Source organism: Gastrolobium bilobum, unplaced genomic scaffold, assembly GCF_033153095.1.
Source record: "Gastrolobium bilobum isolate Gb01-03AN ecotype WA unplaced genomic scaffold, APGP_CSIRO_Gbil_v1 utg3492, whole genome shotgun sequence".
NCBI classification, from domain to species: Eukaryota; Viridiplantae; Streptophyta; class Magnoliopsida; order Fabales; family Fabaceae; genus Gastrolobium; species Gastrolobium bilobum.
Window position 1 is genome coordinate 158,073 of NW_026898051.1, and position 144,179 is coordinate 302,251.

At 31.5% G+C, this 144,179-nt stretch overlaps 11 protein-coding genes across 17 annotated transcripts; 7 read left to right on the forward strand and 4 right to left on the reverse strand.

Annotated features, from left to right (window-relative positions):
* The first annotated feature begins 2,085 nt into the window (after nucleotides 1-2,085).
* Nucleotides 2,086-5,961, forward strand: LOC133312416 (uncharacterized). The gene is made up of 7 exons (XM_061513598.1): nucleotides 2,086-2,562; nucleotides 3,284-3,322; nucleotides 3,478-3,548; nucleotides 3,758-3,822; nucleotides 4,280-4,369; nucleotides 4,456-4,548; nucleotides 5,234-5,961. The coding sequence occupies exons 1-7, from the start codon at nucleotides 2,183-2,185 to the stop codon at nucleotides 5,642-5,644; spliced, it is 1,149 nt and encodes a 382-aa protein (XP_061369582.1). The 5' UTR covers nucleotides 2,086-2,182; the 3' UTR covers nucleotides 5,645-5,961.
* Nucleotides 5,962-8,324: 2,363 nt separating this feature from the next.
* Nucleotides 8,325-8,909, reverse strand: LOC133312447 (lachrymatory-factor synthase-like). Its single transcript, XM_061513638.1, has one exon. It carries the CDS (start codon nucleotides 8,903-8,905, stop codon nucleotides 8,393-8,395), a length of 513 nt encoding a protein of 170 aa, XP_061369622.1. The 5' UTR covers nucleotides 8,906-8,909; the 3' UTR covers nucleotides 8,325-8,392.
* A 2,317-nt stretch (nucleotides 8,910-11,226) lies between these two features.
* Nucleotides 11,227-11,962, reverse strand: LOC133312442 (lachrymatory-factor synthase-like). Its single transcript, XM_061513633.1, has one exon. The coding sequence runs from the start codon at nucleotides 11,887-11,889 to the stop codon at nucleotides 11,395-11,397; it is 495 nt and encodes a 164-aa protein (XP_061369617.1). The 5' UTR covers nucleotides 11,890-11,962; the 3' UTR covers nucleotides 11,227-11,394.
* Nucleotides 11,963-26,551: 14,589 nt separating this feature from the next.
* LOC133312430 (uncharacterized) lies at nucleotides 26,552-27,088 on the forward strand. The gene has a single exon (XM_061513617.1). The coding sequence runs from the start codon at nucleotides 26,552-26,554 to the stop codon at nucleotides 27,086-27,088; it is 537 nt and encodes a 178-aa protein (XP_061369601.1).
* Nucleotides 27,089-40,857: 13,769 nt separating this feature from the next.
* On the forward strand, nucleotides 40,858-47,881 carry LOC133312411 (casein kinase 1-like protein HD16). 4 transcript variants are annotated; one of them, XM_061513588.1, is made up of 16 exons: nucleotides 40,858-41,558; nucleotides 41,909-42,043; nucleotides 42,129-42,202; nucleotides 42,305-42,374; nucleotides 42,458-42,513; nucleotides 42,617-42,688; nucleotides 43,528-43,622; nucleotides 43,729-43,795; nucleotides 43,877-44,015; nucleotides 44,085-44,303; nucleotides 44,401-44,543; nucleotides 44,626-44,800; nucleotides 44,888-44,978; nucleotides 45,132-45,289; nucleotides 45,389-45,577; nucleotides 45,665-47,881. In XM_061513588.1, the coding sequence occupies exons 1-16, from the start codon at nucleotides 41,184-41,186 to the stop codon at nucleotides 45,722-45,724; spliced, it is 2,118 nt and encodes a 705-aa protein (XP_061369572.1). In that variant the 5' UTR covers nucleotides 40,858-41,183; the 3' UTR covers nucleotides 45,725-47,881. The 4 variants fall into 4 exon arrangements, with proteins under 4 accessions (XP_061369572.1, XP_061369573.1, XP_061369571.1 ...); XM_061513589.1 differs by having other exon boundaries at nucleotides 43,877-44,006; nucleotides 44,413-44,543; XM_061513587.1 differs by having other exon boundaries at nucleotides 43,528-43,633; nucleotides 43,725-43,795; nucleotides 43,877-44,006; nucleotides 45,665-47,880.
* Nucleotides 47,882-50,799: 2,918 nt separating this feature from the next.
* LOC133312432 (protein SAWADEE HOMEODOMAIN HOMOLOG 2-like) lies at nucleotides 50,800-53,721 on the reverse strand. The gene is made up of 9 exons (XM_061513620.1): nucleotides 53,598-53,721; nucleotides 53,091-53,176; nucleotides 52,938-52,983; nucleotides 52,682-52,751; nucleotides 52,108-52,171; nucleotides 51,672-51,723; nucleotides 51,394-51,537; nucleotides 51,191-51,310; nucleotides 50,800-51,107 (listed from the first exon to the last, which is right to left on the reverse strand). The coding sequence occupies exons 1-9, from the start codon at nucleotides 53,652-53,654 to the stop codon at nucleotides 51,048-51,050; spliced, it is 699 nt and encodes a 232-aa protein (XP_061369604.1). The 5' UTR covers nucleotides 53,655-53,721; the 3' UTR covers nucleotides 50,800-51,047.
* Nucleotides 53,722-69,448: 15,727 nt separating this feature from the next.
* LOC133312434 (NADP-dependent malic enzyme) lies at nucleotides 69,449-74,093 on the forward strand. The gene is made up of 20 exons (XM_061513623.1): nucleotides 69,449-69,589; nucleotides 69,684-69,840; nucleotides 70,172-70,292; nucleotides 70,421-70,495; nucleotides 70,673-70,824; nucleotides 70,902-71,007; nucleotides 71,091-71,156; nucleotides 71,248-71,343; nucleotides 71,475-71,546; nucleotides 71,629-71,712; nucleotides 71,800-71,898; nucleotides 72,136-72,183; nucleotides 72,262-72,315; nucleotides 72,419-72,517; nucleotides 72,609-72,698; nucleotides 72,785-72,862; nucleotides 72,978-73,052; nucleotides 73,152-73,242; nucleotides 73,572-73,700; nucleotides 73,784-74,093. Exons 2-20 carry the CDS (start codon nucleotides 69,707-69,709, stop codon nucleotides 73,870-73,872), a joined length of 1,758 nt encoding a protein of 585 aa, XP_061369607.1. The 5' UTR covers nucleotides 69,449-69,589; nucleotides 69,684-69,706; the 3' UTR covers nucleotides 73,873-74,093.
* Nucleotides 74,094-74,467: 374 nt separating this feature from the next.
* Nucleotides 74,468-81,082, reverse strand: LOC133312424 (uncharacterized). The gene is made up of 10 exons (XM_061513610.1): nucleotides 80,820-81,082; nucleotides 80,534-80,607; nucleotides 80,341-80,418; nucleotides 79,685-79,797; nucleotides 79,518-79,583; nucleotides 78,756-78,857; nucleotides 78,100-78,637; nucleotides 77,399-77,604; nucleotides 77,082-77,245; nucleotides 74,468-74,909 (listed from the first exon to the last, which is right to left on the reverse strand). The coding sequence occupies exons 1-10, from the start codon at nucleotides 80,972-80,974 to the stop codon at nucleotides 74,765-74,767; spliced, it is 1,641 nt and encodes a 546-aa protein (XP_061369594.1). The 5' UTR covers nucleotides 80,975-81,082; the 3' UTR covers nucleotides 74,468-74,764.
* Nucleotides 81,083-82,510: 1,428 nt separating this feature from the next.
* LOC133312418 (tryptophan--tRNA ligase, chloroplastic/mitochondrial) lies at nucleotides 82,511-92,536 on the forward strand. Of its 3 annotated transcripts, XM_061513601.1 has the most exons (15): nucleotides 82,511-82,607; nucleotides 82,695-82,817; nucleotides 82,886-82,973; nucleotides 83,538-83,579; nucleotides 84,848-84,937; nucleotides 85,042-85,164; nucleotides 85,905-85,976; nucleotides 86,240-86,352; nucleotides 86,474-86,495; nucleotides 86,590-86,655; nucleotides 86,967-87,023; nucleotides 88,841-88,887; nucleotides 89,061-89,142; nucleotides 90,115-90,204; nucleotides 91,949-92,534. In XM_061513601.1, the coding sequence occupies exons 1-15, from the start codon at nucleotides 82,549-82,551 to the stop codon at nucleotides 92,081-92,083; spliced, it is 1,209 nt and encodes a 402-aa protein (XP_061369585.1). In that variant the 5' UTR covers nucleotides 82,511-82,548; the 3' UTR covers nucleotides 92,084-92,534. The 3 variants fall into 3 exon arrangements, with proteins under 3 accessions (XP_061369585.1, XP_061369587.1, XP_061369586.1); XM_061513603.1 differs by lacking the exon at nucleotides 86,967-87,023 and having other exon boundaries at nucleotides 91,949-92,536; XM_061513602.1 differs by lacking the exon at nucleotides 83,538-83,579 and having other exon boundaries at nucleotides 91,949-92,535.
* A 6,500-nt stretch (nucleotides 92,537-99,036) lies between these two features.
* LOC133312421 (histidine-containing phosphotransfer protein 4-like) lies at nucleotides 99,037-116,065 on the forward strand. Of its 2 annotated transcripts, XM_061513604.1 has the most exons (7): nucleotides 99,037-99,176; nucleotides 101,167-101,297; nucleotides 101,391-101,459; nucleotides 102,069-102,140; nucleotides 102,451-102,523; nucleotides 115,303-115,530; nucleotides 115,636-116,065. In XM_061513604.1, exons 1-7 carry the CDS (start codon nucleotides 99,117-99,119, stop codon nucleotides 116,056-116,058), a joined length of 1,056 nt encoding a protein of 351 aa, XP_061369588.1. In that variant the 5' UTR covers nucleotides 99,037-99,116; the 3' UTR covers nucleotides 116,059-116,065. The 2 variants fall into 2 exon arrangements, with proteins under 2 accessions (XP_061369588.1, XP_061369589.1); XM_061513605.1 differs by lacking the exons at nucleotides 115,303-115,530; nucleotides 115,636-116,065 and adding an exon at nucleotides 102,755-102,946.
* A 7,799-nt stretch (nucleotides 116,066-123,864) lies between these two features.
* On the forward strand, nucleotides 123,865-136,468 carry LOC133312443 (amino acid permease 8-like). Its single transcript, XM_061513634.1, has 7 exons — nucleotides 123,865-123,937; nucleotides 133,149-133,382; nucleotides 133,472-133,565; nucleotides 133,958-134,175; nucleotides 135,008-135,141; nucleotides 135,724-135,955; nucleotides 136,050-136,468. The coding sequence occupies exons 1-7, from the start codon at nucleotides 123,865-123,867 to the stop codon at nucleotides 136,466-136,468; spliced, it is 1,404 nt and encodes a 467-aa protein (XP_061369618.1).
* The last annotated feature ends 7,711 nt before the right edge of the window (nucleotides 136,469-144,179 follow it).

Genomic DNA, 144,179 nt, shown 5'->3' on the forward strand with positions numbered 1-144,179 from the left:
TAAATTATTTTCGGTGAGTACAAAATAATATCGTTTTATGACAAAAATTAAGATATTTTTATAATTTTAATTTATTACAGAGTTATATTAATTTTTATTATTATAATTTTTTAATATTATAATCTAAAATGATGTTATTTTTGTACTTTCTGAAAATAATTTTATGTCCGAGAAATATTTTTTTATTATTTATTTGGACTTAAAAAATAAAATGGGCGCGTGAAGTGAAATTCAAGGGATAAACACGTGGACAAATTTTAGAGACTAGGTATATAATCGACAATTATTATATGCAGATTAAATTAAAATCGGTATTTTTCAATTTTATAGTAATGCATTAAGTAATTTTAACTAATTCCACTTGATTCGGTAATAATTTAATAACATCAATTTCTGAATAACGCGGCAAAAAAAAAAAATGTGCTGCAGCTGCTCCCAACGACCCTGGCCACGCGCTTCTTTTGCAACTGAATGACAAATCAAAGGATGCCACGTGGAGATGCCAGCCAATTAGCTCATGAACGCAACTAGTATGGAAGAAAAACTTCAATACACCGTAAAAATTCGGTGATCCTTTAATATGAATAGGGGGGGGGGGGGGGGGGGGGGGGTGGATTCCTATTTAATAACCAAGAGCCCATTGAAGTTTTTTTTGTATTATAGATATCACCGTTGATTCATCATTCCAAGTTCAGAATTCAGATCTGGACAACATTAATTTTTATCATCTTTTTGTGTGTCTAAAACGGTGTTTTAAAACTCAGATTAACTCCGTGTCTTAGTAATTCGGGGAAGGCAGTTATTCGGGTGGTTATTTAGTTAGCTATGCACTTCACTCGATTTAGACCGATTAATCCTGTAAAATTTCAGTTATTCGGTTGGTTAAATGAAACTAGGTTGACCCATTTAATTTTTAAACTTTTTTCAAAAAACCGATCCTCTTTTTTAAAGTTTGCTTCTTATTCAAACAAAAGAAAGAAAAAAAGTCTTAAGCAAACTGGACTTATATCATGAGCTGAAAACCGAAAAAATATCCTAAAAGTAATTTGATTTTTCAACTTAAAAAAAGAAAAAAGAAAAAAGCTATGGTTGGACTATGTATAATAGCCAACTTTTTATCCCTCAACATATGTGCATTAATTATTTTATTTCTATTAATACATTCTATAATTAATTCTTTTCTTCTTATTAATATATTCTATAATTAATTATTTTTTTTCTATTAATACATTATTTTCTTCTTATTATGAAAGCATTTGGATAATCAATATTGTTTTCATTGGTTATGTTTTTATATTTATAAAAAAATATTTATAATGCAATAATTATTTATTTGACATTTGCTGTGTATCGTCTCAAAGTGTATAAAATATTGAAGATGGTGATCTTATTCTATCTCACTTTTTTACCAGCTTGTTATGATCGTTGATTCACGATATCCACTTTTAACATTGATTCACAAATTTTTATACCTCCTTAATCAGAAGAGATAATGAAATGTGCCAATTATTTTTTATTTTTATACATTTAGTTAATATTATTTTTTATTTGTATGTATTTCAGTTACCTTTAGGAGGATGTGATTAAAAAGTAATATATTATGCAACTGTGGAGATAAAAACATATAATATTGTCACTCTATGTTGTAGGAAAAGTGATTATGTAATGTTATAGAGATTCGTTTTGTGTGTTGTATTTTTTTTTCAAAAAGTGTAAATCCCACAAAATATTATGTATGTAAAAAAGTTTGTTGTGTCATATTAAATTACAAATATAAACTCATATTATATATAGAAAGATCATGCTTCTTTCACTTATAACACTTAGTATCATTCATTTTCTTCGTATTATTATAAGTAATATATTTATATTTTTTTTAATACGTAAATAGTAGATTTGATTGAATCCGATTAAATCAATAATTCCTTTACCCAATATCTCAATCGAATGGATAACTAGTCTAGAGCACACAGCGTCATCATCAAGAAATCTCAGCCGTTGATCTTCTGAACCCAGAAAAGAATAATAAAACAACAAGTATAAATAAATGCCCAACTGTGTCAAACTAGAATGCGTTTTATTTCTTGCGTTGTGTGGTGCGTGTAATAGCTTGTCTGTTCGAATTGATTTCCGTTTCCGTTACCGTTTCGGTTTCCATCTCCTTCCTCCGCCGCAGAGAGCGATGTCTTCTGCCGAGACGGAGATGGAGCCACTGACGTCAGGTGCCAGCAACCGCATAATTCCGATTCTGAAAACCCTCAGGGCCTCGCTGATCTTCGTTTACACCTTCTTCCTCTCCTTCATCTTGTTCGTTCTTCCCCGGCGCCGCCGTCTATCCTCTCCGGCATCGCTGGCGGCGGGGCCCTCTTCGCCTCGGAAGCATTTGAAACGCCGGTGGCTGGTCCGGGAGGAAGAGGACACCTTCAGAAGAAGAGCGTTGGCAGAAGACGTGGGAATGGGCCACGACGACGGTTTCTGCCGGTGGACCACTTCTATCTTCTATGGAGTTAGAAATAACGCTCTGTTTTGCCGGTCGTGGTTCCCGGTCTCCTGTCATCTAAAGTAAGCTAAAAATAAAATAAAATAATTATCAATTTTCTTTTGCTTTACGTTTTGCAATTTGAAGTCTTCTTCTCCGTTTTTCTAAGGTTCGTGTTGGTATGTATGTCCTGGTTTTAGTGTAGAGATATATAATAAGCTCAATAATATGGAATTCTGAAGAGCCTTACAAATTCTGTTGAGTAGCAGTAGTTTTTGTCAACTGCAGCTTGATTGAAGTTATTGGCTCTCCTTTTTTATTTTAGGTCCTTTCATTGACAATAGTTGGAAAATTAACTCAGCTGAATTAGGAATATCTAGAATTGAGTCCCCTCTATAGGGGATAAAGTAATTGAACAAAGAGAGATGGAAGAAAACGTAAGGGGTTGAAATTGTGAGACTCAAAAGAAAGATATTTTTTCGAATTATGTTGTTCTCCGTGCTGAATGAGATTTGCTTTGTACATTGGTAGCTGGCGTCTTGGGGTTTACTGTTGATGATTGTTGTCTTATAACAGGATTTAGTTGTTTTATGTCTTATTCCTTAGGTCTCTCTCTGTTTCTTTTTCTTTTTTTTAATGAGATATTGTCTGAGGAATGGATAGAAAAGCTTCTCCTTCATGCCTGTCCTTTAGTTTTTGCCTTTTCCCCCTGCCTCTTTTGTTATTTGTATGTATAGCTTTCTGTTCACTGTGTGCTGCTTTCTTTCACATTTGACTCGAGTTATTTTCTCTTTGTTCTTTCAGAGGCATTCTTATCATCGTTCATGGGCTCAATGAACACAGGTAATCTTGCGTTGTGTACTTTTGACTAATTTAGTTTGCTTTTTATTTTTCAAAAAATGTCAATATATTTAAATCTTTCTTACTGATTGTGTATATAAGATGATAAGATTTATGGTTTTGCGCCCCCCACCTCTGACTTAGTGCTCTTTTTTCAGTGGAAGATATGCGGACTTTGCTAGGCAATTAACATCATGCAACTTTGGTGTCTATGCAATGGACTGGATAGGTAATTTAAGACTCCTTTTTAAATTTGGTCCCTTGAGATCCTCATTGATACAGGATATTTATTTTATAAACTTAATAGGAGTTAAATTCCTGTTATTGGATTATACGGTAATAGGCATGGTTATATCATTTTCATCCTGTATGTAACAAGGGGGGTTACTGTTCTTATATTTTTGTAACAGGTCTGGAGTTAATTGTTTTATTTTACAGGGCATGGAGGGAGTGATGGATTGCATGGTTATGTTCCTTCTCTTGATCATGTGGTTGCAGACACAGTAAGTATACTTCTACTTTCTTCAGTTTGGATAAATATATACTTGCGGCACATGTTCTTGTTTGTGATAGTGGTACATATACTTGGAATGGAAAAAAATTTAGGCATCAGTAGTGTTTCTACTATTTTAAACAAGACGGGAAGTGGAGAAATAAGTTTAGTGTGTATAGTTGAAATACATGTTAACCTTTTCTTCTTAGAGCTTAAGGCAGAGATGTTATCCCTGTAAAGTTGCCAGCTTTTTCATGCTTCTGTTTACTATTATTTTGACGGTTGGTAAATGTTGTATTCATTATTTAATTTCTGTTTAATTGTTATTTATGGTCACTTTTATTGCCATTTTATCAACTATTTTTGTTCTTTGCTTGTTTTCCTTTGGAGATGTATATTGCATTTTCAACTATGACTTGGTGATTTTGACTATTTACTTTGCATACTGATGGTGATGATATAAACAGGGGGCTTTCCTGGAAAAGATTAAATCAGAGAATCCTGGGATTCCATGCTTTCTCTTTGGTCATTCCACTGGAGGGGCTGTGGTTTTGAAAGTAAGTGCTGAAGTCTTCTGCATACCTTCCACAATTAAATTTGTCTTTGTTGAATTTTGAAATTTAATTTTTACATTTTTGTGTAGGCGGCTTCCCACCCTCATATTGAAGTAATGGTGGAAGGAATTATACTAACCTCACCAGCTTTGCGTGTGAAGCCGGCCCATCCAATTGTTGGTGTAAGTTTTGTATTTATAGATTGTGCATGAATGTTTGAGAATAACGTGTTTCTGATTTGTTGCTATAGTACTAGTTATGCTGAGTATACTTATAAAAAAATGCCATAATATACGAAATTATCTTGAAAGTTAATCCCTATCCCCTTTTCAAATTTTAATATCAATCTGACTGTGCCAATCACGCTATAGTCAGTGTGATATCTAGCTACATATAACCCTTGACTCATTTGATATTTGTCAATTGGAAGCAGAATGAACACAATCATAGGTGTTATTTTACTTTGTAATTACATGCTGGAATAGTTCGAAAGACAATCAAACTTTCAATTTACCTTCTTATTGTAGTAAGGGCATGAAAATGAGTGGTGAATTATTTGCCAGTATTAGTTTTGCACCACTTCCTCTGCATCTAGTTTTCTAATTTCAGAGCACTGTCAGCAGAAATGATGCTAATCCTGGTTCTTATTTCCTTGGCCTATGGTTTTGTGCCCCTTTTAACCTTTAATTCATGGTGTGTGCAATCATCCCTTCTCATATTCGGGCTCATACCTCTCTCTTTCGCATTGAAGCATTGATCTTGGTTTTCTTTAAAGGGGGAACATTCCTTATTATGGACCATTCTCTGAATGTGTTTCATGCTTTTTGTCTATTCATGTGTGAAAAGGATCTGTCTGTGTTGATGCAGGCTGTTGCTCCACTTTTTTCTCTGGTAGCTCCGAAGTTCCAATTTAAAGGAGCAAACAAAAAGGGCATTCCAGTTTCGAGGGATCCAGCAGCTTTGTTGGCGAAGTACTCTGATCCTTTGGTCTACACAGGACCTATAAGGGTCCGAACTGGCCATGAAATATTGCGGATATCCTCCTACTTAATGCGAAACTTCAAGTCTGTGACAGTGCCATTCTTTGTCCTGCACGGAACAGCTGATAAGGTAACTGATCCACTGGCCTCCCAAGATCTATACAATAATGCAGCTTCAGAGTTCAAAGACATAAAGCTTTATGATGGCTTCTTGCACGACCTTCTGTTTGAGCCTGAGCGTGAAGAGATAGCTCAGGACATTATCAACTGGATGGAAAAGAGATTATTTACTATTTAAAAATGCCAATAATTGGGGGTTAATAGGAAAGGCAAGACATAAGAGAAAAGGAAAGAAAGAACGGGATGCCATGGTTTGCTAAGTGTAGAAAATCGAAGTTATCCCGGGAAAGGGATGGCGGAATCATTCATCTTTTGTTTTAGGTGTTAGATATATATGTATGTATATATATGAGTATGTGTGGGGATCGTTGTTCCGTGGTGAACCTTGTACATTAATAGACTTAAGTTTGAGTAGTGTTTTCATCTCTCTAGTTCCCGCATTCTTTCAATTTGTGATCTGTGTAATATCTTTCATAGTTGCGCTTTTTTTTATGCTGTTTGTCTTGTTATTATAATTAAATTTGATGAGTAATTTGTCAAAGCACAAAAACATATTTTCTTATTTAAGTTACAAATCATGCGGCATCACGCAAACTCATATGATATTCTTCCAGTTATAGACGACTTATAGTCATATGATATTTGTCTTATTTTATACTGTAAATCTTCACTGTTTGATAATCATAATATATATCCACATATTAATTAATAAAATTCAATTATTATGGGTTTAAAAAAGTTAAGATTTTTTGTGCATTAAGAAAGGTTTATGTTTTAATGTGTACTAATTATATCTTAGCGTGCATTGTATATGTTTGTTTAAATCAAATATACATATGATTATGAGTTTCTTATTTAATGGATAAAATATTTTGTGCATATTTAAATTAGTTTTTTTTTTTTTTTTTTCAGAAAATTTTATGACTAAAATATTTCAAAAATAATATTTAGTTAAAAGTTTTGAACATATTTTTTTATAAAATGTTTTGATGCATTTCAAATTAATATTAATGTTATAAATAAAATATAAATATATCATCAATGAAATATTCATACTTTGAATAAATTATATATATTTTTTATTTAAAGGAGGATTCACCACTGAAGTGAGTCTTAGATAAGAAGCCCGCTCAAAAGCGACAAAGGCAACCAAAAAGTATACAATTATTCCATTGTAGTTTTCACAGCTTTAAAATTCTTATCAGTAAAATTTACAAAGTTAAGATTCAAATTTTTTTTATAAATGTGTAATGACATACTATATATTTTTATGGAAATTTATTAATATATATTTTTATGATAAAGTATATTCTTTTTAAAATTATAGAAAATGAATACATTTGGATTGCTTTTTAAAATAATTAAGGGACGATAAAAGAAGAAAAATAAAGGAAGATGTAAATAAAAGTAAAAGTAAAAATAAAATAAAATAAATATAATATAAATGTTAAATTTTAAAAATTACCTCATTGCAATAATAGTGGAATAGCTTTATATTATATTATATATAAATAGAATCTAGGTTAATTAGTATTTGAAGTGCATGCAAGATGCCAATTTTAGTTCTATTTTTTTTTTTTGGTGTGGAATTTTAGTTCTATTTTGTTTTCTTGCTTTAACAGAGGAATTTGAAATAAAAAAGAAAAAATAGCGTTAATTATTTATTTGTATACTGAAAGAATTGCAAAATATTTGTAAAAATGAATAAAAAATATGGAAATATTGCACAATAATCTCTTATTTTATATCTTTTATTTTAAAAATTCATAAATAAAATATTTACTTTCAATAAAAATATTAATTCTCCCATCCCTTTCTTTCTAAACGTTCCAAATTAATTTTACGTACACTTGATTTTGTAAAATTAATTTTAGTTAAATTATATTTTAGTGAACTAATTTATGTTTGAAAACGATTTTGACAACATGAATGTTATTTAGATAATGTTAATAAAAACTACTTTTAGATGTATAATTTCTACAAAGGAAGCAAATTTGTCTCTTTAGTTAAATTGAAAATAAATTAATGTTAAAAATATGATTGTAGATGAATTAATGCTCAAATAACTAACGATAACATATAAGTTTGTTTGGATACTTTGCAAATTAATTTGGAACGATTGTCGATATATACAAATTTTTACACTATCATTCAGTAATATGTTGTCAAATTAATTGATGGACTAAACATCTTATATGATTGTTAAATAGTCAAATCCATTATATGATAGTGTAAAGATATTTCTATACTAATGGAGTATCAAAATTAAACTTTAAATTATTGAGTTCTACTTATTTAAATATTAAAATCTAGGCATATTTTTGTCAATGCACAAAAAAAAAAAAAAAAAATTCTCACCATAAATCATAATAGTAATAAAATACTACTACAACATTTAACGGGCCAAACGCTTGAGACTAAACTTGATTTTCGATTTTATTTTTTTAATAAATAGACAAAACTTGATATTGTCATAAATGATTTCAAACACAACAACACTACGTCTCCGTTCAAGGTAATTTTTAGATACAAACGGGCTTTTAAATAAGTTTAACGAGAAAGGGCAACAATTTTGTGTGGGCACATGACTCATTTGCCTTACATAGACGACATAAATAAAATAAAAACACCAACAGCTCATTGAATAATTACAATTTTAAATCAAAATATCCTGTTAAGCTCATTATTATAACTTGTTGCTTAACTCTAAGGGACCGTTTGGTACACGGATTTTTTTCGAATTTCCGAGAAACTGAAATTTTTAAAATTTTAAATTTTCAGATATTATCGTAAATTGAATATAAAAATCATATTTTTAAAAATTAAAATTCTCGGATAAATAAAAATTTCTCCTGTACCAGACGCATCTTAAAACACACAAAATAAAACACACATGATTTTAACTTGAGATTCATATGAAATTAACTTACAGAGATTTATCTTGATGAGAACATGCTAGCTCCATCTTCTTGGCCATGAACTGGAGAACAAACTGAATATAAGAGAACAAGCCATCAAAAGTCCACCCATCTACTGGATCACAAGCAAAAGACCATTGGATCTTACAACTCGTAGGTTTAGGTTTGTCACCACTGACGATAGTGACAGGCAATAATTTGAGTGTTGCCACATATGACTTGAATCCCATGTTGCTGTCCACAACCTCATAGATCAAACAGTGTTGGATGGGATCTATCATGAGTAGCTTCTCTTTGGCCCACTTGATCAATGGATCCCCATCGTCTCTTGTGGTGGTAGCGCAGTAGCGGATAAGGCCAGGTTGTCCTGTAACTCCCTCTACTTGGTAACAAGTTTCTATTGGCATCCACTTATGTATGTTGCAGAAGTCCTCTAATAGAGGCCACACTTGTTCTGCAGTGATTCCATGTAGTTCAACAGAGGTTTCACCTTCCCATCTTGACTTGGATTCCTCTGTCATATTCATAGGTATGTGTGTGAAAGGAAAACTTGATTTGGAAAGTCTCTCTCTCTCAAAAGGGAGAAATATTAAGGTGATGGAAGCGTGTACACTTATTAACATAAATATTTGAAGTAAATATTCTTTTCTGGTACTCAGTAAATTTCACGATACTCGCTTTAGTTTTTATCAAATAAAAAGGTGCTATATTCGTGGTCTTTAAAAAAATTCAAAGTGGACTCATTTTAGTCCTTTTAAGGAACTAATGTAGGTCTTTTTTGAATTTATGAGGGACCACGATCTCACCTAAATGAATCCATTTTAAATTTCTTAAAAAATACGAATAGCCTTTTTATTTGCTAAGACTAAAACGGATATCGTATAATTTGCTGAGGACCAAAAATAATATTTACTCTAAATATTATCACTTTGTCTCATCTTTAAACAATTTAAAAATCTTATTTTTTTTTTATTAAAATTATAAGTAATCTGTCCTGTTTAACCGTTGAGCGAGTAAAATACTCAAGTACATTTGATCAACGGTCAAACTGTCCGACAAAATATTTTACTAGGGGATAAAGTTGTAATTTTGATTTCAATCAGGGGCAAAAAGGTAAATGACCCTTATTAAAATATGTTAAATGCTTACCCGTTTACCGAATATTAAAAAATTTAATATATTAAATATTATCTTTTTCAAATAATAGGATATTACTCATGTCATTTTTTCGGTAATTTAACTGTGAAATTGTTATTGCCAACATCGCTGCGAGCAATTTGAAAACCTTAATTATTACTCTGATTTCATTTCATCAACCAAGTTTACGGTTGGATATAAATATTTTGATGTTTGTTTTCCAAGTTTTAACTTTTAACCTTTCTCCAACTTGAATAGCCGGACAATAAGAAAACTCCAAAACCTTTTGAATTTGAATAATTGGTTTGGTACTGTTTCAGATGAAATTCTTTATTATTAAAACTTCCCAATGATGTGACATATATGAGTCAAATAATTTTGACTAAGAAGTTAAATTGATTTTGATTAATTATTTAAAAAAAATTAGTTATTTTTTGATTTTAAAATCATAATAAATTAATTCAAGCAATATAATCAATTTCCTTTAGGAGATGTTTGGTATAAAGAAAAATTTTAAATTCCCAAAAAACAAATATTATAATCTTATTTGATCATGTTTGGTATAAGAATTTTGAAAAAAAATTCGAAAAAATAAGATTCTCAAAAAAAATTCTGTGAAGCAAAATGTTGTTATCCGAGAATATCACAAGGATTCCATTATTTGACAAAATTTAACACGAAAAATGTGACAAAATTAACCCTTTCTTCTTATTCATTTTTCTTCTTTTGTTCAAAAATGATAACATTCAATTCAACCATCAAAACCTTTGAACAAAACCACTAACCAACTAACATTTATCAAGAGAAGGGCTCACTAGGAGCTCAAGAATGTACAAATATAATATTGTAGACTTTGGCACAATTCAACACGGATAAAGTGATACAGATAGACTTTCACAATATTCCAATTCAAATGCCAGCAAGTTAAACCGATATTAACTATGTGAATATGAAAAGATTAAGGATATCAAACATGTACATTTTTATGCGCCTTAATTCCACACAAAAAAAGAAGAAGCAAAAGTTCCATAATGACTGAAACCAGTTTTTTATTTTATTTTTAAACTTCATAGCCCCTTCGCAAAAATTATATCTCAACATCAGCTTGAGAATCAAAAACACCGAAAAAAAGCCTGAATTTGCTGTTAAATTAGGTTATAGACAAAGAAACACATGAAAAAAATTAGGAGGAGGGAGAATATTATTAACAAATAAGTTAGGGAAAAATGATATATTAGGTGAAAGAATGGTTCAAGTGTGGGGGAGAATGAGACTGCGGAGGAGGAGGAGGCTGTGTATGTGTGCGTTTGAGATTGAAAGAAGAGAAGAAGACAAATAATAATATTAAAAATTGGTGAAATGTTAGTTTTATAAAATGATCCACGTTACTAACAATCAACCAATTATAGAATCTGTAAACTTGAGTCAATATCCTAAGTAATATTTTGACTTACTAAATAACATTTTGATAATAAATGACTTTCCGTCTTAAAACCATTTGAAGTGGGTTAGGGTTGACCTGTGAGGAATTTGAACAATTTATATGAGATTATAAATGACTTTAATTTTTTAAAAGAAAAAAAAGTAACTCTTTTTTTTGGTATCACAATCTTCACCTCGAGTTTTCTGCGGCATACCAACCGGCTCTTGGAAAAGAATAAAAATTGGTCTTTCCTTCGATAAGGGTGCTCTGTTTTCATTGTATTGCTAAGTGAAAAAAATCATCATATAAGTTTGCAAACCAATTAATGTTACAAATTTTATAATAACTTTAATAGCACTACAATACAATGAAATTACACAAATAGATACCAAATACCACCAGATTTATTCTCGTATCAAGATTCCAGATATTAACTTCATTATTTGTCCACTAAGTAGAGATCATGGAAAGCTCAATCTTCTTGGCCATAAACTGGAGAGAGGACTCAATGTAAGAGTTCAAATCTTGGAATCTCCACCCTTCAACTGGATCACTGACAAACCCCCATTCAATCTTGCACCCCAGTCCCAGATTAGCATCATCCCCATTAATTGGCAGTACTTTCTGTGTGGACACATAAGACTTAAATCCCATGTTGTTATCAACAACTTCATAGGACAAACATCGTTGGATGGGATCGATTGTGAGTAGCTTCTCTTTGACCCACATAATGGTTGGACTTGTAACCCCTTTAGTGGAGGAAGCACAGTAGCGGATGAGACCAGGTTGTCCTTGAATACCCTCAACTTGATAACAAGTGTCTAAGGGGATCAACTTATGTAGGTTGCAAAAATCCTCTAATAGAGGCCAAACTAGTTCTGCACTTGTGCCTGCTACCTCAACAATTGCTTTGCCTTCCCATTTTGGCTCACATTCTTCTGCCATTATTCTCTGCTATAGACTATAGTGTTGCTATTCACTGAGGAGATTGAGAGACTTGAAACATGTAGTCAAGCTATTACTTTAACCACTGAAAGTGGAGAAGTGAACCAATAGGGAAGTACGCAAACTCTTCACGCAATTTAAAAAGAAGAAAATAATAATAGCTAGTGGCAACTGGCAAATGCACCTTTCACGCTTTAAAGGCTGTGTTCACCGTCCAATTGTCATAAATAGAATAACTGATCCAAAAAAGAAATAGTTATCTTGTGTCACATAAGATATAGCTATCTATCTTATGTTGCACATTCATAGAATTTTGTACATATTTTTTCTCTTTTTTATACTTATCTTATGTGACATAAAAATTAATAACTCTCATCCAAAAATTATGTAAATCAATTGTCCTGAGAATGTTTCAACTTAATTATTGTTTTGAATTCGAGTTTTAGATAAATAATTGGCTTTAATATTTTTACGGTGAATATAGATAAGTTATTGACATTCATTTCCAAAACGACGTCATTTTTTGTTGAAATATTAAAAAATTATAATAAAAAAGACTAATATAACCTAAAATGAATTATAATTATAAAATTAACATAATTTATGTCCCAAAACAATATTATTTTAGGCTCAATATAGATAAATTATCTATATTAACTATAAAAAAGTGAACCCTAAATAATTATAGGGAAATATGCTTCTCCTTTTATAAGAGAAGTGTCTCCTAATGTCATAAGAGAGTTTGATTTGGGTGTTTAAAAAATAAAAAATAAAATTTAAGTATGTGGGCATCATTTCATGTCTATGGAGGAATTTCTTTCTCCAACTATAACATGAGAAATTGAAATTCCATAATTATATTACAAATTTATGTCAATTAATTAATAAATTAATGGAGAAATTATAAAAATAAGTAATTTAAGCTATGTATGAATAGAATAATATAATATAAGTGATTGAATTTATTTTATTTTATTAATTGGTCGATTATCAATATGTAGAATTAAAAATTTTATAATATTTGTCGCCTAGTTCGTATAAGTAAACTGTCGCTTATTTCAATTACTTTCAATTCAATATTTTTATTATTTTAATATGTAAATATAGTATATTTTTTATTATTTGTTTCATTAATTTTTAATAAATAAAGCAAATTTAATTTTTTTATTAAAACTCCATATATAATTGTGTATAACCAAGAAATTTCTTCTGTAAAAATAGTATTAAAAAAATTAAAGAGAAAGATAATAATAATTTATGTAATTCAGTTAATACAAACTAAAAGGAATCTTTATAATAGTATAAGATATTTTTCTTGCCTCGATAGCATATAAAAGTTCCTCTTATTTTTCTATTTGATTTACAGTGATTACATACATTATTCTTCTCTTCCCTTGATGACATTGGGAATCTTAAATAAAATAAAATTTTGTTTTATATAATTTTTATATTAGAAAGATAAGATAACACACTCGTATCCAGCACCGACATGCATTATATGATATGGGTTGCTATTGATATTCGAATGGCTAGAAAATTTTATTTATATATATATTTAATGGCTAGGGTTGGAGCAGTGCCTTCAAAAAAAATTTAAAGGTATTAAAAAAATAAAAAATAAACTATTCATATATATCAAACTTTGCTATTTTAAGTTAATTATTTCACGTATATCTTATTTTTTGTAAATACTATTTCAAGTCAGAGTAAAGTATTTCTTGGGTCCTCAATAAATATCACAGGACCAAATTTCATCCCTTAGGGAAAAAAAGTTTACTCACGGTCTCTCTAAAATTCAAAATAGACCTATGTTAGTACCTTTAAAGGATTAACGTGGGCTTTCTCTGAATTTCAAAGGGACCATAATTTTAACTAACTATGTCTATTTTGGGTTTCATAGAACCACAAATCAATTTTTTTTGTAAGGGATTAAAATGGACTTCATAATTTTTGTTGATAATCCAAAAAGTATTTTACTCTTCAAGTTATTAAAAAAATTTAAATATTATTTCAAAAATTCCGCATTAATAGAGATGGCTCACCAACTATTAACTTATATCAAATTTTGCTATTCCAAAATATTTTTTTTGTGTATTACGGACAACCTTCAAAGCACGGACACGGTGTTTGAAAAAAAAATTGTGTGTCGAACACATGTCCGACACGGACACACTTCGACATGCTCGGACACGCGTCCAACACGCGGTCAATATTTGGGGACACGCGGTCAACTCTCCAACACGTTTTTCCAACACACGGTCAACTTTTTCGGACACGCAGTCAATGCTAGGACACTTTTTTTTTTAAATCTTAATTTTATTTTGTTAACTAAATATAAAATAAATAATTTATAAATTAATTTTTTTCTGTTATGAAAATTTAACAAAGTACGAGAAATTATTTATATTTATATTTATGTTATGAAATTTAAATATTTGATTGGTTATATGACTTATTATGGCTCTTATATGTATTAAATATAAATTATATTATATATATTAAAAATTTATTTAAATCAAAACGTGTTCCAACGTGTCGAAATATGATATTTTTTAAAATTAACGTGTCGACGTGTCGTGTTGTATCGTGTCCCGTGTTCTGTGTATTTGTCTGTGCATCATTGCGGACAACCATATAGGGGCTCTTTTACCACTTTGGAGATTTCCCCGTTTAAATATACTAATTTGGTATTCATTTGGAAGATATTATCATTTGGGGTCTTTGAGTGCCGCATGGGAGATCCAGCGACTCTAAATGACGCGCCCATCACCCTGCGGCACTCACGTGAATTAGAAATTTTTTTTTTTTGTCCGAAACCAGTGCCGCCCCCTACCTCCCACAGCACCAGTTATATTTTTTTACACGACAACAGTGCCGCCCTACCCCCCACAACACCAATTATTATTTTTTTAAACAAAACCACTCAGTCACAAAACCACACGGCGTTAGAAGTGGGAGTTTGGCAATTTTGTTTCTGCAAATCCCAACTACAAGGGGGTAAGGTTCAGATTTTACATGTTGTGTGCTTGTGTTGCTCAATAAAATGAGTTAAGGGATTAGGGAACGTGACATCCATGTCATTTATCCGATTCCTTGGCTTCCTTTGTGTTTTTGGTCTTGTTTGTTTCTCTTTCTATGTCAGTGTTTTCTGCTCATTTTCTATCTCTAGGAGTTTTTCTGAAAACACATTTAAGATGAATAAAAGGGAAGATTTATGGCTACCAAGCTCTTGGAGGTCATAGAGCTAGTCACAAGAAGATTTATGGCTATTTTGCTTCAAAAAAATAAAAGCAGTGAAAACAGCATTGAAATTGACCTCTCTCCTGAAGCAACGCCAACAACAACTGAAAGCAAGCTAACGAGGAAGAGATAGTTAAAAAGTCCAAGAAGAGCAAAGCGCATGAGTGTCCAATTTGCTTTAGGGTTTTTCCATTTGGGCAAGCCTTGGGTGAAGTCTGGTGAAGAGATCTCATTTGGTTTGGTGGGTTTGAGAATAGAAACTTTCAAACAATTATAGTTTAGGAACCTGTCATAAGTTAGGACTTCTACCTTCATCTTAATCTTCTTCCCGATGCTTTCACTCACTTATCTTGCATTCTTTCCACTATATTTTTTTTTATTAAAATGACTCAATGCAGAGAGAATCAAAACGTACAACATTCACTAATTGGATTTAAAAAAAATTGGGGTTTTTAAAAAATAGGTTAGTGTCGTATGAGGGGTAGGGCGGCATTATTGTTTGGGGGGGTGGATTAGACCCGCGGGAGGTAGGGGGCGACACCGGGAAATAAAAAATATAATCGGTGCCTTACGGGACAGTATGCGGCACTGGTTTCGGAAAAAATTTCAAATTCACATTAGTGCCGCGGGGTGATGGGTGCGTCACTTAGAGTCGCTATGTCCCCCATGCTGCACTCAAAGACCCCAAATGATAATATCTCATAACTGAATACCAAATTTGTATATTTAAATAGAAAAAGCTCCAAAGTGGTGAAAGAGCCACCATATAGGTCCGCGAGTATATCAGTTACCTACTGCCCAAGCTATAGTGTCCCAAGTCGACATATCAACATTGCAAAATGATCTTGTATCAATAAATGAACCCACGTGACAAAATATAAAGTTGTTACTCGGTTAGATTTCTATTTTGTATTCTGTTATACGGTTAATACGTTAGGGTTTAGTTATTTATCTATTAAGGCTAATAGAGCTAGCTTATATATACTTGTACCGTTGTACGTAGCTTGTATTCATTCATTTTTTTAGGGATAAGTGTGTATCAAATTTTAAAGAATACAAAATTATGTCATTTTAAATGAGAGGAAAAAATAAATCATAGAAGAAAGAGTAGGAAAAATAATTTTAAAGATGTGAATCTCATCTTTTTATAAGAATAAAAAGATGTAACGTACTGTGTCATTTAAAATGACACTCCTTTTTCTCTCTTTTTTATTAATGGAATCCAGTTCAACATTTTCTGATAAGAATTGATGAATCCTGTTGCATAATGAGCGCAGGTACTCTCTTACTAAAAAGGGGGGGAAATACGGAAGGAGATAATTATAAAAAAAAGGATAATATAAATATGTTATTTTTTTTCCTGTTGGTAAAGAATGTACATAGTGTACCGTTTGAGGACTATAAACCCACTATGTTCCCGGTGGAGATTGAGTCATTATATGGATAATACTCCAAGCGTTGGTAGAGACCAAGCTCCAAGGCACTGTTCCAAATGTATATGCAGATAACAATGGAGTAATTAAGGTGTGTGTAAGTGTAACTCAATGTAAATGGGCAGAATAACGATACATAAGATGTCTTCCCTCTGTATCATAGGGATATTTATAGATGAAGGTCATGTCGATCTTGTCTGGGTCGGTGAGGAGAGGGTCAACTCTTCTTGGATTTTGCTAAGGGTGGCAGGCACTGCTAAGGGCGGCAGACACTGCTATGGTTGCAGTGATACACCCCCTGCGCCTGGCGATGTCAGCGTGTGACAAAGGGCAGTTACCTTTTATGGTATCTGGGGCGGCCTCTTTGGGAGTTATAATCGCAATATGAGACATTTTGGTGTCTCACTTAGGGAGCATCATCGTATTGGGGGTAGTGAAGTTGAAGGTTGGTAGGGCTGACATGAATAAGAGTTTTGGGCTTTAAACCTTTGGGCCACTATGTCGTTGGGCCATCCGGAACACATAGTAATATCGAAAATAGTTTCCTATTGATGTATCATAAACTGCCATCAGTATAGTATGCTACCAGGTTTATTGTTAGAGCGGTGGATTGTGTAGCAACTGATCCATTGATTCTAAAAACAAACAAATAAATAAAATTATAGGTATAATAGTTGAAAAACTTATTTTACATTTCTTCAATGGGCTTTAAGTGTCTTCTGTTACAGGAGACACTTCAATTTTCCTCTCATTATGGGGTCTATGATTTTATTTTATTTTAAAATAAAACATTGCACATATTTTCATGTGACTGTGACAGGAGAGTAGCTGCTTCCAGCAACATAAGAAAATATTCTCCCTTATTCAATAATCAACAATAATAACCATTGTTGATAAACTCAAACCAACTAAGCTGGATCAACCCGGGAACCAATGAATCAGTCATGTAACTGGTTCAGGTGAAGTAGCAGATCGGTCAAGCATTAAAATCGATGTGAATCGGTACAATCTGGGACACGATTAGTTCAACCGATAACCCGACCCGATTCATAAAAAAAATTGTTTCTAAAAAACATTCATTTAACGATAATTTTTTTTTAAATTTACAAATGATTTTTTTTTTTAAATATTCGAATGATTTGTCGCTTATTGGCTAAGATAGATTATGTACTATACAAGAATTTTGATTTAATTTATACAGAGATGTCATCTACTAAATCTTAAGCACCGGTATCACAAACATTATATGTTTGTTTGATCATTTGTTTGATAATGATGTGTAATTTATTATTTTTTAAATATTTATTGTTATTTTTTACATGTATTTGAGTATGTTTATAGTTATTTTAATATAAATTATAAATTTGCATATACTTGTCAGCTCATGCAGTTAAACTAGTGACCTAGTACCTTGATCGGATCAATGAACAAGCCGAGTTTAATAACATTGATAATAACAACCCATTTAGCATTTAAAATAAAAAAGTAACAGTTTAGTATTTTCCAAGTGAGCAAGCTAAAAAATCATTTGCGAAGATTGAACAATGACAATAAATCAAGCCTTCTCTTATTTTATAGGATTAATTATATGAATCAGCGGTGGTTTGGGAATAATTAATCTTCGACTCTAAAATGAAGCTTATATTCATAAACTGGCGTGGAAGGTGTTAACTAAGAAAGATGATTTATGGGTTAAGATTTTAGTAGCCAAGTATGGTAGAGGTCAAGACTTAAGGAGAGGTATAAAGGCAAAATCATATGACTCTAAACTTTGGCGTGATCTTGCTAAATGTTGTAGTAATTTCCTTGCTGGTCTTAGATGGGAAATAGCAGATGGTTCTGAAGTAAAGCTTTGGACTGATAACTGGTTGGGATGGGAGGAAAATTTGCAGCAGTTGTCGAGCAATCAGGTGCCGTGGGAGGAGAGTCAGAAATCAATTGCAGATTACATGGTGGATGACGGTTTCCGTCTTGAAGCTGTTCATCAATTTCTGGAGTCAGATTTGGCTGATGCAGTAACAAATCATGTCAGGCTTATTCCAAGGAATGGGGAGGATAGATTAGTTTGGATCAATAATCATCACTCAACTTCTTTGGTTAAGGTCGCTTACTGTAATCTTATGAACTTCCCAGCAGATGTTCACACTAGCTTATGGAAAAAAGTTTGGTCGTGGAATAGACCAGAACGGGTGAAAGTGTTTATGTGGATGACTTTGCTTGCTAAACTTTCAGTAAGTGGAGCGGAGGTTCAAATGTCTGTCCTAGTTGTCCAAATCATGAGGAAACTATTATTCATGTTCTTCGTGATTGTAGACATGCTAGGAAAATTTGGCAATCTTGGTTTACAGGTTCGATACCCAGTTCCTTTATGAATTCAAATTTGCAGGATTTGTTGACTTTAAATATCGATAACATGTGGTCCTCCAATAAAGTGAAGGACTGGAGGGATATTTTCTTTACTACTTGTTGGTTTTTGTGGAAGTGGAGAAATTTGGAGATCCATGAAGATCATTTCTGTCATGATGAGCAATCGCAGGCTTCAATTTGGATATTTGTCCAACAGATTCTGCAAGCCCGAATTTATCAGCACCGTGGTGATTCCAACGATAGCGTTTGGACAGCCCCCAAGCAAGGGTGGGTTAAGTTGAATTGTGATGGAACTTCTTCTAGTGACATGAAAAAAGCTAGTTGTGGTGGTATATTAAGAGATCACAATGGATCCTTTTTGGGAAGCTTCTATTGTAATTTAGGTTCATGCAATCCTCTTGATGCAGACTTATGGGGATTACTGAAAGGTTTGGAACTTCTTCGGGGAACAGGATTAAAAAGAATAGAGCTAGAATGTGATTCTAGCCAAGCCATCCAGATGTTAAAGGAGCAGCATGAAGATCCTAGGGACTCTCAAGTCACTAACAAATTGAGATTATGGTTAAAAGCAGATTGAACTATTCATCTTGTTCATACCAAGAGAGAAAACAACAAATGTGCTCATTGGTTAGCTAAAGCTGGGCAGACTAATAATCTCCATTTCAAGATTTTTAAAGATCCTCCTCCTCAGTTGATGGAACTTATAGTTGCTGATGCTAGAAATATGTCTAGCTTGTTAGTTTCTGATTTGTAATTTCTTTCTGTTTGGCTTAGCCCCTCTTTATTTAAAAAAAAAAAAAAAGCTATATGTTTTATGAAAACTTCTAAAATTTTTGGGTATCTCAATTATATTTAATGATATTTTTTTAATATAAGATTCGTAAATTATTCGAACCATTCACCACTTAGGAGGTGACTTTATCATTATTATTTTTACGATGAGCCAAAAACAACATAACGCTAAAAAATTAATCAGTATTTCGAAGTTAGGTCGCCAATTTTAATATTATTTTTTTCGCTTAAAAGAAAAGTGCATGGAAAATTCGTTTTATGTGTATAAATTACTAAGGCGCATGACATAACTCACCTAAATAAAAATAGATGAAGGTATATCTTTTAACTTTATTTTATGGGAAATAGAAGTATAATGTTGTAGGAAAGTTGTTAGGTAATGTTATAGAGATAGAGATTGTGGGACCCACACTTGTTTTGTTTTTTTATTTTTGAAAACACATGTGGGTCCCACACTTCCTATCTCTATAACATAACCATAAAAATTTCCTACAACATTATTCTTCTTATTCCCTTATTTTATATATCACCTTTTCGTTTTATTTCATTTTAAATATTTTTAAAACTCAAAAAATTGTCACAATCATTACACTAACAATATTTGTTAACATGGCATTTTATATAAATTTACATAAGCTAGTGCACAACTAGCACATTCATTTAGTTTTTTTTTTAAAAAAAAAATAAAAACAGCGGTTGGGACTCAGTATATTAGTAAGTTTTGAGGATAAGAAAAATTTAGTTATACATAGGACAAAAATAAAACATAAAGTAAAGAAATGAAATTGAAAATTAATTTTATGTGTAATTTTCTTAATTATAAAATTATTAAAAAAATAAAAATAATTTAATCTTATCAGACACCTTTTTAATCTTGCGGGCCTAGTTTGTATCAATATTTGCCTTTCTCTTTCATTTCTTCGAGGTTCTAGACTTGAATGACTCTACCAGAGACATCAATTTGGAGAGCATGATCTCTTGAATAGAGCCTGGAAAAAAATTCAGATTCTTAACTCTAGTTCCGAAAGGAGATTGATCTCTATCTTGCTAAAAACATGTAGTAGAATACTACCATTACTACGTGCCTTAAAAAATTATTAACTACGTATACAATCCAATTTTTCTCAAACGAATTGCATAAATACGCTAAAATCTTTTTTTAAAGCCACCAACTTAAATCTTATTCAAGCAAACAATCATATCATTCTCCAAAAATCAATTCACTGATTACTAGGTGGCTCTCTAAACTCAATTATTTTTATAAGCAAAATTTAATTTGTGCAAACATCGATCCATCATTTCTTCCATAGAATTCGGGAAAATTAAAAAGGAGAAGGACAAATTGTAAGCAATATTTTACTGGACACCTTACGCGGCACATGGGAGCGAATCCTTAAGTTTCTTAAACAATGTGATGGAGAAGGTCCACCTGTACAAACCTTGCAGCTAATCAAATACCCACCATCAATGGTGACTAGTTATGACCCCTGAATTTGTGGATCTAGCTACAAGCCTTTTTTTAAAAATAAAATAATATATCATATTCTCAAGCTTTATTGAAACCTTCTTTTCCATTAATAATAACACGGGGAATCCACAATCCCTAATCGCTAATCCTTTGCCATTAAGAGCTATCCTTGACTCAACTTTGCCCATTTGTTAGTCAATGTGAGTCATAACCCCGTTAAGACAAAAAAGATGCTTTATATTTACAAAAAAAAAAAAAAAAGATGCTTTATATCTCGTAACTTTGGTTCAGATAATTAAGCCCATATATAACTATTCCACATTACACATTGCTTCTTAATTTTCTTTTTCTCAATATTTTTTTTAATCCTATCCTAAGATTTCAAGAGATAAGTAGTTAAAAGAGTAATTAATTTGATTTGGTTTTGAAGTAAGACCTCAAACAATCTGTTTTAGTTGCAAAAGAGATCTAAGAAGCATTGTAAAGAGGGAATGAGAGACTAAAGTTGACATAAAAAGGCCTCAGTAAAATTTGACATTAAGATCAATCATTCTCTAAAAAAAATTAATTCACTTGAAATGAGATTCTTAGTTAAGTTTTTAATATTTTAAAATTAATATGCATGCACTCTCTCTCACTTTGTCTCTTTTTTTTTGGAAAAAAAAAAAGTCGTGAAGAGAAAGATATACATAAATGCCCTGAACAATAGTCATATGAAAAACTGTTAAGGTGTTGTATTGGATTAGGATTTTAAAAGATTTTTTTAAGATACAAAATCTTATAGATTTCAAAAGACTATTCAGAATTGTAGGGATTTTAAATACCTTTTTAATAGATTTTTTTTACCATCAATATTTCATAAGATTGGATTTTAAAGGATTTTATAATATTTGAAAAGACGATATGAATTTATAAGATTTTAAAAAATCATATGAATTTTTAACAAACATTCAAAATTACAAGAGACAATAAAAAAAATAACAAAGGAATACAATGATATTAATAAAAAAAAGTAAAACATAATATAATTTTCTCAATCAATAAAATTCATGATAAATTTTCGTTTGAAATTTTTAGCAATTGATCTTGTAAACCTTAGGTTTTTTGTTATACATGATGATATTTTTCTAACCATATATTATATGCATGTTTTTATTGAGTATTCCAAGAAATTTCGAATATGAATTTTTGGGTTTTATTACATGAAAGTTTAGAAAATTTCTTAAATTATTTTCAAGAAGAAATTTTGTTTATGAATATATTGTTATGAAACATAGTGTTTATATTATGAAAGTTTCAACCTTTCTTTAAATCGATCTTGTTTTATTGATGTAAAACAAAAATTGATTTAGGGGTTTTTGTTTTCCTATTATTTTTCCACTATTTTATGTTGTTTTTACTTCAAAAATCATACATTTTTATACCAAGAAAAATTGCAACCAATAGCTTGAAAAATCATTTTTTATAACTTCCAAAAACTCTAAAAAAGTGCTCAAAATCTGCTATTTTGATATGGATTAGATTAAAATCTTGTTGGATTTTTGTTTATGGGTTGTTTTGTGATGAAAATCACTCAAAAATCTGCTATTTAAAAAAAAAAAAAAGACATGCAATAAAGAAATCTCAAAAAATCTTAGGGTAACAGGTCAGATTTTGAGATAAACATTCTATTTATATTTCTCACTAAAGAGTCTCACGAAATCCACACCAATAGAAAATCCATTAAAATCATCAGATTTTTTAATATCACAGTATTATTTTTTCTTTGTTTAAAATCCTGATCGAATACCAACAGATTTGAGCGGATTTTAAAATAATCTTTTAAAATCCTAATCGAATACCACGTGATTTTTTTTTTAATCCTTTAAAATCCTAATTGAATACTAATGAATTTTTTTATTAAAAATTATCCATTAATTTTTTTTAAAATCTCAATCCAATACGTCCCTAGATAAATGCTCATGATAAACACTTAACATTGACGCTTTAGCAAAAATTATATGGCCAACCTACCAAAAAAAAAAATTATATGGCCAAAAAAAAAAAAAAAGGCTGATTCTATATTTTTCTTTGTTAAGAAATTATTACATCCTTTAAGCATGAGATCACTAGTATATATATCCCATTTGAGATATCAAGATTGCCTCTTACAGCAATGCATTTTCGGGGTTCAAATATCTAACATTGTAGAAGGTCATCATTTAATTAACTCGATTTTTTTTATACGCTACAACCTATTAGTAAAAAGACAATTATGCCATAACAAATGACAGACCAAGAGTTGACATTTTTACTCTAATAATAAATAAAAATGAAGAGCCCATGCCATAACATTTACATCATGAAAAATTATACATATAAGTAATTAGAAAAAGGGTTCTCTGTAGTTTTTTAAAAAATATTATAGAGGATATCAGTACTTCTAAATAATTTCTCAACCATTCTAAATTTTTTTCTTAGAATAAAATTTTAAAAGTAAATATAATTTAATCAATGTAATTTTTAGACTACCAGCTGCATATCATGTAATTCATTTTAAGACTACATGCAGAGAATCAAAATTCCTATAATTGTTATGATACTTTAAATAGTGACCGGTAGGTAAAAGGTCAATGTTGATATAGAATAGATTTTCATATAAATTCCAAGAATAATCTATTTATTTAAAATAATTTAAAATTGACTTATTTTTTTAGGATCCAAAAGTTTTCAATTTTCCTTCTATTTGTTTCCGTCTTTTCTTTTTTTGGTAAATGATTTCTCCGGTCAAAGAGATAAGTTATCTTCGGTGAGCTCAAAACGATGTCATTTTGGGGCAGAAATTAAGGTATTTTTATAATTATAATTTATTGCAGGGTTATATTAGTCTTTATCATTGTAATTTTTTAATCTTATAACCCAAAACGACATCGTTTTGAGCTCACTGAAGATAACTTTATCTCCGGTGACGGGAGAAATACTTTTCTCTTTTTTTTTAGATGTGATTAACTTTTGAAATGACATATATATAATATTTGTATTATATTTGTTTACCAAAAAATATATATATATATAATATTTGTATTTTCCTTTCTTCTCTCTCTCATTTGTAATATGATTAGTAGAAGATAAAATATTTAACTAAACTTCATTAAAAGTTGACATAATTTCAAAATATATTATTATATCTTTGCACATATAAAATTATGAGAATGATTATATTATCTACCTATTTAAAATTTTTACTTTTCTTATTTTTTTATTACTGTTAGATTAAATTTAAATTAACTGTCTTAAATATAATAAAAAAATTATTTTGCTTATCTTTTTTTTTATTTTTCTCAACTAATTATATCTCTTGTTTCTCTTTCTTTCAACCGCTAATTTAATTATAATTTAACGGTGATAACAAGGTAATAAGGGCAATACCCAATTGGTGCAGCTCAGTTGATAACTTGGTGCTGAGTTAGTGGGGTTGGATATGTGTTCGATTCCCGCTGAATGCATTCTTGGGGAGGGGGCTGAACCTTTAGCCATCACTGTTTCCCCGCAGTCCGGATTAGTCCCATAGCCGGCTCAAAGAGTCGAAGCTCGTGGGGATACCGGAGGGAGCCAACTCGTCTCAAAGAGATAATTAGGGTTGGGTAACTCCAAAAAAAAAAAAAAGTAATAAGGGCAATATAACCATCCCAAAAATTATATATTTATGAAAATATTTCTATAGCCTATCTCTTTCTTGTTCTGGGCTTACTCGACAAGGAAGTTTTTGCATATTGGGAGCATATTAAATTGGCAGTAGTTGATGACTGAAAGAATCAGTTGGATGAAATTATGATCCCGACCAACTGAAAATGACACGGTATCGTTGTCTGGTTTTCTGTGAGGACCATAGTCATATATACATGGTCTGGAGGTAGAATTGATCAAACAACAGTAACACCAACTTATTACATATACCCATGTACAAGTAAATATATCAGTATCGGCGTAACGGTCACTCTATGTTATAGGTCCACCATTTTAGTACATGCGCTTATTTATATATATATTACATTAAATGCTAAAAATATTTAGAATATATACGGCCACAAATTTCATGAGTGTGCTTTCCAATCATTCTCCAGCCTCAAGTTCATGGTATTGGTGTGCAGATAAGGATGATCCAGAAATCTTCAAATTAATTAAGCACACAACATATTCACAATAGCCGAGCATCCTCATTCTTCGATCATCATCGGGAAAAAAAGAAAGAAAATAGCAGGATTATTGGCATTGATAAAAAGTGGTAGAATATATCTAGTACGAAAATCTCGTGTATGACTATTTTCGATAAGTACAAATAAAGTATTTTTACTATAAATAATTCAATTGTCAGTTACTTACAAAAATACAATAATTCAATCACCGACTAAATAAAAGCTATTTAGGATTCTTAATTGATACTGTCATCATGACCGTAGGCCATAAGGAAATAAAATAAACAAAGTGCACATATATATATAGAGACTAGTATATCTTTTACACGTTAGATGGAAATTAAATATGGATAATGTAGGGCTAAAGGAAAACTTATGCCTAGCCAAAGTTGTCATTTGGAGTCCCCCCTCCACTGTAATGCATTATTAATTTATGATTGTGTGCGTAATATGTGAGTCACTATTGCTTTTCTTGGTACATATCCATTATTATTTATTATTATATCAAATAAAAAAAAGAAAGAAAAAAAGAAACATCTCACTCAAGTATGCTACTACCCTACTTACACTAAAGTTGTATGTCAACAACACCCACCACAGGGTCCACATCACTGAAGAAAAATGCGGGTCACTCAAAGGTCGCAAAGTCGGCACCTGTTTGGCTTGGTGGTATATATGTTCAACTTAATAAATTCTAATTATCTTAACTATTTTCAAGTTGGCTTGTGAGTGTTGAGGCATTCTATTTGATGCCCGTTTGAAACCTTTGGCACCAGGAGAGAGAGAGGGACTTGTTCAATGGCCTTTAATTATAAACAAAACAAAAAAAGAAGAAGAGAAAATTGCAAAAGAAAAATCAAAGGAATATGTATGCATTATAATAACATAATAATAACAAAAGAACATCCAATAACAAGAAAAGAAAGGATAAAGAAAGACGTGCACAATAAATTTGTAATGATGAGAGTTCACTAGCTATCATGATCCATAACAGCAACATCAAACCAACTCCTCCTTCTCTAGCCTTGACTCACTTTCTTTCTTTCCTTTAAATTCGTCTTCCCCCCACAAGCCAAACCCTCTTCAACAATTCCATCATCCCTTTATCGTACACTAGCTAGTTAGAACACATGAAACCACACAAAGACACACACTTCGCAATCCCAAATGTGGCAGACATTACGTGCATGGACCCAAGCCATCCACCGATGGTGGCAGAGAAAGTGTGCAAAACGGTGCGTTTAATAGGGTTCCTCATACAAAACGGTGTCTCGAAAAGCAAGATCATGCACGATGTACAGGACGTGATGAAGCGAGGCAAAAACATAGGGAAGGCATTGAACGACGTCGTGGTGCGCCACCACGAAGCCTTGACCTGCCGCTCACGTGATTCGCACATGTCATTCGTGTCTCCGATGGAGTACCAGTTTAGCTGCAGCAGCAGTCCACCACGCCACTCTCATGCCAACAGGAGGAAGCTCTCTCCGGCCACCCCGCATGCCCGGCGGCATGACAAGGCGGTGAGGCTGTGTCGCGGCACAGACAATGACGCGTTGGCGGGCCATTACTGTCCAATAAGGAGGCGCGTAAATATCACGGCGTCCGCTGCTTCCATGTTGAGAGAGACGGAGAAGGATTTCCACGTGGACGAGGCGGCGGAGGAGTTCATCGATAAGTTCTACAGAGAGTTGAGGTTGCAGAAATGGTTGGACCACTATTGCTGAATATATATATATATATATATGAGATAGGATCTTCTGACACCGGTATCAAATTTGAAATTTGACATATCTTTTTTTATCTAACTCCTTTTATATAAGGTGTCAAATTTCAAATTTGACACTGATATCAAAAGATCTTACTTCATATATATATATATATAGAAGACTAAGTACAATTATTCAAGAAATAACTGTACTTGGTCTTCCGAATAAGTGTACTTAGTTTTCCATATATATATATATATATATATATTTTGCTATATATATGTGGCCAGTGCTCTTCTCTCGAATAACTGTACTTAGTCTTCCATATATATATTATTTGTAGGTTGTTATTACCTAGCAATGAATTTTCGTAGTATGTTATGAACAAGCTGGAGTTACTTCTTTAACTTTCCCTTCTTGGGTCGTATGGAGAAAGAGAATAACGAAGGGCACGTCTCTGAAAGAACGACTCGATATTTATCACCAAATGAAAATTCTCAACCCATTATAATTAAGAAGACTATTATGTGTTATGTGAAAAAAAAAAAAAAAAAAGGACCATCTTGAGCTGTATCTCGTTTTTAAAAAAAGTTGTACACGTTGGTTTGTTTCTCTCTAAAACCAATTAGTGTGAATAAGCATAACATGTATGTCTCTCCCCAACAACAAATGCGAGGTCCATTTTGATGAAATCTAAAGGTTTGGTTAAGAAACTTTTGAGCCTCTGCTATGCAATAGTTTATTATTATTATTATTAATTCAAATAAACACCCATGCCAACACCAACAGCATTTGTTTCAAGTGTTAAACAGATTGTTCCCCTTAATCATCTTGAGTTCGAGCTTCATGAATAATACGAGAATATTATTTTAGGAGAACTACTTCATATATTGGGTCCGATAATACTCAAAACAGATTAGTCATGCAATCAATCAACCGGTGAATAAATATAAAAAAAAAAAAATTGTTATATGATTAAAAGGTTCATAGATAGGTTAAAATATCTCGAGCATTCTGTATCATTGCCCGAAACCTAGCTTAATTATATTATCCTCCTTTATTCAGTGAATTCCCTGTCCCAAAGCCCATGACGGACTCTTTTTAAGGGTCGATAATTATGTGGATTCAGGTTTGGCAGTTCATACAAAGGGAAGAAGAAGCTGAAAGGTATTTTGTTTTGTACTAGTTTCAGTCCATAAATCTATAGAACTGTCTTCGACTCTTCGGTTAGTGGTGGATGAGGAACTCTTTTGGGACAGACAGCAGCACCACTAAAGCAAAGGATGGTCGCGCATATGGAGGAACTAAAAACAATAAAGGCACACATATTACTCAAATATAAAACAATAAAGTTGATCATATGATGAAGTTATAAAGTTATATCTTCAAGTAATAATGTGAATAATAATTTGTAATCATGATTCTTTTTCATATGTAAGATTATAATCTTGACTTCACGAGCATGCTGTATAGCCAGTTAATTGCGGCTTTCACAATGTTATGAACTAAAAGGTTATTTGCAGTTTTTTTTATAAGAAAAAGAAAACTTTCAACTGTATGTTAGTTTTTCTCCGGTAACAAATCAATTTAATACAAGTACAACCGTCAATGGCTGAGAAATCATCAGGTTCGGATGCGGGTTGCAACCGGGTGGGTTTGACCCGTTTGGAGGTTAAAACATTCTAAATATTAATGAATTTTGGGATTTTATTGCAACATAAATTTGAAAATCTTTCATTGTATTATAATTATAATGCCAAATGTACTATAATTGCTTCTGTGCTGCGGCGGATCCAGGAAAAAAAATTATGTCCGCACATTTAGTCGCGGGGCTGCCCCAGAAATTTTTATTTTTTTGTTGTAAAAAAAGTTTAAATCAACGCTTGAACCCGCTTATAATCTAGTTGCTTCCATAACAAGCTGCAGACAATAGTGTGACCAATTATTTCTCTCCTAAATCTTATCAATCCTCCAAAATAAATATGAGAATATACTCCAGTACATCCATACATCATCATTCTATTTTATAGTAGTGAATAAAATATATTAACTTATTTTAAAAATATCGGGCGATAATATTAAGCATGATGATGTATGGATGGTGTTGACTTTTTTAAAATAATATGGGCTTAAAATTAATTAATGTTAATTTATTTATATAATTTAATTAATTAGATATTAGTCATAACATCTTTGATTATTTCTAAACCACGTATAATATATGGCATTAATTATATCTGATCATATATAATATAATAGATTTTATCGCTGTAGAACTTTTATTATACTTTGCGTGATTAATTACGATAAAATATCAAATTATATTTTTAATTTACTAACTGGAATTAGGAACTTTTTTTTATAGTTTGATCATCCAGTTATGTATGAATTTTAAATTTTTTTATCATTTTTTAGATTAAAACTTTGATGTTCATTAAGAATTTGAGTATAATTGACTAATTATATGTATTTTTTATTTGTAATTGATTATATATATATGTAATTTTATGAAGGAAAAAATATTTTTTCTTGAGATAAAATTATCTCCAGTAAACCTAAAATGACATTGTTATGAAATTATAAGATTAAAAAATTATAATTATAAAGACTAATATAACTATGCAATAAATTAGAATTAAAAAAATATCTTGATTTCTGTCACAAAACGTCATTTTGTGTTTACTAAAGATAATTTATCTCCATTGACTAGATAAATGCTTTACCCATCTTTTTATGCACAAAAAGTAATGTTTCATCGTATATATAATTTAATTAATAAGAGATTAATAAAAAATAAATTATATAAATCATATATTAAGTATCTCTAGATGATTTATTTTTTTGGAAATAGATCACATAAGATATTAATTGTAATTAATAGAATCAATATAATAAAATTCATCTTGTAGGAAGTTTTATTATAATAATATGATTTATTATAATAAAATAATAAATTACAGCTCTCAATTTAACCACAGAAAATTGAGATAAAAAATTATTAACTTTGTCATGAAGTAAATATAAATATAATTAAATTAAAACTTTAGCTCACAAATAAATTTTATATCATTGGATTCATAATTTTTAAATATCATTTATATTGATAAGACATGTTAATATTTTACAAGGAATCTCGTATGGTTTTATAATTCTCATTCAACATCAGAATTGAAATCTTCTTACATATTTTTCGATTTTCGTGCTGACGTGGGTCTTACATATAATTTTTTTCTAACATATGAGTCTCACATGTTTTTTATCTCTACAACATAAGATTTCATTTTTCATGTAACTTAAGAATTATAAAACCCGTGAAATGTATGTGACTGAAGCAATTATATTTCTATGAGGCATTTGGTAGAGAAAAAAAAAGTTTACCGAGAAAAAATAGTTTTCGGGAATATGATAGAATTTTTTTTTTCTAGGTAAGTTACTAAAAAAATTTGGTAGGCCAAATTTTTTTTGAAAATATTGGGTTAATTTTATTGATGTTGTGTGTTAATTTTTCTACAACATGTCAAAAAAAATTCACCCTTTTCAATGATAATCTTCTTCAATTATTTTATATAAAAAAACAAATGATGGAAAAAAAAAATTCATCTTTTTTTTTTTTTTACCTAAAAAATTTCATCTCTTATCAAAGAAACGCCTGATGTCAAAATTATGCCGCGAACAATGTAGCGATGCTGTGTCGAGGACAGACAATGATTGGATCGCTATTGCTGACTCGTGGAATATGTGTGCCCATGTGGCAGGTGAAGCCTGAAAGTCTATATTAATTGTCGCAGTCATAGAGCCATAGAACTGTCTTCCGTTAGTGGGATATGAGGAACTCTTTGTGGTACATAACCACAAACCAAAAGATCGTGAATATAAGGTGGAACCAAAAAGCAATAAAGGCTTGTATTAAAAAAAGAAAAAAAAAAGCAATAGAGGCCTATTTAGTCAAATATATAACACAGCAAAGTTGATATGATAAAGTTACATCTATCAGTAAAATACAAATAATAATTCGTAATCATTGTTCTTTTTCGTATATGAGATTATAATCTTGACTTGGAGAGCATGCTATAGCTAGTTAATTGTGGCTATCACAATGTTATGCACTGAAAGGCTATCCGCATTTTATATTAAAAAAGAAAAAGAAAAAAACTTTTAACTGCGTGCGACCTCGGGTTAGTCGGGTAGTGCACCTTAAATTGGGTGAAACGTAAAGTGAGAAGGCTAGCGTCTCATATGGCTTCCATGGTCCTGATGTCGCTGTTGGTTAAGTGCCAGGTGATCTCACCGTTGGTTAACATTATCTCTTTTCTTTTGAAATATTGGGCTGAATAAGTTGAAACGAGAACCTTGTCATTTTTATATAGCGGTGTATATATTTATTTATTTTTTGGTAAATATAGCGGTGCGTATATTTAAATTTATGATAGAATGGATTTAAATTTTCTTAGTTTTAAAAATATGGTAAGAGTATGTTTGGGGAAATAGATATACAAATGTTTTATATATGAGACATAATCACACATGACCCTACACACACACACAGAAAAAAGAATGTTTTATATGAGTCATTTTACAGTTTTCATAAAAAGATGTCATTATAACTAATGTACTTGCTAAAAAAAAATAAAGAAATACATTTTACACATGATATACAAGCATTATAGGCTTTTTTTCCCGGTGAAAGCAGTAATTATAGGCTTAAGGCTAAGAAAAATCAGTGCATTTATACAACTGTGTTGGGCTTCGATGGTCTTTTTAAGATTTGAATATGCACAAAAAAATTAATATTAATTTAATTTAGTCTTTTGTATGATAAATTAAGCATTAAATTAAGAATAAAAATTGATGTCTAAATATATAAAATGATCTATATATAAGTTTTAGAGGACTAAAATGTTTAATATTTATGAGTCTAATTTTGATCCATTATTATTGTAAAAAAATAATAATTATACAGTAACATATCATTGAATGTTAATGTAAAGTTTTTAAAATTTCCATTCAGCCCAAACAAACATTCTAGTGTTGAGAAACCCATTGGGCTTAATATATTCAGTACAAAAGTTAAGTAGGACATACTGAAAAGAAACTCCCAAGCCTGTTTAAAGGCAGGATCTGATGGGCTTCAATATTCTGAACTCCGAGCACCTAGACTCAACTATTTTTAACATTTGACTTACAGGGCCCAAATTAAGGTGTCAGATTCTTTGAGAGCTACAAACCGAGAGCCCTTTTTTTGTTCTCAAAAAAAGTTCACTTCGGTAGATTATTTGAAAGAAAAAAAAAAAGATAATAATATCCAATCCGTAATTTCTGTAAGCACTTTTCATTTTTATTTACCTGTAATTTCTTAACGCTTTAATATTTCTATAATAAATATAAATAAGGTTTCTATATTTATAACCAAAACAAAGTCGTTTTGGGTTGAAATATTAAAAAATAAAATAAAAAATAAATTATATACTAAAATAAATTATAATTATAAAAATATCTTGATTTTCGTTCGAAAATAATGTCATTTTGAATTCAATGTAAATAACTTATTTACATTGACTGCCGAAAAAATAAATCCTTTACTTAAAATTAAAACCATTGTTAAAATTAAAATATTAAACAATATAAGTATCTATTAGAGTGTATAGTAAAGCTTCAGCTTTACTTAGTGATCAGATGTATTTTACCTACTGTAGTATCGGTTGTATATGATTAGCTCTTCACTCTTTCTGTTAGTCTGTAATTACAACTGTTAGTGTTTGTTAGGTTGGTTAGGAACTGCAGCTCTATAAATAGAGCATTCACGCACTGTGTTCGTTAGAATCAATATACAACAATGACTTTCTTTTATTTCTCATTTCTCTCTCTTTACAAATTCTGATATGGTATCAGAGCCTTCTTTCTGAAGGCCTGGTCCGAGTTTGAACAGTGGCTCATGCAAGATCAGATGTTGTTCACTTGGTTACTCTCCACCATCACTGAATCTGTGGTGAATGAAATTCTTGGAGTTAAGCACTCATATGAGGCTTGGGATCAAATACACAAAATGTTTCATGGAAAGATGAAATCCAAGACTCGACAACTCATATCAGAACTTCGATTGATCAAGAAAGGTACGAAAACAATTTTTGAGTTTCTTTCACGAATCAAGTCGCTATGTAATTCCTTGAAGGCAATTCGAACTCCAGTTTCTGAAGATGATCACATCGATTTTATTCTCGAAGGTTTACCTTCATAATACAATTCCTTCGTTCTTAATTTTCAAAGTCGTGAAAAGGCTTCGTCTCTTGCTGATCTCGCAGTGGATCTTATGGCTTTTGAACAACTTATACTAAAACGAAGTGAGAACTTACTCACTGATCCTGTCTCAGTCAACATAACACAGGTGCACAAAGGCACTGAACCAGATGCTTTGTTCAACTCTGCTTCTTTGAATGAAAAGTAGTGCTTGAACCAGTTAACTCAAGCCTCTGATTCTCATGTTTCTGATCACTCCAATGGTCTGTATAGAGGACGTGGAAGATACGGAGGACGCTTCAATAGAGGCAGAGGACATGGTGCTCGTACAAATGTTTATTGTCAACTTTGTTACAACTTTGGCCATGATGTTCACTCTTGTTGGTTTCGGTTTGATGAGAGCTTCGTTCCAACTTTGGCTCCTCCTACTGAAAATGCATCTCCTTAATTCTTTGAAGCTAAACAACAATTGTCTTATCACAATCCCCAACAACGACAAAATGATCAACATTATCAGCCTCAACAGAATCAATTTCCAAGATCATATCAGTATGTTCGTCCAACTGGAGTGTCATCTGCTCCTCAGGCAATGATCACAAGTCATCAACATTCTGGATTACTTCCTACACATAGCACTACACCAGCATTGGAATGGTATCCAGATTCAGGAGCAAGTCATCATGTCACAGCCAATCCTATGAATGTGTTACAGAGTCAACAGTTATCTGGTGCTGATCAAGTTTTCATTGGCAATGGTCAAGGTTTGCCTATTAGTTCTGTTGATATTTCAACATTTAAATCACCCACTGATCCTAAAACTAAGTTATCCCTTAAAAACCTTCTTCATGTTCCTTCAATTATAAAGAACTTGTTGAGTGTTAGAGCCTTTGCCCGTGATAACAGTGTTTTCTTTGAATTTCATCCTACTAAATGCTTTGTCAAATCGCAGAAGTCTCATAAAATCCTATCAGAAGGCACACTTGGTCAGGATGGGCTCTACTGCTTCACCAACATTGTTTTTCCTTCTACTTTCACTCACTCTCAGTCATCTCCTCTAATTTCTGGTTGTAATGTTGTTCAAGCTTCAGATACAGTGTCTGTGTCAAATTGTAGTGCCGTAAATTCAAATTCATGTACTCAAGCTAATATCATTTCAGATTCTGCCTATTCATTGTGGCATTGTCGTTTAGGACATCCACATGATGTAGCTCTCAAAAGTGTACTCAAAACTTGTAAGATACAATTCAATAATAAAACTGAACTTGATTTTTGTTCAGCATGTTGCAAAGGCAAGGCTCACAGACTTCCCTCATCACCATCCACCACTGTGTATCACTCCCCATTTGCATTAATTTACAGTGACTTATGGGGACCTGCACCATTTAAGTCAACCTCAGGAAACTCCTACTACATTTCCTTTGTTGATGCTCACACTAGATTCACATGGTTGTACCCCATTAAACAAAAATCTGATGCACTTGCTGTTTTCAAACAGTTTCATAGTATGATTAGTAATCAGTTTCAAACATCCATAAAATCCATTCAAACTGATTGGGGTGAGGTGTTTCGATCATTTACACAATTTTTAAATCTTCATGGCATTCCTCGTAGGATTTCTTTCCCTCATACTAACCATCAAAATGGATTCGTTGAGAGAAAACATAGGCACGTAGTTGAAACTGGCCTCACTCTCCTTTCATATGCTTCCATACCAATGAAATTATGGGATCTAGCTTTTAATGCAGCTGTTTTTCTCATTAACAGACTGCCAACAACATCTTTAAGTTTTGAGGTACCCTATACAAAACTATACAAGCTTAGTCCTGATTACACTCTACTCAGAGTATTCGGTTGTTCTTGTTTTCATTTTCTTCGCCCTTATAAAAAACATAAATTGGAGTTCAGATCACAAGAGTGTGTCTTTCTTGGATACTCTTCTAGTCACAAGGGTTGTTTTTGCCTAAATAAAGATGGCAGAATTTTTATCTCAAAGGATGTCATTTTCAATGAATTTCTGTTTCCCTTTGCAACATCCTGGACCTCAACTCAAGTATCTCCTCCAATCTCTCCTTCTCATTTTCATTATGTTCCTATTCATGTTCACTCTCAGCATACCTCAAGTAGTGTTGTTCCTCATTCTATTTCTGATAACTCTTTGTCCAGCAGTAGTGCCTGTCCTTCACCGCATGTGCAGCCTAGTCCAGTCTCCCGTGCCACAAATACTTCACCAACTTCTTCTCCTGCTGCTCAGTTTCCTGCTGTTCAGTCACCACCTTCTACATATCAAAGTAGTTCTTCTTCTTCATCTCCTCCTACCTCTGTTTCTGATTATATCCCCTCTTCTTCTGTGCAATTGTCATCTCCCTACTCTATTCAAACCCGTTCTAAAATCTTGGCTAGATCATTGGCTCTTCTCACTCATGTTGAACCATCCTCTGTCAAACAAGCTATGACTAGTCCACCTTGGCTCGAGGCTATACAATCTGAATATGACGCTTTGTTATCTAATCATACTTGGACTCTTGTTGACTGTCCTCCTAATAGGAAAGCTATTGGCTGCAAATGGGTGTTTAGAGTTAAAGAAAACCCAGATGGTTCAATCAATAAGTATAAAGCAAGGTTGATTGCCACGGGTTTTCATCAACAAGCTGGGTTTGATTGTAATGAGACATTCAGTCCAGTGGTAAGACCTATTACTATTCGGATCATGCTTACTTTAGCTTTGACAAATAACTGGATCATCAGACAATTGGATATCAATAATGCTTTTCTTAATGGTGACTTACAATAAGAGGTTTTCATGGTCCAACCTTTTGGCTTTGAGCATGCTAACAGGAACTTGGTCTGTAAGTTGCACAAGGCACTATATGGCCTTAAACAGGCTCCTAGAGCCTGGTTTGACAAGCTCAAGACTGCATTGCTTCTGTTTGGGTTTAAACCAAGCTGCTGTGATCCTTCCTTGTTCACTCTCAAGCTTGCTGCTGCATTTGTTTACATTCTTGTCTACGTTGATGATATCATAATCACTGGTTCAGATTTCTTTCCTCATTCAACAAATTATTTCTAATCTCAATTCTCAGTTTGCCTTGAAGGACTTAGGTCCTTTAGATTATTTTCTGGGTGTTGAAGTGAAAAGACATGCTTCTGGTGGCTTGAGCTTATGACCAACTAAATATATTCGAGACTTGTTAACCAGAGCAGCTATGCATGAAGTCAAACCTATCTCATCTCCTATGACAACAAGCTGCAAGCTTACTAAACATGGCACATCCTATTTTCCTAATCCCTTTCATTACCGGTCAGTTGTTGGTGCTTTGCAATATGCTACCATCACTAGACCCGAAATTAGCTATGCAGTTAACAAAATATGCCAATTCATGGCTCAACCCCTTACTGAACATTGGTTGGCAGTTAAAAGAATCCTTCGATATCTCAAAGGATCCCATTCCTTTGGTATTTTTCTCAGTCCGGCAGCTTCTTCAAGACCTCTCACCATCATTGCCTTATGTGATGCAGATTGGGCAGGAAATCCAGATGACAGAAAATCTACTTCTGGTGCTTGTGTTTATTTTGGACCAAATATTGTTTCATGGTGGTCTAAGAAGCAAACCTTGGTAGCTCGATCAAGCACTGAGGTTGAGTATCGAAGCCTAGCAGCTACATGTTCTGAAATCTTATGGATCCAATATCTTCTTCATGAACTTCGGGTTCCCATCTCCACTCCTCGTATTTATTGTGACAATTTGAGTACAATTGCTCTCTCTCACAATCCAGTCTTGCATGCTCGTACAAAGCACATGGAATTAGATATTTTCTTTGTCCGTGAACGAGTGATTCGCAAGGAACTCATTGTATCACACATCCCAGCCTCCAATCAACTTGCTGACACTCTTACAAAACCTTTATCTCCTGATCGGCTTACTGATTTGCGCACCAAACTCCGAGTATTGGATCTCCAACACTGCTGAGTTTGCGGGAGGGTATTAGAGTGTATAGTAAAGCTTAAGCTTTACTTAGTGATCAGATGTATTTTACCTACTGTAGTATCGATTGTATATGATTAGCTCTTCACTCTTTCTGTTAGTCTGTTATTACAACTGTTAGTGTTTGTTAGGAACAGTAGCTCTATAAATAGAGCATTCACGCACTGTGTTCATTAGAATCAATATACAACAACGACTTATTTTTCTTTCTCATTTCTCTCTCTTTACAAATTCTGATAGTATCTATACCGCTTGAGAATAATTTTATGTTTAAAATACATGAAACACATTTTAAGAAAAAGTTCACGTGCTTGAGATTTAAAACGTGGTATTTAAATAAATTATAATTTCATCCACTCTTGCACATAACAAGGAAATAGGGGAAATCAAGTTTCCGAGGATAATTTTCAATTTTTCCCTACCAAACGTTGCAATCTAAGAATTCTATACATTTTAGAATTTGCCTCGTACCAAACAACACTTAGATACTATTCTAAGATTTTTCCCAGAGCCAGAGAGGTAGGGGTGTAAATGGGCTAGGTCAGTTTACAGGAGTCTATAACCTAGCCTATATTAGGTCAGACTTGGCCTATTATAGATAGTAAAATAAAACAGACATAAACTTAAAAAAAAAAAATTAGAAAATAGGCTAAAAGACTATAGGTCGACTTATATCATATTATTTATTTAAAATATATTAAATAAAATTATTATTTTAATAATTTTAAATAATAAAATAATATTATTTTAGTTATTCTTTTAATTGTTGAATGTTTAATTGGCTTAAACAGGTCTAGACCAATGCTTTTATTTTTAAAATATAGGTCAGACAATACTTGTAATTTGGGTCCTACAGAGTCTAATAAGCCAAGTTATACCCAATATTTTTTATACAAACCTAACATATGTAAGTCAAAACCTAACATAGCCTAGTCTATTTACACCATTATCCAAAGGCGTAGATAATAATCAATTGATGATTGGGCTTCTCTAACAACATAATTACACAAACTATGTTTTCTTTTAAATCTGGACCAGTTATATGAACCACATTAAAAAAAAGAACAGAAGGAACAAATATATTGTATCTGCAAATCGATTTGAATGGTCAGAAATAATTGACATGCATCAATACAACCCCGAGTTCTTAGTTTTATATATATATATATATATTAGGTTTCATTAATTAATTAATTTTTAATTTCCAATAAATCTCAACCGTTAGATGCACGAAAATTAACGGTTAAGATTTGGTGTAAGACTTATTATTCTTACACCGGTGTAAGTTGATCCTATCCATATATATATATATATATATATATATTTGATATTAAATAACATAAGTTATATCATTTTAAAAGAGAGGTAGACAAAAAAAAAATAAAAATTATAGGGAAAAAATGAATGGCTTTTTTTTTTAATTTAAACTTTAAGTAAATATATATATATATATATATATATATATATATATATATATATTGTGTCTATCTCTTTTTCAAAATAACATAATTTTATGTCATTTAAAATAACAAACAATTTTTTCTCTCTCTATATATGTGGATAAAATATTCTTATATTGATATAAAAATAAAAAAATTTACATCAAATTTTGGTAATTGTTTTGCTTGCATATATCGACTTGCTTGTATCTAACAACTCAAATATTTGAAAAATCAAAATCATTAACTATAAATAGTATCAACGATCAAAATTGAAAACGTAAAATAATCCTTACTTTTATATATATATAAAACGTTTATCAAGTTATTTTGAGATAATTTTATCTCCAACTACTAAAATATAACCGTACAAAGATTACTCAATGGTGATAAAGGAATAAAGAGAAAAAAATAATTATAATCATTTAAAGGTGAATCAATTAATATAAATAAATAAATAAATAAAAGACGTAATTTTTAGGTGGACGGAGATAAATATATTTTAAGTTACTTAAGAAATATTTTTCTTTTATATATATATACATACACTGGGAAAGTTATATTGACAAACTTTTTGTTTACAAATTCTTACAAACTACATTATGTTCTTCCGGAAAAACACTAATGTTCTCTCGGGAATACATAGTGTAATTTGTAAAATTTTGTTAAAAAAATTTGTAAACGGATCCTTCTCCTATATATATATATATAGGGCTTATCATTTCTCAAGCTGCCGGAGATAAAGTTATCTCCGGCTACTAAATCATAACCGTACAAAAATGAATCAATGGTGATAAAAGAAGAGAGATAAAAATAAAATTATAACCATTCAAAGGTGAATCAATTAATATAAGAAAATAAATAAATAAAACGACGTAGTTTTGGAGTGGCCGAAGATAAACTTATCTAAAGTTGTCAGAGAAATATTTTTCTCATATATATATATATAATATATATACATAAGTGAAATATCTTTTCATTGTATTTTTGTTAAGATACGAGTCTTTACTTTTTTTAACATTTTTTAATTTGTTTATTTTTAAAATTATTACCAATTTTTATATGCTTATTATTAAATTATATAATTTTTAAAATTTTATTTAATTCTATATTATTAAAATATTCTTTTGTTTAAATTTTTTTTTAAAGTATAATTTTTAATAGTTTGAATTATTTTTTTCAGATTATTCTTCATTATTTTTTTAACATTTTTTAATGTGTTGTTTTTTAAAATTATTAATAGTTTTTATATGCTTATTATTAAATTATATAATTTTTAAAATTTAATTTAATTCTATATTATTAAAATATTCTTTTGTTTAAAAATTAAAATTTATTTTAAAGTATAATTTTTAATATTTTGATTTTTTTTTTCAGATTATTCTTCCAATTTTGACTGCTCTATTTTTATATATTAAATTAAATTAAATTATTTAAATTTTGGAAAAAATATTTTTCCAATAAAACTTTAGGAAAAGTATTTCTCTGGTCACTAGAAATAAAATTATTTCTAGTAAGCTCAAAATAACATCGTTTTGGGTTATAAGTTTAAAAAGTTATAATGATAAAGACTAATATAACACTGCAATATATTAGAATTATAAAAATACCTTGATCTTCGTTTCAAAATGACTTCTGGAGATAACTTATTTACGTTGAGTAGAGAAATCTTTTATCCTAAAACTTTATGACCTAATTTTTTTCTTTCTTCCTCCGTTTTTTCACGAGCCCAACTACTTATTTTTAGGAATTAAAGTTATTTCAGAAATATTAATCCTTTAAAAATGATTTAATTGTTCTATTTTCTTATCTATATATCACTTGTAATTTTAAATATTTAAAATAATAATAATAAAAAAAGACAAGAATATCCACAAACTACGATTATCTTATTATCAGTTCATGAGAATAATATTTTTCTTTTTAAAAGATATAATATGTATTATTTTATTCTCGGGTTCAAACCTTTATTTTTTTTTCTTCCGTGTCTCTCTCCCTTGTGATCTATCTGCTTCTTTCACCTACACATAATTTTACATCTTTAAAATCACAGATAAATTTATAACAATAACTCCATAACGGATCTAATGTAAATATGCAATGCAATACGTATAAAATGTTAGTTTTTTAAATAATTGAAAAAAAGGAAAGAAAATACAAAGCTAACACTTCTCTTTCTCTCTCTAGTCTCTCTCTATCTCCTCTACCATGTATGTCTCTGTATCTGTACTAGAAATCAACAACTTAGAATCATTTTCTTTTTCGTTTCCCTCCATAGATCTCAAAAATTTGCTCTCATCTCAACCCTAATTTTCGCTTCATCCTATATTATATAACAATCGCTAACACATTCTTCATCTTCTGTTATTCAAAAACTTCATCATCTGCACTGATCGATGATTCTGGAACCTTCATGAATCTCCATCTTCTTCATGGGCCAACACCACAACCCTTACCATGCCTGAGCTGCGTACCCGACCTCGCAGAAACCGCCTGTTAGATAACGCTAATACGAATCCGATTACCCGACCTCACTCACCGGCGGCCGTCGGAGCCGGCCGGAGGAGGAGAACCTCCGCCGCTGCTACTCAGACCAAGAGGAATCGGAGGCAGAAGAACGCGATCGCTGCAGATGAAATCGGTCATATTGTGAACAACGACGACGCCGGTGCCGTTCGTGAAGCCAGGGCCAGAGAGTTGAAAGACGAGCAAGGAGAGCCGGTTAGGGTTTTGGAGGAGGAAGCCATGGATGAGTATGATAGTGGTGGCCGCAGCGCCGATAAGGCTCCGGGTGCCGAAGACGATGGCAGCACCGCTCCACTTCCTGAGAAGGTGGTTTTGATTTCAAGAGTTTCTCTCTTTCTTGCATTTTCTTTGTTCTTTGAGTTTAGAAGAAATTCACAAAAGCGAAGCTATGTTATGCATGGCTTGGTTGGCTCTTGTTTTTTTTTTTACCGGTAGTGGAACACTAGACTGGTTGCATGACAAGCAATGCTAGTTTGCTACTTCGCTCTTAACTTGTTCTGTTTGATTATTGGATTTTTTTTTCTTCAGTCAAGAACTTAATGTTTCCAGCGTTAGATGAGTTAGATAGAGATTATATGTACCACTTAGCGTATTGATGCAAATAGATTCTGTCATATGTTGGAAAGTTAATCTGTTTTGTACTTTCTTCATAACAGGTCCAGGTTGGTTGTTCCCCGTTATACAGAGTTGAGAGAAAACTTGGGAAAGGAGGATTTGGACAAGTCTATGTTGGTCGGCGTGCAGGAGCTACTACAAATTCTAGTGAACGAACTGGTTCGGCCGCTATTGAGGTACGGTGTTAGTTTGTTGCTCTTTTGTGTTTGACTTACACATCTTGGATTTCTTATTATCCACGTATTGCTCCAATAACTGCAGGTAGCTTTAAAATTTGAGCATAGAAGCAGCAAGGGGTGCAATTATGGACCTCCATATGAGTGGCAGGTTTACAAGTGAGTCGACTATCTTTCTTTCCACAGGATGGAGTTGCTCTGCTTAGGTTTTACTTAATTATGGATATTAAGTGCTAACTTTGCCATGATTATATCTTATAGTGCACTAGGTGGTAGTCACGGTGTTCCACGAGTTCATTACAAGGGACGGCAAGGTGACTACTATATTATGGTATGTACTCATAAAATTTTTGATAGAGGAATGGGGGCTTGTGGTTGTGTCTGAATGTTTTTGTGACATAATATTGCATACAGGTCATGGATATTCTTGGCCCTAGTCTATGGGATGTTTGGAATAACAACTCACACACGTAAGTATCTCAGAAATTTTAGTGAAATGTAATGCATCTTATCTTTGTTAATGTTGTGCTCAATATACATAGCTAACCTTTACCACTTCTTTTTTGGATTTAGGATGTCGACTGAAATGGTTGCATGTATCGCAATTGAGGCTATCTCCATATTAGAGAAGATGCATTCTAGAGGGTGATTCTCATTTTCCTGATTATGCTGATGATTTATACCTGGATTTTCTTTTCTTTTAATGGGTTGGATACAGTTCAGAATGCTTCCTGTCTGGTCTCACTATATGTTGTCATTTTGGTGTTCTCTCTATTCTGCATGTGAGAGAAACACGGCCAATCATTTGTTGTTGCCTTTTGGTGACACAATGAAAGAGCATTGTGTTTTATTCTTCTGGTTGATCAACATATATTTCTATAAAATGAATTTGGAACCATTAAATCTGAAACTATTCTTCGAATTTGACTCTTCTGTATTTTGTGTAAGATTTGCTTGCACTGTTTTACTAAATTGAATATTGTGGAAGTGCAGTTTCTTTTTACCCATAATTTAACAATTTTTGTGTTAGTCAGACCTCCCCGAAAATTTCACATTAGTTCAGACTGCAAGAGCAGTAACAAATCCAAGTTCCATTTATTATGGTCTATGGCACAAACCTGTTCAACTCCACCTAGAATGTACTCATACACATGGACACCTGTTTGAAATTGATCCATTGAAAATTTATATATCTTGAGGAAATTATTATATCATGTTTCCAGTCAGAAGAAAGGAAAGTTTGCTATATCATGTATAATCTGCACCCGCAAAAGAATTTTCATTGTTCTGCCCCTTCCCTTAATAATTAAATAGTAAATACTTAGTGATTATTATTTATTGCTTTATCATACCGTGCCAATGTAAGTTAGAATAGTATCATCAGCATATATATATTTTGAATGATTTTACTGCATGGATTCTAGTATATATTGATCACATTTTGTTGCAAAGAACATGTCATCATTCTGCTTTCATTATTGCAGATATGTGCACGGTGATGTAAAGCCGGAGAACTTTTTGCTTGGCCCCCCTGGAACTCCTGATGAGAAGAAGTTGTTTCTGGTTGATCTTGGATTAGGTAAATATACCATAGTACTCTTGAACCTTTGATTTTTCAATTGTCAATCAAATTTGCCTAATTTCTCATAATATCACTACTCATATCACTCTCATTTTCCACACAGCAACTCGGTGGCGTGATAGTTCAACTGGCCTTCATGTTGACTATGATCAACGCCCAGATGTATTTAGGTGAGTTAATGGTTTAATTTCTTTAAACAGTAGTCAATGTCTGGCTTTTGAGTGATAATGTATACCATACTCTTTTTACAGGGGCACAGTTCGTTATGCTAGTGTGCATGCTCATCTTGGTAGAACAGGTAGCAGGAGAGATGACTTGGAATCTCTTGCTTACACACTTGTCTTCCTTCTTCGTGGTCGGCTACCTTGGCAAGGATTTCAGGTTATCATTGTTTAAAATAGTCATTTTAGTATTACATAAAAATATAAAATATGATTCTAATGAAATTGTTTGTCATAGGGAGAAAATAAAGGATTTCAAGTCTGCAAGAAAAAGATGGCCACTTCTCCAGAAGCTTTGTGTTGCTTTTGTCCTCAACCTTTCCGGCAGTTTGTTGAATATGTAGTGAATTTGAAGTTTGATGAAGAACCAAATTATGCAAAATATATATCCCTTTTCGATGGAATTGTGGGTCCAAATCCAGACATCAGGCCAATAAACACTGAGGGTGCTCAAAAGGTACTTAATGATATTATTAATATAGAATTTTCTTTTTATCGTTTACAGATTAATTGCCTGACTCTTGCTGCCATTTTTTGGGGCTTGTGTTGTGAAGCTTATATGTCAGGTTGGACATAAGAGAGGGCGATTGACCATGGAAGAGGATGATGATGAACAACCAAAGAAGAAGGTGCGAATGGGAATGCCAGCAACTCAATGGATTAGTGTTTACAATGCTCGTCGACCAATGAAGCAAAGGTTTTTTTTCTGATGTTAAATAAGTTTTTGCAGTTGATTTCAAAAAGTCAAAGAGTTTAAAATTTTTATTTTTTTGGTGTAGGTATCATTACAATGTTGCTGATATGCGGCTGTCCCAACACATTGAGAAAGGAAATGAAGATGGTTTGTTCATCAGCAGTGTGGCATCTTGTTCTAATCTTTGGGCACTCATTATGGATGCTGGCACTGGTTTCACTGCACAAGTTTATCAACTCTCGTCCCACTTTCTTAACAAGGTTGGTTAACTTATGTTTCAGTTATGGCATTATGTGTCTGATGTTGGTGATATCATGTCTGACTAACTCACAAATCTGTTTTTATAGGAATGGATTATGGAACAGTGGGAGAAGAATTATTACATTAGTGCCGTAGCTGGAGCTAATAATGGGTGCTCATTGGTTGTAATGTCTAAAGGTAAATGTCCTTGAAACCTACATTCCTCTGATATTGTGTATTCGGAATGGATAGTTGGCTTGACTTTTGATGATGACTTGTTTTGCATAATTTGACCAGTAATGCTGTGTTTAAGTTGTTGTCTCACTTATACTGTTGGATGGTTCATTTTAGGGACCCAGTACTTACAGCAATCCTATAAAGTCAGTGATTCATTTCCATTTAAGTGGATCAACAAAAAATGGAGAGAAGGATTTTACGTCACTGCTATGGCCACTGCTGGCACTAGATGGGCAATTATTATGTCCCGAGGGGCTGGTTTTTCAGACCAGGTCTTGCTTTTTTTAAAAAATATTTTTGATTAAAAATCATTCCGGCACTGAGGAATTCTCTCTGATGATATATTATTTTCTCTCTAAACTTATTTCTAGGTTGTGGAACTTGATTTCCTGTATCCCAGTGAAGGCATTCATCGACGATGGGATAGCGGTCACCGCATCACCTCAACTGCTGCAACATGGGACCAAGCTGCTTTTGTTCTTAGTGTTCCTAGAAGAAAGCCAGCTGATGAAACTCAAGAGACACTCCGCACATCTGCTTTTCCTAGTACTCATGTCAAGGTAAATTGTGTACTAATTTTCCTGTATTCAATATTCATTGTCATTCCATGATCATACATGCTTATATTTGATTTTTTGTTTTTGCAGGAAAAATGGGCAAAGAACCTCTATATTGCATCTATTTGTTATGGGAGAACAGTTTCATAAATTGCTGATTTTTTTTGAGATTACAGCTGACATCATTTTGACCTCTTGCCCTTACATCTTCCAGTTGGGAACTGAAGATCCAGTCTGACAAATTTTCTAAACTATGCAGTTCAACATTGATGTATGCTAGACCTTTCTTTATGGTCGCCATCACATATCGTATGATACAAAATCTGTGCACCGTATTTCAACTGTGTCAAAAAGGCTTACGATTTATGAGCAAAATTAGATCTTTTGATATAAATTTGTACAGATCTGAGCAGTTATTACTATATTAAAGGCATGTGCACAGGTTAGGTTTTTTTTGTCTATTGATGGTATTTTGCAAATATGCAACCTATTTTTCCATGGGAACTGGACATTTTAAGCAGTGCAGCCTTGTAATTAGCCCTTTTTATCCCTACCTCTTTTGACTTCAAGCTACTTCTGGGCTTGTCAATGCCTGAATTTGACCTTATAAGACAGAAAGTTGTATGCTATGGCAGCAGTTTGTAATTGTTTAATTATTGTAATCCCAATATTATTATTATTATTATTCGTTGTTGTCTTTTACGTGTTAATTATATATTATGTTCAGCTACCCCCAACCGTGTATTTGGTTTGTGGGTTCATCTCATGAAATGTAAATGGGGTTAGTCTGATTGAAATGAAGGATGAGAATGCTTTAGTTTCATTTCTCTTTTAAAGAATTGTGATCATCTTTTTTTATTTGTTTCTTTTGCTTTTGACAATTTTGTTTTTGCGCTGTCAGTTTGCTAATTATTTAATACTTTACCATGATTGTTTCAATTTGGAAAATCGTGTCATCTACATGTGTCAATCTATATGATTGTGTACGAATGGGAGCCTTGTAAGCATAAGTTCAGTTACTAGCAGTTGCAAATAACTGCCATCTATTTTGCAGATAATGACTCTGAAAATTAAATCTGTATTGTTCTAGCCACTTTTTACTTCCACTATCTGAAGTCTGCATGATGGGTTCTACATGATTGGGTGCTTATTTTGTTTGATTCTTTTTCTAACATCCAACATTGCAAGATGTACTTTTGATTCTTATGAGAAGTTGACTATCTGGGAAGCTCATCTTAGGTAATAACTTCTGTACCTCTTCATTATTGACTTTTGTATTACTTGAGAGTTTACTTGGACATATGAAGCAGTATTTTGATTCTGCAGCTCTTTTTTTTCAATTTCTTATTCTGTGCAGCTAAGATGTTCTCGTAGTTTGATCTAGATATGCTCTATATGGATGAATCATTTGATGTTCTTTTGGCCTGATGGCACTAAGCGTCAGTTCCTAACATTTGTTACTTAATCTGCATTTCTCTTCTCAATAGAAACTCAGGTTGTTTGGATAATTCATTTAACTTCTGTGACTGGTAACTTGCAGATTTTCCTGGTTGGTCCAGACCATGATTATAATGCTGGAGCAACCCATGTGTCAAAGGAAATCTGAAGCTGTTAAAGGAACTGGTGTTTTTGGAATTATTTACCGTATGTGTTAGGGTGAGGGATTGTAATTGAATCCGACGGCGGATGGCTTCAATTTGTTATGTTCTCTTCTAATGCTTTGTCAAAATTACGGTATTTTAAATGTCACATTATTACAACTATTTTTTACTGAGTTGGAGATCAAATAGAGAAATAGTTGTGCTTCCATGTGAAGTTGTGACGTTGGTACGATTATCCTTCAATGTTGTCTGTCATCTTTTTCTTTTTTAAGAAAAAAAATCTGAGACCTCTAAGTAGTTGCACGAACTGTATAACAGGATTCTCTCTCTCTCTCTCTTAGTGTTGACTTCTGTGCATCAGCTGCAAGGTTTTCCAATTCATTGTTCCTGTCACGCAACTTAATACCGTGCTCGATATCAGCTTTCTGCTACAAAGAAACATGAAAGGTACTGTAAGATGGATCCTTGATTTGAGAAAAGCTTTTCCAGATATGCTTTATAACACAAGATATTCGGGATGGCGTAATGATATCAATACACTAAACCGAGCCAGCTTGCCTTTAGTTGAGCTAGGATGTGAAAGTTGCTTACCGACTTTTTGGCTGGATTAAAGAATATATTGATGGATGCCATTGGGAAAAAGCATCCTTAGTTCATAGTCGGTGTGTATTAAATTACATGTAACGTTTGCATCAATTTGTGTACGAATTTGACACCTTCGTTTTTATGCTTTTTCGAGTTACCTATTTTGTTAGACTTCTATTGATCAATCCAAGGTCTGGTAATGATGGGTGCATGATTCAACGAGGTAGACAGGGTGCGAAGTTACGGGTACAATCGCCCATTGTTTAATCTTTAATATTTTATGTAATAGGCATTGTCATGGTTTCAAGAGGAGAAAAACTTTAATATGCCGAGAGCATCAATGATCAAACTGATGTTTTTTTTTACTAAATGGGAAACTTTTCCCCATTTTTATTCATTTTTTTTAATATTTCCTTTAAAGTTTTAATTTTTTTCCTATTTAATAAAAGAAAACACTAAATTTGGTGTTCCTGGCGTATGAAGTTTTTTTTTTTCGACAAATAGAGGGGAGCCTTGCAGTCCTACCAGCTCTTGAATTTTTTGAGCTGACAAGGCTAATTTTTACACTACATAATATTCAGTTTGATTTCTGATCTGAATAAAATATGGTAGATCCATTAAAAGCCCACACACACAAGGACAAGATCCAAAACCCTTAAAGCCTAGTATAAGACGCGATGACTCAAATCGCGCACAAGCATGGCGCGAGGATACCATTGCGCACAAAATCGCCCTTTAATATAACTTCAGAGATGAGGAAGCCAATACAGGAACTGACAAAGGTACACCGCGCCCTTAAACGAATAGACAGAGGATAGCACTTGCCACTATTCTATCAAAGTAGCCTGACATTAAGAGATAAGGCTATTACGGCACAGACAGAACCTGCAACCCCAAAATGGCCAATCAGAGGCCATACCGCCTTCACAAGGCGGCATCACAACTATTATATAAACAGAGGGTACATGCCCAAGTATGATCATCTAATTCAGTAAGAATACACATACTCCTGCTAATTGATATTGACTTGAGCGTCAGAGTGTCATCGCAGGTACCCCCAGTTTAAATCATCGCGCCAAAGGAGAACCAGAGTCCTCGCATCATCAACTACAACCTCAAGCCCGTAAAGTTGATCGTCCCAAAGGCCTTCTCCATCAACCGCATGTGATTTGGCCAAGTACACATTAGCCAGCCCATACTGTATTTGGTCCAAGCAATTTCTAATTAAATTGCTGTTTTCGTTGACCTTTGAATCTTAAAATTTATTTCATAGTAGTAGCTATTGGTTTAGTCTTTATATATGTAAAGAACCAATTCAACCCAAAAGCTTAGGCTATTGGGTGAGGTTATATTAATGATTTTATATATCTCAACAAGCCCCCTCACACGAGAGCCCACTGGACTTAAAGGGTGGACAATGTACAGGCCCACCTACCTGCGCGAGAGAAAGTTGGGGCAGTGAGGATCGAACCCCCGAAGCTCTGATACCATGTAAAGAACCAATTCAACCCAAAAGCTTAAGCTATTGGGTGAGGTTATATTAATGGTTTTATATATCTCAACAATATATACATCAAGTCTAACTTCTTGGATAAGCACAAACTTTAAGCATCTTGGACATAAAAATGAAAAGTAAAATGAGCATCTGATTTTGTTTTATGTGCTAATATCTAAAGTTTTTTTAATGTTACTTAATACCTTATGATTTGAAAAGGTTCACACGATTTTTTAATTTTTCGGTCAAAATAAATTTTTTAAATATTTAATAAAAGGAATAACAACTGAATTCTTGATTCCGTCCGTCAGTTATTTACTCAAATAAAATTTTCGTTTAATTCTGATATTATCCAAAATTGAAACTTTATTTTTTATTTACTCATTTGAGATTTCTACACTAATTTTGTATGTCATGTGCAAATTGTATGACAAATATATTCTTTCAATGGGTATTAATCTGTTATTACACCCTTTTTCCCCCGAGCATAGTACTTATCAATAATTTCATTAATTACATTTAATAATTTTAACAGATTGTTGTAATATCAACATTCAACAAATACTCGAAAACTTATCTAAACAAATGCTTAAGAGCTCTCATTTTCAACAGTTCACTTAATGGGTGTCTACTTATATTTTTTTAGTTCAAAAATCTTTTTATGATCTTCTAAACTCACAACGAGTCAAATTGAAGATTGTAAACCGGAAACATTTTTGGAGTAAAGGTTGAAGTACACAAGCCCCCAACCCGCCACCCCCCAAAAAAAGTGTACAAGCCAAATTTGGTTGATGTGCTGTTGTTTTAATTCCTTACGAACTGTATATTGGAAACCGTTATCATCTTAAAATAGATCTCTAATTAGCAATATTTCGGAAACTGGATTGGTGATTTAACTAGGGAAAAAATCAGATTATAATTTAATGGTTCAATTGTAATTTGAATTGTTGTTGAAATTAATATATTTTAAATATATTTAATTGTTAATGAGAGCAGATTATTCTTACACTGGTGTAAGAATAACAAATCTTATACCAAATTTTAGTCAGTCATTGATTTATTTACATCTAATGGCTTAAATATTTAATAAATCAAAATCATAAAACATAAATAAGATCAATAGTCAAGATTAAGAATATAATTTACTGCTGCGCTAAAATGATAACCGTTAGATATAGCTTATAAAAGCACTAGTGGTAAACATCATCAGGAACGGAGATTTTTAGGTGAGGTACTTCTAGCCTTCGATGAAATACATGTCTCTTTATGATGGTTCGGTATCTTATTTTTCCAGTGTGTCTCTTTTCTGGATGTAGATGATAATATCTATACAGGTGGATCTTCTATATATAGTAGAATTCTTTTATATATCGCACAATGAAGTACCGCGTGAGTGGATATAGAAGAATCCAAATCTGCCGAATGGTTACTTCCAATTACGTAAATCAATAGTTCAAACCGCACTCAAAGGTAGGGCATTTCCCATTTTTATAGGAAAACACTGCCCTAGTTATAAACCTGATCTTTAGTTGTTTTATCGTCCACTGCCCTTTTCTACTAAGTACTAAATAATAACAAAAAAAGGATATGAATTACAACTATTATATTTTCCAAAAGTCAAATATTTTCCAACTATAATATTCACCTTTCAACTTATATAGCTTCTTCACTCTCAACCAAAAACCAAAAGAGGGAGAGGGGGTGGGCATGCATATTTCAGCTATTAAATTTGCATACTCAAAATGTCCAAGTTGTTGCTAACTGTTGGAAAGCTACTTGCCCATCTGGAATGTCAAAATGGATTGATGCCAAATACACCTAAGCGGCATAGTCTCCTCAAGCGAACTCTTTCCTGAAAATGGAAAATATAACATTGAAAAGTAATGAATTACACGTGAAATGGTTAACACAACCAAATGCAGAAATGATACGCACCTCACTGTTATCATGATCATACCGAATTAAGATGAGACACCTGCACCCTCTGATATCATGCATTCTCCTTTGGATCTCTACAATGTGAGCATCATAGTAAATAGCCTGATCTCTCCTCTCCTAAAACCCAATTGAAACTGTTAAGTTAAATATAGTGATGTCCTGTAACAATACTTTGGTAAGCAAACTTCAGCCTAAATCACCTGTAAACACAGGACTGGATCTCCAACTTTCAGGTTGGAACACTCTGTGTTTTCCAAAGGAATAGAGCGTTGTCGGACTGAATTCTTTATATTTATCCACTCATCTTCCTCATCTCCAAATCCAACAAATCTGACTTGGACTTCCTTTAACAAAAGGCAGAACTGTATCAGATGGCAAAATCTTGTAACCCCATTTTAGGGGCAAATCAATTTATCAAATCCAATATCAAGTCTTGCAGCAGTAAGCTATGAACATCATGATTATTATTAAAACTTACAGCTTCGCCAGTGCTAAGAAACCTGTGAGCTAGAAATGTCTCAACATCATACCTGCAGCAGAAATTTGTGAAGATTATATATAACTGATTGGAACAAGTTATTGCCAAAAATACTGTGCCTGTATGTCTGCAACTAGACCAAATTGCAAATTGCACAAAATTTAATGAAAGAAGAACAGTAAATTTTTTGAAGATCAGCTATTATTATTTTGAATATCACTCACTCCCCTTTAAAAACAGTAGGAAAAGTGGAGTTCAAAATCAAAAACAAAATTAAACTACCCACAATATTTTAGCGGGGAGGGAAAAATAGAGGAAATAAAATAGGTAATGGCAGCAATTGAGGATCAAAATTATGTGACATAGCATGACTAATGAATTGAATCAGCCAGAAATTAAGCTAAATGCAAATCTGCGATACTGGATATGTGCTCACCATGCTCCATCTTTCGATGACTTCGCTTCAAATTCCAACTTTGATGGGTCTCGGATAATTTCTCCTGCAAGGCAATCATTTCAAGCACAATCACACAATATGAGCTCATTTGATACCATTGATTAGATGTTGACTCGAAAATATCTATAAACACGAGGGTACCAAACAAATAAGAAAAGGAAAATAGAAAGTGAGAAAGAGCTCAAGAAGAGCCATGTTATATTGTTTTCATATTCCCTTCATTGCTGCCAAGTCACTTCCTCATCTTCAGTATCATTGTTTTCTTCTATTAAACATGCTACAAACACCATAAAGCAGCTTACCATAAAAGCCATGTTATAAAATTTCATATGTGTCATTATTTTAAAGCAATTATATTGAATAAAAAAAATGCAACATAGAGTCATAGACCCCAGACACATCAAACATAAACTAGGCTATCTACCACAGACTAAAGCAGCAACGTTAGACACTGCAAGTATATTATTGAAATAATCTCAAGTTGATCATTTTAATGCTAGACAGCATAAGTACCAAGTATGCTAAGAACCTCAAGGCATGCAAGAAGTCTCACCTTCCTTACATCCAAGGTCTTTAGGGACTTGTGGCGAGTCTTGAAGCCTAGTCTGAAACCAATTTTCTATCTAAAATTTTCCCCAAAATAAAGGAATAATTAAAATATGCTTTAAAAATAAAGAATAATACAGAACTAAAAAGCCACAAAGACAAACAAACTCTCCAATATCAGAAAAAACGAAGTAACAGTATGTGAAAGATGGTGTTCTGGAGATTTAAGAAATAAAATATATGAGTTGAGAAAATGCATTAACCTCTATCCATTTTATGATAGGTTTCCCAGCACGACCAGAGGAACGGCTGCAGAAACATAACATTCCAAAACACAACTCCTCAATGACAACATAAGCGTCATCATTTACTACCAGAAAAAAAGAAACCAACAAACATTGAAAAGCAAAACTCACTTGAAACTTTTAGCAAGGTTTTGGTAAAATTCCCGGCCCAATGATCGCTCATTTGATTCCCTTAGCAATTTCTCCATTTTATCAATCTGTTTGTCAGGGTACAGCAAGTTCAAATCATTATAAGTTGAGAACAACAGCACATGCTAAAACACAAACCCATCTATAAACCTTCACAAAAATTCAGACACTACCTTTATTATATAAAAAACTTGGTACCCTAATAAAACAAAACAAAGACCAACAAAAAGCAATTGAAGTTGCAAGTATCTAAGTAACATAAGTATCATCAAATACTCTTGAGACATAAAATAAGAAACATTATTAAACCAGGGAACACGTGATTGCATTCAGAGACAAAAAAAAAAAAAAAAAATCAACAAAGGACAACAAATGCTTTCAAATTACATATAATGCTTCTTCTTGTCTTCCAAGACCCATTTTTTTAGCCGATGAAGAAAGGGTTAATCAATCAAAACCCAAACAACATTGGCATAACAATAATAATACCTCAGCATTTGTAAATCCAGAAAACACAGGTCTGTTCCGAGGACGTAAGCGGTCCATCAACTTAAAGTTCGTCCCTTTTGCTCAAACACCTAATTTTTTTTTTTATTATTGAAATTCTCCACTGCGGACCCAAGACCAGTTAAATTAAAACCCTAGCAACTCTTTTTTTTTTTTTTGTTCTTCTATTTTTCCATTTTTTTAATTGAAAGGTAAATTATTACCGTGTTCTATTTTTTAAGAATAAGAAATGAGTTTCATTCTTCGTATGCCACCTGCATCTCTTTTTGTCATTTTCATTTACTTCCCTGACAGTTTTTATTTTTAATTTTTTAGAAAAAATAAATTATTATAAAAGTTGACCACAGCTGACTCCTAAAAAAATACAGAAAAGTTAACTTCAACTTCCATTTAAACCAATAAATGTTTATTTATAAGCTAATTTTATGATACTTCAATCTGAGTGATAAGGAAAAATATTTAAATATTATAATTTAAATAACAAATTACGCAATTAATAATTTTTTTAAAATATTTTGTATAAATAATGCAATTAGTTACGCATAAATCTGATGTGTAACTGACGGCGTATAAAGAATGTACGCAATTGTTACGTTATGAATTACGCACATGTTATGTGCTCAATTAATTATGTATAAAATATGTATGCAATAACTTGTCACATGAAATTAATTAAAATATTAGTTGCTATAGTTTTTACTTTTTTTAATTCAGTCCTGATAGATTTTTCCTTTTGAACTTACTCATGTCAAAATAATTTCTATTATTATTTTCTGCTATGACATTGTTAATTTAATTTCTATATTTCAACATATAAAAAAATTAGTATTGCAATGTACTTATTGAATAAAAGAACCTGTTTATAAAAAAAAAAAAAAACCCGGGTGAGTTCAAGAGGAAATGGGTCGGACCACACAGTTGTGGGATGGTGATTTTGACTTGGAGAGATGGGGTATCTACAAAGTAGTCCAATCCCCAAGTTAGTATTTAATCGAATAAGTTTAAGTAAATTAAAAAAAAATGATCATAACATAATCACAAAAAATTTCCTACACACACAACATTTTGTGGGGTCGTAGCGAACAAAAAAAAAAAACTTCGACGCGTAAAACGAATCTCTATAACATAACACAATCACTTTTTCTACAACATAACTCTTATAAAACCCTTTATAATAACGACATCTTGATTATTATTTTGTTATGATGACTTGGTACGATAACATGCATTTTTATTGATAGATTGTGATATTTGTAAAGGGAAAAGTGTGTGTCAATTTATAGATATAAAGAAATGAGAGTCATATATATATTTTATTTTTTTTGTCTTTATTTTTCTCTAAATAGAACTCAAATTTCTTTATATCTATAAAATAACATAACTCAAGTCATTTAAAATAACATGTATTTTTTTCATTTGCAAAATGCCTTTGGCGAGCCATGATATATAGTTTAGTTGGAATTTCACACATGTCTCTTTGTAATTGACTATTAGAGAGATTTATGAGTTAGGGGTGTTCATCAATCGATCTAAACCGATTCAAATTGCGGTGACCGAACTGAAAAATCGATAACCGATTAAATCGAAAACGGAAAAACCAAAAAAAAAAAAAATCGTAACTTTTAATTGGATTGGATCAGTTTTCGGATTGCTTAATGAAAACCGACCCAATATATTAATTTCCCTCTGCCTCTTTCCTCAATCATAAGCCAAAAAATTTTTAAACCCAAGATCCATTAACACATTAACTAAATCCAAGAAAAAATCTAGTCACATCATTTCATCTGCGTATAGCTTCATATCTCATTGCCCCAAAAAACTATATTATCATTTACTGATGCTTTTGTATTTCAATTTTTTTTTACAAAGCCAATATATATATATAAGATGTTATCTGCATGAAACAAATTTTAGGATTTTTAAAAAACCAAAAATCGATCCAATCCACAACGAAAAAAATTGGATTGGATCAGATCGAATTTGAAAAAAAGTCCAAACCGAATGAATGATTACATGGTCAGACCAAAGGAATTGGATCATATGATTTGTGCTTCCAAAATCAATCCAATCCATATCACGAATACTCCTACTACGAGTCATGTGCCGCTATATGCTTAATTGTGTATTTCTGAAATTGTGGGGACAACAATCAAAGTGCCACACTTGTTGCAAAAAATTACCTTAATACCACCCCCTCCCCCAAATGCCACCCTGAGCCTATAATACCTGACGAGTTAGGTGTGGACACGTGGCAGAAGATGCATGGTCACGTAAGCCATTGCGCAGTGCAGCGAGATTACGTGACGTCAAACGTGCTATGCAATATAGCATATTACGTGTGTGTCATTAAATAATTTAAATTAATATAGACTGAATTAAACTAAAATAATTAACAAACATATATTACATTTAATTCATTAACACTCCTATATTAAATTACATTACTTAACGGTTCAAAAAAAAAATAACATAACTTAAACTAAATTAAATTAAATTAATTAACACTCCTAAAAATAAATAAATAATAGTTATAAAATAATTTAAATTAACTATTTTAGTTTAATTTTGTCTATATTAATTTAGATTATTTTATAACTGTTAATTGATTATTTTTGAGAGTGGTAATTAATTTCATTTCATTTAGTTTAAGTAATGTTAGTTTTTTTTGAACTGTTAAGTAATTTAATTTAATTTAATTAAGGATTGTTAATGAATTAAATTAAATTTAAGATTGTTAATTATTTTAGTTTAATTCAATCTATATTAATTTAAATTATTTTATAATTATTAATTAATTATTTTTTGGAATGTAATTAATTTCATTTAATTTAGCTTAAGTTATGTTAAATTTTTTTGAACTGTTAAGTAATTTAATTTAATTAAGGAGTGTTAATGAATTAAATATAATTTATGTTTGTTAATTATTTTAGTTTAATTTAGTCTATTTTAATGTAAATTATTTTTAGAAGTGTTAATTAATTTTATTTAATTTAGTTTAAGTTATGTTAATTTATTTTTGAATCGTTAAGTAATGTAATTTAACTTAAGAGTGTTAATGAATTAAATATAATTTATGTTTGTTAATTATTTTAGTTTGATTTAGTGTATATTAATTTAAATTATTTTATGACACACACGTAACATGCTATGCTGCATAACACGTTTGCCCGTGTCAGAAAGCAAGCTAAATATGTTATGTTGCATAGCATATTTGACGCCACGTAATCTCGCAGCAGCTCACGTGGCTATACATTTTCTATCACGTATCCACACCTAACTCGCCAGGTGTTATACGGAGTTAGATGATGTGATATTTTGAAAAAAATTTACAAAGACTTGACATTCAAATAAATTTTTGTAAAAAATGTGACACTTTAGTTATTATCTCGAAATCGTGTAACTGAGTTTTTGTCTTTGGATCTTTTAAGATATTATTGGACTAGACCCTTTGGGTCTAAATCAAACACATACTCATAAAAAATTTTGTTACAAGCGTCTGCAAGACATTTTAGAGAAATAAATAAGCACGATACAAAAAAAAAATACTAGACAAAGAAACATTGATTAAGTTAACCAATAAATTTTGATTAATGATGCAAACTATTTTGAAAATGTTTGTAAATATAATGATTGATTTAAAAAATAATTGAAATTATATTAAAAGTAAAATAGATAATATATAGACCAAAATATTAATTTCAAATTTTATTAAAAATAGTCTGTAACTAATAAAAGACTCTGATACCTGTACTGGAAAAAAAAATCAGAATAATCATTTATTAGTGGATCAAACATGGCTGAATCGTCGTCAATAAGATGGTAAAAGACTTTTTTGATTAATCTTTAAGTTGTTAAAAAATTTGGGCTGTCATAAATAAATACTATGCATAGACAGGCCCTATTTCGAATTTCTATTTCCTTTAAAGTGTGTTTGGTAGATGACATCTTAAAATATTGTTAGGCATTTGGAAGTGGGTAATTAGTTTGTCCATGTTTGATAGAGGATATTTAAAAATTTGCGTAACTAACCCATTTGCCTAGCAATTGAACTTTGTATGCAAAATTGGACCAAAAACATGGTGCTCAAATCCTACTTGGAGAGTGGTATTTGAGTGATAGCTAGGTAAGTGAAAAAGGTGAACATGAGAGATGACAAAACTATACTTTGATGACTTCAACATTAGTTCTCATTAGGGTTATTTTGTAAAGGGTTATTTTATAATTTCAGTCTAATTTCCCATCAATATTTTATCTTCAAACAAACATAGATTCAAAAATTCCACTCAATTTTTCTACTAATATTTTGTTTAACTAAACAACTTTTGTTTAATTTTTCTATCTAACTCATTTTTCCTGCAGATCCCTAATAATCACATTTTTCTGATAAAAAAAAATTTCACCAGTACCAAACACCTGAAGCACAACTAGTAAAGTCCTTCCCCTAACACTCTCGCCCAGGAACAGACATTAGTGAGAGATGAATCTATAAGCTAACTGTGGCAAAGAATTAGGATAAATTATAATGTCTTTTTTTATTTAAAATATTAATATTTGTAATATTTTAACTTATCTTAATGTGAATGTTCCTTTCAATTTTATTTATTTATTTTTGGTATTCTTTATTTATTTTTTAACTCTCAACGTAATCAGCGTTTAATTTTAAATTTGGGACATGTTATTTTTTATACACTTTTTTTTCTGTTTATCTATGCCTTCTTCTCTTTAATATTATTAGTACTTTTATATTTTTCTCTCCTGTTAAGATTTTGTTGAAGAGTAATAGCCAAAGATAGACAAAAAAAGATAGGTAGAATAATATATCGCTTTAAATTTTTATATTAGCTTTGAAACTTTAAAAAATAAAATCGTGAGTGAAATCTTAAACACAATATGAAATTATTTAAAAATTTATTCATATTTTAGAATTTCAAATTGATGATGAAAATATTTAAAAATATATGTTCAGTAATACTAAGAAACATTAAGAGAAGAAAAATATCTTTAAGAAACTCGTTTATGATTATACACTATCTCTATCACTAAAAGAATTGTTTACATTAAAATAAATAAATAAAATATATTTTAATTTCTTAAAAAGTTGTAATATATATATATATATATACGATGAACGATCCATTTACAAACTTTTTTTTTTACAATTTACACTAAGTATGACTGGTCATACACTTTTGATTGAAGTATGATCGGTTATACTTAGAGTAGTTTGTAAATATAACATTCCTTTTATATATATATATATATATATATATATATATATATATATATATATATATATATATATATATATATATATATAGGATTTTACTTCTCTCATATTATAAGAGAAAAATTATCTTATGTTGTGGGATAAATTAAGTGGGCCCAACTAATTTTTTTTTATAAAAAAAGGCACATCTTTTTCTGCGAGTGTAACATGAGAGATGAATCTTAAGTAACATAAGAATATAATTCCTCATATATATATATATATATATATATATATATATATATATATATATATATATATAGGGATATGATCAACTTATACTAGTGTAAGAATAAAAGTCTTATACCAAATCTTAATCGTTGATTTTCGTTAATTTAACAGTTATAATTTATTAGAAAGTAATAATTAATTAATTAATATGACCCAATAAATTATAATCATTAGATTGACGAAAATTAACGATTAAGATTTGGTGTAAGACTTGTTATTCTTACACTGGTGTAAGTTGATCTTATCCCTATATATATATATATATATATATATATATATATATATATATATATTTGGAAAAAATATTTCTATAGCTACCCCAAAAATTACGTCGTTTTGACTATTGAATGGTGTTTCTGTAATTTTAGGTGAATTAATGAAGGGAGTTTCAGTAAAATATATATGATAACAAAATAAACAAAATTATAGAAACACCATTCGTTAACATATATATATATATATATGGAAAAAATATTTCTACAGCCACTTTAGATAAGGTTATCTACTGCTACTCCAAAAACTACGTCGTTATGATTAATGAAGGATGTTTCTGTAATTTAAGGTGAGTTAATGAAGGGTGTTTCGGTAAAATGCATATGATAAAAAAATAAACAAAATTACGGAAATACCTTTCATTAATTCACCAAAAATTACAGAAACACCCTTCATTAGTCAAAACGACGTTGTTTTTGGGATAGTTGTCGATAACTTTATCTAAAGCGGCCGTATAAATGTTTACCCCTATATATATATATATATATATATATATATATATATATATATATATATATATATATATATATATATATATATATATATGAGAAAGATCCGTTTACAAACTTTTTTTTATAAATTACACTAAGTATGACCGGTCATACTTAGTATAGTTTGTAAGAGTTTGTAAACAAAAAGTTTATAAATATAACATTCCTATATATATATATATATATATATATATATATATATATGAGTTCATTTTTTCTTTAGGGCTTGTTTAGTGTGATGTATAAGGCTTGATAATATAAGCTTATACTATACGTTATGACATTTTCAGTTGTTTGGTGTGACCATCGTATAGTATAAGCTTATACAACAGAACCTCTTAATACATCAAAATGATGTCTAACTTAATCAGGCCTAAGGGGGTGAGATTAGGCCTAATAAGGGGTTAATGTATTAATATTGCTTATAAGTACAATTCTCAAGAACTAATATATCATTTCAATATTAATATATTAAAATAATTTTTTTAATATATTAATTTTTATAATACTGGAGTATATTATCTTATACAATATCATATTAAACGCTGGATATTATTAAAATTTAATCAGGTCTTATACTATCAGCCCTTATCTTATATTATGCACCAAACATGCCCTAAAGTTACTTTAAACAATTTTGTCTAATATTCACCGAAACGACGTCGTTTTGGGATAAAAATCATGATGTATTTGTAGTTTTAATTTATTTTAGGGTTATAATAATCTTTATCATTTTAATTTTTTAATTTTTAAACCCCCAAACGATGTCGTTTCGGTGAACATTAAACAAAATTATCTAAAATAACATTAAATATTTTTTTCCATATATATATATATATATATATATATTAAACACCTCTTTGAAAAGAAATTTATAATTCACCTAACCAACTATGGTGGTCTATGATGGTGAATTTGACAATTCTAACCAGGGTTTGTCATGCAACTGTCCACTGGTCGGCAGCAATTACTGCTAGGTGGTTGTACAAAATATTAGCCTCATAACTCATAAATGCTAAATTCAAGTAATACTTTCATAAGCAGGACCAAAATAATAAAAAGGACGCATTCATACAAATTAATTATTGACATTAGTCTAAAAAAATAGAGCGAAGGGATTGGATCGTGGTGGAGTAACCATATGAAGAAAGTGGATGGTGATGGTGATGGGGATCTATACACTAACAACATGTTCAACAGTGTGCGTATCCACCCTAAATTAATGGATCAAGATATGCTTAAAACCGGTGGTTGGTATGGCTGTGAGGATAAGAGAACCAAAACAATACATTCTCAGTGTGTCAGTAACAGGTTCGTGTGAGTCTCCATTTTCCTTTATGTGGAGTTGTGACCTTGTAATTATGTGAAGGACATTAATGATGTTTGGTGTACTATGCTTTCAAGACAAGTCAATTTTATATGGTTCTTTTCGTAACAAAAGCAATTTTGTGGTAATTTTGAAATTTTAGCAAGAAAATATAAGAAAAAACCCCGCAGTGATGGCAAATAGTTATAAACCTTCTGTTCATTGAGTTCACACAGATGTCAGCTAGTTTGCTTGAATTGTGCTTTTATAACTTTTAACTCCAATGTCTAAGATTCTATATAAAGGGCCGGAAATATAAATACATTATTAATAAGAGGACTATAAAAATGAGTTAAGGTAAAAATTGTCTCACCGTAACATTAATAAAAAGATGATCCTATTACAAAAACAACTTTGGTACACATTAAAATTTTATTGCTCAATAACCAATTTGATTTCAGTGTAAAGAATAATAAATTACATAAAAAAATGTGGTTAATACAACAAAAACTACACCCAAAATTAAAGTTAGTTTATGAGGTTATAATAAGATACACACAACATACCTGGGAAAAGTGACCAAAGGGTCATTTTTTGGTAAATTTTTTATCCAAATGTCACGCGAACAATACTTTTTACGAAACTGTCACGTGTTATAATTCGTTATTACTGGTAGCGAATTTCGTGGCCAATAATTTCGTGACACGTGGCCATATTGCAGGCCAAATTTGCTACAACTGTTAGCGAATTATGACATGTCAGCTTTTTTCTGCGAAAGTGTGTCATGTGTCACAAAATCATTGGCGAACGTAATTCACTACCAGTCGTAGCGAATCATGACACACGACAATTTGGTAAAAAGTACTGTTCGTGTGACATTTGAATTTTTTTTTTGCCAAAAAATAACATTTTGATCACTGTTCCACATACCTGCCTTATCATCATTAGAATCATTATTAAGACCATCATACTTGGTGGCCATCAATGAATTGATCGGATTAACCAAACAAAGTTAGCCTTAATCATTATATATTAAACATAAGTAAATGTATGAATAATGTGTAACTTGGCACAAGTCGCCCTAATCAGGTTTTTCAAGTCAAAATCAGAAAAGATAAAGCACAAAATCCCTCAAACCCTGGCCTTCTATTAGATTTCGGCATGTTTTGATATTAAATAATATTTTTAATTTATGTAGTGTATATTATATTTAATATTTAATAATTTAACAAAAAAATAAAGCTAAACTTATAATACCCATTAATTTTCTAAAGAAACATAAGATATCACAAATATTTATTTTTATGTATAAAAGTCAAGTATGCTTTTCTCATTGATGTATGCCTTTCTAAAAAGACAATTACAAGTCAATCAGAATTTGTAATCATAGATATACATAACTATCTAAAATAAGGGAATTTCTTTCCCCTAAAGATAAATATAAAGATAAGGATAATGATAAACCAATCAACATTTTAAAATCCTAATAATCAATGGTCTATATCTATTTTGAGATAAGATACAATTTGGCATGTTGAATTTGCCCTTCAACCACATAAGTAAGTTGAATGATTCTTGAGGCTTTTGTTTGATCTCCCTACTCCCTCTGCTTCATGTGACTGCTACACTAGGAAGTTGTAACGTATCTCTTGGGCCAACTCCTCTCCAAGACTTGGAGAGACTTGAACTGAATATTACTCAATAATGGTCAAATGATAACAAAAAATCATAATAAACCCCATCACTACTTGGACAAAAAAATTAAAACAAGTAAATGTAATTACACAAAAAATAACAAAATATGTTGAGTCGAGCAAAAATGAATTTACTGTTTATATATTCTACAATTGCCTGAATCTAAAGACATTCTTCAAATCAGTCATAAACTTTATTGAGAATTTCATATCGTACCCAAATATTAGTTGTAACGGAGACAAATAAAAGGAAAATTCAAATGAGTGAAAGTTAAAGGAAAAAAAAAATCCAACAAACATAAAAAGAAAATTATTAAAAATGATCACACAAATATTCAAAAAACCATTATAATATATCAGTAAATAAGAATATCTTTAATGAAAATAATAGCCATTTATAATAAACAAAACAATCACTCATTAATAAATAAATAGTAATTATTAAAATTCCTTTTTAACTTTGTAAATATAATATAAAAAAATGGGTCATGATCATTTTATATCAGTGTAATTTATACTCTCAATCTTGGTCATTTATATTTAATAATTCTAATTTATTAGATAATACAAGCAAATAAATGACCAATATTTGATATAAGAATTCTTATTTTTATTTTGGTGTAAGGACAAACTTCTATAAAAATTTATTTACGATGATTGATCGTTCATTGTTAGACGTTGAATATATAGTCTTTATTAAAAGAGAGTACGAAGGAAAATCACGGAAGTGTTACAAAGATGGCTTGATCAAACGTTTACTTTTCGTAAAACAAATAAAAATGATTCATGATCGAATCTTATGTTTGTTTAAAATTTATAGTGTCGTCGATCGTACGTGTTCATATTATACTGCATGAATCGGTAAATAAACTATATGGGCCACGGTGATCGTATGACGTAGCTTAACTGAATCATTGAGTATATAATAACATCAGCAATGTGTAATATATAATTCAAGCAAGCATAAATTTTTGTTATTGGAGCACTTTAATATGAAGCTCGTGCCTCGTGGAGTGAGGAAGGGTTTAAGATGAGCTATCATCCCCTTTTAAATTTATATAATCTTTTAGATATAAATATTATTTGTGATTTTTTTATCATATAAATAGTAATTATTCCCTTTGAAACTTATAAAATTTTTAAATAGAAAGCACCATTTATTTATATCTATATTTACTCGTTCAGTTACCAAACTTTAGATGCTTGCTTTGTAAAACATGTGATGCTGAAAAAGCAATGCAGAAATATTAAAAAAAAAAAATGCAGAATGTTTACATTTTTTTTAAGGGTTTGGTGTTTGTCATTTTAAATGACATAAGCTATGTCATTTTAGGAGAGAAATAGACACAAAAAAACGAAAATCATGGGAGAGAGAAAGTTGATGATTTTTTTTAATTTAAAATTCAATTTTTTTTTTCTGTGTCTGTCTCTCTCTTAAAATGACATAACTTTATGTCATTTAAAATGACACACTTTTCCTTTTTTTAATTAAAAAAGGTAATTAGGCGTTTAATATATTTCATTTGAGGTGTGGGGAAGGAGCATGGTATGCATGCATCATGCGCAGCAGGGAGAAATTAATATTTAAATCAAGGAAAAAATATTTCTGCAGTTATTGTAGATAAGTTATCTTCATTTTTTTTTTCAAAACAACATCATTTTGATATTGAAATCTTAAAAAATTATAAATATAAAAACTATTATAACCCTCAAATAAATTAAAATTACAAAAACACCATGATTTTCATCCCAAAACAACGTCGTATTTGACTTACTACAGATAACTTATATGAAGTAATTGCAGAAAAAGCGAACCCTTAAATCAAATGATAGTCTTAGGGTGCATTTTGATATGATATTTCTAAAAATAATTAGTTGATGATAAATGTTGTGTCAAATTTGTAAGTTGTCAGTTTGAGTAGCAAATACGATTGTGTTTTGTGAATTAGACATTTTTCATGAATCATTATCTATTTTTAACTGCTATTTTTAACATTATGCACTTATTAGTTGATTTGAATTTGAAACTATTAAAGTAGTGTATATTCAAAGAAAATTCGCTTGATATTGTGACAGTCATGAATGCATGGGGAGAAAATAATTTATAAGATGATAAAAATATTATATTTGGTTTGAACACAGTTTTCTCAAGAATGTTTGGCAATATTTAAAAAAAATGTCGGCTAAAAAATAAGACATCTGGGGAGGTGGATGCAGTGACCAACATATGCAGGGAAGGTAGAGAAGAGGTAAATCTCTTTCCATCTCAGAGTATTCCGTCAAATTCGTGCATGAATAAGGTTTTTTTTTATATTATTAATATGATGGACATACTATCACACAAAAAAGAGAAAACATTTTCATTGCGAGCAGCTCGGTGTATCATTTATTAAATGTGATAAAAAATAATTTATTTATATTACTCTTACTTTCATGATTATTTTTACCAATATCTCTTCTTCTTTTTTTGGTAAAAGAATATATTTTTGTAACACACGGATTTTTTTTTTGGACATATTACAATCGGTTTATCTTTTTGCAACGAGATTAAGGCTTTAAAGTTTAAACCCTCTCAAAGATAATAATGAAGAGGATCGAATACATATTCTCCTCTCCACATGCTCAGCTTCATGACACTAACCGAGCTACTATCATTTGATAATTTTTCCTAATGATAGAATCACATAGAATTACATGAAAATATTACTTCTGCACTTAAAAGATTCGTACACTTTATACATATTGATTACAAGAAATTATATTTACAATCTCTTTTATCTTGCGACTTCTTACAACCATTTTTTTTTTTTTGTTATTGGATCAAAAATCAAATCAATTGTTCTCACTTAATATCATTTTGTAACCAACAACTATAAAAATTATCATAAAAGGTTATAAAGGAAAAGATGTCATAAGTATATTGTCTATCTACTGATTAATGATATTATCAATTAATAAATCAATAGACTTAACTTATTTTTGTAAGCAAAAAATTAAGTTGTGAGTCCCTTAACCAACAATTTACTTTTTTTTTAGTACATTAACCAACAATTTACTTAATACTTATTGGAGATGTCAAATGTCAGGTGTTGTAATAACGTAAGTATGAATAACAGTTCCTTTTTTGGTTTCTAGAAAAAGGAAAAGTTCGCATTTGGAAACTTCTTCAGTGTCTATTTCAATGCCGCGTTGTCGGTTTTGCTTTAGGATTAGGAAATTTTGATCAAAGCTTTCCCACTACCCTTACGTTTTTTTTTTCAAAGAAAAAGTCAAATTAGGAAATGGTCCACAATTACCATCTACTCTCTTTTTTGAATTATCCTTTTCTGATCTGTCATCATCTATATGGCCCAGGGTGTTAATGGCATATGTGTTGCCGTCTTGGTGGATCCCTCCATCGTTTTCGTGATGCACCTGACTCATCGCCATAAAATGTTTCAACTGCAAGACGTAATCACCAACATAATTAACCGGTTAACCCTGATTAGCAAATATAATTGAAAATTTCTGTAGGGTAAATAGGAAAACAAAAAGAAAGAAAGTATACTTGAAACTGTAAAATTTGATAAAGTAAAATATTAAAATAGAATCAATTTAATTAGTCTTTAATTTTAAATAAGAAAGTTGAGAAGTTGAAGATACCAAAGTTTGAATTCATCAGCCTCATATAAAAATTGTCTATTTCTATTATTACTAATAAACTTTTAATGGATATAGATTATTTTATATCTAATTTTAACATGATCTTATTATGAATCTCAACTATTCAAAAATAGATTAATAGTCATAGTTTTAATGATAAAATTAATTGTTGACCGTTGTTCTATTTGTGAGTGATTGAGATTCATCATGTACATAACCTGATTTTGTTTAAATTGAACATGAAATGATATATTCCTACATCTAATAGCTTTATTTGAGTTAATTTCTGCTCATAGTTTACATTGTACGAATTTTAAAATTAAATGAAGAATTGTTTGATAAATTTTAAATTAAAGGTTTTTTTTAATAAATTATATTAATTTTTAATCTGTGATTCCAAACAAGGACACTTGATAATTTCAAACACAATCTAAGTGTGTACATATGGTACTAACGGTCCATAAACGCTGGTTAAAATAAATACCTGTTATTGAACTTTGGTCAATATATGATATGAAATTGGCATGGCGTGGACTTGAATTGTAAGCCAAAATGCGGTTCAATGTCAAATCAATGACTGATTATGGAAATGTGGTCTTGAATTGTATTGCGACTACAATGTTGAAAACCAAAAAAAGTTTCAGAGTACATGTGATCATCCAATTCCGACAAGTTAGAACACAAGAAAAGATAGTAGAATCAATGAAATTGATTTGTATTCTGTTGAGATATATAGTTCCACATTGATTGGATGGACAACTAATATGGCCTTTATAAGGCCTTGGACACTTCCACCCCTTGAGTTAGCTTTTAGGTGGTGTATCTCAAGATTTTTTATATGGTATAAGAGGGCCTGTGCAATTTCCACCCTTCTAGCCTAAAAGGCTCTTGCGTGAGGGGACGTGTTGAGATATATAGTCCCACATTGATTGGATGAGTAACTAATATGACCTTTATAAGGCCTTGGGAACTCTCACCCCTTAAGCTAACTTTTGGGATGATGTATCCCAAGGTTCTTTACATATTCCAAAAAAAAAAATTGAAATGGATTTGATTTGAGATATTAAATTCGAGTATTGGGAATATAGAAAATGATTTTGGAAGAGTTCGTAACTTCGTATAATAAATTTAGCAGTATTTAAAATGGATTTAATTGGATAATTGATGAACGAATAAATATATAAAAAAATATAAAAGAGAGAGGATGAGTTGGCTTTCAATTATGATGATTCATTCATTGAATACAACATGCCTTAATGAATTTATTAATTAAAAACTGTGGTAAATTCTCAAAATTTAAAATAGGCAACACAATTTTTTATTTTTTTATAACAAGGCAACACAATTTAATGTGTGAAATAAATTGTCATTAGATCAAGTTGATTGATATGGAAAATTAAAAGAGACAAGAGACACGTACTATTTAAAAAAGAGATTGTTCAGACATCGTTACTTTTCTTTTACAATATATATATATATATATATATATATATATATATATATTTCTATTTTGAGTTTTTTTACAAAGAATATTTCATTTTAAAAGTTTAGAATTAAATTTAAAATTAAACGATAAAAAGGATGAAAAGTTTGAAAGAATAAAAAGTTAAAAAACTAGATTTAAAATAAATAAAATTTTAACACGACAAATAATAATAATAATATTAAAAATTTTCAATATAATATTAATTTATCACCCCATCACTATCACTTAATAAAGGATTAATATTTTTCTTAGAAGATAATTTTATTTTGTACGTACACATAAAAGTATGTGAGACTCGTATATCTTCTTTCTCTCTCTTATCTTGATATGACTTTATATAAATTTCATATACTTTTATGGGCAATGAAATTCTTATGTTGCATGATGTGCATTCTATTTCCTGCCGACACAGTTAGTTGGGGTCCAACATGAGAAAAAAAGATAAAAAAGAAAAAAAAAATGAGGCTCTATTTTCGAAGAGAGAGCCGGAGAAAAAATCCGTTTGATTTTTTTTTCTTTTATACGTGTAAAGAAAATAATTTTATCTACCTAAGAAACATTAAATTCTATAAAAAAAATATTAATTTGGATAGAATAATAAAACTTTTGACGCATGAAGTGAAAACAGCCAAAAAAAATAAAAAATAAAATAAAAAATTGGATAGAATAATATACAAATTTTATCTATATGAATCTTTTGAATATTGACCTTTCTTCTGTCTTTCTTTACTATTTTGGCCGTTGGCAGTTCCCACTTAGCAGCAGCGCAATATTGACTTTACTAAAACGCGGAGAATCGGCAAATCTTCTCCTCGCCACGTTCTCTAACAACTTCTCCGCGATGACGTGGCTCAATTGCCACACCCACAAGTCCACAACCACAACCACAATATTTTTCACCACCAACTAAGGGTGATGAATTTAACACAAAATATATACGATGAATAATTAGCTATTTTTTACACGGACGAATTCATGTTTTAAATCTTGTGTATTATGCGAGTCACTATAATAAGACAATATCAATAAAAAAGATTAAAGCATTTTAATTTTGAATTTAAGTGTTGACATATAATACAATAGAAAAATATTTGTCCTTTTAAATGACACAATTTAGGTCATTTTATTCTCACAAAAATGTAAAACTTACATCTTTATATTTTTTTTTTGTCTACTCTCTTCTCTTTTATTTATCTTTTTCTTTTACTTAAAATTATACAACTTTATCTATTTAAAAATGATACACACTTTTTCCGTAATACAATACAAATTTTTGTTTATTTTTATCCAATACTACTAATACAAATATGACAATGAAACGTAACCAATACGAAAAATATTCAACTACACCTTTCTAAATATTGCCTATCTATTGATTACACGTGCTTCTCCACCTTGGTTGAAATCAGTCACGTTGAAATCTAACTCCAGCTTACCAGCAACCAAACCACAGAATAAAAATAAAAGTAAAAAAACATTGTTTGTTTTAAGAGCTTATATATAGATACAACGTTTCAGGCACACAAACCTCGCATTTAGTTTTTTCCCCTGTCTGATTCTGCTTAGTTGTTGTGAAGTAAAACAGGTGAGAAACCTCCTCTGCTTGTTTTTTCATCTAATGTGTAGCAGCAATATCTCTTTCTAACTTTTGTGTTTTGGTTAATCACTTGCACTTGCAGAGACTAGAAAGTTTTTAGCAGTGATGTCGAGCAACAACGGTAGTGGTGTTTCAGTTACTGAGGATTATATGAACGGTGGGGGTGTTAAGGACCTGTATGGTGAGGATAGTGCCACAGAGGACCAGCTTATCACTCCATGGACTTTCTCAGTTGCCAGGTGACATCTCAAATGTGAAAAAAAAGAAAAAAGCAAGAAATTTTATGTACCTTTTAGTTTCTCTGTGCGTTTTGGATCTGTGCTCCATTTGTCTATATGATCTTGAGATTTAGTGTTAGTAAATTTAATAGATGTTCGGTCTTATTTAATAGCAATGATTCACCATTGAGATTTCATATGTTTCTGTACTTCAGTTTAATGTTTAATGATCTTGTACAGTCTTATTAATAGTTTGAGAACAAAATCCACCACCATTCGCTTGTTCCTTATGGCACTTTCTTAAGATCTCAGCATAGAGTTTGTGTGCTAATCAAGCATTTTTGTGTTACAGTGGCTCCACTTTGCTGAGAGATCCACACTACAACAAAGGACTTGCCTTCACCGAGAAAGAAAGAGATGCTCATTACTTGCGTGGCCTTTTGCCTCCAGCTGTCTTCAATCAAGATCTTCAGGTTAATTAAGATGGCTTAGTGTTATTGTTGATGTATTCAATTATTTTATTTACATAAATGGTACCTTAGATGCAGTTAGGTCTGAGGATTTTTTGGCTAACTGCTCTTCTTGTTATTATGCTGTTCAGGAAAAGAGGTTGATGCACAATCTTCGTCAGTATGAGGTTCCTCTGCATAGGTACATGGCCATGATGGATCTTCAGGTACTTGCTGACTTACATACAATCTTTCCCATGAAGGGTGCATATAACACACTATTTTCAGAAAAATAAAATAAAATGAAATAGGCCAGTATATAATCTGCTGGTGTAAGGAACATATAACCAAGACCTATTATATTTTGGCATTTCTCACTGTCTTTGGCATTTCTTTATTGTCAGGAGAGGAATGAAAGGCTGTTTTACAAGCTTCTGATTGATAATGTTGAGGAACTGCTTCCTGTTGTTTACACTCCAACGGTTGGAGAAGCCTGCCAGAAATACGGAAGCATTTTTAGGCGTCCTCAGGGTTTATATATCAGTTTGAAGGAGAAGTATGGCTTTTCATGGCACTCCTGTTTTTGTTTTTAAGTTAGCATTTGAGAAAATACTAAGTACTTCAATTCTTCAGAGGCAAGATCCTTGAAGTACTGAAAAACTGGCCAGAGAAGACCATTCAAGTTATTGTTGTGACTGATGGTGAGCGTATATTGGGACTTGGAGATCTTGGTTGCCAGGTAGAATATAGCATTAGTCCCTTTATCTGCATTACACACACTGACTACCATATTAACATAATTCTTCAAAAAATTTCTGTCAGGGAATGGGGATTCCTGTTGGGAAACTTTCTCTCTATACTGCATTAGGAGGTGTCCGCCCTTCATCAGTAAGAACTACTAGATGCTCTTTTCCCTTTTTCCTTTCCCTGCTTCATGATTTATCAATTGTTCAATTGCTATCTGGATCTATGATTTCAGTGCTTGCCTATTACCATTGATGTTGGAACAAACAATGAGAAGTTGCTGAATGATGAGTTTTACATTGGACTAAAACAAAAACGGGCAACTGGAAAGGTCTGATCTTCCCTCACACTTACAGACATTCAAACAACTGCACAATTCTTTTTCCCCCCCCCCCTTTTAACTACAACTATTGAGTGTGAAATTTCTATACGGCTAACTTGATATTTGTTTATTGTGTTTAGGAATATGCGGAGCTTCTAGATGAGTTTATGCGTGCAGCTAAGCAGAACTATGGGGAGAAAGTTCTTGTACAGGTTATATACCAGATTCAGCATCTGGAGTGGCTTTGGTTTGCTTGAATCTATTGTTTAACTAATTTTCATGTTTCTTTTTCAGTTTGAAGACTTTGCTAATCATAATGCATTTGATCTGCTGGCAAGATACAGCTCATCTCATCTTGTTTTTAATGATGATATTCAGGTAGCATGCTTGAAAGCTTTTGGCTGTATGCACAATTTCATATTTTAATTCAGGCTACTGACTCTGATCTTCTTTGGTTTAATTCAGGGTACAGCATCAGTGGTATTAGCAGGATTGCTTGCTTCCCTGAAATTAGTTGGGGGAAGTTTACCCGATCATACCTTCTTATTCCTGGGAGCAGGAGAGGTAACTCAAAAGTTCAGATTGCATGTAAAAGGAAAAAAATAAAAATAAAAAAAACCATGACTTCCATACTTACCTTCAATATTTATCATGCTTTGGTACCTTTCCCCTGTTGGCCTGTATTCATTTTTCCTTAGTAATCCATAATTTATGAGAATGCAGAAATATACATATGAAATGAAATTCTATGTGTTTTTCTCTTGGAGGAAATTTCTTATTTTTATCTTTTGGTTGTTGAAGGCTGGAACTGGTATAGCAGAGCTGATAGCTCTTGAGATTTCAAAGCAGGTATAACTTGATACTCGTATTATTTTTTATTTGATGATATTTCTTTATGAAGTATTTAAATATTATATACTTGGCCAGACAAAAGCTCCCGTGGAAGAGACCCGCAAGAAGATCTGGCTTGTAGACTCCAAGGTAAAATGCCTGAAGTGCCTGGCAAACTGGAAGAGAATAATATTCTTTGTCTTCTAGATCTTCTTTTTCCATATCATCTCATAACATGCTTTTTTTGTTCCAGGGACTTATTGTTAGCTCTCGTCTGGAATCACTTCAGCACTTCAAAAAGCCTTGGGCCCATGAACATGAACCTGTGAAGGGGCTTCTAGATGCTGTCAAGGTGAGGAAAATGTCACCGATTTTGGTTTAATTTCATAAAATATTTGTTATCCTTAATTCTTGTACACAATATCTTACAATTCATTCATCAGGCCATCAAGCCAACTGTATTGATTGGATCATCTGGAGTAGGGAAGACATTTACCAAGGATGTGGTTGAAGCCATGACATCCTTGAATGAGGTACTTTCTCTCTTTCTCTAATAATATTTTCACTACCTGATGAGAAGATTCTATCTCTAATATTTGTGATATTTCTTGGCATGTAGAAACCGCTCATTCTTGCTCTCTCCAACCCAACTTCACAATCTGAGTGCACAGCAGAAGAAGCTTATACATGGAGCAAGGTAAATTTTCATTATTTCTTATTTGCTTAGCCCGAGAAACATCACTTTTGTGAGTTAAATGTTAAATCAGACAAACAATCAAAACACTAACATCTTACATCTCTTCTATTTGCAGGGTCGAACAATCTTTGCTAGTGGAAGCCCATTTGATCCTGTTGAATATGAAGGAAAAGTTTTTGTTCCTGGACAGGTTTAATTTAACACTCGCTAAACATTTGTTATTCAGCAGACAGAACTTACCAATATTTGTTGCTGATTTTTTATTTTGTTTCCATACTATGCAATTGAGGCCAACAATGCTTACATATTTCCTGGTTTTGGTTTGGGTTTGATCATCTCTGGTGCAATTCGTGTGCGCGATGAGATGCTCTTGGCAGCCTGTAAGTACATTTAAACCAGAAACTTTTGCGAGATATAGATCATTAGAGCATGATAATGCACTGTATGAATGAGTTGCTCCAATTGATATTATGCTTGTGAGTTGTTAAGAGAGCAGACAGTTAGAAATAAATTATAGTGCTAGACAATGTTGTACATTTGAATTGATAATATATATATATCTATATGTATATTTTATTTTGTATCGAATTGATAACATCTTTAATTGATTAACACTTGCATGTTCATTTGATGAAAACCCTATGAAACAACACATACTTGTGAGGGCTAACATCTAAGGATTTACTAACCATTTTATCATTTGCAACAGCTGAAGCTTTGGCTGCACAAGTATCACAAGAGAACTATGATAAGGGGCTGATTTACCCTCCATTCACAAATATCAGAAAGATATCAGCCCACATTGCTGCTGCCGTGGCAGCTAAGGCATATGACCTTGGTGAGTTTCATGAAATGTGTTCAGTTCAGACAGAGTTTTTTTTTTTTCCTTCCTTAATGTTGTCTTCTCTGTTTGATGGACAGGTCTGGCTTCTCATCTACCTCGACCTAAGGATCTTGTCAAATATGCAGAAAGTTGCATGTACAGCCCAGGCTACCGAAGCTACCGTTGATATTTTTGAATTGAGTCTATAGTCTGAAGTATTTTAACTACGAGCTTCTTTTAGGAACCGATTTATTTTGTTGCTTACGAGGACGGTTGTATAACAGTATAAGGCATTGCCATATGAACTTAAATTCCTCAACCTGTTCCAAAGGTTGACTTCGAAAAGTTGCTAATTCTTTTGGAACTTGAACCTATGTTCATAAGGAATATTTATTTTGAATTTGTGTCTATCTCTCTCTTAAAATGACATGACTTATGTCTTTTAAAAAGACAAACATCAAAATATTCCTATTCTAATTTATGCTGAACGGAACATGATTTTTAGCTTGAGCTAGTTGTTTGGAGGAAGAAAACAGCAATCCAATAACAAGTGAAAGTACAAGCAGAGAAATTCTAATGGCTGTTGCACCCAAGCTAGTTATTCTATATTTTTTTAAAAACAAAAATTTAAGTAAATTCGACAGATTCATAAAAATATGTATATGTAAACATTATTTTGTAATTTCCATGTTGCACAAACCTATTTTAGTTGACAGTTCACGCAGACCAGAGCATAAAACTCATTAACAAAACAGGTCATGTTTATGTAAAATTTAGCTCTTTCAAACGAAAACAAAATAGGCCGCTTCTTTATCTAACCTGTGAATACACCACAGCTAGAGTTACAAAAATTTGCTTCCAAAATTGTCTTCATGTGTGATTCGTTTCTTTCAAGCTATTGCAAACATACATCATTTATATACATAATATCACCACACACAGTGCTACATGAAGATTGCATCATATACATAATAGAACCATGCCGGGTACATGAACAAGGGTTTCCACACTTAGCTGGGGATTTATGAATGTATACGTATCAAACTTGTAACTATATGGCCACTACAACATCAGCAGAATTAAAGGTTTCCGCGTATTTCTTCTGCAACTCGACAGCTACGAATCGCCCAAAATGAGCAGGGTTTCAGTTTTCTCTTCATGGCTGTAAAAAGCCACCCCATTTGGTTTTTACATGTGGCACATTCAGCTATTGTCCACGCATACCTGCCAAAAGTAGCATATTGGCATATAAGCTTTCTATGTTCTCATTAAACAACCCAATACAAGTCCCACATTATGTAGCATTTACAGTGCTAATCCTCACAAAAACATGATCTACAGAGTAGGCCCACATTATAGCCCACTAGCTCATCCTTTCCTTTGTCTTTTTCTATTTTTAACCCCGGGTAGTTGGTGGTAGTAAAGAGGTTAAATAGGAAGTGAGGCCATTGAGAGAAAAAAGGGGCCGTTGGCTAAAAAAATACCCACTCATCTAAAACGTTGCCAGACACCAAATTTCTGAAAGGTCTATGATAGAATTTTCCATAGAGCACAACAAAAATACAGAGAAAGAAAAAGAAAAGAAGGCTCAGGAGCGATTTCCAATCTCTCTGCGCATCGGCCTTAGCCCTAATGGAATTATTCCACAAAGGGCTAATCCTCCTTGTGAGCTCGTCTTTAAAGTGCACAAGTAATAGTGTATCCACCCTTGAGTTTTGATAATTTAAGATCACGGTGCACTTTTAATTAAATCAATGGTAGTTACACGCTCGTGCACTTTAGCGACAAACTTACTTTAAGGAAGCTTTTTTTCCCCTCCACAAAGACACTCCTCATAAGCTCTATGGCTGAAAATGTTTGCCGAAAAACTGGCATTTCATTCTACCCAAGTACTCCTCAATCAGTAAATAAAGCACTCTTCCATATATACTCCTTTAAACTAAAACCTACAAAAATAATAATAAGAAAATTTTGTATGGTATCAAGGCACACCCAATTCTAAAAAATTATTAAATACCTACTCAAAATCTGCAAAGCAAAAATAGTATGCACATTTAGAGCTAAAGCCTTATGTGCGGATAAATCAAAAGCATATCAATTATAAATTTATAATTAAGTAAATTAAAAGGGCAGCTGGTTAAGGAGGGAATTTTTTTTAAAAACCTCAATATAATGAAACAAAAGGTTTATTAAATATCTGAAGTTAACACTAAAATAATCATGGACAAAATATCTTTTAATATCTTTTTCTTGTAAAAGAAAATTTTATTAAAGAGAAGAGAAATACAGAACAGGAAGAACAGGTGTCCTCCTAAAATTGCAGAAAACAAAGAAACAAGTGAAATTAAAAAATTAACTCGAGAGATCTCCAAAAAAACAACCATGTGCATGAAACCACGAGTAAGGGAAAGTATCTTCCAACCAAATGGACTACATGTCCAAAAAGAAAGCACAACCTGGTAGCTTTTTCACCTCCTTTCTTCTCCCCAAACCCAGATAACAGGTAGAGAATGTCTCTACAAAGTGGGAGGATAAATCCAATGCGACAATGGAAAATAGAATCCAGGGCATGTTTGGTGCATAGTATAGGATAAGACATGATAGTATAAGACCTGATAGTATAAGGTCTGATTGTATAAGACCTGATTGAATTTTAATACTATCCAGCGTTTGGCACGGTATTGTATAAAATAATATATTGTATAAGATAATATCATCTAGTATTTGGTAATGCACTGTATAATACTATATATAATAAAAATAAATATTTTTAATAAAAATATCATTTAATAAAGAATTTATATAATTCTTCAAAAAATGTCAAATGATATTAATTTTTATAAAAATTTATTGATCAGTGTTTCAAAATATAAATTAATTTTTATAAAAATAAAAATATTCAATATTTTAAAAATTAATATATTGAATTTTTTTTATTTTAATAGATTAATATTAAAATAATATATTAATTTTTGAGAATTACATTGGTCAAAGATGTTAATACATCAATATTTTATTAGGCCTTATCCCTCACCCTTAGGCCGGATTAAGTTATACATCGTTTTGATGTATTAAGGGATTATGCTGTATAAGCTTATACTATACGATGGTCACACTAAACAACTGAAAATGTCATAACGTATAGTATTAGTTTATACTATCATGTCTTATACGTCACACCAAATAGGCCCTAAAACAACATTTAAATGACTACACGCTAGGTGAGAAAAGAAAAGTTAAATATAATCACAGGTCATCATCACCATTACATGAAGCATGATAAATCTTCATGGCATGCAATAGCTTGATCCTTGACACACTTTAGTTGTCTAAAGAGAAATAAATAACCTGATATGTTCATAAAATCACAGGACATGAAAATGAACATATACTTACCCAGGAAACCAACTGTATTCTGTAGATGCTGGCCCAATGAGAGCTAAGCCATTTGCCTTGTAAAAAGTCATTATCTCATGCACAAATCCACCTGGATTCACATAAGCACCAAGGGGACCCTCACTTGACATCATCAACATATCACTTCGTTTCGCAATTATAGTCTGTAAATTTTAAGAAGTTAAAAAAGGGAAGAAAAATTACTTGCCTCACTTGATGAAAGCTAAAAAAGAATTGTATATCAAAAATTGTCTCTATGTTTAAACACAAGTAATATGATGTGCAAAATTGTGGGGCTTTGGGGAGACAGTGATAACCTGGCAGCTTTTACAACGGATAAGATCAATGCTCTCTAGTAATTCAATTTCCCTGCGTAACCTATATGCGATGCCATCGATATCCAAAAGCTGCTGCCTTGTAGATTCAGACACAGGTATTTTACTGGCGATATGAAATGATAAAACATCAGGCTTCTTAATGAGACCATCCATGCTAGGCACCCCAATTATTTGCCTCCACATATCTACAGATTATCAACACAACCATTAGTTTTTATTCTGAGATTAACATTTTTGTTTCACAATAAGAGCCAAATTTAGAGATTAACCTGTTAAATAATTTGAATCGTTAATACACTACTGAAGTTTTCAAAACAAAAAAAATAAAAAATAAAATAAATGAGGAGTTGTATTATCTAAATTTCAGTCAATTAAGAATAAGAAAATATCTAAAAACAAATCGATATAAGGAGTAATGGACAAAAGCATAGATTAATTTATACATGGTAGGTTCTGCAAAACTGTGTTTGGAAATTCTAGAACTATACATGAATTGCTCATGAATTTTCCATTGAGATACGTGTTTGAATTGTAAAATCAATACTTACAGACCAGCATGCAGAAAAGAAAAGCAAAATTTTATTCAGCTAAGAATAGTGATATCATAACAATGAAAAAAACTAAAATCAAATATGCAAGAAATATCTAAGAAAGAGTCAGAAGAAGCAAAGCAACACTACCTGCAGCCCTTTGCGCAAGCCAATAGGAGTCAAACATACGATATACCCAATGGGGCCAGAATGCTCTTGAAATTTTATGTGACGGGCAGGCATAAATAATTTTACCAAATTTATCAAGATCATCTTCTTTGGATGACTGCTTTCCGGAAGTGGAACAATTCCCAATTCTTGAATCCATATTTTTGGTTTCATCCAAATTGGATATAATTTCCTGATCTGACTTATGCATGAATTCAACATCACTGCTATTTGCTGATTCATCCATCATATCATGCACATTGCTAGAGCCAATGACTGATAGGTGGATTCTCTTTTCCATCAGTGAAAGCTCACTCACAAAACTCTCATCTGAAGTTGTTTCTGAATCATTTTCCCCATTTTTTGACCCATGCATTTTAACACGCGAACACTTTGAAGACAACTTATGTGAGACGGCATGGTTAGAGGGCATATTACTTAATGGTGCTGATTTGCCAAAAGCATCCCTTGGAGTTCTCAACGGAAGATCTTCCTCAATAATTTGGATCTCTCCATAAGGCTAAGAAGAACCACCCCAACCAAACAAAGAAAAAGAGAGTCATCAGCCCTTAGTTACGTAGCTAATGCCCAAGTAGATAAAAATAAAAGGGAAATAAACATAATAATATTTTTCTAACCACTCCTTCCACATCAGTCCAACACCGTCTTAGGCGAAATCGTTGTTGTCCACGGGTAACCACATTCAGTGAACCATCCTCTAGACGCCCGTATTGTCGAATCTGCAGATGAGTTTAGCAAGTAATATAAACCAATAGACATATTGACACTGATATCTAACTGTTGTAAGAACTAAGAAGACCATGACTTGTAAATACAGATGATCTCATATAGACGCCCCTATTGTCCAATCTGTACATGAGTTTAGCAAGTAATATAAATCAATACACATATTGACACTGATATCTAACTCTAGTAAGAACTAAGAAGACTATAACTTGTAAATACAGATGATCTCTTTTGTTTTGTTTTCCCTCCTTTAAGAGATGTGGGTCTTCTACCTGCTGCATTGTAAAATTAGGCTTTGTATAAATGAATAAGATGTCATGTAGGCAAGCAATTAATTCAGCTCCGCTCATCCCAACATCTATGGTTGCATCAAAAAGGTCTTTGCACAAATACACATTGAACTGTGGAAGTGATATATACCTTTACCAACATAAATTTTCTGAAACAAAATGACTTGCCTACTGCTTTATCATGTCTCTTAACAATTCACTACTGGGTGAAAGGAGGCCCTTTTCCTAAATCATGAAAATTAAACAGATAGAACTATGTTTTATATTTAAAGGGTTATATGTGGGCAGGGAACTAACATGTATTAATGCAAATCATTCAGTATGAATTTATTATAAATATCACATCCATTGAGATGTAATTACCTCTGCAGTTGTCCCAATGTTTTCTGTTTTCATCCTGCGATTTGCAGTATCCCTGTGAATTCGAACCTGAAAGGCAAATGCATTTCCATGTCAATCATGTTTTATGAGAAAAACTAAAACACAAGCATGGATGAACCACAAGCAGTCATCATAAGGAGTTAACCTACCACACCAATGGTGTAAGGAACATCAACTTGACTCAAAGCTCTTTCAACAGCAGCGACAAATTTGGGTACAATAACTCTAAGGGGAAGAGTAGCCCCGGGAAAGAGTACAAATCCTGAATATTGCAAGGACTAGTCAAAGTTATTCCTATAAGTTAAAGCATGTTAGAAAGGGCATAAGAAGGATAAGAAGATAAGTCATACGAGAAGACAACTTTTTGACACTTTTTATGCTAGGAGGAAATAATTAGACCACTTTTCAAAAATATATTCAATAACAGTTTGATAGGATCAATGGCAAAAATGAAGCTTCCAAAAGCAACCAGAGACAGTGCAGCTGAATGAAAAGGCTCACGGAACCTCAAATCCCATCCGTACGTAAAAGCAACTCTTAAAGGGCGAAGAATAGCACAAAACCTGTTTTGAAATTGAGTATTTACAGAGAAAGAAGCCTATTAACTCAAACAATGAATGAAAGTTCAAGAGTGCAAGGAAGGTCCTGAAAGTACAATGTCTAATTGTCTATACATTTTCCATCCTGTAAGAGCATGAGTTTCTCAATATTTTTTCACTATTGCTTAATTGCTTAACTTGTCTACACCACCATGCAGAACCACCAACAAAGAAAGTGAAAGGATGGATGATATAGATAGATATACCTGGGAGACAAAATAGTGGAAGGTTCAATATAGCACCACCATCCAAAAAAGCAGTCCTGTGGCGCGTGTCTTCAACATCTGTGAGTAATATCAACTTATCAAGTCAGAGTCAAACAACCCAGTTGAAAACAAATGCATAGCAGAAAAGGGCATGAATATATATACAAATACAATAAACAGATAAAAACCCTACCACCAAGATATGAGTGTAAAGACGTTATACTGGGATTGAAAGTGAATTCTCCAGATGTGTCAGCATAGTCACCACTGAGTGTAGTAGAAGAACGTCAGCGTTTCCACAAAAAATAAAAATAGAAATGAATAATAATAAATAAATTCTCCTATTACTATGATGTCATAGGATAGGCTACATATATTGCAATTTGCAGGCAATTGATTTGAGCTTTTGATTCTACGAAATTTGATTGTATAATTGTGAGAAAGAAGGAGAAAAAAAGAAGAAGAGGAAAATGAATTACGTAGGGTTAAGGTGGTCATGGGAAGAGTCAGAGTCAGAGTCAGAGTCAGAGTGTTGGAGATGATCGACTTCTTCGACCTCCAATTCTTCAAGATCGAGCTGGTGAATCTGCTGGATCTGGTATCTCTCCATCTCCATGATTCTGTCCTCATCCATTTTTCACTGCTAGGGTTTTCTCTGATATTCCAAATTTGCAGAAGGGGAACTGAACTTGCTCAGGTAAAGACTGCTGCAGAGTGATGAGGGCAAAATGATAATTATGTAACTTCCTAACCTCTTCCCTCGTAACCACTGATCTACCCTTATATATAAGGTGAGAATTCTCCGACATGAAATATATTTTAATTAACACACAATGAGATGTTACACTCGTCAGTTTTATGTTTGGATAGAAATTTTTATTAGTGAAAAATTATTGTCGTGTTATATAAGATAAGTTTTTCTTTCTATACATTTTTTTTGATAACTGTGCTATTTTCTTTTTTATTTTTTCCGGTGATGAAGTTCATAAGTTTATCTGTATGACATGAGATAACTTATTTTTTTTTTTGAAAATAGAGATAACTTATCTCTTTTAATATGAGACTAATAAAATCCCTTTTTTATGCTATAGATATATCTTCTATAAATATATCTTTTATAAATATATCTTTTATAGAGTTCACATTTATTAAAAAAAGATTACACACAAAAATTGAAGGGTCACAAAAAAATAATTCTCCTATAATATAGAAAATATTTTTCCTTATTTTTACTGTATATTTGGTTATCCATTGCCACATGATAGAATTATCTGTACATATTTTTTAAATGATTTAGATAAATTTATCTTTTACACATATATAAAAATATATGAGATATTTTTTTCTCTTCGTACGACTCACATATGTTTTATAACGTGCATAAGAGATAAATTTATCTTTTACCTAATAAATATTAAACTCTTTTAAAATACACATATTTTATTGTCTAAACGGTTATATTAGGAATTGAAATAAAATTTGCTGGTACAATGGTGACTTTCATTATAACAATGGAAAATTGCAAAAGGCATAGTCCAAAGATCTCCTCGAGCCAAATTTTTATGCCATAATACAGTACAAGTTTTTTATATTTATCTCTTTTAATACATGTCAAATAAATGATGTTTTATGAAATTTCATTAAAAAGTATTAATAAAGAGACATATACATCACATGACATTAACAAGAAAAGATTTATATTTGGGTTTTATAATTCTCATATTGAACGAGAATAAAAATCTCATGTTATAGAGATAAAAATCACGTGATATCTATATGTTAGAAAAAATTATATGTAAGATCTGGTATCAGCACGAAAATCGAAAGTAAGAAAATTTCAATTCTCATACTAAATGATAATTATAAAACCCTTTATATTTACCAAAAAAATAAAAAAAATAAGAAGATTTATTTCTAAATTTTTACAGATATTTTAGGTCCATTTATTTTAGATTTTAGTACAATTAATTTTAAAATAATTGATGTTCAATTAAATAATTGTTAAAAATTGAGGTTAAAAAAATTACTTTGGATATCAAATGATACTTTGAAGTTGATTTTAGAGGAGCAATTTTAATTAGATGATAAAAAACGGGAATTAAGAACATAATAATAATTAAGAAACATAGGGAGAATTAGAGTGAAATGTTACACTTGATTATAAGAGATAAGTGTGTGGAGATTGACCAGTAAGGAGTAAGGTGGAAGATGGGTGTTTCTCATTTCGTGGTTCTATCATGTTGTTGTCCACGCTTCTCCCCTACGCTGTACACTATACACGCTACGCTCTCTTATCTCGTCGTTTTTCTTCCAACTCTGTCTTATGATTTTCATTAACAACTTTCAACAAACAGGTCGTGTGCTTCAACCCTCTTTCGTTCTCGCCTCAGAGACTCATGCATCCGGTGTTGTACTACTGTATCTGCTACTCCTTCTTCAGAGACTCCGACTCCGACTCCGACTCCAACCTCTGTCAAGTAATACACATTTTATTTGTCGTTCGTTGCTCATTTATTGTCGTTTATTCAAATACTTCTTTCCACAGGAAACGAGTAGTGTCAGGAGTTCAACCCACGGGTTCAATTCACCTCGGAAACTATTTTGGCGCCATCAAGAATTGGGTTGCCCTTCAGGTTTTGAACATTTTATTTTTTTAATTTTAATTTGGAATTTTGAGATGAGTTACTCTTTTTTACTATCATCGGTGTATTCAAGTTCTATGGATACTAAAACCTATAGAACTTGTTTAATTTTTGGTTTCTTATGAGTCACACGCAAAAAGCTTTGTTTAATGTGTCCAACTCAATATTTAATTTATCTCACTTGCCATCTCTCATATGCACATTCTCCTCTACAACTCAGTAGTATTGAGTGAATAGTTATGATAATATTCCCAGAACAATCTAATGGTGAGAACACAGCCATATTGTTCTTGAATACTCAATTTAAGCTGGGCTGTGGGGATTTCCAATTATGCACGCTCTTTATTTCCTACATCCCAGGTCACCATTTTTTTTTTAAAAAACCTTTCTAATATTATTGAGGTATAACATGACTTGGACAAAGGAGTACACTAGTACAGTTTACTTATATATTTGACCTAATTGGGTTCGGCTTCGGCATGAAATACGAGTTAATTGTCTTGATTCACAGATCCGCATTACTTTTTAAGACATGATATTGTTTTCATTTGGCAGAATGCATATGATACACTTTTCTTCATTGTGGACCTGCATGCGGTATGTCCATATTCCTCCTACTACCTAAACTCATGAAGCTCCCAAATGATGCTTTTATTTTTCTCTTTTTGTTGTTAGAATTACAGGTTTGAGCTCATATAATTAGATTTTTTTGGTGTTAATCATATGAAAAAGATAGAATCTTGAAATTCAGGATTTTCCGTTTATCTGCGCTGCTTCTGTTTCTGAGCTTTAGTCAGTTTGCTATTACCTCAAGTGCGGACTTGATATCGTACCATTTGCAGTTTCTGCAGCCAATGTACTTTGGCTTTTTAAATAGGTCAAATATTCAAGACCTCTTCTTGATGATGCTGAGCTGCCCAAGCAAATTCACGTATTTGCTTATAACTGAGGATAATGATTGAAATTTTTAGGATAATATGGGTTCAGCTTTTTCTTATAGTTTAGATGTTCATTTTTATTTAGCGTTTAGATTTCAACCGGAATCCTCGCAAATTATCTTTGTTGATAGTATAAATTGTGGCCAGACTTTTTTAGGTCAAAGATATTCAACCTATGAGGCATGGACACTGGAGATCACATGGACACAAACACTACAACACTGTCACCTCAGAAGCACGGACACACATTTTGTAAAAAAATTTGCTTGTCGGACACCGACATGCTCTGACACGTTCCGACACGCGGTCAACTCTCCGACACGTGGTCAACGCTCCGACACGTTTTTTTTTTTTAAGTCTTAATTTTATTTTATTAACTAAATATAAAAAAATAATTTATAAATCAATTTTTTTCTGTTATGAAATTATACCTGAAAAATTAACAAAATACGAAAAAATATTTTTATTTATATTTATGTTATGAAATTTGAATATTTGATTGGTTATATGACTTATTATGGACGGTTATATGTATTAAATATAAATTATATTATATATATTAAATTTTTTATTTAATATCAAAACGTGTCCTAACGTGTCGAAATATGACATTTTTAGAATTAACGTGTCGTCGTGTCGTGTCCCGTGTCGGTGCATCATAGACTGTCACAGCAAATTTTGAAGTGCCTCGTTAGGATTTGTAATTCCACTTCGTGTTTGATACCACTCCTCTTCTGAAGTGTTCATGCTTCGTGGCATACACCTTAAATTATGATCTGACTAAGTATATTGGTTTTTTTGAGAGGAATTTGAGGACTAATTTTATGCTTTTCATTGTACTTAATTACTAATTAAAGCCAGTTTCCCGTTTTCTTAATTTTGAATGAAACTGTCTCATTTCTCAGTCCTTCAGATTTTATCTTACAGATTACATTACCTTATGATGTACAACAATTGTCTAAGGCTATAAGGTCAACTGCAGCCATTTACCTGGCATGTGGAGTGAATCCTTCAAAGGTTCTTTGAAACTTTTGCTTGGAACTTTTTGGGAAATAGTATTTATGGTGGAAATGTCGGACTCATAACCACTGTGGATAAATGACATTCATTTGTGCATACAGGCTTCAGTTTTTGTACAGTCTCATGTTCGAGCACATGTAGAATTGATGTGGCTGCTAAGTTCCACAACACCAATTGGTTGGCTGAACAAAATGATACAGTTTAAAGAGAAATCTCGCAAGGCGGTGCGTTTGTAGCTGTATGAATTCCTAATTTTCAATTTTAATTTATTTCTTATTTTCCCTGTTTTATGAATCTAATTTGATGTGTTAAGTTTTATTTTTATTATTTATTGCCTCCTAATTCATTTCCTTCTCGGCGGTGGTCTTCCTGAAGTAAGATAGTTTAATTTGATTCTTGAATTAAACAATCTTTGGGAATAGGATTCAAATAGAAGATTTACTTTCGACTGACTTTTTCCTTTTATATTTTGAATTCTAAGTTGGTTGTGAAAGTGTTACTACTGCTGCGCATTTAATTTTAGGAACAGTTGGAAAATAAAAAAATTGTCATATATATGGCAGCAGTTTTTCATGAATAAGTACAAATAAAAATGGAAATAAGATTTTGTTTTTAATGTCAAGAACTTGAGTATAACCCACAGCCTTTTTGAGCTTTGATTGTGTTTCACTTCTCAGTACTGCCAGCTATTGATCTTTTGGTGGCTGCACTTTAAATAATGAAAAGCAAAAGTTTATATTCAGATGTTTAGGCATTGATAAATCGTAAAGCCTATTCTAAAATAATAACATTCAAGTTATTTATTTATTTATTTTACTTGCTGTCGGATTGTACTACGCAGCTTGTCTTTGGCCAATGTAGGTTTGCTAAACCTGGCCCTTTGTTTTTTCCTTAGTTCTCGTCATGCAGGCTTGTATATTTTCATGGATCCAAATAACTGATTCTTTTGGAATTGGATTTGTAGGGAGACGAGGAAGTTGGGGTTGCCCTTTTGACTTATCCTGTTCTGATGGCTTCTGATATACTTCTATACCAGGTGGTTTCTGACACTCTACCTTGTGGAAATTTTACAAGTCACAGTCTGTGTTTATATTTATCTTTTTCTGATGTATGATGTAGTAATGAAAGTTAAAATACCTAGTAAATATGCTAATGTTACTTATTTATGATTGTAGCTTTGCTTGATTAGTTTCTGCATCCTCAAATTTTTAGAAAGTTTTATTTAAAATGTATTCTGATGATAGATTATTTTTTCCTTGAATAAGAATAATTCTTATAAATTGCAGCATGCTTCTGCAGTCTGATTTTGTCCCTGTTGGCGAAGATCAAAAGCAGCATTTGGAGTTGACCCGTGACTTAGCTGACCGGGTTAATAATTTATATGGAGGAAGAAAGTGGAAGAAATTAGGCGGGTGAGGAATTGATTTTAAACTAGACATACAAACTATCCTAAAGATGGGGGTTGAAATATTTAGCTTCATTATTAGATTTTACATTAGGCTTGACCGTTTTTATTTTGTACATTTATGACAGCCGAGGTGGTGCTCTATTTAAGGCAAGTTATATTTCACTCATTAAAAAGAGCTAATAAATCATAATGCAGTGGAATTTTTTTATTTTTTTTTCTAACTGCACCTTTCGGGATATAGGTTCCAGAGCCACTTATACCTCCAGCTGGAGCCCGAATTATGTCCTTAACTGATGGCCTTTCCAAGGTTTTCTATTTTTTCCTCTCTTTTTCCCCCCTCTTATATGTGTATACGTTGTGCACACACACACTTTCTGTATCTAGTTCTGTAAATTGTAAAGAATATGTGCCAGTTCTTTTCTCTATTATTAATTCTTTAAAATTCAGCTGGTATGTCAGATATATCTGTTTTAGCATCAAATAAAGCAGTATGATAGTAACTAAAGGAGGTTGCCTGCTATCGATGGCATATTTTTTGGGAATTGAACTGCAGAACAATATTTGTTAATTTGAACATATAACTTTGTTCTGACATTTGTTCTGGGTTCAATTTTATAGATGTCAAAGTCTGCACCGTCTGATCAATCCAGAATCAATATTCTTGATTCTAAAGATGTAAGTTACTATATTCATTAAAAGAAAATCTTTTTTTTTTTTTTAATGTAGGCTTTACTGCATAGTGCATAATGTATAATTGTTTTCTGAACTGTTTACATTTAAAATATATATGGGAATTTCATGTGGCTTGTAATTGGTTGATGTTAGAGGCAGCAGGTGTGATCTGCATATGGTATATGAGCAAATTTTTATGTCATCATAGGCATTATCTTGTAAGCTGTAGCATTCAATTATGAAAAAGTTCTGAAATTCCTTTGATTTATCTATGATTTTTATTTCTGAACCACTGTATGAATCTGATTAAAAGTTGGTGGATATATATTATATTCCCATTATAATTTCTCATCTTGGTTTCAGTGGAGTTTTTTGAGATAATTTTATGACTCTGGGGAAAAAAATTAAAAGAAACTTCAGAGCCACTGCGGTGAATTATGGGGGATGCAAAGGTGATAGAGGGAAATAAAGCAGTTATTTATCTTTTAGGCAAGTTTTAAGATGCCTTTTATTTAGCATCTATATGTTGGGAAGTGTTAGGGATGAGACTCAAGGTGTTCGGGGGGAAGTATGTAGAGTTTATACCAAAATGATCAGGGAATTAGGATCACAGTTATTCAGTTAGAATGACAGCTAAGCAGTTAGTTGGATAAATTATAGAATTTGTATAAGGGGAGCATCTTTTGAAATAATCTGTGATGGAGCGCATTGATCAGTTATAAAAGGGGACATTCCTTGGAGATCACCCTTCCTGATTCTTGATACTCAATAATAGAGAATAGCTTTATTTCTCTATCTCTCTCTCTTTTTTTTCTGTTCTCTCATATCTGCATTTTTTGGTACTCTAGTCTCCCTAAGTTCCTATTAGGAAGGTATATCTTTGAGGTAATATGCTGGCTATGATAATTGGGGTAGTTGTGCTTGGCTCAGTGGAGATGTGGTTTTTGCTACACAGATTATTGGTTTCTGAGGATACCCTAATGATTTTATTCCTATTTATTTTTACTTTACGTAATATTTGGTTTGCTCCTTTATCTTTTTTTTTAGGATATCTTATCCTCTTGCTTTTAATTTCTTCCTTACTCATCAATAATTTTTGTTATAAAAAATGAAAAAGAAAATAATTATGGAACAAATTTATCATGTCCTGTCTGATGCAATAGATATGAATGTGAGATTACACTTTGGTTGTGTTTCAAAGTTTTGTAGAGCAGGACAATGATTGATAGTTTGTCTATTATATTGTCTTTCCATTATTTTTCAAGGTCTAACAGCATAAATCGAATGTGCATTCTTTGAAGAAAGTTGAACGGCTACTCTGCTAGTCTGCATAGTAAATTGATCTTGTTAACATTTACTTCTATTTGGCACGCAGATGTAGGTTGGGAAGAATTTAGAGAGGTTTAGTTTCATATCTTTTAAATAAAGAGAACAAAGTGTCAATATCAAGGAGAAATGTATTACAAATACAGAGGGTGGTCTTATTCATGAAAATAAAATAAAATGAAATAAAATTGCAAATGGTCTTTTTTATAAGAAATTAACTTAGTTTCCTATTGGATTAGATGTATGGTATCGTGGCAGTCTTAGGATCAAGTTTACTTGTTTGTGATCAGGCGTTGCAGACTCGACCCCATCGCGGTGATTATGTGGACTTAATTTCCAATGCTTCTGCTGTAAACCATATTGAATGAATTATTCTTTGCAACTTGCGTATTACTATATGACTGAAATTGACTATTAATAGAAGTTTGCTATTTGTCCTGTAGATGTTAATTCTCCCCTGCTTTCTCATCTGAGTTTGTTTATTTGTTTTGTAGCTTATAGCAAACAAGATCAAACGTTGCAAAACTGATTCATTTCCGGGGTTAGTATTGTTATTTCCCACTTGTAATATTATTGTATGATGATCCTGGACCTTGGAGGTTTTGTCTGTAGATGCTTTCTTTTTTCTTCATTTACTTGTATTTTACAAACGTTTCTGAATCTTTTATTTGTAAGTTCTCAAATTACTTGTGCACTCTGTGGCGAATCTTACAGCTTGGAATTTGACAATTCTGAGAGGCCTGAATGTAACAATCTTCTTTCCATATACCAGCTCATTTCAGGAAAGACGAAAGAGGTCAGAAATCCATTATATTTTTTTGTCCTTTTACTTATTTCAGATGTAAATATCTTCTTAGTGGTTCTGGAATCTGCCTAATTAAATTAAGTATTTTTAATGATTTCCATGTCTAATTTTAACTTTCTTTATGGTTTTCCTTTTGTGTGTGTAATGTTATAAACTGTCCGCTTCTGGTCTTTTAAAGATAAAAAATAAATTGGCCTAAAAGGAAAGAACATTTAGTTATTGCTACTGTTATTTTCCTTTCCATTAAATATATATGTAAATTCCGTTGGTATTTATTTTAGTTGGAAATAGAGATACTCTAAGCATTCCATTAGTTATATGTCAACTTTCGAACAAAAATACTTGCATGCAGCAAAAACCCTGGGTTCAGTGAGGAAAAGGCATTAAAAGGGGACAAATTTTAGTAGATTGTGCTGCTATAGCTGGCTGGGATCAAACAATGCCATTGTCCTCTATCAAAATCCAAAATTTTGGAAAGGCCATTAGATCAAGGTCTTTTTTGATGGTTTATCTTAAGAGTTTCTTTCTATAACTAACAAATATAGGCATTGGGATTGGGAGGATGTCCCGTGTAGTCTTTGTAAATTGTTTTAAAAAGCTAGAGTTGTTAGGTTAATGGGTCTTTGCAAAGTTTACTAAGATGGTCTGATATATGCTTCAAGAATATGTTGTCTGTTTCTAAGTCATGATCAAGAATTAGTCTTTCTCAAATTATGGCATTCACATTAATATCTTTTAAACTTCCTCAACATATTGCTGCCAATTGAGAAGAATCCATGGGCATTAATTTGTAAAGGCAAAAGTCAGGTGGCGAGATGAGATATTGAAGTTTTATGTGTACGGAGGGAGATCCTGTTTAAAATTTAAAATGAAATATTTATTTAAAATGTTTCCCAATCATGCAGGATTGCTTGACTTTCAAACTCTGCAGAGATTTTATTTGATACCCATTTTTATTTACAGGAAGTTGTGCAGGAATGCCAAAACATGAATTGGGGCACGTTCAAGGTTCTTTTAACAGATGCCTTGATTGATCACTTGCATCCCATTCAGGTTTCACCTCTTAAATGTTACCTTTGTTAAGATTTTATGGCTCCGCAATAATGATTGTTTAATCTGTACCAATTTACATTCTCATCCTTTATTCATTTACCGGTGGAATCCATCTTATTTCTTTGTCTTCTCAAGGGATAATTTTTGACAGAAGTGTGCAACAACTTAGCCCCATTTAGTCTTTATTAGTTAGTCAGCATTTCTAATCACTAAGTTGACATATTGTGTGTTTGGATAAATAGGGTTTAATTACTTTTGAAAAGAATTAATTTTGAAAGCATGGGTTTTATGTTTGGATTTGATTCTATGAAAATAAGTATTGTTTGGATAGTTTTATATAAAATTACCAAAAGAAATAATGTTATTCTGTAATATTATTTGATTATAAGAAACGGGGGTATTAATGTAAACTAGTCCCAAACGGCTGAGCCTACAAAATGGGATTTCAGCAGAAGCAACAAACTTTAAACTGCTGGAATGTGTTTGCAACACACAAGGAACACCGACACAATTTTCATTTTTTCTGCCCAAACAATCAACTAGCTGTTAGAAATCTAGAAATACAATAATTTGTAGTTCGGAATTACGTTTGAAACTGTTATTCAAGCACAATCCTCGTGTTGTAAGAAAAAGTTAGTGCATAACTCATTTTTTATAACTTCTTTTCTTGGGGGGGAGACTAGGAATCAGAACAACTTGTCCTTGTTTGGATCGAGTTGCTTTCTTCTATAAATTCCAAGTTTTGTTTCTTTTATTCATTTATTATGTGTTAAAAGCCTATGCTTGAGTTTTAGTAGGCCATCAGTTTATGTTGTGACTCTATAAACACTTCTTTTGTAGCTTATAGGCATGCATGTTTGCTGAGAGATGAAATACCTTCTCCCTTTGACCTATCTGAGTCCACTACTCCACTGAAAGTCTTCGGTGCTAAGTACTTGCTAACAAAAACTTAAAACCATAGGACTGCATAAATTTTTGTTAGTGGAATAATTAAATTTTAACTCTTACTCAAAATAAAACTCTATAAATTTCCGTTTTAGATTAATTTATCATTTCACTCTAGTTATTCGTTGCTTTTCCAACCATTCATTTAGTCTTTAACTTTGGATTTACATGGTTTCTAACAATCTAAAATTTGATTTTTAAACTGACTGGACAATTCTTTACTACCTAACCACATTTTTAATTAATTGTCAAAAGAAATGGTTTTATTAACCTCTTACTAGGTTGAACATGTCAAGTGGGTCAAATAGGTTTGAGTGGATGGAATACATCCTATTTACGGGGTTGATCAGCCCTAAAAGGGACCTAGACACTGATACAACTAGGTTTGCGGACTTAACTTGGCTGGGTTGCTTGCTGATGTAATTGGGTCCAGTTCATAGTAATGAAATCTGACTGTATTAAGTTAGTAGTCATAGTGGATATTTCTCCTTGAAATTTGTTGATCTTGGGGTGAATTTTGGCGTATGCATTTGCATAGGGGCATGCGCAGGTTTGTGATTAGTTATTTTTAACCATTGCTGAATATTGTCATTCGGTCATGCACTGAGTCTAATGTTCATGTTGTCAAGAATTTATCCTCTGAGGCCTTCTGCTTCGCTCTATTATGTAGTTCCCTGTGCTCTTTATTATTGCTTTGCTGACAAAATTGTTTCCCTTAGAAAACAGTTTGCCCCCTATGTTTTCCTTAGTGAGAATGGGGTCCATGTTGTCATTCCATTGTTTTTTCTAACTTTGGCAGGTTCGCTATGAGGAGATCATGTCTGATTCAGGTTATTTAGATGAAGTTTTGGCTGAAGGTGCTAGAAATGCAGCAGATATAGCGGATGCTACACTTCATAATGTTTACCAAGCAATGGGATTTTTGAGGAGATAGTGATAATTGATGCTAAGCAAAAGTATACTATAAGATTGGTGGGACAGCAACTTAAAGGCTACCTTTTGGATGATTTATTATTGCCCTATAAATTTTGGAGTAATCTTATGGGGCTATACTCGACAACTACAATTGGAATGATTCTTTGATGCAAAGCCTAAAGGTCCCATAAGTTCTTGATGCAATGGTCATTATATATCCTTTATACTTCTCAATAAATTTGGTTGTGGCATTCATTTTATTTTATTTTCAATCTCATCTCCTTCATTATTTATTTGTTCTGTTTGATGAATTCAAATTGGGAAATGATTTCCATTGTATTTGATGGAGACACACTCGACCAAGTCATCTTAATTCTGTCTCCACTAAGTCCTTGTGATGGTGACACAGCCAATTTATTTTTAGCTCATCAATTGGATCTTCATTAGTAATTTTCGTCATTTTGTTAATCTTCTGGAATGTCTTGCTTCACACGGGCTTTTTCCCCCCAAGCAAATGAATTGGACAGCCTCTTGTTTTTCAATTTATCTCTGGCCAGATGATACTGACAATAGAAATATTCTTAATCAAGCAATGATATGCGAAAGCTCACAGCCATTATTGGGCTGACCAGAGCTATATGCAAGCATGTCTTTATTAAGATGCTCGAAGTAACATTTAATCAAGGGTTTATGACGCCATTGTGGCATTCTTATCAACATCGAATACCACTGCAAAGGAGAATATTAAAACCTCCAATCAGATATATATAGCATGTTTATTTCCCATCCAGAAGTATTTTGACACGCCACAGAATCAGTTCCACGAATAATGTGAATGTGATAGGGCATCTGCAGAAACCATTAGAGAGAAACATAGATTAACGTCAATGTGAATGTGCTTTCCTTCTCTTTTTCTTTGAAGGGCAGCAAAAGAATAAACAGTGTCTTTTCATTCACTTCTTTAAACTGTAAGCTGACTTGTGTAGGTGGGGATGATTCGAAAAGAGAGATGTCAGGGTCCACCATTGGCTTATTTAAAGTAAGATTCTCATTAGCAACTAAAAAATTTGATGCAATGTCTATACTATTTCTGTGCTTGTATGGTGATGGATATATTGTGCCTGGAGAGGTCAATATGTCTGTGATTCATGTATATGACATAAATTGTTATGAAAAAAGTAATAGAAGAATGTGTAATAAGTAATAACATTTGATGTGCAAATAGTCGCAGAATTCATAGCTTATTTTCAAATTGAAATTAATAGAACATCGTGATTGATGATTGTTTCAGTGTCGTCTTTTGGATTTATGGTGATAGATATTTAATTGTATTTGAATTATTCAGCTTGTTTTCCTCTCTCTCACTAAATCTTTTCTAGAAATAAAACAGAGCCAGGTGCTCTCCATCTTTGAAAAAAAGCAGGCCATAAAGTTTTATTGCGTTTATTCGTGTGTCTTTATATTCTGAAGATAAACAATGTCTTTTATTGAAAGTCATCCCAGGGGTCGTGTGTTTTGTGTGTGTGTGTGTGCGTGTTTTTTAACAAAAGGTTTTTTTTGAATTCAAAATTTTATAATAATTAAAAGAGTTTTTTTGGAAAAAAAAAATCTCAAAAAAGTAATAAAATTACTTTTCACATAATTTAATTATTTTTTTAAATCATATCATGAAATTTCTTTTTTCAAAAGTTATACAAACCCACTGAAAAAGAGATTGAATTCACTAAAAAGGTTAAGTCGATATTTTACTAATTGCTGTTCTTGCAAATAGAATTCATTGGAATTTTTTATGGGAGGATCATATATGACAAATTATTTGAAAAGAAGATCAAATATATAAATTCAACAAGATTGGGTGCATGGGTGAGCAAATTATATTTTCAAAGAGATGTTCAAAATATAAATAGTTTTAAAATAATACCTCTGAAAATACGGTAATTAAAAATAAAATAAATACGTCAAAACTATTTGCCTTAAGTATCACAACTTTTTTTTTAAAAAAAAATAGCTTTCTTTGCATACCATGGGATTGCGTGAAACTTAATGAGGTAACTCAAATTCATAAATTAGGTATTTTCTGTATTAATGAACTTTTAATCTATGAAATTATGTTAAACTCACTCCGAAGCAAAAATGAAAACGCTATAGTATGTTTGATATATAAGATAGGAAAATAATTTTCTTATGGTGTAGAAAAATGGTTATATCATGTTGTAGAAATAAAATTACAAGTGAGACTCACATATAAGAGGAGAGAGAAAAAAGAGGGACCCACATATAAGAGGAGAGAAAAAAAGAGAGGTGGGACCCACCCCTCTTTTATGTATGTAGGAAAATTGTTTATCTCATGCAAAATAAGATAAGTATAATCCTATAAAATAACAAAAAAAAAGTGAAAATGTACTCGTCGTTATCTCTATTCTACTCAATAGGCAGGTAAAAATGTAGTGGACGCTTTTCCATCCTTTTGTTTATAAATTCTTGCTTTACTTTCATTTTTACCAAATGAATTGATGAATTAGAATATTTCATTTTATATTCTATACAACTAATTCAGAATTTTTCTTTTATTGCTCTATTTTCACTTTCATGTTATTCTCTACTTTCCTGATTTTTACATCTCACAATCACATGAAATTATTAAATATACAAGTTTGGTACATTACTTTCATGGTACATACTAATAAAAAAGGTGATTCACTTATTAAAGATTATATTTCAGAGCAGATTATATTTATAAATTTATTTATTTACAAACTTTTACAAACTACACTATCGTCAGAGAATATTAGTTTTACTATGTTCTCTCAAGAGAAGATAATGTAATTTGTAAAAATTTATCAAAAAAGTTTGTAAACAGATCATTCTCCTATATTTCAGATAAATAATGATTACTCTATCGACAATCATAGCCTTGGTAATGAGCTACTGACATGTACTCATAATTTTTATTTTTGGTCGACGGCACGATAAATGATTTTTTTTCCTTCTACTAAGGATTAAGGTGGCCTTATTTGCAGTGACGGACCCAGAAAAATTTCTTTAAGTCTGCACATTTAGTGGCGGGGTTCGGGGTAACATTCATGAATTTTTTTTTTGTAAAGAAAATCCTCCAAAACAAATATGAGAATATACTCCAGTACATTCATATATCATCATTTTATAGTATAGTGATGAATAAAAAAGTCAACACTACCTATACAGAAGGCAAGCAAAATCACAGTGAAGACCTCGTCTCTAGATATTAACTTATTTGAGAATGTCAGACTTGCAATCAATCCTCTCTTTTTATAAAAATGAAAAAGGAAACAAATGTGAAGATAGCATGGGAATGGATACGTGACATGGGAGGAAGAATAAGTTTTTTCTATAATCAATTTGCATTGCTACGTTATTTTAATCATTTCCGTATGTTGTTACGTTGCTAATTAATATAAGAATAAATATCATTTTTGGTTCCTAAAAAAACTTCGGTCCCCACTTTAGTCCATTATAAAAAAAAATTAGTCACCTGGTTCCTATGAAATTCAAAGTGGACCCATTTTGGTCTTTTTGAGGGATTAATGTAGGTATTTTTGGAATTTGTGAGGGACCACGATTTTAACTAAATTGATCCACTTTAAATTTTTTAGGGACCTCAAACCTAATTTTTTTTGTAACGGACTAAAATGTGGACCATAGTATTTTTTTAGGGACTTAAAAGGATATTTACTATATTGAACCAGGAGACAAATAAGGATCTGCAACAAAGAAAAAAAAAAAGAAAAATTAAAATCAAAAATTTAATATCCGCACTCTCGAACATATGCCCACGTTGGTTCGCCGGTGCTTATTTGGATATAAAGGAGAATGGGAAATGGAGAACTCTCGTGATATCACCACATGACGAAAAAACTTTATAAAAAAAAGGAAATGATTCAGTCATTTAAATCTTTTATCATATCACATAAGATAACATCTTTCATGTCATAAATACAATAAATAATGAAGTCCACCACTTATTAAAAAAAGAGAAATAAATAAAAAATACAGATTTCAATGTCTCACAATATGAGAAAGTTATCTCCTATTGCATGAAAAAATAATTTTCCTTAAACCAAAGTAACTTAATATAAAGGGTTCGTTTTTCTACCGTCAATGTAGATGTAGGTCTTTTTTGAATTTGTGAGGGACCACGATTTTAACTAAATTGATCCACTTTGAATTTTATAGGGACCTCAAAACTATTTTTTTTTTGTAAGGAACTAAAATGGGGACCGTATTTTTTTTAGGGACTTAAAAGGATATTTACTCTTGCTATAAATATTGAACCAAGAGACAAATAAGGATCTGCAACAAAGAAAAAAAAAACTAAAATCAAAAATTTAATGTCCGCACTTGCGGACATATGCCCACACGTGGATCCGCCAGTGCTTATTTGGATATAAAGGAGAATGAGAAATGGGGAACTCTCACCACATGACGAAAACACTTTATAAAAAAAAGGAAAATGATTCGGTCATTTAAATCTTGGGTTTGGTGTTTGTCATTTTAAATGATATAAGTTATGTCATTTTAGGAGAGAGATAGACACAGAAAAACGGAAATCATGGGAGAGAGAAAGTGAGTGATTTTTTTAATTTAAAATCCAAATTTTCTGTGTCTATATCTCTCTTAAAATGACATAACTTTCTGTCATTTAAAATGACAAACATTTTTCTCTTAAATCTTTTATCATATCACATAAGGTAACATCTTTCATGTCATAGATACAATAAATAATGAAGTCCACCACTTATTAAAAAAAGAAAAAATAAATAAAAATACGGATTTCAATGTCTCACAATATGAGAAAGTTATCTCCTGTATGAAAAAATAATTTTCCTTAAACCAAAGTAACTTAATATAAAGGGTTCGCTTTTTCAACAGTCAATGTAGATAACTTATCTACATTAAGCTCAAAACGACGTCGTTTTGAGCCGAAAATCAAGGTATTTTTGTAATTATAATTAATTTCAGGGTTATAATAGTCTTTTTCATTATAATTTTTTAATTTTTCAACTCAAAACGACATCGTTTTAGCAATGAATGTAGATAATTTATCTACATTCACTTTAGAAACATTAAACCCTAATATAAATCTTTAAATAGTTTATTACTGCTCTACTGCGACTTTGATTTTAACCCAAAAAAAACATGGATGCAAATTTTCAATATTATTATTATTATTGTAGTTGAAGGGGTAAATTGGTTTATAATTGATAAATTATATTCTTTGCAGATACGTTGACTTGAAACTGAATACTTTTTCCGCTATAATAGTAATAATGATAATAATAACACAACAACAATTAACATGAGTATTTTATATTATAATTTAATTTGAGTTTTGCAATCTTTTACCTCTTAAAGCATTATCTTAATAATTTTCCTACTATTTGATAGAGAAAGTACTAAATAAAAAAATGAATATACTTAATGTCCTGAAAACATAAAAAATATTTAATATTTTCTTTATTTATTAATTAGAAAAATCATTAAGATCAGTTATGAAATTCAGAATTACATTTAATTTTGATATACTGTCACTGTATAAAAAGAAAAAGTTTACATTTACATCTAATGATGTGTTATTACAATTGTTAATATAGTCAAATTTAGTAAACTATATGTCAATACAAATACAAAATTGAATGATTTTATACTGACAATGCATCAAAATTAAAAGCTTACATTACATTTCATTGTTAAAGTCGTTAAAAAAATGTTTTTTTATGGAAAAGTATTTCTCCTATAGATAAAGTTATCTCCAGTGAGCTCAAAACGATATCGTTTTGGAGTTATAAAATTAAAAAATTAAAATAATAAAAACTGATATATAACCCTGTAATATATTAGAATTACAAAAACACTTCTGGGGCTTAGCCCCTCTTTATTTACAAAAAAAAAAAAAGAATTATAAAAATACCTTAATTTCCGTTCCAAAATGACATCGTTTTGAACTCACCAGACATAACTTATTTCCATTGATCGGAGAAATCCTTTATTGTTTTTATATATATAAAAATGTTTTGAATCAATGTCTCTCTGGTCATCATACTTCAATGCTAATCTCACATCCCATCAATCTTATATATCTAAAACAAAAGTTCTAATTTCAATAGAAATTTGGGTTTTTGATGTCCTATACTAATTGCATATTTTTGTTAACAGAAAAAGGGTTCAATTTTCATTTATCCTATTTGGATGATGCTTCAAAAACACAACTTTGGCAGATATTTGAGACTTCAGTGGATCTGATTTATTTAAAATGTGGGGACTATTTTAGAAAGAAAAGTACTACAACATAGGGTATGGTTCAAACTATTAAATGATAATATGTTCGTTGAGTAATAAAGGGGGCAAATTCTGATACAAAAGGTTTCTTAAACTTGCGATAACAAATGTAAGGAACCGTTTGGTACGTGGCTTTTTCTAGGATTTCCGGATATTATCGTAAACTGAATGTAAAAATCATATTTTTGAAAATTGAGATTCCCGGAAAAAAAAAATTTCTCATCTACCAAACACCCCGTAAGAGTCGATTGTATACAACAATCTAGCTTTATTCTTGCATTTTTGTAAAGAAATTATTTCTCAAACTCATAATTTTTCAATCATAAAGTGCAATCTTTTTGTTACTCCAAGATTCGCCCTAGAATTCGTTGAGTAATATTCCTTTTAATTGCATCTTAAACTTTAGAGCAGTCAATTTACAAGAGCACGTAAATGAATATAGGGCTGTTGCTTTCAAGAGAGAAGGAAAGGAAAAGAGTGGATGATAGTTACTGAATAGTATTCTTGATTTTTTCCACCCCAATCATCACATTATATCATCAAACTATGAAAACGAGCAAAGGTGTTAAGTAATGAACTATCCAATGCTATAAATACTGCTTGCCGCATCCATGTAGTTAGCCATCAGAACAATTGAACAACCCCCTACACAACCTTTTCTTCTTCTTTTTTCTTTGTTGGTCGCTTTGATTTTGATTTGCTATCGAAGCCTTTGATCACCCTCAAGAAAAGAAGACATGGACAAGACTCAATTGCAACAACAAGCTGTCATCATGCGAAGCTCACTCTTTGATGAGGTCTTTAATGTTTTTTTTTTTCGTTTAAATTTATTCATTCTGGTTATCTTTATTTTTTTTCCCCTCCTTTTTTTAAGGCACAACGATCATATTAATGCATTTAAAAAAAATTATTCTCAAATAATATTTTTTAAAACATAATATCCATCTAATATAGTAAGTTCTGTAACTCATCCATTCAGACCTAGTTCCCTATACATATTTGAAAATAAAATTAATCGTGGCTAATTTTGTAAGAGTTTCACATAGGAACATGCGGAATTAGTCTTAAGAAATTAGTCACTCTTAAACAGTGATTAATTTTTATTCAAAATAAAATAAACCTCTACCATTATCAACGTGCGACACATGGCAGTCTCGCATGAATAGGGCGCAGGACTTACTATATCAAATTGGTATTATAATTGAAAATGATATTACTTGATAATTTTTTTTAAGAAAATAATATCAGAGATATCGTTGTCATTTTCTGTGGTTGCTTTTTTTTTTTTAATTAATTTGGATAATGCAAAAATGTCTATATCGATAGATTGGTTAAACAACAAATGAGGGATAGTCTACAATAGGATATGTTTAATAAAATTCAACATGCTCAAACACCCAAATATATATATATATATATATATATATATATATATATATATATATATATATATATATATATATATATATATATATATATATTATATATATATATATATATATATATATATATATATATATATATATATATATATATATATATATATATATATATATATATATATATATATATATATATATATATATATATATATATATATATATATATATATATATATATATATATATATATATATATATATATATATATATATATATATATATATATATAAAATATATATATATATATATATATATATATATATATATATATATATATATATATATATATATATATATATATATATATTTAAAATAGACTATGGAATTATTATTTTTAAATATTTGGTTTATAAATCTCTTGGTCGCGCGACTTATGTTATATTATATATTTTAAACAAAATAAAATATTAAATAAAAATTTATTATTTAAATAATTATAATAACAAAATAATATTATTTTAATTATTTTGTTTTCAATTTCTTATAAATTTAAAAGCTCGGATATAGATTTAAATAAATTAATATATAGATAAGTCTACAGTCTTTTTTTTCTTGTTTTTTGAAAATAAATTTTATTTCTTTTTTGGATATCAACCCTAATTACCTTCTCGAGACGAGTAGAATATACCCACAAGCTTCGGCTCTTTATTCTTTTATTTCTTTTAGATCTAAAGTCTAACCCTCAATTTCAGAAACATAATCACCCGTTGACCTTTGACCTCAGAAAGATTTCATACAACTGATTATAAATTATCGTTTACATAATTTAAAAAAAAAAATCAAATTTAAAACAACCCACGATTGTATAAAAAAAAAAAAAACCCTCGAAACTCACTATGGTATAACTATACAAACTGCGTGTAAAAATTGACTTGAGAATAACCTAGCTCATAGTAAAAAAATATGGGACATACTAAGCAATTTATACATACACACTGATCTCATAATATTGCACAAGCGAAAAATACTTACTGCACAAACTATCTAAAGTATGCATACATTACGAACCATTCAAAACTAAATAAATAAATAAAAAGTGAAGTTGTAGTGTTATACAATATTTTACATAAAAATATATAAATATAAATTTGTTAAAGTTTAATTACTTATATATATCATCATTAAGTCCTACGAAATACATTTTGTCAAATCAATTGAACATCTCCTATTGAAAAGAGACATGAAGAGGTTAAAATAAAGCATACAATAGCTTGTAATATTCTTTTTCATGCCCTATACTTTCAAAGAGAAATTGAGGAAAACTCTTTAAGCAGTTTTCCATTTTATATTTTGGGGAAAATTTTACTCCGCACATGGAGAATTACTTTTATTCATATTGTTGTAGGGGTACCTAGACGAGCAATTCATTCAGCTAGAGGATTTGCAAGACGATGTTAATCCCAATTTTGTGGAAGAAATTGTGACCCTATTCTATAGCAACTCTGTAAGATTGGTCTACAACATAGAACAAGCACTGTAAGTGAATTCTAGCTATCTCATTGAGAAAGCAATCGCTCAACGATGACTACTTTTCTCTTGTTCTCCTGTCAACTCTAATGTGCTACACAGGATGAGTAAACCTACGAATTTCGCCAGGCTAGAAGATTACATGCATCAATTCAAGGGTAGTTGCTCTAGGTGAAGTGCTTCCATTTGAGAATACAATTTTTAAGTTTTTCCTTAGTCAAAGCTTCTTAATTAAGATATTGATTCAATTCAAGGCTAATTATTTGAATATATTATTATTATTATTATTGAGAATTGTTTTTCTTATGTTGCATAAGATAAAAAAAATCTTCTTACACACACAATAGGAAGAGAGACGAGAGAGAATAGGAAAAAAGAAAAAAATTTAAAATGAGTCCAAAATAAGATTTGTCTGTCTAGAATGATTGTTTTATCTTATGCAACATAAGAAAAACAATCCCCATTATTATTATTATTAAACTTACGGAAATTTTTTTCTTATATTGATGGAAAAAAATTATCTCATGCAAAAAAAAAAAATTATGTATTAGAGATAGTATATAATTATAATATTAAAGTTACTTTATTTTTCTCTCTCCTCAGACATTATCGATTGATATGACGGAGAGAAAAAAAATAATTTTACCATTCTAACTATGTATTACCAGTATATAATTATTTTTTTACAAGAGATAACTTTTTTTCATCAACATGAAAAAAATGGAACCCTTAAACTTATCAATCATTTAATAATTTGGTTGAAATTCTTTTTATTGACAGCATTGGAGCAAAGAAGGTGAAGAATGAATGTACTAGATTCAGCGAATATTGCGCAGCAAAAAACTTTGAGGGGTAACTGATTTTTTCACCTCTACGCAACAATGAGGACCAGTTTTGGACCCTCATAATGTTATTTACATATTATTATTATTATTATTATTATTATTATTACTACGTTATTCTTACACTATTTTATTAATAAATAAAATAAAGAGTGCATTTTAATATATATTTTATACTAATTTAATTTCCCAATAAAAAAATATAAAGATAATATAAAAAAATATTAGTGTATAAATTACAAATTTCTTTGAATTACCGCTCTCGTAATTTCTTTTACTAATAGTATGGATCTGTAATGTCATGAGAATACACTTTTCAGATGCTTCAGGACTTTCCAACAAATCAATCAAGAGTATACGACTTTGAAGAAGAAGCTTGAAACTTACTTGCAGGTATGACTTTTAGTGTCTTTTTCAGGGATCATTTGATGATGCTATGCATTTTTTTCCTGTCTCGTGTACAACTTTTTTGTCATATAGAGATATTATTATCATGCTTATTTTTTATACGATATATGTATGGAGAAGGAAGCAATGAACTCTTAAATTAGTTATGTTTCCTTCCGTCATGTATTGGTATTTAATTATTTGCCTTGTCTCTGTGTCTGGGTACTGTCAATTCAGTTAGCAAGGGAAGCTGCTGAAATTAAATGATATTTAGAATGGGCGCTGAAATCCTATTCCGAAGATCGTTCCATCACCTGAATATTGGATTTCGAGAAGAGCTATGTATTACATATTTACCTAATAAAAGAAGGAAATATTATATTTATAAATTTTTTTTTTTATAAATTTAACTGTGTATTAATAAGTATCTTGGGGGATACACATTTGCAACATGATAAATATTAAATTCATTTTTTTATGGGATTAATGTTTCTTCTATCAAGGAGATAAAATTGTCTCCTATAACCTTAAAAATATATTGTTTTGAGGTTTAAGGTTAAAAATAAAAGGTATTTTGATAAAATTCATTATATAAGAAAAAAATAAAATTTTAAAAATATCCTTTATTTTTAATACTAAACTCAAGAATGATATCGTTCTGGAATTGCAGGAGATAATTTTATCTCCTTGTAAACAATTTTTTTGCATATATATATATATATAGGGATAAGATCTGTTTACAATTTTTTTTTTGTAAATTACACTAAGTACGACCGGTCGTACACTGCATGATTAAAGTATGACCGGTCGTACTTAGTGTAGTTTGTAAGAGTTTGTAAACAAAAAAGTTTGTAAATATAACCTGCCCCATATATATATATATATGTGTTAGGATATTATAACAACCAATTAGGGTTACTATCAATGTTACTACCCATTAATTTCACCGTTAGATCTATTATGTTGATCCAATGGTTATATTTATTTTCATTTTTATATGGTTATGATTCTTCATATTTAATTAATGTTTTCATACAAAGGTGAAAATAAATATGAAGTATTAAATATGGAGAATCATAACCATACAAAAATGAAAATAAATATAACTGTTAGATTAACATAATCGATCTAATGGTGAAATTAATTGGTAGTAATATTGATAGTAATCCTAATTGCTTATTACAATATCCTACCTCAATATATATATATATATATATATATATATATATATATATATATATATATATATATATATATATATATATATAAAATATTTTTCAAGCTGCTTGAGATATATTTATCTTCTTGAGATATATTTATCTCCGGTCACCCCAAAATTATGTCGTTTTGTTTATTTATTTTAAATGGTTATGATGTTTTTTTTTCTCTCTTCCTTTATCACCATTGATCCATCTTTGTACGATTATCATTTAGTAGCCGGAGATAAAATTATCTCAAAACAGCTTGAGAAATGATAAAAATAGACATGGTGTAATTTTTGTTTGATGTAGAAATATCATTTATCATAATAAAATTTTCTTGACGTAAGAGAGTCACTCGTGGGAATATGCTTTTTCATGTTATCTTTAGTTTTAGGGTTTTATTAATCTCATGTTAAATGAGATAGTTATCTCATGTCATAGAGACAAACTAGTGGGCTCCACCACCTGAAAAAATAAAAGAAAAGAAAAATGTGACACAGTTATCGAAGAATGGATAGGAGAAAAAACTTATGTCATGTGACATAAGAATAGTTTTTCCCTTAGTTTTATGTATGTAAAACTAGGAAGCAACACTTTTCTTTAAGGTACGATATTTCTCTTTACATAAAAAGTAATAGGGTTTTATTAATCTCCTTCCACATAAGATAGTTATCTTATGTGGTAGAGAGAAAATGGGTGGGTCCCACAATTACAAGAAAAAAGAAAAATAAAAGTGGGGTGCGAAAATCGAAGTGAGAGAAAATGAGATAAGTTACCTCATGTAAAAGGAGAGTAATATTTCCCAAAGTAATATATATATATATAGAGGGAGGTTATTCTCACTACCAAAATTTTTCACTACCAACTTACTACCTATCTAATCATCATTAGATCAAAGAGAGAGAATGCTAAAAAAAATTTGAAGAAAGAGAAAATATTAATTTAATGGTGATTAGATAAGTAATAAGTTGGTAGTGAAAAATTTTAGTAGTGAGAATATCCCTCCTCATATATATATATTCATACCTTATACATACATAATGAATAATCAATTTATATTAATGTAAGAATAATAAGTATTACATTCAATCTTAACTTTTAATCTATTTATATATAAAGGCTCAAATATGTTAGTCACTTGAGCCATTAAATATAAGTGAGATCAATAAAAAAAAATTAGAATATAACTTATATCAATATAAGTTAATCTTGTTTCTATATATATATAAGATTTTGTTGAATATATTTTTAATTTATTATATTTTTTATTTGGTTTATATATTTTTTATTAATTATTATTTGTAATAATTAATGATTAATTAATCATTAGTAATGATTGATAATTATAAATATAATAATTAATTATTTAGTTTTTAAAGTGAATGAATGAGGCAATATAAGTATTTTATAAAAAAAAACAATGAGGCAATATAAGTATTTCATCCAAACGGGATCTTACTTTGTAGATCAGTCGTGTTTTTCCAATCATGGTAAAATAAAGAGTAAATACTCTTTTGGATCCTCAACAAAAAAACACGAAATCTATTTTAATTCCTTAAAAAAAGTCGATTTGTGGTCTTTCTAAAATTTCAGTTATTTGAAATTATGATTCCTTTGAAATTCAAAAAAGATCCATCGTTAGTCTCTCAAAAAAGACTAATATAAATATTTTTTTCTAAGGGATTAAAATAGATTTCGCATTTTTTTTATTAATAACCCAGAAAGGTATTTACTCTAAAATAAATATCCTCACCACATAAGACATTAGGATATAGGGGGCGTTTAGTAAAAAAGAAAAAAAAATTATCGGAAAAAAATAATTTCTGAGAATATAATGAATTTTTTTTCCTAGGTAAATTACTAGAAAGTGTTTGGTAGGCCAAAACGTTTCCGAGAATGTTGAGTTAATTTTACTAACGTTGTATGTTAATTTTTCCATCACATGAAAAAAAAAAACAATTATACTTCTTCAATGGTAATCTTTTCCAACTATTTTACATAGAAAAATAAGTGATGGAAAAATAATTTTTTCAGTCATATTTTTCCTTCAGCTCCTATTAAACATAGACAAATAATTTTCCCATCCCATTTTGCTAGAAATTTTTTTTTTCACCTCCTACCAAACACCTCTAGTAAGAAATTTGCATAGGTTATATGTTTAAAAATATCCCCACCCACCACAACATTTATATAGTCCACAAAATGCAGATGCAAAGACAAATATTGCACACTGACCACTTAAATTGCGCCACTAACATCTAGCAGTCTGACCTTAGCTTCTTCTCAAGTGTGGAGTGTGGTGTTCACCACTTGCCTTTAAATATAATCATTCCACCCCTCCCCACTAATTCCCATTATCAAAACCAATGATTTAAATTGTAGAATGCGTGACTCAATTTACATACATTCTGTCATAATATTAGAGGTCTGATGGGAGGTAAATATTTGAATGAACCCGCCTTAATTTGCGTATATTGACTCGTTTTAGAGAATAAATTGGAGAGATCAGTTATACATTTTTCAGGTTAACTAACTAATTGAAAATAATAAAGAAGGATTAACGAACTAACCCATTTAAAATTGAAAAAATGACAAGTTTTAAAGGTCAATTTCTGGATCAATATTAGAGATGGTAATTTTCAACACTACCAGTTGACACGACATAAACATGACACAAGCCGACTCGTTTTGAAATTCATATCATGTTCGTGTTAGAAAAAATTGACTTGAAAAAATTTGTGTTATGTCTCGTGTCAACCCACGAATCTGAAATTGACCTGTATTAATTTTCTTGAAAGTTATTTGTGTCGTATCACGTCATAAATAGGTTATTTATGTCTTATCATGCTGTGTGTCAACCCGCATAATAAATAACACAATTTGAGATTAACATGTTATTCGTGTCAACTCACATAATAAGCAACATACTATGAATTTGTAGGTTATGTCATGTCGTGTCAACCCGCTAATTAAGCGAGTCGTGATAGTATCGAATATTTCAACCCAATTTCAAATTTATATCATATTCATGTTGAATACATTTGTATTTGTATTCGTATTCGTGTTTGTGTCTTGTCGACTCAAATTATCACTCCTAATCAACATGCATAATCCACAGCTGAGATTATAAATGAATAAAAATGACAAATTAAGCGTGCTATCTAATAGTTAACCCGCATAACCGGTCACACACAAAAATTAAAACAAAAAATAATGACTAATAGATCAACCCACTCCATCCTACCACATCTCATGAGCTATACAAAGCAGGTTGGAAATTACTTGCCTAAAGTAACGCGTTACAATATGCCACCAAATCCAATATTTTTAATGGGCTAAATAGATAGATTCACCGAACCTAACTTGTTTTGCCACGGAGAAAAATATCGCGAAATAGATGTTCACATCCTCCATGGGGAATGAAAGGATTTACAAATATTAGCATGCAACATCACTAGGATATAACTTGGAGGAGCTATTTTGTGCCAAACATTGATACTCCAATTGTCATTATTGCAGCAAGGATTACAAAGTTGCTACATTGCAAGGGAAAACCTTTCAACAAGAAAGTGTTTTGATCACGCTTTAATGAGAATTTTAATATTAAATTAGGGAAAAATATTTGTCCTTTTTTTTTTTTTTTGATAACATTAAGGGGCGAAGCCCCAAATATTTGTCCTTTTAAATGACATAACTTGTGTCATTTTATTCTCACAAAGAGGTAGGACCAATATCTTTATTTTTTTGTCCTCTCTGCCCCACATGATCTATCTCTTTCTCTTACTTAAAATGACATAATTTTACATCATTTAAATTGATACACACTTTTCCTATTAAATTATCATTCTAAAATATCAAACTCACACCTTTACAGTATATTTCAGAGTAAATTTGTATGAAACACTTTTACGACTTTTCCCTTTATTTATTTATAAAATCAAGAATAGTTTTCACTTAACAATTCTTATACACTTTCACTTGTATAAGACATGTATAATTATTTGGTGACTGATTTTATTTTTTATATATTTAAGGGTAAAGTTCAAATACTCTTGACTTTAAAATTATTTATCATGAATTTGTTTTATCATTTACCTCTTATGTTAATTTTTCTGTCCAAAACAACTTAAATGCCATTTAAAATTACATAAACTGTGTTTATTTCGCTCCCGTAATAATTAAGGATGAGAAAAGAAAAAATAATAATATTTATACTGCAGAGCTATGTAAAACTGTTGTTTGATATCATTAAAAATGAAAAATAAATGGATTTTATGCTATGATCAAACGAATTTTTTTGGCATAATTCCATTTATAAATTATAATTTAAATGATTTTATATGGTAAAAATACTCTCATCAGTGATTAAAAAAATATTAAAAGTAAGTGATTTAAAAACAAACCTAATGGGGTATTTAAAATAAAGATTGTTTTAAATTTGTTAATAGAAAATAAAGATGAATAGCTATCAAAAAATTATCTTCAGTACTAAAGGAGATAATAACTAATAAAATAATGTCAAAAACACTAAATAATCTTCTTGTTCCCAATCAAACAAAAGATATTAATTATAAAAAATAAGAATTTTCTGAATGTATATAATTTGATATAAATCTCTTAGATGCCCCCCCCCCCCCCCCCCCCTCTCTCTCTCTATCTATCTATCTCTCCATATATATAAAATTCTTATAACTGATATTCGATGGCTTTTCACATAATATTTTTTTAACTCTAATTTATAAAAATTAATATTATTTTTCAAAATGTTCTCATTTTTTCATTCTTTTAAAAGTGAGAGTTTATAAAAAAATTTCTTACTGTTGTAAAATAAGATTAAGTGAAAATTATGAATTTAATTTTAATCCAATGATAATAAAATAACAACAAAAGATTATAATATAACATATCTCCTTATAAAGTATCATTGGCAAGTTAATTTGAAATTGTAGTCAAAATCATGCGCCAACCACTGAAGTCTGTAATTTGTTTTTAGAGTAAATACATTTTTGGGTACTCAACAAAAAAATACAGAATTTATTTTATTTTTGTAGAAAAAAAAAATCTATTCAGTCTTTTTTTAGAGACTACTGTGTGTCTTCTTTGAATTCTGAGTGACCACAATTCAAAAAACTAGAAAAAACTAGAATTTCAGAGGGACTACATATAAATTTTTTTTCTAAGGAATTAAAATAGGTTCTGTGTTTTTTGTTTCCAAAAAGTTATTTATTCTTGTTTTTGATATGATCATGTAAAAGAATTATAATCATATAAATATAGATTAATGGTGGTAAGCGATGAGAGAGAAAAATATTATGATATGTAATTATAAAATTATCATCATTAATTTGTAGGAAGGTGTTTTCTCTTTTATTTTTTTTTATTTTTTTATATTTATGTTGTTCTTTTAAAGAATATAAAATTATATTATTTTAAGTGAAAGAAAGATATACACGATGAAAATAATGAGCGAAAAAATAAGTGTTTTTTTTAATTTATATTTTAAATAAAAAATATTACTTTTTATTAAAATAATCATCTTTTAAAAAGAAAAATAATTTTTTTATATATGATTAAGATTCTCCCGGCTGATATAATTAAATAAGATATGAGAGAATTATGGCTTTCCTTTTCCCTTTCTATTTCCACGTGTCGTTTTCTCTTTCTCTTCCTTAAGGCTTGCTCCTACTTGTCGCCTCTAAAAATGATCCGTTCAGAAACCATTTTTCAGAAGAGTGATTATTTTGTCACGTTTCGACAAAAAAATTATCAGACTGCCATGTTAACAGTAAATTTTGTCAAAATGCCACGCAGCATAATTCGCTACACAGTGCAGCGAATTATGTATGTAAGTAATTCGCTACACAGCGTAGTGAAATATACCACGTCAGAACCAAAAATGCCACATGTCAAATTTTGAGAAATTCGCTAGCCTATGTAGCGAATTTTCTAAAATTTGACATGTGGCATTTTTGGTTCTGTGCGTTCTGACGTAACATATTTTACTATACTGTGTAGCGAATTATTTGCATGCATAATTCACTACACTGTGTAGCGAATTATACCACGTGGCATTTTGGCAAAATTTATTATAAGCGTGACAGTCTGGTAATTTTTTTGTCCAAACGTGACACTTTGGTCATTGTTCCCCATTTTTCGGCGATGGTTGAGGAGGAGGAGCGTACTGTGGGTGCGTAGCAGTGGATTCTAACTCTAACGAGTGGGTAATGGCTCACGCGTCTCTAGAATGTGCTACCATATTATATTCGTTGGATGCGTAGAAAAATGAAGAATCTCATAAAGCAGATCTAAGGAAGGGAGGGGTAATTATGGAAAACTACGGTCCCGGGAAGATTATGTGGTCGATGCATGCTCGTAATTGGAATCGAATTAGATATTAGACAGTTGTGATTTATTGGTGCTACGCGAGTTATTTTTTAAGAGACAGGTTATATTTATATATTTTTTTTTTACAAACTACATTAAGTATGATCGGTTATACTTTAATCATGCAGTGTAATAGTGTATGACTGATCGCACTTAGTGTAATTTGCAAAAAAAAATTGTAAACAGATATTATCTCATTTTTTAATATCTTTTTTCAGAGCCAACCCAATTTTAATATTTTATTTGAAGTTAGTTAATTCCTTTCGATACTTTCACAAATTTTGATTCTTTAAATTAATTATAAGATTAATTTAAAGTACAAGAGCATATACGATAGTGATAGATATTTAATCACCAAAAGCGGAGTGAGAGATTTGATTTGACTTGTGAGGACTGGGCATAATATGTGGAGGACACATCAACAGTATTTAACCGTTGTGGTTAAAAACATAGTCAAATGTGTGTTTTTGGCTTTTTGCTGGATTATTTTGAAAAATAATATAAAAGTAGTATAATAAAAATTATATATAAATAACATTGATATTATAAGAATGAGTATACAGTTAATACATACTTATATCCATATTGTATCAATAAATATATTATTATTTATGTTATTATATATATATATATGTATATATGTTTGAATATAATTTTACATTTTAATTAAAATCTTCACGATCTTGTGATTTATTTGTGTTTTATCATATTATAATTTTAAGTAGGATATCGAGTTTAACTATCTTATTTGGAAGAAACTAATAAAGTAATTGACTTCTCAATGCTTTGGTTTTTTTTTAGGTGAATTTTTTTTATTTAAACTAAAGCAACGCTGAGAAAGTGAGATTTCAGTTTTACTTGGTGCAAATAATGAATGTTATAATTCAGTGGTTTGATTAATAAATTATATTTTGTATAAAATTATTGTGTGATATAACAATGTCAAATCTTACACATGTATAAATTGTTCCATTCCTTTCTAACAAAGTGATCAATTTTACACGGATATCAATTGCGTATCTTTTTATTCAATAATTATAAAGTTAGATTAAAAGTTATTACCATATAAATTATATCTATATAATTTAACACGAGAAAGAATCCGTTTATAATTTTTTTTTACAAATTATGCCAAGTCTGACCGGTTATACATTTTTTATTGAAGTATGACTGGTCAAACATAGTATAGTTTGTAAGAGTTTATAAACAAAATTTTTGTAAATATAACATTTTTCAATTAACATTATTTTGAATTCAAGGGAAAACTTTTTGGTGGATGAATTTGAAGGGGAACTTATTAAGCAAAACAATAAATTGGAATCAGAAAAAATCATGGCAGACCTGGGGAACACTAGTTGACGAAAGGCATCTTTGTGGGGGACAGATACAGACGGGAAAATAGTGGTGCGGCACATTCTAGTTATATGAATACTACGAATGAGAGGTCATTTGATAGATAAGGGGAAGCGACCAATACTTGAAGGTTGCAGAGAAGGGAAGGATTCTCGCTTTACAGAAAAACAACAGAGCATTCCGTTTTGAAACAGGTTTGTATATATATAAATGAAGATGTTGATTACTTTCGTAGAATGTCTCTTTTTCAACACAAACTCTACTCACTGATTAAGCTAACAGCTACCTTCACACACAGGGATCTCCAAATGGACGTTGAAGAGAGTAAGGGTGTTTCGGGGAAAGACTCAAATGCGGAGCTGGATGATGATGGAAGAATCAAAAGAACCGGTCTGCTTTCCCTATCTCTCCGGCCCTCTCATAATTCACATGACTTGTTTATACACATTATTATTAGGGTTTTATAATTGTCATTCAACATGAGAATTAAAATTTTTCCATACATTTCTTCTCGATTTCCGTGCTGATATGGGTTCTTTATATAATTTTTTTTAACACGTGGATCCCACATGCTTTTTATCTCTACAACATAAGATTTTAATTCTCATTCAACATGAGAATTATAAAACCCTTATTATTATTATTATTATTAATATAAGGATAGATTATTCTACCTACCTCTTTTTCTATCTATTTTTGTCTATTACTTTCTAATATCATTATATCAGAATCTCAATAGAAGAGAGAAATAATAAAGGTAATTGAGATTATGATCTAATAATGTTGAAGAGTGCTAGGCAAAAGTAAGCAAAAAAAGAAATAAGTAAAATGAGATTATATTTATAAATTTTTATAAATTACATGTACTCCCGAAAATACACTATGTACTTCCGTGAATACATAGAGTAATTTGCGAAAATTTGTAAAATAAATTTATAAACGGCTCATTCCCTTAAATATGATATCCAATTTTTATTATATATTATATTTTTATGTCATCGAGACTCAAAAGTGGTGGGGTTTTTGATCTAAGAAATGTGAATTTCAAAAAAATTCACATGTTTAATTCGTTGACCACACATTTTACCGGACTAATGCAGAAAGACGCATTTCAAGTGACTACGCGTTTAGTCGCGCACCTGACACATGCGTGTTTAGGGTTTATGTCACGGAATGCGTGCCTGAACATGAGGCGACTTGGTATTGTGTTTGTCAGACTTGTAAAAAATGTGCACCTGTACAAGAAAAAATCTTATTAGTGTCGCAAATTTTGTCACTACATATGAAATTTCGTCACAAATTCCTAAGTCGCAAATTTATTTGTGACAAAATTTGATTATTTGTGTCAAAAATTGTCATTTGTGATAAAATTTGTGACCAAAATTTTTGTCACAAATAAACTTTTTTCTTGTAGACGTGTTTAGACGCGCACCAAGTACAGAAGTGTTCAGACTTGTCAGAAATATGCACCTGATACAGACGTGTTCAGATACGCACCAAGTACAAATGTGTTCAGATTTGTCAAAAACTGTTCAGATTTCTCAGAAACGCTCATGTATCAGGTGCACAACTAAACGCGTAGTCACCTGAAATACGTCTTCCTGCATTAGTCCGATAAAATATTTGGTCAACAAACTAAACAAGTGAATTTTTTTAAAATTCACATTTAGTCAAAAATCCAAAGTGGTGAGAAAAATCTGCATAGAGTGCCCTATATTAGACCCGTTGGCCATGATCATGACCGCAAACTCGTCTTCATTTTTTAGTTATATATTTGATGATGTCTTTAAGAACTCGAAAATTATTATTATTTTCCATATATATTGTATAATTATTTATTTTTCACTGAAAAAATGTTAATTATTTTTCACTCGAAAATTTTAATACTCACGTTAATCCAGCTGTCTTGATTACAGGGAACGTGTTGACGGCTACGACGCACATAGTAACAGTGGTGGTGGGAGCAGGAGTGCTTGCTCTGGCATGGGCCATGGCTCAGCTGGGATGGATTGCTGGCATAACCATTATGATCACCTTTTCATGCATCTCCATTTACACTTATAATCTTATAGCTGATTGCTACAGATATCCAGACCCAATCAATGGCAAGAGGAACTACACTTACATGCAAGCCGTCCATGCATACCTAGGTATCATAAACACATAATAAACTTATTTAATATAATCCCAAGTTATATATATTTCTTCGCATATATAAGTATTTAAATTTCTATTTACAGTAAGTGAAAATATTTATCATTTAATTATATTATGTTACATCACTAAAACAATTTGAGTGTGAAAAGTTTACTTTTCTAATCATATATATATATATATATATATATATATATATATATATATATATATATATATATATATTATAGTGTTAAAAAATTTTGCACTCGTCATCAATCAAAATTAAGTCGTCTACATAAATTCATGGCCTATTTCAAATGTTTTTGTTAACTCCATATTTCTATTTAATAATTAGGTGGAAAAATGTACCTGTTTTGCGGATTGGTCCAATATGGGAAGCTCGTTGGGGTTACAGTGGGCTACACAATAACTACTTCTACAAGCTTGGTGTACGTTATTACATTGATAAACTAATTACGTGTGTGGCTGATATACAAATGAGATTACTTATTCTGAATTCCTCGTGTATTTTTTTTTTTCTATTTTTATTTTATTTTTATTTTTTTGTGATGATGTGTGGCAGGGCTATAAAGAAAGCGATTTGTTTCCACGAAAGAGGCCATGGAGCTTATTGCAAATTTTCAAATAATCCTTATATGATCGGTTTTGGGATAGTGCAAATTATATTGTCCCAGATCCCAAAATTCCACAAGTTAACATGGCTTTCAACCATTGCTGCTATTACCGCTTTCGGTTATGCATTCATTGGAAGTGGGCTTTCTCTCGCAGTCGTGGTCTCGGGTATAACTTTCACCTATATTTTTCCAAAAGCTTCCAACATTAATAATTCCAAAATGCTAATGTTAGCTTTTGAAAAAAAAAGGAATAAATTAAGAAAAAATGTCAAAATACTATTTTCTTTTAAAGCTCAAATTTCTAGCTTCTAAAAGTATTAAAGTAAGTTAATTTTTTTCAAAAAATTTAAGATTGTTTCAACCTCTACCAATCCAATGCAGCCTCCATTTTTATCAGTACAATCAACGTCATTGATATTTGCTATCATCATCATCATCATCACAAATTTTGTTTTTACATATTTTTTTAGTAAAATTATGCATAAAAATTTCTTTTCATTTTTGGGACAGAATATACCTATCACCAAAAAAAGTTTAATACCTTTACAATCAACTTAATCACCGTTGATTTCCGTCAATTTAACGGTTATAATTTTTTGGAAATTAATAAATGCGACCCAATAATTTTTAATAAATTATAACCTTTAGATTGACGAAAATCAATGGTGATTAGATTAGTTGTAAAGGTTGTAAATTTTTTTTTGCTGGTAAGTATATCCTTCCCCTTTATTTTTAACATCCAAACAATTTTTAACTTTTAAAAAAAAATAATGCATAATTTTTTGTTTTTCAAAAGCTAAAAAGCAGTTTGGCTATGAACAGGGAAAGGAGGAGCAACCAGTTTATTCGGAAACAAAATAGGACCAGAACTATCTCGAGCAGATAAAATTTGGAGGGTCTTCAGTGCTTTGGGAAACATTGCACTTGCTTGCTCTTTTGCTACTGTTGTTTATGATATAATGGTAAAAACACACAATTTACTAATTACACCATCATTATTTCAAGATTTAGCAAAATGGAATTATCAGTTATATATTCCAATGAATTAATTTGATAATCTCAATGTTTTACTCAGGACACATTAAAGTCATATCCACCAGAAAACAAACAGATGAAAAAGGCCAATGTATTTGGGATCATAGCAATGACAATACTTTTCCTCCTATGTGGTAGCCTTGGCTATGCTGCTTTCGGGGATCATACACCTGGTAACATCCTCACTGGCTTTGGATTTTACGAGCCCTTCTGGTTGGTCGCTTTGGGAAATGTGTGCATTGTAATTCACATGGTAGGAGCATATCAGGTTAGATTATCTTATTTATGAAATTCAATGCCATCATTATATATATGTGTATTAATTTATAATGTCTAATTAATGTGAGATATATTTATCAATATTATGTGACAGGTGATTGCTCAACCAATATTTCGTATAGTTGAGATGGGTGCTAACATGGTGTGGCTACATTCAGCTTTCATAAATAAGGAATACCCAACAAAAATGGGCTCCTTAACGTTCAGTATCAACCTGTTTAGGCTAATTTGGAGGACAATATTTGTGATAGTGGTCACGATTATTGCAATGGCGATGCCATTTTTCAATGAGTTTCTTGCCCTGCTTGGTGCATTTGGGTTTTGGCCACTCATTGTTTTCTTCCCAATACAAATGCACATTGCACAGAAACAGATTAAAGGACTATCAGTGAAGTGGTGTTTGCTCCAACTATTGAGCTTCGTGTGCTTCCTTGTTTCAGCATCCGCAGGAGTTGGTTCCATTCGTGGAATTAGCAAGAATATCAACAAATACAAACTCTTCATGTATAAACAATAGCCCATTTCAAAACAAAACCAAACTCAGTGTTGCTCAATTAACTAATAATAAATTTCTGTTGATGCCTTTCTGCGTACAAGCACTTTGTCATTTTTTCTTTCCCATATATTTCACATTTCCTCAGCCACCTAGCTGATTTTTGTGGCCGAGCAAATTATAATTAGTACCTGTATCACACTTGAAAATTAATAATCTGTGTCACATATTGATAGTAATTAAAATTCATATCAAGCTTGTGAAATATTTATAATAATTTGCGCAACGCGAGAAAATTAACAATAACTCCGTACGACTTAATATTAACTAATTATAATTCCTATTAATATCTACCCCTATACCAACCTTGATGACAAGGAATAATACTTTAGTATTACCTCGCACTCAGTGCGCGACAGTGGTACTATAACTATATATTTTGTAAATTACAGAATTATAATATTAAAGTTTTTCTTTTTCTTTTTCAAATTTGTCGATTAACATGAAGTGAGAAAAAAATAATTTTAATATTATAATTATATACTTTTCAAAATACGTAATTATAATATCACTGTTACACTGAATACTCGATACCAAAGTATTCGAGGGGAAGACGTAAACCGAGAGAATCAAAGATTCAAAACAATACCATGAACAACTTTTTGTAGTGATCAGTCCAAATGTCACTAACCTCTTTAAGATTCGGCTCGGTCCAATAGTTAAACTTGACCCGAAGTTTATTGGTAGAGTTTGAAAATTAAAAATATACATTTTTAGGTTGAATTCGAATCTTAAAAATTAGATGTATTTTTCTTTTTTTTTAATGTAGGGCTTAAAGCCCAGCAAAACAACAAAAAAACCTCAGACAATCCTAATTATGCAAGACTTACTCGCAGATGAGAGGTCCCCTAAAAACAATAGGAGGAAGAGAACAAAAAACTTGTCATCTTCAGGAGGTAGAAACCCTATGTATTTTTAGGTTAGGTTAATATAATACTTTGTTGTAAGATAGTTGTGCACATGTGTACTTTTTTTTTTAAATTAATAATAAATTATAAAACTTCTTCACTTAAATTAAGAGTAAAAACACCTACCAAAAAAAAAAAATTAAGACTAAAATTTTATTGGTTAGCTAGCCATGCTAGGAAGAATTTTGTGAGGCTGGCTAAAATCCCCTGTGATTTGGGTCCTCTTGTGGACTCAAAAATTCCTAGTCTTTAGTTTTTTTTTTTTTTTGTGCCTTTCTCTCTTCTATGTACTAAAAAAAAAACAAACTATTTGATCCTTGAAAATACATTTTTTTTTGTCAATTTAATCCAGTAAATTTGAAATTCCTACTTTTTTTATCTTACATGTATTTAAATTTAACAATGTTGACTTTAAAAGTAAATTGCTAGTGTCCAAAGATGATATAACAATTAATTAAGCCAAAATGACCTCGTTTAGACAAAGTTCATCCTAAAAAATATATATAAATATTCTGAAATTAAATATTATATGCACATATATGCCCAAGTAAAGCATAATACTGATATATATTACCAAAAAAAAAACATAATACTGATATGTTTACCGAAAAAAGAAGAAGAAGCATAATACTGCTATAATGACATCATTTTAGTTTAATTGATTGAGTTGCATATGTTATGGCATCTTTTAACGTTGCAGATAACTTTTTAAATATAATAACTCTAAACTTAAATAAATTGTGGGGGGGGGGGGGGGGGGGGGGGGGAATTGAAAAAATTATATTGTAGGGACTAAATTGATAAAATTTATATTCTACGGATTAAATCGTTAAATGAAATATTTTCTTAACAACCAAAGTTAGAGTTTACTCTTAAATTAAAAAATATATATTGTAACACTTCTATAATTTTAGTATTTTACTTTTAAAATTTATAAATTAAAGGCTTTAATGTTTCTAAAGTGAATGTAGATAAGTTATCTACATTCGCTCCCAAAACGACGTCGTTTTGGATTGAAAAATTAAAAAATTATAATGAAAAAGACTATTATAACCTTGAAATAAATTATAATTACAAAAATACCTTGATTTTCGTCTCAAAATAACGTTGTTTTGGATTCACTGTAGATAAGTTATTTACATTGACTGTAGAAAAAGTGAACCCTTAATTAAATATATAAAATATTTAAATTTGGGTATTTTATTTAAGTATTAAATTAACCCAGACATTAATTAAATAATGACAAAGTTGGTTTCATATTTAAAAGATTTTATTTTTTTCTAATGTTACTTTAGAAAATTTTGCCTAATATTCATCGAAACGATATCATTTTAAGATGGAAATCAAGATGTGTTTGTAATTTTAATTTATTATAGTATTATAATAATCTTTATGATTCTAATTTTTTAGTCTTTCAATCCTAAAATAATGACATTTCGTTGAATATTAGACAATTTTTTTTAAATAATATTAGATACTTTATTCCCATTTAAAAAAATCCTTTCGTTTTTCAGAAAAGATGGATATGGATTAAATTAAACCCGGCCCATTAACACCCACGCGAGTAATCAAGGCAGTGCCCAAAGATCTTGGTGGACTTATTGAAGCCACGGTGAATGCCCCGCCAACAAGGATGTTATGTGGGCTTTCTCTACAAACCCAACCAGAATGGATTTTTATGTTTTCTTCTCCCAATGTGACTGTCCTTCATTAAGCTTGTCTGATATATAGAGATAGCAGCACTGTTATGATAGCATTTTCCGTTTTCTTGTGCTGGCATCTTCTCTATACAGCTTCTTCCAAAATCTTAAATGAATTTTCCACGTTTATCAATCTTCCAACTAAGGGGTAAATGGGCAGACGATTTGTAAAGGATTTACAGTTTGACTTGCTTTTATTTGACTTGATATAAATACAATATGGGCTGGCCAATGTGTATTGGGCTAAATCATACACGGTTGAGACGAGGATGTTGTTCTTTGCCTTGGGCTTGGAATTATTGTTGAAGATAAGTATGCCTTTGTTCTTTGCTATCGCGATGAATCCGAATGGGGGTACCTGCGAAGACACTCTGATGTTTAAGTCAGTTTCAGAAGCAGGTGTATGTATATGATAATGAGAATAGATAGATGTACCTGGGTGTGTACCCTCTGCTTATATAGAAGTTATGATGCCGCCTTCGTAAGGCGGTATGGCTTCTGATTGACCATGCCTGGGCTGCAGGTCAGGCTATGGTCTGAGTTGCCTTATCTCCTTAGTATCAAGCTATCTTTTGCGGCGAGCTGGTGCTGTCCTTTGTCTATTAGTTTAGGAACGCGGTGGGCTTGCCTTGGTTCTTAAGTAAGCTTCCTTATTTCTGGATCTTATATCAAAGGGCGGTTTCATGCGCGATGGGAGCATCGCGTCTTGCCCTGCGCAATGGGGGTATCGCGTCTTGTGCGCGATGTTGACCATCGCGTTTTACTCTGGATCCTTAATGGGATTGGGCTTCACTGTATGTCATTGGGCCTCTAACTAGCCTATATTTTATCCAGATCAGACTCGAACTCATTAAAAATCTTTTTAAAAATCAAGTCACATGTTTATTTTGGAACAGTGACCATTTTGCCACGTCTGGCCAAAAAAATTACCAGACTGCCACGTCAAAAGTAAATTTTCCCAGAATGCCACGTGGGATAATTCGCTACACTGTGTAGCGAAATATGTTTGCAAATAATTTGCTACACAGTGTAGCGAATTATGCCACGTCAGAATGCACAGTCAGCAAAAATGACACGTTTCAAACAGGTAGTAATTCGCTACCCTGTGTAGCATATTATGTTCGCGAATGATTTTTTGACACGTGGCACATTTTCGCAGGAAAAAAACTGACGTGTCATAATTCACTACCACTGGTAGCGAATTTGGTCTGTAATATGACCACGTGTCACGAAATTATTGGCCACGAAATTCGCTACCAGTGGTAGCGAATTATGACACGTGACAGTCTGGTAAAAAATAATGTTCTCGTGACATTTGGATAAAAAATTTGATAAAACGTGGTATTTTGATCACTGTTCCGTTTATTTTATCATGCCTGATTTTTAAATCTTCAAACTCGACTTGTATTTTTTAATAAATTATATTTTATTTTATTTGTAATGAAATTATATTTTATTATTTTTTAATAAGTTGATATCTTGTATTTTTAATAAAATAATGCCTTATAACTTTTTAACCTATATTTTATGAAGTGTTACATGCTATTTTTAAAAGTTTGGTAGGATTAATAAGATATGCCAAACCTTATATTTTTTAAAAGCAAACCTGGCCAAGCTATAAGTTTGGCTTTTATCACACTAACAAACTAAGTTAAACTTGAAATAATTCACATAAATATAATTTATTCAAGCTAAAGTTTAACTCGACCTGACTCATTTACCTCCATACTTCCAATCATGGAACTTTGTTCATGTTTTATTTTTTTAGTTTTTCATTTGGAACATTCTTACACCATTCAAACAATGCTTCAATGTCTCTGTCATTGAAAAGGAAGCATCAATCAAAAGCAACAATTGATAAGCACACAATGGAGTAAAGAATCTTTAGATTAGTTTCTAATTTTGTGATATAAAAAAAATTCAGAATTTCTTAAAATAATTTTTGAAAAAATAAATAAAATTATTATCCCTTGTTTTTATTTTTTAAGGCAAGTTTTTATAATTAAAAATATGTCTAATAAATTTTAAAATAATTATATATTTTTTTTGAAAAAATTAAATCCAAAAAATATTTTTTCATTTTTTCATAAAATAAAAAATTTATAAAATAATATTACAAAGCTCCCCTTTTTCAATTTATTCGAACATAAACTAAATAGCTTTCAAGTCTCTAATCTTATTTCTTAAAATAATCTTCCTATTGTGAATTATAGATACTGTAAGTCTTATTTTATTCAAGCAACCAATGTTCAGTAAGAAGGTAATTACTTTATTGATAGTAGCTACACGCAACTATCACTAAATAATTATAACTCTTATCATAGATTAATACTTAGCTTTAATAAATGAAGAGCTTAAATTTTGGTAATATACTTCGGATTCATGGATAAAATACTGTTTTTTATTTATTTATTTATTTTACAGGATGAGAATATATATACACAAAAATCAGTCCTAGCAAGGTTTACTTGACTCGTTGCACTCATCAACTTAAGAAAGGTATTTAATTTATCCCCACAATGATTAATTGGACTATTTGAGGTCAGTTTGACCAATGATACTGAGATTCTATTCCACACATTTTTTTTAGTAAAGATTCTATTTCACACATTAGCATTACACTACCACTTTATTCGTAAGGCCGAGACTTTGTCTCCTAAAAAGAAATTTCAACCATCTCACAGTGTATAAAAATCAAGCAATAAAGCCTTAAAGTAAAAATTAATATACAATATCTTACTACAGATGTTAAAGTGTGATTACAGATAAATCACCTTATTCTTACTACAGTACCATCACCACCATTGTGCTAGAAGGAGCTAGGAATTCAATTACCAAATAGATGAAGTAGGGAGCATCCAAATCTTTCTGCTTTACAATGTCCACCCTTCCTTTTCTGCTTATTCGTAGGGTCCACCACCTTTTCGAAATCCTCCAAGTTTATATATTATTCAGATATGGCCCGCATCTTGTTCATAGTCTCATAAGAATTCGTCACATCTCTGTCTTACATTTTAGACTTTAGAGCAGTGTTTTAAAACTCGGCTCGGATCGGTCGGGTCGACTCGGGACTCGGTGACCCGGTGGGTTTCCCGGTCCGAACGAGTAGTTGAACTGGTTATGCAGTTAGCCCGGATTGGACCGGTTGACCCGGCCGAAACTCGGCGATCCGGTTGACTCGGGTTAAACCGGTTTTTCCTTCTTCTTCTTTTTTCGGGTAAATTTTTTTTTTGTTGATAAGAACTCTTGAATTAAATCATATTCATATTTTATGATGAATATGATTAAAAGTAAGGTGAAAATAATAAGGTATTTTAGATTAGTGTAGTTCGTTTATGTAATTTAGTTGCATCTTATAATGATCTCATGAAGTTAAGTGGTGATAAACACTGATGGTCTCATAATCTCATCTCAACGGTGGACACTTTTTTCTTATAGTGTATATTTCATGCATACTATTTGCTATCATGATTTAATTTATCCGTATCATGTCAAGCACAAAAAGTGCATTTAACTTATATTGCATGGTTTAATCCAATATAAGGATACGGTCTAGAGCTAGAAGCTTAGAAGTATATAATATTTGCTATCATTGAAAACTAATTTATTTCTTGAAGCTCATTGATATTTTTCTTATATGAATTTTTATTAATATAAGTAATATTTTTATATTTTTAATATGTGAACAGTAAAACTGGTTGAACCCGTGACCAGTACCTCGACCGGTTCGATGACCGGTCCGAGTTTTAAAACACTGCTTTAGAGTGTGTAAGAAAATCTTGGTTAGTTTTTGCTGGTAATTAAATACATCAAAACTTGAACAAATCATTCCAAACATAATGATTATTAAATAATATGTTTCTTTTAAAAAAAATTAACTTAAATTTGTTAAATTAAAATAAATTTAATAGTCACGATCTTAGTCAATCTTGACCGTTGAATTATGTCAAGGTGTAATGTTATATTTTGAAGATATATAAAATTGTTACGTTTAAAATATTCAATACTTTTACCTTTTTATTCCAAATTTATTAAGTAATTAGAATGATGTTGGAGAGCCACCCATACGATTCCAAATTAAATTGGATTGGATTAAAAAAATTGTAGGAGCCAGATGTAGGTTATAACATCTCTTATGGTAAAACGTATGTATTTAATGTTTTCTTATTTTTATTTTATTTTTCTATTATTTAATTATTAATAGTAACTTCTAGTTCTAGGACATGATAAATGCATGAGCCTCATTTATTCATTTGTCAGTTAATAGCCACAACAATGCATATTTAAAAAAAGCTAATATGTGTTTAAAATGATTGATGTAAATTATTATAATTACTTATTAATTAGTTTAAATACTATATATAATTTTTAGGAAATTTTATAAAACTTAGATAAAAAGAGAGAGAGAGTACATTAAAAAAATTATCTCTTCCTCAAAAACGATGACTATATTTTATTATATAGAGTTAAATTCATATTAAAAGACACACACACATATTTAACTAATGTTAAACATCCAAGTGATATTTTGGTTCTAGATTATTTAGAAATTAAATATGAGAAACTTATCAAATTAGAGAGGTTCGATAGCAACTTAGTATGAGAAGTTGAGAACTGTCAAATGTGAATGGATTAATTTCATGAATGGTAGATCATCAAAGAAATGGGTACCCTTGAGTAAGGTATTCTAGGAGAACTATTAATCTCACGATGATATAAATGTTTCCGGCTCGAACATTATTATCTTTCATAAAGTATACATGTGTTTTATCCACACACAAAAAAAAAAAAAAAAAAAAAAACGGGGGTCCAACAATTGTGGCAATTAATATACTTATTATAAATGAGTGCGTTTGCTCCATATATAGCGCAAATCTCAAGCTAACTCTCTCTCTCTCACACACACACATTTAGATATTCTAGTTCAGATGGGGAGTACTGAATGATCTCAGAGCATCACCGTTTAACATTCTAGTGACATTTGAGTTCTTGTAATTAAGGTATGCACACCCACACTACCTCTACCTGCTTATAGTATGCTTATTACAAATAATTATTAATTACTCTCTTATTCTGGCTAGCTACACCACCTAAACCATCGAATTAAGAAAGGTTTCAACTTTGTTTCGGGATCAATATTCGTTTGATCGGAAGGAGAAGATATGGAAGTGGAATCCGGTGTTAGTGAAGTTTCGAGTGCTCTTTTTGACGATGATGGAAGGCCCAAAAGAACAGGTCCAAATTCTCTTTCTTTACTCTCTCTAAATTTCCTGCATGCAATTCTATCGTCTCGTTTTCACAATCTCTTAGCTTATTTGGCTTGAGCTTTACCACCACTTGAATTATGCACAAGCTTTTTCACCACCTTTTTTTTTTTTTTTTTTTTACTTTTTGTGTGTAAAATATAATTAAAATGCCTATGAGAGTCAAAAGCTGAAAATTAAGACTAGTTAATAAAACAAGTGTTTTTGATGTTTTTTTTTTTTGTTTTCAAAGTTAAAACACCACATAAACAATTAAAATATATTCTCTAAATTTAATTTTAAAAATTAAAAAGTAAATATAATATTTAAAATTATTTTTACAAAACAGATTTTATATAAAAAAAATATTCTGAAAATAAAAAACTATTTTGAAATTAAATTGAATTCAAACCGAACTTAACCATGGTTTTAGTCCTTTGGGTTATATTTTGAGAGAGTTTAACTGGGTAGGACACAAGAGACCTATGCCTCTCAGAATGTACTTCAACAAATATAGAGGCTAGGTGCTTTTGCTCGGGTCCATCCTTCCCCATCGATAAAAGACAACTAGCATTGGAGAGTTAAGTTTGCCCGTGCACAAAAATAAAGGGTGTGTTTGTTTCACTCATTTAATGTATTTAATGGGTAGTTAATACGGTACCTTTATTACATAGCTGGTTATTAAACATTTAAAATATGATTAATATTAAATAAAAAAATAAATGTTTCATAACTAAAAAGTACTAATACATAAAAAAAATAAAATAGATCATTAATTTTTTTGCTTTTTTTTTTTTTGGATAACAGCAAAACAACAAAGGTTACAACGCTACTCTATGGGTTCCAGCACCCAAACTATCCTTACTAAGTAAATTCCTACACCCCACAGGAGGGGACAAAAGGATCTGCACAGTCTTTCCAGCTGATAAAGCTTTATGAGCCAACCAGTCAGCCACACCATTGCCTTCCCTTAGAGAGTGAATAATCTGCACTGACCAATTTCTGTCTAGCATGCAACGAACAGAGTTACCTATATGAGCTAAAGGATGATTGTCATGATCAGCTTGCTCAATGAATTGTATAACTTGGGTAGAGTCCCCTTCCAAAATAATGTTCCTAAATCCATGGTCCCAAGCAACATTAAGACCAACCAGGATACTCCAAATTTCTGCTCTGAAGGCATTCCCCTTGCCCAGGTTTCTGACAAAACCAATTAGCCAATCTCCATTGCAATTTCTTATTACTCCACCACACCCGGATTTGAGTTTGTGTGAATTACTGGCTCCATCCACATTTAACTTTACCCAACCATTTAGGGGAGGATTCCACTTGATTTCTTGGCTTCGGGGTGGAATGTGATGAAGCCCTCCTTTTACCAGAGTACCTTTAGCAGCATTAAAGTTCTCATATTGCTTACGGATGAAACCAAGGCTTTTCTGAATGTTTGGTTTCACTCCATTAAAAATGAACTCATTCCTTTCCTTCCATATGCACCAACAAGCCATACCAAAAAGAAGAGGCCAGTTCCTGTTGCTATTGATTTCTGATCCGATTTTCAAGTTTTCATTCATCCAGTCTTCTAAAGAGTCCAGACAGAACGAGGGCCATTTGGGGGGATAAACCAGCGCTTTCCAAATACTTTGTGACCAAGTACAGTCCCTAATTGCATGAAGGGAGCTTTCTGTTTGAGCATGGCAACGAGGACATGAACTTGAATCAGAAATATGCCTAATAAATCTCTGCTGGTTTGTCAATAAGTTGTCACCTGCCAGAAGCCACATGAATGATTTAATCCTACTAGGACCATCCCATTTCCAGAGATTTTTCCAATTCACGAAAGCCATCTCTTCCTCATTTCTCTGAAGGATTCTGTAAGCAGAATTGACAGAGAAACAACCATCATTGGACTCTGTCCAAATTACTTTATCAATACCATTTTCCTGGTTTGCAGGCATCATGCTATCAATGGATCTTTTAGCTTCCACAGGAATAAGGTTGGCCATTTTCTGCCAGTTCCACAAACCTTCAGGGGTAACATACTCAGCGACATTCCCTTGGATGAGTTGTTCAGGAATCTCCCCTAGAGCTACATCTTTCAAGCACTCAATATTTGGGATCCAGTGGTCTAACCAAAACCTAGTGTTCTCACCATTTCCGACCATCATTCTGGAGCATCTTTGAACTTCAGGCTAGACTTTTACCACTCCTCTCCAGAGATTAGATCCCATAGTTGTAGTCTTCAGGGTAGGGATTGGGTCCTTGCTAATCTGATATTTGTTCTCCAGTACTTGGACCCACAGAGCATCCTTTTTGGTGAGGATTCCAAAGCCAATTTTCATCATAAAAGCTTTGTTGGTATCCCTCATTGATTTAAGACCCAAGCCTCCCATTTCTTTCACAGTGCAGACCTTGTTCCACTTGACTTTATGGATACTGTTACCATTACTTTTAGAGTTCCATAGGAAGCTACGAGTAACTTTCTCTATTGCATCACAAGTTCCAAGAGGGAGCATATTCGTTTGCATTGCATACATAGGTAGAGCTGATAGGACTGTTTGTGCAAGAACATTCCTCCCTGCAAAGGACAAAGATTTTCTTTTCCAAGCTCCCATCTTCCTTTGCACTCTTTCCAGAATATGACTAAAACTACCTTTAGTAACCCTTTTGTGGTGTAGGTTAACCCCAAGATATTTCCCCAAATCTCCTGTTAAACCAAACCCCAACTCGTTGCTTAGCTCCCTGGCATGGTTATGGTTGACATTTTTGGAAAAAAGAACTCGAGTTTTTTCAGTATTAACACTCTGGCCAGAAGAATCACAGAAGCACTTCAATACAAGCTTCATGACTTTAACTTGCTTAGATGAAGCTTCTCCAAATAGAAGGAGATCATCAGCGAAGAATAGATGGGAGATTGGAGGACCATTCTTCTTTAGCTTAACTGGCTCCCACTCTTTTTGATCTATAGCAAGGCTAATGAGATGAGCCAATCTCTCTAGACATAAAACGAAAAGGTAGGGAGATATGGGGTCTCCTTGCCTGATTCCTCTGGACGGTTTGAATTCTCTAGTTGTGGCACCATTCCACAAAACATTCATAGTGGAAGATGAAACACAGCTCATGATTAGATCAATAAGAGAGTCAGGGATTTTGATATCCTGAAGAGTATCCTTGATAAAGCCCCAGTCTAGCTTGTCATAAGCTTTTTCCAGGTCTACTTTAATGGCCATCCACCCTTTTTTACCCTTCTTCGAGCTCATGGAATGGAAGACTTCTTGGGCAATGATGATATTATCAGAACTTTGTCTACCTCTCACAAAGCTACATTGATTTGGCATAATCAAGTGATTCATATGGAGTCTTAATCTGTTTGAGATCAGCTTTGTAATTGTTTTGTAGATCACATTACACAGGCTAATAGGTCGAAGCTGTCTCACTGATTCAGGGCAATCTACTTTGGGGATCAGACAAAGGAGTGTTTGATTGATGGAGGCCACACCAGCAGGGTTATGGAAGGCTTCCTTCACAACATCACAAACCGTTTTTCCCACTTTGTTCCATTGAGTTTGAAAGAATAGGGCATTCAGACCATCAGCTCCAGGAGCCTTAAAGGCTCCAAAGTGGAATATCACCTGCTTTATCTCTTCCACCGAAGGCATCACAGTTAACATTCTCAAACTTTGGTTTCGAAGCACGGGAAAGGCACCTTTCACGGGGAAGCTAGGCTTGTTGAACACATCTTCACAGTAAAGCTTCTCAAAAAAGGTTGCCAACATCGTGCTTAATTGGCTAGGTTCGCCTATCCACTCATCATTCTCATTCTTCAAGGAGTCAATTCTGTTTCTCCTTCTTCTAGCAACTGTAGAGGAATGGAAGAATTTTGAGTTTTTGTCACCAAACATCAGCCATTTACATCTTGATCTTTGAAACCAGAGAATCTCTTCCCGAAGGTAAATTTCATTAAGCTCCTTCCACAGGGAATTCTGAGTATCTACCAACCCAGGATCATGAAATCTGCTTAGACTGTTGTCAATGCCTTTAAGTCTGGCATGGATGCCAAATTTTTTCATGTTGGCTTCCTTGTAAGAACTATTATGCCAGTTTTGAGCTTCAACTTGGAATTTCTCGCAGGAAGGTTTCCAACTAATTTCACCACTCCAGCATCTGTTTATAACTTCCTGGAAGGAATCACAAGTTAACCAGGATGCCATGAAACGGAAGGGGCGATTGCTACAATTGCCACGATTAGAGAATCCATTCAGAAGAATGATGGGTCTATGGTCAGAGCTATAATATGGGAGATGGCTCAGGAACCTGTTTGGGAACCTCAAATTCCAAGTATCGTTGCTGCAAGCCCTATCCAGTCTCTCAAACAAACTTCCCCTCTTCCAAGTAAATTGGGGTCCCTTAAAACCAATATCAGATAAATTGCAATCATCTAGACAAGCTTGGAAATCTCTCATTGAGTTCCAATTGGCCTCAGCACCCCCAACTTTTTCCTCTTCCCATAAGTATGAGTTAAAGTCACCCATTGTGATCCACGCATCAGTGGTGTTTATGTTTAAATTCTGGAGACTTTCCCATAAAGGTCTTCGCTCCATACACCTGGGACTGGCATAGATAAAAGAGCACAACTCTTCCTTCTTTGATTCTTTCCAGGCCAAGGAGGTATGTATGAATTGGTGATGCGCAGAGATGACATGAACATTAACCTCTGCCTCATTCCACAGGAGCCATAGACCTCCTGAGAATCCTATAGCTTCTTGGATGAAGTGGTTGCTAAAACCCAACTTATCAATGCACCGGTTGGCTTTATCCCCACTAATGCGGGTCTCCATTAGACAGAGTACCTTGATACCAAATTTCTTGGTGATATCTTGAATTAAAGGAGCAAGACCTTTCTTACCTGCTCCTCTCACATTCCAGCTGCACACAATCATTAAATAACTAATAAAAATTAAAGACTCAAACCACTCAAAAACCTGAGTCATGGTCTGAATTCTGAGAGCGCTCTCATACCGCTTTCGGTATATACAATTGAGTCCATTCCTTTTCCTTCAGGAGTTTGCAAGAATCTCCTCATTAGTTCCAGCGAATCAGGGGGTTTGGACTTAGGATTCACATTTTCCTTATCTTCTCCTTGCGTTTCTCCCGCAATCACCATCCCCATGGCTTCTGCACTATTGACAGCTAAGCTTACGATTTTACTGCTCTGCATGGAGGTTCTTTTAGCAGATGGGTTTTTTTTGGGTTAAGGATGATTTTTTGGGCTGGTTTACTGATGACCCTTTCAGGTTTCAGTGTTATGGGCCATTGTTTAGTGGGCTTTGGTCCTTTGGGGTTGGGCAAGAACTTGGTCTCAGATTCGCTCCCTTCTCTGTTCAAATTCCTTTCAGCAGGATGGGGCTCACCGAAAGCGGTTTTAGCTTTACCACTAGTAGATTCCGTCCCTTTCTCATAGGTCTTGTTACTTTTATCTAATCCATCATTGACTGTCACAGACCTCTTGTACTTACTGTCCTCAGTAGTGAGTAGATAATCCGTAGCTCTAGCCTTTTTCCCTGCTCCTGATGTAGCTTGCACAGAGTTTAGGTTTGGCTGAGAGTTAGCTTCACTCGTACTTCTAAGAGCTTCAAATCTCGATCCCCCTGCACTGGCTGCGTGAAAGTTGACTGGGAAGTTTCCCATGTTATGTTTAGTCTTATCATTCCTGGAAACACCCGTCTGCTTCTTCCTTTCGGTAGCATCAACCACCGCCACCTTCTTTTTTCCTGAGTCTTCGATGATCGTCTGGCTGGGTTTCGTTTTTTTCCTTATTGGACGTTGAACAAGCATCCATTCTCCGAATGGTTCTTCTTTATCACTTTTGACTTCTTTCCCTTTGTAGGATGAATGAATATTAGCTTCACCAGCCTTCCTACTTCCCGGATCGTTCACTCCATGTACTTCTAGGCATCTGTCTTTCCTATGGCCATATCCACCGCACCCAAAACAAATTAGGTGTAAGCCTTCATAAGCTACAGGCAAGACCATGCTTCCTATTTTAAACTTGGACAGAAATGTTTTGGAGAGGTCCACCTCCACACATATTCTAGCAAACCTTCCCCGTTCAGTAGACTCCTCCATATTAGCTTCCTTTTTACGTATAGAATTTTGATCAATTCTCAACGTCCTCCCAAACATGTTGCCAACAATCCAGAGCAACTGGGATGTGTAGAACTCCAATGGAAGGCCCGGTATCCTGATCCAGATTGCGAGTTTTTTAAGTGTTTCATCATAAGGATCGAATAACGGTCTCCACCTTTGTACTGTGACATAGTGCCCTGCGATGATCCAAGGTCCATCTTGGAGGACATGAGAATAATCTTTTCCGTCCAAAAATTTGAAGAGAAAATAGTCATTTTCCATGTCTATAAATTCATATGCACCTGAGATACTCCACATCTTCAACAGTCTTCCTAGAAGATACTTGACATTCAGTCTCTTCCCTAGCAACTTTACTATAAGTGCGTTTTTCCACTTCTTGCAAGCTTCCTTATGGACCTCTTTTGGGTATATGAAGGAGGGGCAGAAAGGATCCTCTTCAGCTGTAATCATATCCTGCTCCTGGATATCATCTTCTTCCTCTTCCCGTAGCTGACGATCCATCCAATGCTCCTCCTTTTCCTCCTCACCCCTGGAACCATTAAACTGGAGTAGAGTATCTCTATAGGATACCACCTTTCTATCCGGTGTGACCTCGTTGCTTTTCTGAACCTTCTTTTGCCCAGCATTTGCCAATCTTTCCCCAATGGCCATTTCCTTAGCCTCCATAACAACCATTTGTTCTTCCGTCGCTAACGTTTCTTTTGGCTTCTCTATGCTCCTCCTCAATAAGTCATCTTCCTCTAACGATTTGGATTTGTTAACCATCTCCCCTAGGATAGTTGATCCTCCTGAAACCCTAGCAGAGCTCACCATCTCTCATAACAATTATCCATGGGTCCAATTTCAGTAGGGCACTTTATTTTTTTGCTTTTTTAAGTATGCTAGATTAATTTCCTTTTTTAAGTATACTAGTTAAGTTTGGGGGAGTCTCTGTGTGTCACCTGATATTATTTAAATTACTTAAAGTAGAAACGGTCAGGGCCTATTTAATTGATATAGGTATTTTTTTTTTAATGCTTAACTTGAGTTTGTTAAATGTTTGACGTGACCTTAAAACTTATTTAAGGTCTGATTTATAACAAAACTTTTAAATATGCTAACATACATACTTTAAAAAAGGTGAGTATCAAACTACTAGAATTGATCTAATGATGAGAAATTTGGGTTGATTGTATTAAGTTATGTGTTCAATTTCTAATTGTATATAAAAAAAAAAAAGGTGAGCATCAATAATTTGCAAAGCTTTTAAATATGCCAAATTGCCAACTGCCAACATGCCTTTTTCTTAAAAATTCACACGCCTAATTCTTTATGGGTCAACAGATTTAAATTTTTGATAGACTTACAAATATTTAATTTCAATACATTATATTAAACTTTTAATACAATAATAATATACTATTTATACTTTAAAAAAGCCAGTCAAGCTTAATTTTTTTTTTAATAACTTAAGACCTGAATTTTTTAGTTAAATCGGCTTTTAAAGAAGTATTAGCCTGAGGCGGGCTAAACTATAGGTCTTAACAAGCCCCTAACTTATTTTCACCCCTCACTTACTTTCACCCCAATTTGGACCATCACTTAATTTTTTGTGCTATATTATCTTGAGATATTCAATGTCATCATTTAATTAGTTTTTCTTTGAAAAATGGAGAGCATTGATTGCTACAATAAATGTAGTTAAACATATACGAAATCGAAATTCTTTATAAATTGGGACTTGTTATGAACATATTAGTATTTAAAATGTATTCTCAAGTGTTTCTTCATTATTAATTTTAAGCTAAAATATAATTATCTCCTTGAACTTTAGTCATATTTTAAATTACAACTTTATACTTTAATTGTTTCAAATAATCCCATTGTACTTTGTGATGTTAACATATTAACATATCTGTTAAAATTTTAATTAATGATGTTGACCCCCCAAATTCCTTATTTTATTCTCCTTTCCAAATTTGCATTCCACACTCTTCTGTGGAATTTCTTCTCCATCACACTTTTCTTCTTTTCTATCCTAAATTTGCTTCACCCACAATATAATTTAAAGAAACTTTTTTTTCATATGCTTACACTATTTACATTCAAATATTGAATTATGTCATATAAATCCAGTGGCGGATCCAAAAAAAAAAAATTATGCGTGCACACTTAAGGCGGGGGTTCGAGGGCAACGTCCCTGAAGATTTTTTTTTAAAGAAAATTTTAAATATATTAAAAAAAAATAAACAAGAAAAGAAAAGAAAACTTTAACTTAACATAAAAAAAAAAAAATTAATCAAGAGTCAACTAAGTTGTTACAATAACAAATAAAATAAATATAGAAAGTTACCTTTCACTGAGACTTGTCGAATTACTACGAACCCACAATTTTTTATCCTCTTTCAGATTTTAGGTAAGATCCTGATTTTAACTACCATAGTTGGGCCTATATTTACTTTTTTCTTTTCAATCTTTTTTTTTATTTGACCTAAATCACCCACTCCTTTGAAAAAAAAATTCTCAAATTTTTGTGTCTGCATGTGCAGACACAGGCAAGAGAGTGAGTCTGCCTCTGTATAAACCTAAATCAAAAGTTGACAAAAAAAATATAAAAGATAAATAAAAAATTAAATAAATTCATATAACTATTAACTTTTGATGAATCTATTTATCATACTTTCTAAAATTATAAATAATTTTTATTCATTTATTTTTAATTTAAAAAAATATTTTTTAAAAAATTTATTTTTTGAAAATTAAAAAATAATTCAAACTTGAATGTACTAAATATTCTTCAGCCAAATTAAAATTTTAAAATGATATGTAAAACTTAAAATAGTTAGTATTATAATGGACGTAGTAAAATGACTTGTATTATATGAATCCAACTTAAAGTAGTTTGCCGAAGTAAGGCATTAAACTAAGATACTAGTTAATGAACATTTAATAGGTGTACTTAAAGAAATAAATATTATGATTTATTTGAAGACGAATATTATTGTTAAGGAAGACTTAAAAAAACGAATTCATTTGTAAGAAGATGATGACATGAGGGGTTTAATTTGGATGACAAGTAGGTACCGTGGGGACAGCGAGCGCACATATCGTAACGGCAGTGATAGGGGCTGGGGTGCTGTCTTTAGCATGGGCCATGGCCCAGTTAGGATGGATCCTTGGCATTTCATGTATCTTAATCTTCGCCTGTGTTACGCTCTACACTTCCAATCTTGTAGCCGATTGTTATAGATCACCAGACCCTGTCACTGGCAAGAGGAACTACTCTTACATGGAGGCTGTCAAAACTCACTTAGGTGCTTAAACATTAAACACCACTTCTGATTACTTTGCTTTACTTTGTCCAATTAATGCAATTCCAATTCTTCTGTTGTCTATCTTTTAGGTGGAAAAATGTATGTGTTTTGTGGATTGGTCCAGTATGTTACCCTTGCTGGGTGTGCAATTAGCTACACAATAACAACATCTATAAGTGTGGTGTAAGTTCTCTTTATATTCTTCATATTACATTCCCAGCATTTACAACACTAGCAAAAGACTAATTTGGCATAGCGAAATAGTTTTGATAGTTAAGTAAAGTGGAAGATAAATTTTAAATTTTTTGTTATGGAAACAATTTTATTTTATTTTTATACAATGGTAGCTCTAAATTTTGAACCTATAATTTAATGTAAACTAGTCAAATTTCTCACTACTAAATCAATCATAGTGGCTTTATGGGAACAATTTCTTAATATGCTAAAAATATCATTAACATACCTGAGCTATTATCGATGCAACTTTATGAGCTATAATTAGAATTTGTTTATTTATTTATTGTGAGGCTACAATAATTTCAACGCGATTTATTGATATTAATTGCATATTTCAGGACAATACAAAAAACCAATTGCTTCCACAAGAATGGGATTGGAGCTCCGTGCCGTTTTTCTAATAATCCATACATGATTAGTGTTGGAATTGTTGAAATCATTTTGTCCCAAATCCCCAGTTTTCACAAGCTGTCTTGGCTCTCAATCTTAGCAGCTATCATGTCTTTTGGGTACGCATTCATTGGTATTGGACTTTCTCTTGCAACCGTTATCCAAGGTTACTCTACTCGACTTTCTTTCCCTTCTTTTCTCATTCGTGTTTGAGTTATATAAATTAAGTAGTTGGCATTTGTATTAATACTGCCAATTGGTAGTGTCATAAGTCATAACTGAGGGGACAAACATAAATTTGACTTTAATTACGTTCTGCCTATTTTTTATATTTAAGACAACGTCAAGTACTTAAAAAAATATGTATTATTAATTACTAGTATATTCAATATTATAATAGAAGTTTTTTACTCAATATGGTTATAATTATTTTGTATATGCATAAATATAAAATGATAATATATTGTCAGTGATAAAAGTAGCAAAAATTAATGGTTATATGAAAAATATATAAATTAGTCATTAGTAATTTGGGTCTAATTAAGCAATTGTAAAATATACGCAATATCTTGCTTGCGATTAAAAGCACTAAAAGCATGGTAGATTTCTTTTAAAGGATATTGGAGATGAAATCACTAGATTATATAATGTAAAAAAACAAATACAAGTCTAGAAGCTATTACTGTTGAAAGATGGGCTGGGCCTATGTACGATGGAACAGGATCGTACAGGTCTGTGAGAAAAGTTACGGTGGTCTTGGATCACATGGTCCTTGTCCAAATGTGAAATTTTCTTTTTCTACTCTATCCTTTTGTTTTCTCTATTTCCATCCATGTCTCTACAAATTTTCTATAATTAATAAAAGGAGCACCCCAAAAAAAAAATGATCCCGGTCCACCAAAAATCCTCTCCAGGTCTGTAGGTACCGCTCTAAATTTTTCCGGGAATATGAATGAAAAAGAAAAAATAAAGATGTAATTAATTATAAGATGGAACAGGGAATGGAAGGAGTACCTCTTTTTTAGGGGGCAGCAAGAGGCATGGTTCAGCAGACAGATTGTGGAATATGCTCGTTGCACTTGGAAATGTTGCACTTGCCAGTGCCTATACTCTAATTGCCATAGATATACAGGTATGAAGATGCTATGAATTGTATCCCAAAAAAAAAATGCTATGAATAAGATAAGCCTTCTTTTTTTTTCTTACTACGCTGTGTTTTTGTCTCCTATCACAAACTTCATTTTTTCTGATTTATTAATAATCGAACATAATACCAAACTTCATCTACTCAATCACTCTATGGTGGATCTTAGTATAAATTTGCATTATATATTGCCAATTGAAAGCGAAGTTATTTGTATGAATGCTAATTACTTTATAATTTAATGGCACTCAACTTTTGGTTAGTTTACTCTCATTCGACCATTTTATCCCTGTCATTTCACAAGTCAAAATGTTTTAGGACATAGTTTATAGCCAAAAATAAAAGTGATATACTTATGTGTATGAAAATATTTTGATAGGTAGAGATGATTGGTGCATTAGAGATCTACTGCACTATGTAACATTTTCGTAGTAAAATGAAGATGGTATTTTGGTAGATTTTCAGTTCCTATATATAATTCAATGAATGTGCTAAAATATTGACAATTACTCTTATTGATAAACGAAGTCTATAATTGGACATTTTGGCGTTACATTTTATGAAATACAGGATAGTTTAAAGTCATCACCCCCAGAAAATAAAGTGATGAAGAAGGCAAACAGTATAGGTATATTCACGATGACAGTTATCTTCCTCTTGTGCGCATCTTCTGGATACGCTGCATTTGGTTCAGACACTCCTGGCAGCATCCTCATGAGCTCTGGGTTTCATAAACCTTTCTGGCTAGTGGACTTGGCCAATGTCTTCATCATAGTGCACCTAGTTGGAGCATATCAGGTATATAATGCAAATTCAGCATGAATGTTCCTTTTTTAAATCTTCATTTTTAAAGTGAAATGGCCACTGATTTTGAATAAATTAATGTGGGCGGGTACTTATCCAACCTTTTTATCGTGGAGTTGAAATGTTGGCCTTCAAGAAGTTTCCAAGTTCAAATTTTGTAACAAGAGAGAATCATGTGAGCATTGGGAAATTGAAATTCAGCATCAATTTGTTTAGGCTAATTTGGAGGTCCATATTTGTGGTGGTGGTGACTGTGATGGCCATGGCAATGCCCTTTTTTAATGACATGATTGCCCTTCTTGGGGCCATTGCGTTTTGGCCTACAGTGGTATATTTTCCAGTGGAGATGTTCATTGTCAAACAGAAGATAAGAAAAGGAACAATTCGATGGTTTGGACATCAAATGTTGAGCTTTGTGTGCTTGCTTGTGTCATTGGCTGCAGCATGTGGAGCCATTCGTGGGTTGGGTCAATCTCTTGGCAAATACAAGCCCTTTATGTATAAGGAATAGTATACTGTCCTTTACTGTCTCAATGAGTCAATGTATTATGGATTTGGATCCTCTCTTTTTTCTTTTGAAACTGTGGATTTGGATCCTCTAAATACAATAACAGTATAACTTAATAAGCCGAGTATGCTTACTGTCTATGTCTGACAGAACTTTCAGACTATACGCTTAGGAGGGGGAAAAAATGAAAACAGTTTGGTACTTACCATGTAATCCCTATGTAAACTTAGGGAGTGTGGTAAAGGATATTTTTCTTTTTATTTTACAATTATGATTTTTAGGAATATGGTGTAAAAGTTATCTTCCCGAAAATATTATCAAAAAACTATTTAGTAGGTCAAAATATTATTCCCAAAAAAATATAAAAAATTTCTAACACCTGAAATTCCAAGAACATTTTGGAAAAAAATTGTACAAAAAACAAAACTTTCAGAAAGAATTTCAGAAACTTTGTACCAAAAGTAGATAAATAGAATTACCAAAAAATTTACTCTAACAAATACCCCCTTAAGTAAAAAGGATTTTTATAAATGGTACGTAAAATGTATATCCACCTTTTATCCTCGTCCCTTATTCAGTTATTAAGATGATATGTTGTCACCAATATTGCGTATTACAAACAATATATATATATATATATATATATATATATATATATATATATATATAATTGGGTATGGCTCATACTTCGCATGTTGATGATGGCCCTAGTTGTCGGGGTCAACAGAAAGGCAACTGAGGTCCCGCTCCCATATGAGTAGGCGGGGGTCGCTGCCCCCAGACCCGTAGAGGCTAGGTACTGTTGTGGACTTCTGTTTTATTGTAATTTTCTTAGCAGTTTGGGCTTGGGCCCATGAATTGCTGTTGTTAAGGTTTTCTAATTCTATTTATATTTGCCTTGTAAACCGAGTGACTTATAACGAGTGGCGGTGAGGTGAATATAGTACAGACAAGCTGGACGTAACCTATATTGGGTGAACCAGGGTAAATCGCTGTGTCTATTCTCTCTCCCTTTTCTTTTTCGTTTTCGATTTGTGTGTGGTTGATTTCCAACAATTCAGTTATTAAGATGATATGTTGTCACCAATATTGCGTATTACAAACAATATATATATATATATATATATATATATATATATATAAGGCATAGGATCCTTTGATATTGGTGTTAAATTTTAAAATTTGACACCAAATCCTAACTTTTGATTTCCGCCAATCAACAGATAGAATTTGGTGTCAAATTTTAAAATTTGACACCGGTGTCAAAGGATCCTGCCCCTATATATATGTCTGTGTGTGGGGGGATCCTTTGACATCGGTGTCAAACTTTGAAATTTGGGGAGGGTACTTTTGACTCCAGAGTAAGATTTTTAAGTCTTACTCTCCATCTTAAGCCATTGATAGACGGAAATCAACGATTGTCATTTATAGTGTAATTAATAATTAATTAATTAATATAACTTCTTAAATTATAACCGTTGGATGGACGGAATCAACGGCTAGGATAGGGAGTAAGAGTTATAAGTCTTACTCTGGAGTCAAATGATCTCTCTCCTATATGGAAAGGGGTCTTTTGACTCTAGAGTAAGACTTACAACTCTTACTCTCCATCTAACTCATTGATTTTCGTCCATCTAACTGTTATTATTTATTTGAAATAAATAAATAAATAATTGTTATAGATAACCGTTAGATGGACGGAAATCAACGGTTGAGATGAGGAGTAAGAGTTGTAAATCTTACTCTAGAGTCAAAAGATCTCTTCCCTATATATATATATATGTGTGTGTGTGTGTGTGTGTGTGTGTGTGTGTGTATGTATGTATGTATAGGGATAAGATCAACTTACACCGGTGTAAGAATAATAAATCTTACACCATTAACCGTTGATTTCCGTGTATCTAACGGTTGAGATTTATTAGAAATTAAAAATTAATTAATAAGTGAGACCTAATATATATACGGGGCTTGTTCTTTTTACACTAGTGTAAGACTAACAAATCTTACACCACATCTCAATCGTTGTGGACGTAAATCATCGGTTGGTATTTGTAGTGTAATTAATGATTAATTAATATTAACTAATTCGTATGACTTCATATATTATAACTGTTGGATGCACGAAAATCAACAGTTGAGATGTGGTGTAAGACTTATTAGTCTTTTTAAAGGATGTAATTTATATCCTTTTAGCAATTTATAACTATGCGCTAAGGGTAGTACATAGTTATAATATTAAAGTTCAGAAAAATATTTCTGCAGTTAATGCAGATAAGTTATCTACATTTACTTCCAAAATGACGTCGTTTTGGGATTGAAAGATTAAAAAATTATAATTATAAAGACTATAATTATCCTGAAATAAATTAAAATTACAAAAATATCATGATTTCCGCCCCAAAACGACGTCGTATTGGACTTACTGCAGAAAAATGAACCCCTTAAAGTTATACTTTTTCACTTTCCACGTCAACAAACAAACAGTGTTTGAAGAGAGAGAAAAATACAATTTTAATGTTATAAATATGTACTACCCTTAGCATATAGTTATAAATTGCTAAAATGACATAAATTATGTTCTTTGAAAAGGCAAACTTTATCATATATATATATATATATATATATATATATATATATATATATAGAGAGAGAGAGAGATTGGATCCTTTGACACCAGTGTCAAATTTTAATTTTGACACCTCATCTGATACCCGTTATATCAAAAAAGATCAATGGTTTCAAATGCTTACAAATCTGAGTCATTGATTTTTTTTTTTATCTAACGGCTCTCAGATGAGGTGTCAAAATTGAAATTTGACACCGGTGTCAAAGGATCCTACCTCATATATATATATATATATATATATATATATATATATATATATATATATATATATATATATATATATATATATATATATATATATATATATATAGGGTCCCCAACTTCTCATGTTATAGGATCGGAGAAGAAACGTCTCCTGCAACCAATTAACACTATGTACTACTGATAGTACATAGTTATAATATTAAAGTTGATTTTTCTCTTTTTGCCACATCAGCCGACAATCTTTGAGGAAAGAGAAAAAAATAGATTTTAAAATTATAATTGTGTATTACCTGTAATACATAGCGTTAATTCGTTGTAGCAGAAGAAAACTTCCGCTACAAGATGAGAGCTATATCCCCCCCCCCCACACACTATGTAGCACCGATACCGACACGAGACACAACACGACACTCCAATACGTTAATTCTAAAAGATGTTAGATTTCGACATTTAGGACACGTTTTAATATTAAATAATATTTTTAATTTATGTTTCTTATATTATATTTAATATTCAATAATTTAACAAAAAAAAATAAGCTAAACTTATAATACCCATTAATTTTGCAAAGAAACATAAGATATCACAAATATTTATATTAAATTCAATAAAATAGTAATAGTAATCCAACGAATCTAATAGTTAGAACTAGAAACGTAATGCAACACAATCTTTGAACCTTTTTTTGAGTTTCTACAACGCGCATTGGAGTGTCAGAGAGTGTCGGGAAGTGTCGGACACGACACGTAAGAATTTTTGAAGTGTCGGTACTTCATAGCACACACATATATATATATATATGAAAAAATATTTCTCATGTTATAAGAGATAAATTTATCTCCTACACATACATAAAAGTGTGTGAAACTCATATTTTCTTTTTCTCTCTTCTCCTCACATGGCCCTGGTGGTGGAGCCACCTTATCTCTAAGCCCCACCCACATACTTTTGTGTGTGTGTGTGTGTATATTTATTTATATGGAAAAAATATTTCTACAGTCACTTTAGATAATGTTATCTACAGTTACCCTTTATAACTATGTATTACCGGTAGTATATAGTTATAATATTAAAGTTGTTTTTTTCTCTCTCTCCACATCAACAAATAGTTCTGAAAAGTGACTGAGGAGAGAAAAAAAAAAGTAACTTTAATAATATAATTATGTACTACTGGTAATACGTAGTTATAAAATGTAGCTGTAGATAACCTTATCTAAAATAGCTGTAGAAATATTTATCCCTAAATAAATAGGGTTTAATGTTTCTCGTATTGTAGGACATAAATTTATTTTCTACACACAAATAAAAGTGTGTATGTTTGTGTGTGTGTGTGTGTGTGTGTGTGTGTATATATACATATATATATATATATATATATATATATGGGAAAGGTTATACTTACAACCTATTTTCGTTTACAATCTTTTAGAATCATATTTTAATCGTTGATTTCCGTCAATCAACGGTTGTCATTTATTACGAATTAATAATTAATTAATAAATTTGATTTGCAAAAATCTTAACCGTTGATTGACGGAAATCAACGGTTAAGATATGGTTGTAAGAAGTTGTAAACAAAAATAGATTGTAAGTATAACCTTCCCTTATATATAATATATATAGGGGAAGGATTTTGTGACAACCAAGTTGTGTTACTACCAAGTGACTACCAATCAATCTTATCGTTAGATCGATTATATTGATCCAACGGTTATATTTATTTCCATCTTTGTATAGTCATGATTCCCCAAATTTAATACTTTATATTTATTTTCACCTTTGTATGGTTATGATTTCCCATATTTAATGCTTTCACTTTAAATATGGGGAATCATGACCATACAAAGATGGAAATAAATATATCCGTTGGATCAACATAATCGATCTAACGGTGAGATTGATTGGTAGTCACTTGGTAGTAACACAACCTGGTTGTTACAATATCCTTCCACATATATCTATATATATATGTATGTGTGTGTGTGTGTGTGTGTTCTGCTTTTGATATTGAAAAAATTTCTCTATCATACTCACATAAAAGTGAGTAGGTCCCACTAATCTTTTTTTCTCTCTTTTCTTTACAATGGGACACACTCATATTTATATGGGTGTGATAGACAAAATTTTTCTACATTAAAAAAAAAAATATTTACCTCATATATATATTTATATTGTCAATGTAGATTTTTTATACCATTATTAGCACAATTTTAAAATAATTAGGGCATGTTTGGTGTGACGTGTAAGGCATGATAGTATAAGCTTATACTATACGTTATGACATTTTTAGTTGTTTGGTGTGACCACCGTATAGTATAAGCTTATACAGCATAATCCATTAATACATCAAAACGATGTATAACTTAATCCGGCCTAAGGGTGAGGGATAAGACCTGATAAGAGATTGATCTATTAACATCGTTAACCAATGTAATTCTCAAAAATTAATATATTATTTTAATATTAATCTATTAAAATAAAAATTTATTTTTCAATATATTAATTTTTAAAATATTGAATATTTTTATTTTTATAAAAATTAATTTATATTTTGGACACACTAATTAATAAATTTTTATAAAAATTAATATCATATGACATTTTTTGAAGAATTATATAAATTCTTTATTAAAGGATATTTTTATTAAAAATATTTATTTTTATCATATATAGTATTATACAGTGCATTACCAAATACTAGATGATATTATCTTATACAATATATTATTTTATACAATTTCGTGTCAAACGCTTAATAGTATTAAAATTCAATCAGGCCTTATACTATCAGGTCTTATACTATCAGGCCTTATCCTATACTATGCACCAAACATGCCCTTAACCTTTTTAATCAGTAGATGGGAATTGGTATAGCCAATTCGTCACAACTACTTTTTTTTTTAGTAGACTCTCGCCACAATGATATTACAAATAAGTTTCTAGTTAAAAATGCATCAAACAATTTTAAATCTGAAAGTGCATTGAAATTAAATCAAAAAATTAAAAGCTCACATTTTATTTTATTTTTCTTACATTTACTTGCTAAAATGAAATAATAAATCTTTCATCTCCAATTTGAATTCATTGATATTTTACCTTCTCCTTGATGTTTTTAAAATTTTTAAAGAGTAAATTGTAAATTTTGAAATTTTATAAACTACGATTATTTAAATAAAAGTTCTTAAAATCAATTATATTTTACTATTTTATAAGGGGGGAAATATTTGTCCTTTTAAAAAATGGTCATTTTAGTTAAAATGAGTGTTTTTATTTCAAATTAAAATTAAAAATAGAAACCATTTCCTTTCTCCTCTATAATTCTTATTATATATCTCTTTCTTGAGGAGGGATATTGTAACAACCAAGTTATGTTACTACCATGTTACTACAAATAAATCTTACCGTTAGATCGGTTATGTTGATCCAACGGTTATATTCATTTCCATCTTTGTATGGTCATGATTTCCCAAATTTAATACTTTATATTTATTTCCACCTTTGTATGGTTATTATTTTTCATATATAATGATTTCACTTTAAATACGGGGAATCATAACCATACAAAGATGGAAATAAATATAATCGTTGGATTAACATAACCGATCTAACAGTGAGATTGATTGGTAGTAACATGATAATAACCAGTGTTTTAAAACTCCACCCCACCCCCCGGGTTGACCCGGGTCAACCCTGACCCCTCCCCTCTGAGGGTTGGGGTCACAAGTTGGACCCTATATGCACATCGACCCATCTGATCCCTAAAACCCGGCTGGGTTTCAGTGACTCCCGGGTCAGAGGGGTCAAAGGGGGTCACTGCATGTTTTTTTTTTTAAAAAAAAAATCCATGAAACAACGTCATTTTATTAAAAAAATAAAATAAAAATGTTTGCAAAAAGAGGTTACAACAAACGTATTATAATTTATACATACATGTTTCCAAAAAAAAAAATTATCCATACATTAATTGTTTATTTTCTTTTAGACAAATATATGTCTATATTTGATGATGTTGAATATTGGAAAAAATAGGAATCAATTGAAGCACCAAAATTATGATACAATTAATTTGGAAACAATGGATGATCATTCTACTAGTTGAGTTTTTGAGGAGTCACCATCATCATTAACCGATGAAGAGGCAAGATCTTTGAGGAATAATACCATTGAACCAATTATAGATAGTATTGGTATGTTTCTTTATGATTATAATGCTATTGTTTAATTTGATGCTTTGGTCATGTTATATTATTTATTAACTTACATATAATATGTTATTGTAGATGAATTGAATTTAGATGAGGATGATATAGATGATGAACCTCGTATGGCCATTGTACCCCAAAATGAAAGCAATGTTCCTCGAGGTTTGGATGGCAATGGTGGAGAAGGACAAGGAGAGCCTGAATTTGATGATGTTACTTTTCATTAACTCCATTAGAATATGAGTTTTGTACTTTGATATCTTGATACTTTAATTAGGTTATGTAATATTGACTTGCGGTTGTAATTGGTGAATTATGTTAATTATATTTTGAATCTTTGATGATTGGTGGATTTTTTTTTTATATATATATATATATATATATATATATATATATATATATAAATTTTTTAATATATAAAACTGAGTCAGCGTAGTGACTCTGTGACCCCCGGTTGAACTTGTGACCCCATGACCCCTGACCTCTGCCGCCGGGTCGATGGCCGGGCCGGGTTTTTAAACACTGATAATAACACAACTTGATTGTTACAATATCCTTCCCCCTCTTTCTTTCACACAAAATGCGATTTTTTTATATCTTCAATGACTACTACTGGAGCGAAAATGAACAAATTTAGATTTGCTCTTTACCTTGTCTTCAGAGATGTTGCCTTTTTTGACTT

Bases quoted from the DNA above. Each gene is read 5' to 3' on its own strand.
- LOC133312421 (XM_061513604.1), top strand. From the start codon at position 99,117: ATGGACAAGACTCAATTGCAACAACAAGCTGTCATCATGCGAAGCTCA. The intron at 101,298-101,390 runs GTAAGTGAATTC...TGTGCTACACAG, and splicing joins TACAACATAGAACAAGCACT to GATGAGTAAACCTACGAATT. The intron at 115,531-115,635 runs GTTAGATTATCT...ATTATGTGACAG, and splicing joins ACATGGTAGGAGCATATCAG to GTGATTGCTCAACCAATATT.
- LOC133312424 (XM_061513610.1), bottom strand. From the start codon at position 80,974: ATGGATGAGGACAGAATCATGGAGATGGAGAGATACCAGATCCAGCAG. The intron at 80,608-80,819 runs GTAATTCATTTT...TACTACACTCAG, and splicing joins CATGACCACCTTAACCCTAC to TGGTGACTATGCTGACACAT. The intron at 79,584-79,684 runs GTAGGTTAACTC...TTTGCCTTTCAG, and splicing joins TTCCTTACACCATTGGTGTG to GTTCGAATTCACAGGGATAC.
- LOC133312442 (XM_061513633.1), bottom strand. From the start codon at position 11,889: ATGGCAGAAGAATGTGAGCCAAAATGGGAAGGCAAAGCAATTGTTGAG.
- LOC133312432 (XM_061513620.1), bottom strand. From the start codon at position 53,654: ATGGACCGCTTACGTCCTCGGAACAGACCTGTGTTTTCTGGATTTACA. The intron at 53,177-53,597 runs GTATTATTATTG...CCTGACAAACAG, and splicing joins CTGGATTTACAAATGCTGAG to ATTGATAAAATGGAGAAATT. The intron at 52,984-53,090 runs GTGAGTTTTGCT...ATGTTTCTGCAG, and splicing joins AACCTTGCTAAAAGTTTCAA to CCGTTCCTCTGGTCGTGCTG.
- LOC133312434 (XM_061513623.1), top strand. From the start codon at position 69,707: ATGTCGAGCAACAACGGTAGTGGTGTTTCAGTTACTGAGGATTATATG. The intron at 70,825-70,901 runs GTATGGCTTTTC...TCAATTCTTCAG, and splicing joins TATATCAGTTTGAAGGAGAA to AGGCAAGATCCTTGAAGTAC. The intron at 72,316-72,418 runs GTAAAATGCCTG...TTTTTGTTCCAG, and splicing joins TCTGGCTTGTAGACTCCAAG to GGACTTATTGTTAGCTCTCG.
- LOC133312443 (XM_061513634.1), top strand. From the start codon at position 123,865: ATGGAAGTGGAATCCGGTGTTAGTGAAGTTTCGAGTGCTCTTTTTGAC. The intron at 133,566-133,957 runs GTAAGTTCTCTT...TGCATATTTCAG, and splicing joins ACAACATCTATAAGTGTGGT to GACAATACAAAAAACCAATT. The intron at 135,142-135,723 runs GTATGAAGATGC...TATGAAATACAG, and splicing joins TAATTGCCATAGATATACAG to GATAGTTTAAAGTCATCACC.
- LOC133312447 (XM_061513638.1), bottom strand. From the start codon at position 8,905: ATGACAGAGGAATCCAAGTCAAGATGGGAAGGTGAAACCTCTGTTGAA.
- LOC133312416 (XM_061513598.1), top strand. From the start codon at position 2,183: ATGTCTTCTGCCGAGACGGAGATGGAGCCACTGACGTCAGGTGCCAGC. The intron at 3,323-3,477 runs GTAATCTTGCGT...CTCTTTTTTCAG, and splicing joins CATGGGCTCAATGAACACAG to TGGAAGATATGCGGACTTTG. The intron at 3,823-4,279 runs GTAAGTATACTT...TGATATAAACAG, and splicing joins ATCATGTGGTTGCAGACACA to GGGGCTTTCCTGGAAAAGAT.
- LOC133312430 (XM_061513617.1), top strand. From the start codon at position 26,552: ATGGACCCAAGCCATCCACCGATGGTGGCAGAGAAAGTGTGCAAAACG.
- LOC133312411 (XM_061513587.1), top strand. From the start codon at position 41,184: ATGCCTGAGCTGCGTACCCGACCTCGCAGAAACCGCCTGTTAGATAAC. The intron at 41,559-41,908 runs GTGGTTTTGATT...TCTTCATAACAG, and splicing joins CCGCTCCACTTCCTGAGAAG to GTCCAGGTTGGTTGTTCCCC. The intron at 42,514-42,616 runs GTAAGTATCTCA...TTTTGGATTTAG, and splicing joins TGGAATAACAACTCACACAC to GATGTCGACTGAAATGGTTG.
- LOC133312418 (XM_061513601.1), top strand. From the start codon at position 82,549: ATGGGTGTTTCTCATTTCGTGGTTCTATCATGTTGTTGTCCACGCTTC. The intron at 82,608-82,694 runs GTACACTATACA...TTCAACAAACAG, and splicing joins CCACGCTTCTCCCCTACGCT to GTCGTGTGCTTCAACCCTCT. The intron at 86,353-86,473 runs GTGAGGAATTGA...CATTTATGACAG, and splicing joins AAGTGGAAGAAATTAGGCGG to CCGAGGTGGTGCTCTATTTA.